This window comes from Saccostrea cucullata, unplaced genomic scaffold (assembly GCF_032062105.1).
Source record: "Saccostrea cucullata isolate Sc308-1 unplaced genomic scaffold, CSIRO_AGI_Scuc_v1 ctg84, whole genome shotgun sequence".
NCBI lineage: Eukaryota > Metazoa > Mollusca > Bivalvia > Ostreida > Ostreidae > Saccostrea > Saccostrea cuccullata.
Window position 1 is genome coordinate 29,580 of NW_026938747.1, and position 125,377 is coordinate 154,956.

At 34.0% G+C, this 125,377-nt stretch overlaps 5 protein-coding genes, 1 long non-coding RNA gene and 1 other non-coding gene across 12 annotated transcripts; 4 read left to right on the forward strand and 3 right to left on the reverse strand.

The window, feature by feature from the left end:
* Positions 1-8,433: 8,433 nt before the first annotated feature.
* LOC134251157 (cytochrome P450 10-like) lies at positions 8,434-15,701 on the forward strand. Its single transcript, XM_062733523.1, has 12 exons — positions 8,434-8,520; positions 9,944-10,077; positions 10,368-10,565; positions 11,200-11,396; positions 11,630-11,820; positions 12,365-12,585; positions 12,701-12,841; positions 13,362-13,528; positions 14,596-14,674; positions 14,869-15,031; positions 15,139-15,182; positions 15,288-15,701. Exons 2-12 carry the CDS (start codon positions 9,952-9,954, stop codon positions 15,396-15,398), a joined length of 1,638 nt encoding a protein of 545 aa, XP_062589507.1. The 5' UTR covers positions 8,434-8,520; positions 9,944-9,951; the 3' UTR covers positions 15,399-15,701.
* A 107-nt stretch (positions 15,702-15,808) lies between these two features.
* Positions 15,809-41,295, reverse strand: LOC134251158 (tyrosine-protein kinase SYK-like). Its single transcript, XM_062733524.1, has 21 exons — positions 41,140-41,295; positions 38,153-38,366; positions 37,594-37,828; positions 37,172-37,332; positions 36,416-36,548; positions 36,118-36,211; positions 35,730-35,815; positions 34,753-34,915; positions 34,221-34,358; positions 33,629-33,741; positions 33,447-33,507; positions 33,097-33,178; positions 32,737-32,926; positions 32,234-32,374; positions 21,257-21,376; positions 21,021-21,139; positions 19,047-19,125; positions 17,867-17,970; positions 17,617-17,646; positions 17,024-17,168; positions 15,809-16,843 (listed from the first exon to the last, which is right to left on the reverse strand). The coding sequence occupies exons 2-21, from the start codon at positions 38,323-38,325 to the stop codon at positions 16,577-16,579; spliced, it is 2,634 nt and encodes an 877-aa protein (XP_062589508.1). The 5' UTR covers positions 38,326-38,366; positions 41,140-41,295; the 3' UTR covers positions 15,809-16,576.
* A 452-nt stretch (positions 41,296-41,747) lies between these two features.
* Positions 41,748-101,008, forward strand: LOC134251155 (dystrobrevin beta-like). Of its 2 annotated transcripts, XM_062733521.1 has the most exons (19): positions 41,748-41,834; positions 53,574-53,678; positions 53,955-54,035; positions 54,670-54,883; positions 55,611-55,696; positions 62,952-63,103; positions 65,757-65,865; positions 66,272-66,438; positions 67,751-67,881; positions 69,202-69,237; positions 73,667-73,768; positions 74,019-74,121; positions 85,093-85,178; positions 87,526-87,733; positions 89,501-89,780; positions 90,755-90,802; positions 91,192-91,351; positions 91,572-91,734; positions 97,749-101,008. In XM_062733521.1, exons 1-19 carry the CDS (start codon positions 41,810-41,812, stop codon positions 97,899-97,901), a joined length of 2,409 nt encoding a protein of 802 aa, XP_062589505.1. In that variant the 5' UTR covers positions 41,748-41,809; the 3' UTR covers positions 97,902-101,008. The 2 variants fall into 2 exon arrangements, with proteins under 2 accessions (XP_062589505.1, XP_062589506.1); XM_062733522.1 differs by lacking the exon at positions 69,202-69,237.
* On the reverse strand, positions 42,434-42,507 carry Trnat-agu (transfer RNA threonine (anticodon AGU)). The gene has a single exon. It is a non-coding gene; the product is annotated as a tRNA-Thr (tRNA).
* On the reverse strand, positions 94,554-97,358 carry LOC134251159 (uncharacterized). Its single transcript, XR_009988677.1, has 3 exons — positions 96,990-97,358; positions 95,297-95,383; positions 94,554-95,110 (listed from the first exon to the last, which is right to left on the reverse strand). It is a non-coding gene; the product is annotated as an uncharacterized LOC134251159 (long non-coding RNA).
* A 4,558-nt stretch (positions 101,009-105,566) lies between the features above and the next one.
* Positions 105,567-113,988, forward strand: LOC134251164 (uncharacterized). Of its 5 annotated transcripts, XM_062733528.1 has the most exons (10): positions 107,783-108,031; positions 109,172-109,218; positions 109,570-109,643; positions 109,730-109,832; positions 110,292-110,405; positions 110,507-110,574; positions 110,740-110,975; positions 112,869-112,932; positions 113,106-113,138; positions 113,708-113,987. In XM_062733528.1, exons 3-10 carry the CDS (start codon positions 109,637-109,639, stop codon positions 113,779-113,781), a joined length of 699 nt encoding a protein of 232 aa, XP_062589512.1. In that variant the 5' UTR covers positions 107,783-108,031; positions 109,172-109,218; positions 109,570-109,636; the 3' UTR covers positions 113,782-113,987. The 5 variants fall into 5 exon arrangements, with proteins under 5 accessions (XP_062589514.1, XP_062589512.1, XP_062589513.1 ...); XM_062733530.1 differs by lacking the exons at positions 107,783-108,031; positions 109,172-109,218 and adding an exon at positions 105,567-105,585; XM_062733529.1 differs by lacking the exon at positions 109,172-109,218.
* A 5,114-nt stretch (positions 113,989-119,102) lies between these two features.
* Positions 119,103-123,057, forward strand: LOC134251167 (eukaryotic translation initiation factor 4E-binding protein 1-like). The gene is made up of 3 exons (XM_062733533.1): positions 119,103-119,339; positions 121,284-121,457; positions 121,815-123,057. Exons 1-3 carry the CDS (start codon positions 119,201-119,203, stop codon positions 121,853-121,855), a joined length of 354 nt encoding a protein of 117 aa, XP_062589517.1. The 5' UTR covers positions 119,103-119,200; the 3' UTR covers positions 121,856-123,057.
* The last annotated feature ends 2,320 nt before the right edge of the window (positions 123,058-125,377 follow it).

Consider the following 125,377-nt stretch of genomic DNA (forward strand, 5'->3'; position numbering starts at 1 on the left):
TTCTTTGTACGTTTTGATTTTTTTTTAAAATGTCATATTTTTTTTTAAAAACTGGGGAGGAAACGAAAATTACTCAAGCTCAAAAGTCCATTTGACTGAAACAAATCATTGATAGACCGGAGAGCTACATTTCAAATATTGAAAAAACTGTATTCTTACTGCGCACAAAAAAGATTTCAATAAAGTCCTTAGCTCCTCTCTCATTTACTTTTGTAGTTTACATTTGTACGAAGCGTGTTGGACCGAACTATCTTGCAAACCTAAATGGCAGTATAAATAGGAGGAATTTTCGATGATCTTAATTTCAGGGCCAGGATGCCTATTAAAACAATCGTAAAGAATACTTTCTTGTGGAAACAGTGAAAGAATATAATATGTTAGGAACACACGGTTAGTAATATTTTGAAATTACGGTATTAAAAACATGAAGAAATAAATCGAAAAACAGGGCACTTTTTTGTGCGCAATAAATATACAGTTTTTTTAATGGGTGGCACTGTAGATATCCGGTCTATCAATATACATATTTTCGGAGAGCTACAGTTCGCAGCTACGTTTGCAACTGCTTCTTCAATAAATATGGAACTTGGAATTTTTTATATCTTGTGATTGGTATCAACAAAATTCCTTTTTTTCACTGGAGTTCCGCATAACAACATTCATCTTTGTAGCTGCAGATCTGTAGCGTTATGGTTTTATATATTTGTCTTTGACCATAACGCTACAGATCCCGTAGTGCAAAAAAGGTGCAATTTACGGTGCAATATTTTTTGCGCTCTTTTGGGGAGAATATCTCCACTTTCCAGCATCGGTCAATCAACTTCCTTTCATCCCCTAATTCTAGACACATTATTTAACTAATCTGTATATTTTTTCCATCTCCCAACCCTTTATAGTCGTCTCTAGAAGTGATAAACTTGCTTGATTAAAATTATTTGTTACATTGCTGAAAATTCACTCCAAGCGAGTTTATTGCCTGTAGAGACAACTATAAATGGTGTGGTGGTGGATAAACTATACATATTGACTACAGAATGTGTCTAAAATTAGGGAGTGAAAGGTAGTTGATTGACCGATGCTAGAAAGTTGAGAAATTCTCCCCCAAAGAGCGTAAAAGATATTGCGCCGTAAATTGCACCAATTCTTCCGACAAACATTTGGAATTCCATAGGGCTCAAATTGTGCTTCTTTCTTAACCTTCTTTTTCAACATTTTATGAAGCAGATTTATTCAAAAACCTATACATAAGGAAAAAAATTGTTGTTGTGACCTTCAATTCGACATTTTAATATATCGACGACGTGTTATGAATTAACAATAATTACTTCAATTCATGCGTGGACTCAATATCCCAGTTCTTAAATTTCATGATTTATGCCTTGTTCAGAAGTTTTTAAGCTCGATTTCTACATGTATGTTAACTGCACCTTTTTCATTGATAAGACTTTGAGGTCATTGAATTAAAATAAATGTAAGTTGTTTCCTTTTCTTTGTAAGGCTTGTAATAGTATGGAATATTGGATAATGCGTAGAGTAATAAAAGATTTTGAAAAAGAAAACTATAAGGGATTTCTTAATTTTATTCAATTTTCATCGCTATAATAAAATTTAATAACATAACCAATAGAAATTCCTTGCGTATAAGTAAATTTCTCTGGTCCATGTGGTCTGTTCTTGGTACAATTTAGTGCAGCTGCAAGGTAGTGGTTCATGACTGGGTGAATTGGAAGAGAAATTGATTGATTAACAGCAAAGCTGGCCTTCAGACTGATGGTACTGTAATGAAAATCTACTCAGACAGACTTAGTGTCCATGTATAATCATGCTGTGCGCCCGAATTTCCGATATGGCTATTTTTTTTTCTTTGGAGGTAATACGTGTGTGTTCTTTATGTGAAGTGGTGTATTATCCTTAAGATTTTAAGGGACAGGAGAGTGTAAATGAATATTGCAAATAAAACATATTGAAATTGTTGAGAAAGTCAAGCTACAGTTTGAAGATATCTCAAAAGCTTTAATTTTTAAATATTTTTTATTTAAATGAAGGAGAAATTAATTTGTATATTAAATGTTGTTTAATTATTTATTAATTACTCCTGATGACACCTAGCTGTCACATCTGTGTTTTGTCCCATGCTGGGTAAAACTCAGACCTGCAGTACAGTTCTTTGTTTTCACTAGTGACAGAACCCAGCTGTCTGCATCTAATTAGGGTACTGATATTTAGTATGTTTATTATGAGGACTTCCGAATGTCTCCCACTTCTGACCAATCACAGGTCTTCTATTTCCGTTACATAATATAATAGTTGAGGATAACCTCGCACTTGTCAATTTATGAAAAATTTTGCAAGGGCAAGGCCATTTTGTACTTACGTCCCGCCTGCCCTCCTCTCACCAATATTGTATGTTTTAATAGTGAATTATTGGTTTAGTTTAGTTTGTTAGTCAGCTTTTGAGCATGGTTTTATTCCTCAATTTTCAATTTGCCTACATACATTATGTAATATTTCATAATCCACATATGTATTCAACTAAATAAAACCATAGATTCATTTCACCCAAGCCTGTCTTACATGTTTTTATTCCTATGCATTCAGCTGGGCTATTTCTTATTTACATGAAGGAGAAATTAATTGGTTTTCATAGACTGTTTTAAGAGACCTTTGCTGTTTTTTACCTTAAAATCGTCAAGGATCAAGAGATTTTTTGGAGCAGATAGGAAAGTAATTTATTACTCTGTGGTCGACTTAGATCAGCAGCTACATTTATTAAATAAAAAAGTTATTAAAGAATCAGCATTAATTTATTTTATTTTACCGCAGTAAAACCACATTTTAACTTTTACATGAGTTTGTAGTATCTATAGAATCTGTGGTTTCTTTTACTTCAAGTTAAATGCGATATGTCCAGTCGACATATGAATCAAAGTCACTTAATTGATAAATCTAAATGTTTAGTTGATGGCAACACAAGTGTTTTTTTTTCTTTCTTTGTAGAATTTTAAATTAATTTTGCTCGAAGAAATATGAAAAAGGTAAGTTGATATAGGTACGCAGTTAATGCCCACTGGAATTGCAACTTTTTCGGAGATCGCCTTCCAAAAATCTTGTTTCTGAGTGATAATTCCGTTCAATATTATTAGATCTATATTGTATTTATATGAAGCAAAATTTATTCAAAACTTCATGAAAAGAAGTCTTTAAATGTGGCCTTCAATTGAATATTTTGATCTTTTATCAAATAACAAAATTTCATGTAAATACATTGAATTTGATTCGTCGAGATACATTTGTTAAAAAAACTATTACCTGCTGCATGAATAATGAACCCCACCTTCCAGCGTAGCAACAGTCAACATTGCTTGCAACGGGTGTTATTCCAAAAAATAGTGAGTCCGCAAAATTTATGCGCCTACGGTTCACTGTTCGTATATAATATTGACGTTTTATCAAATAAAAAAAAACATTTTCAGTCCTGTATTGATTTGATATACCGGTATATCACTTAGAACTCGTAATCAAAGATACTACAGAGTTTGATGCATGCATCTTCTTCATAGTTGGAAATTTTACTAGAAAAAAAACATACATGATAAGTTGGTAACCAAGCAAAAAATCTTTCACTTTTTCTATCGTCAGCTTTCCATTTTTATGTAGCAATATACCCTTATTACCTCAATATGGAGTTTATATATGTAAAGGCAAGTTCATTTTGCGAAAATTTTCCCAAACAAGGCAAGCTATTGACAAACAGTCTCCTAGCTTACCAGCCAGCATTTCGCAAGGTCTATGGACGACACAATGACCATGTCAGCAAATACAATTTTTCAAGTCTAATGTTCTTTAATATTTTGTAAATAAATTGTTAGGCCATTATTTACTCACTTCTTAATGGATTTTTATTTGTCCGATCATGACAAGGAGCACACAGCGGATGTGACCAGTCCACAGGGGATGTTTCTCATCAGTGGCACCTGATCCCACCTCTGATATGTTTGGAGGTTCGTTTTTGCTCTGCTACAGATTTTTAAAAATTGGGATTTGAACTTGATTCCTTACTGTATGCAGGAAAAAGTAGGGTACAATTATCTGTTATTGATTTATTTTGTAGCATCCTAGAGAAACTTCATTTAGGTTCATGTTCAGTAAATAGAAGTACAGCTTTAATGTCTTTATTTATAATTCCAACAAATCCCGATACTGCAACAGACTGTTTCTGGACTAACTGTCTGTGCTGTCCAATACACACAGGGATCTTGGGTTCTACAGTTTACTTGTACTTGTTGTACACTTAGCTTGCATTGTTTTTGCTGACTCCTTCTAAAACAAGACATCCCATAAATAAATTCGTCTCAATGTCACTCAGTTGAGAAGAGTTCATGTCTGGGTTAGACACAAATCAATTTTATTTGAGAGAAGTTGATTTTCTTCATACAGTGAATGTCAACTGAATCCTGACCTTCCCAGTTTGTCGTTATGACCTTACGTCTGCATCAAACAGTAATACAGCCCTGTCCATTGCGCATTATGACTTACCATAGAAGGTTGGAAACTCGCATTCTGCTAGGAGTTGGTAATGAAAGACAGCAAATTGATTTCAATTCCTCCATGTCATGACTATGTATACTCAGTACAGTTAATTCTCGATAAACCGCCACCTTTTGTAATCTAGAAATCATGGCCGTATAACGAATTTGGCGATGAATTGAATTTCCATCTTCTGGAAAACAAGAAGTAGAATTACCGTTCTTAGAAATACCATAAAGCGTTTCTATTCTTATTTTTACATGTAAATGTATATAAAATCATACATGTATTTCTGATTGAAAATACTTCAAGTAATTTTTTAATGTACAAATTCGCTAAAACAAAATGTGCAGTTATGAAATAAATACAAGTACATGGGTGCGCATTTAAATCTGCAGTTCTGCTATTGAAAAAAAAACATGCCGGGTCGATCGTCGTGATATATTGCCGATAGTAAGTAAAATGAATTCTTGAATAAATTTATTGTTTATGGTAACATTGTTAATTAAACATTCACAATTTATACCGTATAATTATTTTTTCAGCAAACTTTGCAATGTTTGAAGCAGAGATCATCTAAATTATATAGTTATCGGCGTACTTTAACAACGACCGCTTTCGTGGCAAAGCCGTGATTAAATGATTTTAATTAAACAGAAAACAAAAATATAACAGTTCATGTTAAAATCTTTGTTTATTTAGTTCTTGTTTAATTACTTAATTGCATGTACCTTGTCTGCCTTGCATGCTTTACAACAGGGATAGTGTCAACCAATTAGCCGCGCTTCACTGACCACACACACCTGTGGCGGTATATCGAGATAATTGACACTTAAAAATGGACGTTTGTTGTGAAAACAGGGTGGCGGATGGCGGTATGCGAATTTGGCGTTATAAAGAGAATTTTATATAGCAGGAAAAACGTTCTTGGGAAATCATGGCGGTATTGCGAAAATGGCGATGAATCGAATGGCGATAATTCGAGAATTGACTGTATTTACTTTTAACAGTATTTTATGCAGAAAAATCACAACCGTTATTTTATTATACATACATGAAATAATCCAGTCCAAACAAGTTTTCAAGCACTGAAACTTGGGGTATTTTTGTTCGCAAGAATTTTATTTTCTCTTAATTACGCAAAACTGATTGCTCACAAAAAATTCATCCTCATACTTTAATTGCACAGGAAAATTTTGTCGCACTAAAAATAAAAGAATTAAGGAGAAAATTCTTCAAATTCATATGTCAGTTTTGAATATTTGAAATATTCCCAACAATCAACCCGAATTTGAACTACTATATCTATGTATTGGAATCTAAAACTTCATAAGGATCTTTACAAAAGAAAAAACATACATTGCGGGTTCCAGTAAATGTTCTACCAAGCCTCTTGCTTTACTCCCCACTGAAATATTTACAGTAATGATGGAGAAACTTCAGAAGTACTGTGCAATATATTCGAGAAGTGGTGTAAATCAGATGTGGATACTCAAAAACTCCAAGGAAATTTTGGAAAATTTTAAATTACAATTTTTTTTCCAGAATCAACAACATAAAAACTTACAAATTTTCAACTTTATATTCAACCATTTCCCACGATAAATTAAAATCCAAGTTATTTACATCATTGAAAATTATCATTTTTAATTAAAATAGAACTCGCAAATTTACTTACCTTTCATTGGTCTTTTACAAAATTATTTTTCTTAGAAATATTCTAACTGCACACAAGTACTCTGAAGTTGACAATAAAAAGATGATTGAGTTTCTGATTGACAATATCTACATGATTGTATATGGTTTTTGCAGACCAGGTCTTCCAACAATTTATTGGAATCCTCATAGCTCAAATTGCGTCCGTTATTGGCAGACCTTTTTTTGTATTCATATGAAGCAGAATTTTCCAAAATCTAATACGCGAAAAGAACAAATCACTTGCTGTGGTTTTCAGCTCGTCATTTAGATATATCGAAGATGTACTGTCAATTAACAATGGTTATTTCTATTCTTATGTTGATAAGAAATATCTCTGTGAACTTCATTTATAAAAGTTATCACAAAGTCTGATATATCTGTTTCATATTTCGATAATTTACTGGACAAGATGTTTAAAATGGTAATCTAACAACCAAGTTTTATGAAAAATGTGATACTTTAAATTTTCAATCGTCTTCAAATTACTTCAGTGTTCTCTTACTTATGCAGCAATATAAATTCATCAGCTGCATATGGGTTTTATCAGTTGATCTAAGTTCATTCGATACACTAGAGCATGCTCTACGTATGAACAATTTTTAAAACGGGTACATATTAATGACAGACAAGTTGCTGAAACAAGAATATCAGCAGTCTCGTTTGAAGTCATCATGTCTTAAGTATCAGCAAATACAATTCATCATTAAATCAAATGCTGACTAACGTTTTTCATACTAATTGTTAGACCATTTTTTACACATTGAATGTCAATGGATTTTTCCGTTATTTTCGTACATGACAAGAAGTACATGGCGGGAATGACCGGTCGGCAGGGGATGCTCACTCCATGGCACCTGATCCCATTTGTTGTTTGGGAGGTTCGTGTTTGCTCTGCTCCAAAATATTGTATTGTTTCCTGAACTTTTGAGCTTAAATACCATTCTTATCTATATACATGCATATCTCATCTAAGTGTCACTAAAATAAAGTGAAAGGTAAAATCAGTACAATGGACGAGCTATGACAAAATGATCAATTTCTAACAAGAGATCCAGAATTATGATCTTAACCGGACATACATGTAAAAGCCCCATACTTATGGTCAAATTATGTCCTATTTATCTTATCTTTCCCTATACATTACATATTTTCATGAGAGCTGTTTAAGTCCTGTACAGCTTGATTCTTTTATGTTACCAGTCGCAATACTTTCTAAGGTCTATCAACTTTTACTTTCCTTTGATACTTGCACATCGATATGATTTTTTTTTTTTTAAAAAATGCGCTTTTATTGAGAATTAATATGTATTTTTCATGTAATTCCTATTTATTCTCATGTAAAACTTAGATCCCCCAAACTAGCCCTAACGGACCATGATTTGGGGGGGGGGGGAAATGAATCTACCCCATACCTGGAGGTCTGAATACAAGTTTCTCCATTTTATTCTTTTTTGCAGAGTGGTTCCGAAGAAGAAGATTCCAGCTAAGTGTCCCACGGACAGATTTATAAATCATACTTTTTTTTATGAAATACGGACAAATAATAAAATCAGTAGGCCTCTTCCTAATAAAAGAAAAGGGGGAGTTCAATAAATTAATATTTCATTGTCCACTGTACTAAATAGGAAAATCTTATTTGTGAACCGGTCATTCCCTTCTCTGTGATAGAGTTGCTTAAAATAATACACTTATCATCCGTCAGAAATAATTCTGTTCTTAAACTTCAAATAAACAAAATTAGATGATCCTGATTAACAAAATATGATTGCATCAGAGATTTTATTCTGATGTTTATGCACTTTTTGTCATAACCTGTGCAGTAAGAGCAAGCCATTTAAAAAAATTAAGGTTCGCCAAACAATATATATACTAGTAATCAATGACAAAATCACGTTATGGGGTTATGGCGGCGGCCTTCACCGCCTTCTTGTTCTCTCTGATCAAGCCCACTTTTCTCAAATTCATTCAAGGTCCAAGAAGATTATTCTGGCTAAATACAGTCAAACAGTTCTTATGATTCATTCATTGATGCAACAACTCCACGGGATAAAAGCGATTTGCTCTGAATTTTCCAACTGATTTGCACCTGGGTCCAGAAAATAAAAATAAATGAATGAATGAATGAATGAATGTGGTTGTTGTGATGTCAGCATCAGTAAATGACACGTGATAAGAACCACTATAAAAGAAGCAACAATGGAAAGTAGCTTTGCGCTCACTAGTGCCATAAGCCAGTACATAGGGTGGAAACCCATTTTTATTTTTCGGCCCCAGTTAACGGTAATTAGAAACCAGGTAAGTGACAAAATATATTAATAGATATTATTTGTGGTACAAGTAATATTACACTTTCTATTTTTGGTAAATTAAATACAAAAATCATTGGAGTCATCTCCCATTTGAACTTTGCAATATTTTCACAGAATTTCAAACGATACTATGTTCCGTTACTCTAGATATATCGATAATCAAAGCAACTGTAATAGGCGGCTTCCGCCTAAAAATGAGGTCCATCCACCTTATATGGTTGCGTGTTAGTTTCATTTGACTCAATCCTGCACAAGGAGCATATCTTGATCAAGTTCATTTAAAAAGGATGTCTGCTTATTTGTCATTTTGAAGCTTTGTTCTCATAAAAAATATAATTTCTATATGAATGACTTTTTAAAATCCTACTTTCCGAGTATCCGTGAACAGAAGTCTTAGATTGTCATACACTGAGCGTGCTTGTATTGTTAATAGTGAAATATGTGGAGATATCGAACAGTATTCAAGCTCAAAAGTCCATAAAACAATACAAATCAGGAGCAGAGCAAACTCCGACTTCTGTTCACATTTCAGGTGGGGTCAGGTGCCATGGATTAGTGAGCATCCCCTGCCGACCTTCAATTTTTTTTTTATTTAAAGGGTTCTTGGGGAGAATGTGGTCTATAGAACATATTCCTGTGTTCGTCAAATTCATTACACCATCTTGTAACCCCGTCTGGCGATAATAAATTATTTTGTAACATGTATAGTTATATGTATGATACAGAATAAACATGACAGTCCGAGGATTTCAGCACGACCCTTCTCATGTTAGGTTTTGTTGTGAAATCCTTCACAAGCTCTAGATTAGAAGAATACTCATTGTATGGTTTTTGACCACAGCTCCTGACATTCTAATACTAGTAATTCACTGACCACTCTATGTTTTTTACAAAAATTGTTGCGAATATAAATGTTTTATATGATAAAATATTGTGATTCAAGAAATCAAAATTAAAAATTATTTTTTGTCTTTTAGCTCCTAAATAAGATCGATTGACGGTATTTTTAACGCCGAGTCGGCAATTTTTCAGCCATGTTTTGCATAAAATTGTGGTAGATTTCTATAAAGATGTGGGCAGCATTTGTCTTCATTTCTATGCTTCATCTTATATAATGAAGAAAAATCGAAAAGGCGATCAATATCTTAAATGCGGGTTTACACAACTTCTTAAACTGCTTGGTATTTTCGATAGTAAAAATGTTTCTTATTCAATGTAAGTAAGAATTTTAAAAACTGTACTCACTTAAAAAAGTATTTAAAGTATCCCATCACAGAAGGGAACTTCCGCAGTGCTTTTCGGGTTTACCCAAATATGTGTGAAGGATTTCGGCTTGAAGATTTAACATTAATTACATTACTAGTAATCAATTTATTTATAACAAAGAGTTACTATTTTGTTTTGAACAGAAACCAAAATGGCAACCAAAGGTTCAACTTTATGCAACGTTTTATCAAAAACTTTGAGGGTTCAAAACCGGGTTCTCTCCACCTCTTCAAGAAACAACCAGGCAATCTCTCTAACCAAAGTAGCACCGCTATCGGTAAGATCTTAGGCAATCATTCTCAAATAGATATCACAGTCCTCGGTAATTTTATCTTTTTGGGGTAATTTTATGGATTGATATTTGTTCATTTAAGAAAGTTTTAATGCTGTAAAGATGATTACAATAATTCATTTAGAATTTAAAAGTACGAGAAAATGTCTTTCTGCCATCTTCAATACGTACGGAAACTGTGACATTCAAATACATTTCATTTTAAAACTTGAATAGAGTTCTTTTTTGCATAATTTAACAAACAATCACATAATATAGGGCTGTTATATTCTCAGTGTCCATTGCGAGATGCAGCAACCGCCTTAGACAGCATTTTTGCACCAATTGAAACACCGTTGGAACGAAAAACAAACATTCAAACTTCGTCAATAAAGTCTTTCGATGAAATCCCAGGACCAAAAGGGCTTCCAATAGTGGGAACACTCTTTGATTACATGAAGAAAGATGGTTTTCGATTCAACAAACTGTTTGAAGTAAATAATTCCATTGTAGTAAATAATTCCATTATTTGATTTCAATTTTGTTCTTCAAACGTTTTGTATTCATGGCATATAAAGTCTTTTCTAGCTACATTTTTATTACCCCGTAATCGAAAATTCACAAGATTGCAGATTGCCCTTCATCTGTTTGCTTGTTCACAAGACCTTTAACCTTTCCCAAAACTCTTGACTGGTTAGACGTAGAGCTTTCATATTTCACTTGTGTATGCCTGCTGACAAGACTTTCTTTGGTAACAACATACCATCTACAAACAAATTGTTAAGCCATTTTTCAGACTTTTAAACGGTTGGTGCTAAGGACTTTAAACTTCACAAATGCATTCCTTTTGATAAGACCGTTTCTTGAGAACAAACATTATATGCCTTGGAACTTGGTCTTGGAGTCTGGCCTACTTTTGAAAAACTGAAAAAGTAGACATAATTTTGAACGGTTATTAGTAGGGCTTCCATATTTCTCAGGCGTATTCCTTGTGACAAGTCTTCTCTTTGGTTTCAACGATTTTGTTCCTTTGACCATGAAGTTTGACTTTTAATTAAAAAATAAACCTTTGCAATGACCTCCAGTCAGTGTTTCACAAACAAGTAAGTATTGATTTTATATTAAAAGGCCTACAGACAAAGAGCTCTTCAATTCGGACCAATTTTCAAAGAAAACATCGCCAACATTTCAACAGTTGTCATCAGCGATCCTGTTGAGTACAATAAGGTCATCCGAGTGGACGGCAAATTTCCGGAGCGCCATCTGATGGAGCCCTGGCATCACTACAGGGAAATCAAGAAATTGGGACAGGGTCTCGTAGATTCGTAAGTGTTCTGATAGTTTGAATATCCGATAAGTCATAAAATAGCGCATTTACCATCCAAGTACTCTGCTGACTCAACAAATAAAATTTCATTGGTATAAGTCGAAATTTTCTAATATTTGTATCAGGATTTGGACGACTCAAATTTCTTTTTCCAATGCAGTATTGGCATTCAGTGGCTCGTAATACTCACTAAAAGCAATTTATTATTTATTATAAGGAATTCTATTTTAGAAAGGGCGCTGAATGGCACAAACTCCGTACCGTCACGATCAAGAAGATGCTGAAGATGAAGGAAGTCTTGGACTGTTGTTTTGATATGGACCAGGTAGCCAATGATTTCACCGGTCATTTGTACAGTCTCAGAAACCAGAACAACGAAATCGTGGGCATCGAGAAAGAACTCTTCAAGTGGTCCATGGAATGTAAGTCCCCATCATGTCGGGTCGGAGTCCTCTCATAGCTCTCTCTCCTATTTAGGAGATAATCGTACACTCTGGCCATGGCTTCCGACGATGGTTTCTCCGTTCTTAAAGTTCAAAAAGGGAAATTTTTGCACATCGATCATACTTTTCGAGCACATTTTGTCTGCAATAAAATATTTCTTGAATTTTATTCGCTGGAAATCTGTTTAGTTATTAGTTATCAGGCATGTAGCGTCTTTTAATTAAGAAAGAAGAGGAACAGAAAATATAATTAATAACTTGCTTTAAAATTTGACATACATAGCAAAAAGAAAAAAAGAAAATAATGATTACACAAGCTCCCAAACTTGTGCGTGGGGGGGGGGGGGGGGGGCTCTTTTTCGAAAGGATTTTTATGGAAACATTAAAATGGGAGGATTTGGGCAGTGTTGCCAACTGGCTACTCAATATACATTTTCATACTAAATTAACATTTTTTTTTTTAAACTGTGGGTGTATAATAGAAGTCCTTTTGTTAACACCAATACATTTATTTCTTTTACAGCAATAAGCCCGTTCTTATTTGACTCCAGAATCAGATGTCTTGGACCAAACCCATCTCAACAGGCTCAAGCCTTCATTGAAAATTTACAGGGATTTTTCAAGCTTATGCAGCCTCTCATGTACAATGTCCCGTTATACAAAATTTTCCCCACCAAAACCTGGAAGCAATACGAGAAATATGCTGACAACATTTTCAAAATTGGCAGATCATTCGTAGACAAGGTGCTTGTAGCATACAATTTAAGAAATTGATTTTGTTATTTTTCCTTAATTATTGATAAAAAGCAATTTGTTTCCTGAGTTTGTCCTGCATTTTCTTTATTGTGTTTACGCACAGAAAGCCGCCATGCTCCAACAAAACCCACCAAAAGAGGGACAAAAGTCTTCCTTTTTAGAGTACATGATGAACCAAAAATCCCTCACCGAAAACGAAGCTCTCTCAACAACAGTTGATATGCTCATCAGTGCCACAGAAACTGTAAGTAACGTTGCCCCCCCCCCCCCCCCCCCCGAGTAAGCGAATCATCGATAATACATCTGTGCCAAAGAAACTCTAAGTACTCGTATTTCCGAGTACATGTATAAACGAATTATCGATAATTCATCTGTGCGAAAGAAACTAAGAATTCTCGACTCGAGTAAGCGAATTATCGATAATGCATCAGTGCCAGAGAAACTCTCTATTCCTGAGTAAACGAATGATCGATAATTCATCAGTGGAAAAGCAACTAGGTATTTATTCGCTTACTCGATAATATCTTGCAGTTTCTGTGGCACTTATCGATAATACTTGCTACAAGACTAAAAGTAATTTATCGATAAGTGCCACAAAAACTGCAAGTGCTTCCATACAAGCGGGTTATTGATTCTTTCTTTATCTTTCATAGCCTTTAATTTTTTTTAATTTATCTTTTTATCAAGTATCCAGAATTAGATCGATGTCTTAATACTTAATAAGTAATTTAACCTACAGGAAGAGCTATGCATTGTTCTTTCAGACATCAACCGGATCATTGTGGGCATTATACTGCTTAGCTAAAAACCCAGAGGTCCAGGCAAAATTATATCAAGAAACAAAACGAGTTCTACCCAACAACGAGACAATCACTCCTGAAAAACTTTCCGAGCTCCAGTATGTCAAAGCAATCTTGAAAGAAACCTTCAGGTAATGGCGATGATATATTTAAATTAAAAAGGTGGATATATATTAAAACCATCATATTATTGCAGTTAAACCCATTTCGTCTCCCTCATAATTATAAAGACCCATACTGGCCATTTGGGGATGAATATCTTTGGACTCCATTACACTTATATGCATGGCATATGTTTATTTTTTGTGTCCTTGGGAATTTTACAGCAGATTTTCCCCCCTTATGGCCCAATCATATTCACATCACCTTTATCTTCACAGCTTATCCTGCTGATAGGAATAGTCGTAGATGTGGCGTGCTTCTGCATAAAATCCACCTGATGACTAACTCTACAAAAAAAACCGGAAATATAAAGATTTACTTCGTCTTTTTTAAGAGGGGGGGTGTTTGTTTTCGTTAGCTTATGTTCCGTATGGACGTAAAATCAAGTAAGAGAGGGCCAAGAGACCCTGCGAAGGGTATGAGCAATTCTAAATTAACTTTATTCGTTTGCGCGCTATATTTTATGATTTTGATTAAAATTTTTAATAGCTGCAGAACTGTAGCTCTCCCAAAAAAATATACTGACAGACCGTTTTGTCAATATATTTTTTCGGTGAGCTGCAGTTCTGCAGCTAAATTTTTTAATGCTTTTCTACAACCTAAGGAAAGATTTTCCAAGTTTACGAACTTTACTTCAGAGTAGAAAACATTATCGAGTATTCTGGTGGACAAGCCGACTTTTGGAGTATCCGTGCTTAATGTAGACAATATTTTATCCTAAATTGTGTAACAAGTATTTATAACTAGTCGTATGTGAGAAGTTTTAAGTATAGTAAAATAGTATTAAAAAATTGATAGCCTGAACAAATATATGCTCCACTCCATGAACTTTAATACAACTTTCAGTCCATCATCTGACACTACACTGCCATAATTATTACACAAAAGATTTTTTATCCATACGATCGTAGTTTTGGGTTCATCTCTTTTTAGCAGTAATATTATAATATTAAGTATAATACATTCATGATATTTGCTAGAGGTCTTTTTGAGGCTTTTCCAGTAAGAAATGAACACGGTTTTTTTTCATTTGAAGGTTATACCCTATCACTTTCGCAACAACCAGATATTTAGCAAAGGACACTGAAGTCGCTGGTTATACAATTCCAGCCGGGGTATGTATACAACTGCCAATTTGTACATCTATCTACGTTAACTTTTTTTCTATATTGTAATGACAATTGAGACCATTTGATAAGTAATTTAATTATCAAACTGATCAGTTATTTTTTTTTTTTAATATAATGAAATAAAATACATTTCTTCAAATTCAAATTTTTAAAACGGCTTTCATTCTTTAATCCTGTAGACCCATGTGCAAGGAAATTTGTACACGATGTATCGGGATAGCAAATTATTTCCTGAACCAGAAGCTTTCAAACCTGAACGCTGGTTAAAGGAGAACACTATGAACCAGGAAGTAAAAGCTCTGTCCAACCTCGTGTGGGGTCACGGCGCGCGCATGTGCATTGGTAGGTCACTTCTCTTGCTAACTGAACAAACTGAAAAGACTTTTTTTTAAAGTATCAATTAAAAAAATGATTAATTAATTCAATACTGTTAATTTTATTTCATTTAGGTCGCAGATTTGCTGAACAAGAAATCCATATATTGTTGACAAAGGTATTTACAGCAATATTTTTCAAATATTTTCTCCTTTCAGCAGAGATACTATCGTTTCCAAATGCCCCTCTCTGAGATATTAAAATATTGATCTTTCTTTTTTAGATTGTTCAGAACTTCCGCCTTGAGTACAATCACGGCCCTGTAGATGCTGTTCTGAACACAGTTATGACTCCTGCTGACCCTCTGCACATTTCATTCATCCCCAGAAACTAGGGAATGTCTGCGAATCTTCAATCGTACTGAGCACATATGACTCCTGCCAATTCATTCATCCCCAGAGACTAGGGAAAGTCTGCAAGTCTTCAGTGATACTGAACACAAATATGACCCCTGATTGTCCTTTGCGTATTTCGTTAATCCCGTGAGATAGGGAATTCCTGCAAATCTACAACCATCTGTGATAAATTCTCTGATAAAAGTACTTTACACAAAAAGTTAATTGATTATTTTTACAAAGCAATATATATTTATTTTTTAAACATTGGTTCAAAAATAAATTGTTTCCCGATGAGCTTATATGGGTATGTTTTTATTGTGCAACACGTCTGACCTGATAAAAATAGACAATACAAATTAACAACAGTAAAAACCTATTATCCCAGGTTCCAAAATGAAACAAAAGGTTTCTCTTTCAATATGTTTAATTGATATGCTCTACATCACAGTTATGTAAGGAATTTTATCATCATTTCAGCCCAGTCTGGTATAATATCTCATGTAACAACAGGTAGAAGAGCCACATTATAAATAACCATACTTGTAGAGAACAAAAACAATCAGGTTTTAAATGGAGAAAAACTTGTTTTACAATGATATGTATTCACACACACAAATTAATAAAGAATACTAAAATCAGAAAAATTGTACCAGTCCTCTGTCTAGAACGAGATTCACATGGGGAGTACAGAATTGAAAACAAATGCAGTTTTAAATACATTTAAAGAATGAATAAGTTATTACATGAACATTGACTGAATTCCTTGATTAATGAGTACCGGTAATTCTGAGGAGTATATGTGTGTAACCATACGTTTTATATTAACTTAATATCTGATATTCATGCATTTAATTTCCTGAAAATACCCATATGTGTTATATAATTTTTATCTAAAAGATCCTGAACATGCAGCTTGTAATGGCAACAAAAACTTGCACTTAATCATCTGGAAAAAGATATGTGACAATTGTGTGAATGTCAAAGTACAATCAATTTTCTTTGTTACTTGTATGGCTAAAATGTTCTGAAGATTTTAATTTAACATTGCATAATATTCATTTCTGGTAGCCAATATAAAAATATTCACATAGGTGCTCATATCTGTATCCACTACCTAAAGATTCCTGTTAAGCTATTGTTTGACTGCTGGTAGAGTAGCTAGAAATCTCCCCTCTCAGGTGTCCCCTGCAGTATCTAAATTGTTAACCTGTGTTGTTAGATGTGAGACTTCTGCGGTACTGTTTGAGTTAGCAGGGTCACTCTCTGACGTATTAGAAGAAGTCTCAGCTGTATTATAAGTGTCCTGGGAGGTACCAGAAGCGGAGTTTTGGGAGGGACACTCCATCTCTTCTGCCCCCTCAGGTTCCTGGGTACGACAAGTGTTGTAGGAACCACACTGCTGGCACTTCAGTCCCAATACATGAAATAACACCCGACTTTCCTGATGAAAAAAAAAATCTTGGTGTAAGAAATTGATTCCTTTCATATATAATAAAACTAAATGAACCTAAAAATGCACTCCAAAAGAAAAATTAATTAGCATCACTATTTTAAGATGTAATACATGTGTCTAAAACCTGTCTGGGGAAGGTTTTGGTGTTTGGACACTACTATAAATTACCTCATGACAATCTTTACACAGGATCTGTACGTAATAATTCTGATATTCCTCTGGCATAGGACACTGGGACACCTCCTCATCCACATTCTGCCATATGTCACTCATATCTAGCATTGACTGGCCACATATAGGACAAGCATAGTTACTAAAAATAGAAAGTTCAAAATCAATCATATCTAGCAGCAACTGGCCACATATAGGACACGCATAGTTACTAAAAATACAAAGTTTGTAATCGCTCATATTTAGCAGCGACTGGCCACATACAGGACACGCATAGTTACTAAAATTACAAAGTGCAAAATCAGTCATATCTAGCATAGACTGACCACATATAGGACATGCATAATTACTAAAAATACAGAGTTCAAATACAATCATTCAGACTGCAAATCAAGCACTAAATGTTGTAAATGTAGAAGGTGGTGGAATTTGAAAGAAATCAATAATTAATTCAAATACAAAAGTATCAAGTGTTTTCTGAATGACAAAGTTTATCTTAATTAAATATGGCTTTTTAGGTGTCTGTGTGAAGGGTGGAATGAGGGGCTGAAGGTCATAAAAATTTTACAATTTTCTTTTAGAATACTCACCCTGTTTTAAGCATGTCTTTAAAACATTTACTGAAAAAAAAATTAAAACATTCTTAACTTGAGAGTTTATGATTTGCATGTTTATTAACAGAAAATTATAAGAAACAGTACAACTGTACAACTTTTCGTAATTCATTACATTGAAGGAATTTTACAAAATTTTAGACAATGTACCGTAGTTTTCTCGGTAGTGATAATAAATTCTTTAACTATCTGACAGTATGTTACTACATGTATCCCTAGCACTTACTAATGAATAAGGTGACCACAGGGCGGGATATGAGCTGCTATCCTAGATGTATGGAGGTCCTCTAAACACACCGGACAGTTTGAATGGGATGACTTCTCTATACACTATCAACAAAAACTTCAGATTAGGCCAGGTAAAATTAATCTTTAGATTCTCATCCTAATTTGCTAAAAAATTGGGGCGGGTGGGCGGATTTTATTTTTTATTTTTTATAATTGTTAATTTATATATAGGCCTAAGTATCAACACAACAATGGACGCCACGTACACATTTTTTTTTTCATTACCTTAATGCAAATATGAATAGATTTAATTATTTTCATATTCTTTTAAATATTTAAAGAAAATTTTTGCTTTAAAAATTAAATATTTATTGTTAATTAACAAGTTATCAAGTACACATTATACGGCACACCCTGAACAAAATGAGGTAGGGATGCGTGACTTTATTTTTTGCAAAATCTATATAAATGATCTAATAATTATTCTACTGAAAAATCTAGGCCTTCTCATAAGTCTGTCTACAATGTTGTAGATTTTGTTTATTTCAAAGCAAAGTCACACAGCTGGAGATCGTTACATATAACTTGACCAGGTGTCATTTTACTCCTCTATTTTTACTTAGTTACAATCTCTCTACATACTCGCTCCTGCCAGTGATGGTATCTATATGTGTTTATGCTATTTTTTCTTCTCTGCCTTCTCTATACTGACAAATTATCTTTTCCTTACACATTTAAACTTCTTTTATTGCCGATTTTTCTCCATTCTTCACATGGCGTTTTTGCTATTAATAGCGACACGCGACTTTTAATACAGACGGGAGATAACTCTTAAACTTTGAACCAAATTCTTACTGAAATACCCAAAAATCAAAATAAATAAAAACATCGGGGCGGGACATTTTGAGAGGGGCGGGCGGGGATGAGAATCTAAAGATTAATTTTATATGGCCTTAAGGCTTATCTTAACATTCTGAAAATGCTTTAAAATGCATTAAATATTTTTTTTTAATATCTATAAATATCAGATAACAGTTAGGGTCTATTTCAACACCAAAATTGATCACAATTGATCTCTACAAGATATTTACAGAATCCAATGAGCTTAAACTTAGCATTGTATAACCCTGAAATAATGACCAGAAGTGATGTACAATGTACCCTTCTCCAGTTCTCACCTTGTGGTTATCTTTCATGGAGACTGCCAGACAGACATCACAAACATCACAGTGGTAAAAATTCTCCCGACCCCCAATCCTGTCAGTGTTTATTAAAAAAAAAAAAAATTCATTTTACTGACGTAAAAACAAATCTTGTGATTACAAAGAAAGAGGACACACAGATGCTGGGACAAACCCCCAATCTTAGAGAAAATGTTCTTAATTCTAAAATTTCATGGAAAAGTTATGTTTTTTAATCTTTTCAGTGATGACATCTTCAACACACATGATTCATTTATTGTATTCATTGATTTATTTGTTGATAATTGTTTGGGTTTTTTTTTTTACAAGAAAATGTCTCACCAGTGTCCTTGAAGTCACTTAGAACAACAGTCTATGCGAAAGTTTGAAATTTTTATAGGACAAAATGTCTGGTAAAAATAAAATTTTTACCAGACCAAACAATTTCTTACCAGACCGACTTTTCTTCATTAAAATTCATAGATCCAGATTTATCTATTTATACAACTGCATGCATTTTTTTCTTCATATTTGACTTATACACCATACACCATATCAAAGATTTTCTTAAATTTAATATGCACTTTCATGCATATTTATTTTTCCTGAAACAATTCATTATGGTTACTCAAGTTCAATGATCATATGAAAATAATTTACCAACCGAATCTACGTATGAGCTATCTAAATATTTCCCAACCAAATCTACGTATGAGTTATCTAAGGTGTCACAACAGTATTAATTTCTGCTATATATTCTTACCAAAAATGCGCAAGTTTGAGTAGATGTAACTAATTCAAAACAAACTTCTGAGAAGTTTCCTTTTCAGATCTTGTAAAACCATTCTTTATAAAGATTTTAGTACCAAAAAATACATAGCCATCCAGCAAGGCACGCAAGTTTGTTTCGATCAAGTCGAGCAGGTGCTTGAAAAACTAGTCCAGGGCCTAATCACTCCCCACTCTTGACAGTATATAGAAAAATCAGCACGCCCTAAATTTTAATAAATCTGGTCAATACAGGAAGTTTACATGTTGTTTTTCATCTCATAAAAAAATTCAGCTCCAGTCTCGTATCAAAATGCCCGAATCGGAAGGGAAGATTCCGGGATTATTTTGTGTCAGCCATGATTTGACGTGAACCAAAGTGTAATACTGTTATGACACCTGTAAAGATCTCTAATCCTTGACAGAGGAAATTTGAATTAGAATAAAAACGATCATGACAGGGTTGTAAAACATGAAAATTAATCAGGTATTACTGCTAAATTGGTCAAATAAAGGATATTTGTGGGGAATTTGACCATGTGTACCTCTTAATTTAGATTTATTTGGCCTTATTTTTTATCGGACATTTGGTCCTGTATACTGAAATTTTTTACCGACCTGATCTATATTTTACCGGTAAAAACCGACGGTCCGGTGACTTTCGCATAGACTGAACAACCTAACAAGTAAAAGGGTGATGCCTGCATTTTTAAATACTTGTGACAAGGCTGCCTTGAGAGTAATGAATTTTTTCCTATAAGTTTATACCAATGTCAATGAAATCTGCATATAATATCAACAAATTCCTGTCAAAGTGAAAGCAAACTGAACAAATCTGTTTACTTCCACAGTCTCATTCTTGGTAATGTAACAGAAAAAAAACTTTCAAAAACTTTTGAAATTTTCAGACAAAGTTACCAGCCTAGCACAATGAATTTCATTTGAATGCATAGCAAATAAACTTCAAACAACATATAATAAAGTCACAATGAACATACAAATTGAAATCTGTGGAGTTGCTATGCATCAAATAAACATGACTGATAAAGGCCAGTAACTCTTGTCAAAATATCTTAACATTTTAAAAAAAATTATCTTACTATTTATTCAGTTAGTATGTTTAATTTTATATTGAAGATTTGATTGTGGTAATTAAATCAAGTTATGAAAACCGTTTGCAAATGCTACCAGGTATTGTCTAACCTGCAAAGGCCACATCCATCACAGTGAAACTGTTGCTTGTCTTCATCATCAAAAAGTCGACAGATTCCACAAAAATAATTACCAAACTTTGTACCACACTCCTCACACACACTCTGGACCTGTGAATAAAATAAATTACTTTTACATGTCATGAAATGCCTTAACCACTTTGCCATATGGACAAAAATATTCTAATTTAAGTTTAAAGCAAAGTAAAACTCATCATTCAACCGGACCTGTTGGACATTGTTACAGGCGAGGCAGTGAACCTGCATAACATTCTTCCTAATAAGTTCGTGGTTCTCCTTCTCGTCATGACAGACTCGACAAGTATAGGTCTTCTTGCAGCAAGGAGCCTGGAACAAAAACAATACAATACAAAATTAAATCAGAAGATCAAAAGATCAAACGAAACTTAATAGATCTATATATAAATATATTTTTTTAAAACATTTTTTTAAATATTTAAAATTTATCGTGATTTTTATTCTATGATTCGGCTATATAAGACATGTCGGGCCTAAACTTAAATATAGGATAGATTGGAGAGAAATCATTGGCAAGATCATGGATGGAGAAACAAAAAAATCTTACGATCAATGCACATTTTCTTTTGTAGTGTTCACAACCATATTCCTTTTCTTCTGCCATAACTGTGCAGAAATGTGCGTGACTGCACAATAAGTTAATAAATTAGTTAATGAAGATTCAGGAATTTTTTAAGGAAATTTCCACGACGAAAACTTCGAGTTAGTTTGGTTCTCCACCATTTGAAGCACCAGTTTAGACGCTTTATTAAGACGTACCAAGTTGATTCGATTTTCACCCCCAAATGAGTACACATCCTCGTTGTTGCCTAGCTTGATACCATTTTTTTTAAATCAATTAATTTTTTTTCAAGAAAACAAAAAGAAAAGTGATATGGTATTATTCTATTTAAATATAATATTTTCATAGGGAAGTATATAGGTCCCTGATTTTCAATGATATTCCATACTAAGATATTGATTCATTTTTAAAAATTAATATATCTCGCAATAGTGAAAATACTAATCAAAGACATAGTCAGCATGATGTTGATTGTGGGAAAATATTAAATTCATGTTTATTAATTTATTTACTTCGATTTATTTTGAACTTCACATTTTAATGACAAGAGTTTCCCATTTTTCCTTCTTTAATTTAACCATGATATGCATGTATTAGACTAGTAACTATAAGTGCACATATAACATAATCTTTGGAACTGGAACTTTAAGAGATAAATTACTCCAACAATCTTTTGGAATTTCCACGGTATTAACTGCGCAACGGTATAATATTAGACGTATTTTTGTATTCACATGAAGCCGAATTTATTTTAAAATAAACTTCTAGATAGCTACGTGAAAAGACAAATCTACAATATACATGATATAGGCCTATGGATAATTAGTTTTATCAATTCTGAAATTTTATTATTCTATTTTATTCTTGTGTTTGTTTGCTAGGAATGTAGCATCGTTTTCGAAAGGGCGCGGCCAGAGAAAAATCCTCAACTCACCTTTCAAAAAAAAGAAAAGACAAGATAGAAGGAACATTGTCCAAACTCGCAAATCCTATTTCTTGGTGGTGGTGGTGGTGTGTGTGTGTGTGTGGGGGGAAGGGGGGGGGGGGGCAAGTTCATTTTCAATAGTAAATATGCTGTTTGGAAAAAAAAGATGGTGTACCTTCGTTGCTACGTGCGTTTTTCCTTTATACTTTTAAATTCGAAATAAGGGACACCACATATTCTGACACATCTTTTTCATATTTTGATAGAAAAATATATTCATGGTAAATTAAAATATTTTTCATAAATTTAAGGTGATGAACAACTTATCCATTGTCAACTTTTTTTTTTAATTTATCACCTAATATACATGTAACATTATCATCCACATATGGAGTTAATGTCTTCCAACTGATTTGACACACAAGAACATGTTCATGTTGTACAATGAGGCAATATCCAACACAAGACATGCTAACGATACGTTGATAATACAGGAATATCAACAGTCTCAATAAAATACAACTTTTTAGCAGATTCTATGGTAGATGCAATGATCATGATAGCAAATACAATCTATCGTTTAATCTACTAATGACTGACATTTCCATACAAATTGAAGGCTATTATGTTCACACTGAATTGTCTACAATTTTTTCCGTTTTTCTATTCATGACACAAGGCGGGTGTGACCAGTCGACAAGGGATGTTTACTCTTACATGGTACCTGATCCCACGTCGCACGACACTTCTGTTTTAGAGGTCCATGTTTACTCTACTCCCAGTATTTACTTACTTACTAATTTACTGTTTCCGTGGATCTTTGAGTCGATTACTGTTCATTACCTTCATACCTTAAAGTCCCTCGTGACAAAACCAGATGCCCCCTTATAAGCTCCACTGTCACTGTTAACAAGCGTTTTCCACCAAAAATTTAAGTTTTATGAAATGCTTTTCTGATATTTGCAAAGAAATAAACGTTCTTAATTTCTTTGTATGCAAGATTTTTCATTGTAGTCTATGTTTTTACCACCCAACATCCCCCTCTCTAAAAATAAATAAATACCAGGAGTATTTGTTTGTACAATTATGTGAAAAGGTTCTCTACCCTTAAAATTTAGAGTTAACTCTTGTTGTTGAGTAAGAGAAAGCAATGGCTTGTGATCAATCAACAATAGACATTTTATAATGGTACATCATTTTGTTGTCCAAATTAAATGACAGATTATGTAATACAGAATATATAAAAAGAAACAATACTAGTAGTATGTATTTAAAAGTATTTTTTATTTTTAAAAAAAAATTCAATGTTGTTGTACAACTTCAAAATGAAAAGTATTGATGATATCTGAATAATTACACGAATATATATTCAGTAAAGTGTAAAACACTGTTATAACGATTCTGATCTGGAGGAAGAAAACCTGTTGATCTTACATTGACACAAAAATACTGATTCCTACTGGTAGACACACATGTACACATCTCAAGTCTTGTTAGAAACTTTTTAGATTGTCATTATGTAAACATTATAGCTACTCCTTGTCAGCCTTTGAAATAAACATCCTCAAAATTTATTAGCTCTGAACTCAATATAAGGAGGCTAGGGGGTCAACAGATTATTTTTTTATTAACCACCAGATATACCTTATTTTTTTTTTTAGATATGATATCTTGAGCTGTCAACTTTCATTTGGCAAAGAAAAAAATTATAAATTTTAGTTTTAAAATTTGATCATTTTATTATATCTTTATATGGAGCTCTTCTTCTAAAGGAGATCAAAATAGTCTAAAAATGGCCAAGACCACCCAGCCTCTTTAAAGACAAATTTCTGAAAAAGTTTGAGAAAAAATGACTCCATGTTTCTGTAAAAAAAAAAGTTTACACAATAATTCTAGTATGATAGAGTTGACTTTAAAAAAAAAAAAGATATACACAGTATATTATTAATAATTTTGAGCGATAAGAAAATGTTTTATACACATTTTTCATAGACCATTGGTTTTATTTCACAACTACTCACACAAAAAAATCCAAACAAAGAAAACCTCCATCCCCCCACCCCCAAATAAAAAGTGAAGAAGCTAAACAGATTAAATCCACTGGCTTGTGTACAGTATATTCACTTCAAAATTGCACAAATAAAGGTCGTTTCAAATAATACAGGTATACAAATTACATTCTCATCTTAATTTGTCATGAAATACTAGTAAATACACTGCTTACAAATCACTCAATGCATCAGACTGTTAACGATACATCACAATGAATAAATCAAAGTAACATGTTTGTATTAATAAAACAGACAGACACACATCCAGTAGTTCTCCATAAGAGAAATACTTGTGAGTGTCAACATTTTGTACAAAGAGCTTCAATACTAGCTGTATTTCTTACATCACTAAGGCTAAAGGTATGTTTAGGCAACTATTTTACTGAATTGAGTTTTGATTTACTTTTGGCTAATTTCACAAATCCTAAAGAAAATCTTTTATTTGTTTTGTCTTAAATGTATTTTGATAATAGATTGTTTAATATATAACAATCATCATTTCACTTTAAATTTAAAAATGTGTACAGTATGAAGTTGCACATGTATACTGTATACAGGGAAATTTTCGCCCCCCATTTTATTTTCGCCCCTTTCACCCTACCTTCATTTGGGCGAATTTAAAACGGGGCGAATTCAAAGAAAACAGTATAATTTCTAAAACAAAACAGTTACTGGGCGAATTTAAATGAGGCAAAATTCTTTGCAAGTATGAAAGGGCGAAAATAACACGGGGTGAAATAACCCTGTATACAGTATTAAAAATATATCTCAATGAGCATCCCTTTTTTTGTGTGGAAGAAAAATACCATAGTTATTTTTTACATGAAGCCATTTTGACATACAGTGTCAACCCTGTAATATCTAAACAGAGAAAGACGAGGGTATAATGAGAATAAATTCATTTCAATCCAAAGCTCAATTCATTAAAAAGGAAGCTTTCACACTGTCAACTTCTGATAGCAATTCTTAAGTTTCAAAATGAAAATACATGTATGGAGTCTATCTACTGTTTGAAACAAACAAAGTGTTTCAATAATAAGTATGTTTAAGGTAGAACCTATGTCGGAGAAGTCTTTGTCACAAGATTTTCAAACTTTTCATAATGATAAATTAGCACTTGCTTATCAATCAGTTAAAAGCACATGCCATGTTTCCTTGCTATTAAATGTAGTGCAGCCAGTTAAACATGGAATGATAAATACATATTGCGACTTCACAATTTCAGTCAATTTAGGGGTACTTGTCATGCAAAGAAGACAACAAAATCCCAGAATTGCTTCTTCAAACATCTTTGTTTCTATTGTTTATAAATTGAACAGTATTAAACAATATTTCCCAAGAATAAATTCTTTTTTATTCAATTGACATAAAAGATAAGTCCACATTTTCAAAACTATAGGCAAATGAACTCTATTTATTTTCAGTCAATTTTCCACCCTACATTTGTAAATATATATCAGAAGTCTTTGTCACAATGTTTTCAATCTTTAACATGATAAAGAACATACCCAAATGATTACAAAAAGTGATTAAAATATATACCTTTCCCCTCTAACTAATGAGAAATAGGTTATTTACCGATACTAATATTCTTGACCTTTTTGCACTTACACGGATTTTATTATTAAATGACTGTGCGGGGCTACTTTCAGCTTTAAAATGTTTATAAAAATTGTACTTTTAACTTAAAAGATCATATTTAATAGAGAAATTGTAATAAAACTCCAAGAATATGAATAAGTAACAAATAATTATGAAAAGGAATGCACATCATTCCATGATAGATATCACAAAATGTACACACAATCTACAACACATACATCTTTGACTTAGACACATTTCATCAAGATATTACACCATTTAGTTGGCAGCTGACGATTTTTAAAAAAAAGATTTTTGCATTCCTTCAAAATAGTTACAGACCATTTACATTATTACAGTTTATTGTATACATGACAATTTCATCACACAATATAGTCTTGGATTTGTCAACTAAATTAAGGTCAAGATCTATTAAATGAAAGGTGCCTACAGGTTTTTCTAATTCAAGAAATATATTGTCATTAAGCATTATATTAAAAAAAATATATATATCAAATATTATGAAGATTATTTCGGCATGATTTTAAATTGAATTTTGTGAATTTCAAAATGCAGTATTTCCTACCATTTCTATACTGAAGCTGTAAAGTACGGGAAATGACATTGAATTAATTATGACGTCATAATGGATCTAGCACAGGCTAAACACATTCACTAGTTATGATGTCATACGACGTAGGTTCTACGTTAAAGTATTTTTTTTAAATTCACTTATCTTTTTTCTCCTCTCTTCATTAGACATTTAATTTAAAGCTAAATTTCCTGGTAAAGGTGTAAAAGGGTGACAACTATAGAATGAATTTCTCTGAATCATTCAGATGTTTATTTGATTATGAATTGTATAATTCTATACAAGGAATGTTTCAGCTGTTTTGAAAGATATCAATTATGATTTATCCTCATTCATATAAATATAGAAATTTTGGAACTTGAAAAAGGATATGGAGTGGGGGTGGGGTGGGTTATAATAACATGTTTGATAAATTGATATATCTAATTTTAAGTCAGGAATGTTTGAAGGAACAAGTGAAAAAAAAACATAGGTAATCAGAGATTACAGAGCTCACCTCAACGTGTGTTGTCTTTAAGTAAGGCAAATTAAGTCACACAATTAACCAACAAAAAGTGTACATCCAAAAATGCAAAATTTATGCAATTTTGATACTTTGGAATAGACCTATATAAAAACTAAAAACTAGTTCTTCATCATGAAAATGTAATTAAAATCCAGCATCTGAAGCAAGATTGAGAGTTTTCATCCCTTGATGCATCATTTAAGCAACTGGTTTATATAAGCCTTATAGTTTCTTGGTGATAGACTTGCACCCATAACTTTTACGAGGTCTAGTATCTGGAAAATGTATGTCGAATTCAGCATCTGAAGCAAGTCCATTTGTGTGCATCCTAAGATGTATCATCCATGCAAGTTTGGTCAACATAGGGCTTAAAGTTACTTGCAAATGAAACCTGTATAAAATAATTAACCTTTCCACTAATCCAGAAAATGTAGGTCAGATTCAGCATCCGAAGCCAGCCTAGTAGAATGCACCCTTAGATGTACCATCTATGCAAGTTTGGTCATTATAGGCTCAAAGTTACTTGGAAATGAATCCTGCACCATAAAATTTAACCTGTTTACTCGTCCAGAAAATGTAGGTCAGATTCAGCATCCGAAGCAAGTCTGGTAGTATGCATCCTAAGATGTACCATCCATGCAATTTAGTCATTATAGGGTTCATAGTACACTGTACCTTGAAAATGAAACCTTCACCAAAAACTTTAACCTGTTTACTCAACCGAAAAATATAGGTCAGATTCAGCACCCGAAGCAAGGCTGGTAGTATACATCCTAAGATGTATCATCCATGTAAGTTTGGTCATTATATGTCTCATAGTAACTTGGAAATGAAACCTGCACCAAAAACTTTAACCTGTTCACACAACCGGAAAATGTAGATCAGATTCAGCATCCGAAGCAAGTCTAGTAGAATACATCCTAAGATGTACCATCCATGCAAGTTTGGTCATTATAGGGCTCAAAGTATCTTCGAAATGAAACCTTCACCAAAAACTTTAACCTGTTCACTCAACCGGAAAATGTAGGTCAGATTCAGCATCCGAAGCAAGGCTGGTAGTATGCATCCTAAGATGTATCATCCATGTAAGTTTGGTCATTATATGTCTCATAGTAACTTGGAAATGAAACCTGCACCAAAAACTTTAACCTGTTCACTCAACCGGAAAATGTAGATCAGATTCAGCATCCGAAGCAAGTCTAGTAGAATACATCCTAAGATGTACCATCCATGCAAGTTTGGTCATTATAGGGCTCAAAGTATCTTCGAAATGAAACCTTCACCAAAAACTTTAACCTGTTCACTCAACCGGAAAATGTAGGTCAGATTCAGCATCCGAAGCAAGGCTGGTAGTATGCATCCTAAGATGTATCATCCATGTAAGTTTGGTCATTATATGTCTCATAGTAACTTGGAAATGAAACCTGCACCAAAAACTTTAACCTGTTCACTCAACCGGAAAATGTAGGTCAGATTCAGCATCCGAAGCAAGTCTAGTAGAATACATCCTAAGATGTACCATCCATGCAAGTTTGGTCATTATAGGGCTCAAGTATCTTCGAAATGAAACCTGCACCAAAAACTTTAACCTGTTCACTCAACCGGAAAATGTAGGTCAGATTCAGCATCCGAAGCAAGGCTGGTAGTATGCATCCTAAGATGTATCATCCATGTAAGTTTGGTCAACATAGGGCTTATAGTTACTCGGAAATGAGACCTATACCAAAAACTGCACCAAAAATGTTAACCTGCACCAAAAACATTAACCTGGTCATTCCTTTGCTGAAATTGCAGCATCTGAAACTTTGACTGGTACAATGAAACACACTAGCAACATCTTCCATGCATGTCTAATCAATATAGGACATAGAAGTACTTAAAAAGAAAACTGCTCCAAAAAACTTAACCTTAACCCGGGACGCCAACGCCGACGCCGACACCGACGCCGACGCCGAGGGTATCACATAAGCTCCCCCCAACTTCGTTGAGGTGAGCTAAAAATGTGTAAAATAAATCTATTGTCTGGAAAATATATACAAGAGTGCTAGCAGGCAGGTATGTAGAAAAATACCAATGTACAAAAATATACAAATATGTCTTTATAAAAATACATTCACATAAAATACTAGTATATGAATACTTTAGAAATATCTATAAAATGCAACATGATATGTAGGGAGAGCTAACAGAGACAGAGAACAGAAAATCTCTTATAATCATTGCACCATTTCATACATGTAAGTATAATGGAAAACAGTACTGAACTAAGCCCCATTATTAAAAAAATCACTTGTTCAATGTCATGTGACTTAATACTAGTATACTTTTACAAAAGCGCTGCAGTTAAAAGCAAGAATTTTATGCATTCTAATAATAAGAATTATATGCATTTACTTTGTTATCAATGAAGAATATTGAAAAAAAATCATATAAAACTAGAAAACTGACCAGTCAGCAAGGGCCCCACCATGGGGCAAAATTAATAAGGTGCAGCTTACGGAATGATTAAAAAATGTACGAAGAATAAGCAACAGCAACAGCAACTGTATTCTTAAAATTTCAAGATAATTCCTGAATATTCAAAAACCTGAAAATAATATCCTTGTATTTACATTAGGCAGTGAAGAATAACTTAACATTGAATGTATATTTAAACAATTATGAAGCTTGTGTTATATAAAATTCCAGCCTTCAATGAATGCAAATATCATAAAGGCTTGACCTTAACTTCAAACAAACAGCAGTTGCAGACAAAGGTTTTCATTAATCTTAAAGTGACAGATAAAGAAAAGCCTACTAAATTTTCTGCAGCAGGCTAGATAATTAATCCCAAGGGATTAATTGTACCTCTCTCATCATTTTCTTCTAAAGTTACAATAAGAACTTTTTCAGTATTAATGACAGAATGGGGTTTTTATACAACTATCCTAAAAATTAATAATATTCTTGAATTAACATAAAGTGAAAAAAAGTAAATCAAAAAAATCTTCTTTAATCTTTTTCTTGTTATTAGAATTCAATGAAATCATAACTATTAAACAAAAATAAATTATAAAAATTTATATTTAAATCCACATTTCAGAGTGTTCATAGCATTCCAAATTGACTTCACTTCAAAACAAACTTCATTTGCAGACAGAGGTGGTAATTCATCTCAATTTGACAGATAAAGATAATGCTCTGGATTTTCTTCAGGAGGAAAGCTAATTAATCCCAAGGGACTCATAGCAGCATTCATTTTACAAGGGGAACATCTTCAGCAGTTATCTCTCTTTGCCAATGCTTTCATATATAAAGTTATGGAATCTACCCCACCACCCCAGCTCCAAACCAGGGGACATAGAGAACCAAACTTAGCATCAATATATGCATTTCTGCCTACTGAACTACCATACCAAATTTATACTTGATTGGGCAACCATAAAAAAAGTTGCCCATTCATTCTTATGCATAGTTAAGGAATCTACCCCATCACCCCAGCTCCAAACCAGAAGACATAGAGAACCAAACTTAGCATCAAAATATGTATTTCTGCCTACTGAACTACCATACTAAATTTGAACTTGATTGGGCAACCATAGAAAAAGTTATTAGAAAAAAACAGAAAATTTGTGGACGGAAGAGTGACAGACGGACAGACAGACAGACAGACAGACAGACGGACAGACGGACGGACAGAGTGATTACTATAGGGCACCCGCAAATCCTTGCGGGGCGCTAATAAATTAAATTCTCTTATTTATAATAAAATCTTTCAAATTTACATAATTATGTAGTTGCATGAACAAAATAAAGCATAATACACGTTCCACATGTAGTAAGACATTCTTTTACACATACAAAAAAATTAATTGTTCCTATAAATGAAAATTCATATATCCTTAACATGAACATAAAGGGCTTTTTCTTCGATGTTGAACATGTTTAGAGTAACAAACACATATGTACAATGTAAATTACATAACAAGAAATAGGCACATTGTGTTCCTTTGGAACTATAGATCATTTTTACGGCAATGATAAAACTGATTGTACACTTCCATACAAATAACAAAGTTTATTATATTAAAACACTGACAAAGATGTAAGAATATTTGAAAAAAAACAATTACATTGACTCATTTTTAAAGTCTTCTGCTATGTGTTACCCTTATTTCTTCACGCCTGATATTTCATCTCATCATGAACTCATGACTTCTGTGTACAGCATAGTTTTCAAAATTTAATTTCAACAAATTAAAAAATTCACTTGGTCAAGTGTTTTTTGTCTTAAAACTTAAGATCATATTCTAAGTCAGAATACAAATAATTTATGTATCTCACTCCAGAAATGTGTTCTGAGAATGCAGAGGCAGATATCTCCTTTCAATCGCTCATGCAGTATTCCGAAGCTTTCCGATGAAACAATTTCATACTATCACTCCCCTCTTTCTAACAAACAGTTATAAATATAGCTCATCCTTGTTTCCAACTGTGTGAATGTTGGTCTTTCATTTTTACTAAAAAAAAAAAATACAAACAAATGTACAACACATTATTCAATGCATTCACATTTTATTAAATATCTCAAGTAAAGAAATCACAAATGAGAGAAACCTAATGGATATTTGTTAGACATTAATCCATTGTTAATTGAGAGATTTGAAATGTGACAAAACATAACAGGTAAATTAAAAAACTGACTTACTCGTACTTCCAGCAATCTAACATCACTTCATACACCTCGTCTGGACAGCGTGCCGGCTTCTGTAATCTTTGGTTCTCCTCCACCAGGAAATGTAAAATCTCTTGTCCTTTCATTTTCTTAAAAAGAAAAACATAGATATGTTCATACACTGGAGTGAATCTTATAATGTTACTTTTAATCTATGAAGACAAAATTTTTTCACATTATTTTAAACAAAAAATTTCAATATTTAAGATATATAACCGGCTGCCATCTTGACGTACCCTGTATGGCTTGTCGCCATAAGAGGTCGCCTCCCACAGCGTGACCCCGTAACTCCACACGTCAGATTTACTGTCAAATTTCCAGTAATATACACATTCTGGTGCGTACCACTTCAGCGGCCATTTTCCTGCATTCTGAGCCTTTAAAATAAAATTTTTTAAGTCAGTTATATCAGGATAAATTCAGATGTCTATAAGGATATTTCCTTTACTAACAAGTAGTTTGTACAGAAATACTGGGTAGCCTTAGATAATGAAATTCCTCCTGAGTAACAACAAAACCTACATACTTTTGAACATTACAAAAACTTAAACTATGTTCAATCTCCCTAAATTAGCCATCAAGCACACAAAAAATCACTGCATGAATGATTTTTTAAAAACTATAAAGCCCCATTTTTGTGTGAGACAATTTACTCAAAAGTGTTACCCTACTAATAGTTATTATCTATTTGTCCGCAAAATATTTCCACAATTTTTTGTTTGAAAGTGACTGTGTGAACCTCATAGTAGTTCTGTTCTCTAGACATTGCTTTAGACATTCCGAAGTCGCTGATCTTGGCCGTATGCTCATCAACTAGTAACACGTTACGTGCTGCCAGATCTCTGTGGACGTGTTTCTTACGCTGGAGATACTCCATGCCCTGCGCTACCTGCCACATTATTTCTACAATGTTTGACTGCTTCATATTTCTGAAAAAGATTTTTTTTATTCAATTAAACAACCATTTATCATGTTAATATTATGAATTCTCTTCCAATGTACTGTAATGGGCTTAGAATTCATTTTCAAAATTCAGGCAGAGGTCATGACTGCAAACAGCTCAGTGATTTACTTATCAGACTAATTAACATTCACGTACTTGTTATTCTTTAAGAAGGAATTAAGGGGACCTTTGGGAGCCAGTTCCAAAACCAGCATAACACAATCAGCATCACATATACCTAGAATAGAAAGCACAACATCAGACTAAGTCCCATACAATATAGTTAAAGCAAAATTCCAGTTCAACAAGAGTAAGTTTTATTTCTCAACAAGAGGCATAGGAAAATAGGATAGCTTGAGGGGACCAGATGCATGTAAAACATTGATAAATAAAATGCTCGGTGTCATCAATAGACTAAATCAGTAACTGAGGGTACTAAAAAACACTGAGTGAGCAGGCAATGTATCCGTTAATTAAAACTGTATTAAAGTTTTGCTATTACTTACCAATCATTCTAATTATATGTTTATGATTAAGGTTCATCATAAAACGAGCCTCCTTCAACATCTGAAATGAAAGAGATGAATGCAAGGTTTTTCACTGAACAAAATTGATCTTAGAAACAGAACATCAGAAACATCAAACATGAACCCACTCATGGAATATGTGTAGCTTCACTAAAACTCACCTCTTCTTTGGCACCAACATCTTCATTCTTCAGGGTTTTTACAGCTACTGGGATAACACTACCATTCCTAAGAGTACACTCTCCCTTAGCAACGGACCCAAACTGACCCGATCCTAAACAAGGTATAAACAGACAATGTAAGCTAGATTTTAGAATGTGAGGACAGTTGATTAAGTAGTGAATCCAACCAAGGAACACCACCATGGGTGATTGTTTCATGTACAGGGCACCCCTTTTTATTCTTAAGAATACTGTAAATCACCTTTTATTTGCGACAACTTTATGTCATGATTTACCAGGATAAACTGGTTCATAATGACTAATTTTAGCAATCAAGCCTTTTTTATGGATCTGTTATTAATAGACATAGAACCTTTATTTACTGGTTCCTGGCAAGAAAAATTCGCGATGACAAGGCTCCCATGAACCTTGCAAAAATTTTTTGCACATGAATAAAAGTTGGTTTACTGTTAGTAGGGGGTGCCATGTATACCAATCAAGTACCTGTAACATGCACACCAAGATTTTCTCCGTTATTTCAGCAAAATAAAAATAATTTTAAAAAAAACCTCACACTGACATGGCTACTGACCTAAATTTTCCTGATCAAGTTTGATTTGTGACCTCTGAAGAGAAAACATTTCCTCGTTCCTAGGGACTGTGTCATAAATTTTCATCAAGTTGTTAGCGTCAATGTCATGCATGGACTTGTGTCGCTCCATCGGTCGCTCTGAGATAACAATCAGGAGAAATTCAGTCCAATGAAGCATGCACGGATTTAAGAAATAAAGTACAGGTTTTCATGGATGTTGCATGATAACCTCTGAGATTGAGTACAGTTGTTTTGAAATATAAAAGGAGAGCTGTTAGCAAAGGCTATTATATTTAGAACAAAATTTTTCAGACAGAGGAAGTTATCGAGATCTTTTTTTGTTAATGGCTCCAAAATAAAGCTGAGAGTTTCTTTCCTAGATAACTTAATTATAGTAAAGATGGGTATTTTTTGTTTTCTTTAAATTCTCTCCTTTGACAACTAAATTAAAATGTGCAAAACATGACCTGATAACATTTACAAGGTATATTTTTTTTAAAAAATAAAATGAACCTTTGTATGGAATAATTACCTTGCTCCTCCCACATCTCTTCGTTAATGCCTCGAGGCAGTGGGGGCAGTGGGGCTCGGGCACGACTAGATGTTTTTCTCTCCATACGTGAAGGGGGGACGGCAGGGGGCAGGCCTGGGACAGGGGGCTGAGGGGCCCGATAGGAGGGTACACCTGGGGCATCCTGAAATAAAAAATTTTCTATGTCAATAGCGTTGATTTCTTGAAAAGAGGATAACATGTCATATACGATCTGACAATTTACTTTCACCAGTGCTGTTAAGTGTTCATTTTTACTGGACAGAACTTTTTTCCTTTCTATCCAAAAAAAAGCTTTCAATATTAAAATTTTTTACCTTTGTTATATTATAGTAATATACATGTATAGTAATATAGTAATTAGTAAACTTCAGATTCTGCAGTAAATAATGTGGTACTGTGAATCAGTTTTTTTTTGCAAGAACTAAATTTTCGCATAATTGTGTAAGACAATGTGCTTGCAAAAATATCATTCTATTTATATAAGTATTTCTAAAAATTAATCACAATTTGTGAATAGTTTGTCTAATTGCTTAATAAAGAGTAATTGTCCATCTCATGAAAATAAGGTGTCGTGAAAATTTAGTGTTCTACAGTAATTGTGATCTTAATGTTTAACATTCTATGCCATATACATTTGGATCCCTTCGGTGCATGGGTATAAAACCATGGATGAATTTATCAATATGAACTTCACCTCTACTGAACTTTGAATACCGTAAATCACTTTTCATTCGCGAGAACTTTATTTTCGCGTAATTACGCCAGACGGTATGCTCGCAAAAATTTCATTCTCGCGTATAATAGAATTCCTTAAGATAATATAGAGCAATGACAACAATTCGTGAAAATTTTGTCTCGCTAACGAAGATTCAATGACTATCTCGCGAAAATAAGGTGTCGCGAAAATGAAGTGATCTACAGTATATCAACTGATCAAGTTCAATATTCTCACTTACAACTGAATCTGTGAAGCTATTTTGGCTCCTGGACAGCTGTTCTGTGGATCCATATGCTAAATTACTACAGTTATAGTCCATGTATTCTACAAAGAATTATCAATTTACATTAATTTTGAATTTGAATTTTTTTCAGAAGATATTTACTGTTCAACCTGACATCACTATCAACCTGAAAGCAGACTCAGAAAAAATATACAACTTATCTGTAATAACTCATAACTTCATTTTTCATAAATAATTTGATCAATACAAAAATTTAGTCCACAATTCCTCATTCAAGATATATTCAAAACACAAAAAAATTACATTATTTAACAAAGAATTGATCCTCAAAAACAACATAAACAAGTCAGAAAGACTTCAAACATAACAAAGTGCTGCTTACTTCTCCATTTGCCTTTGTCAAAGTTTGGAGCCGGGCAGGGCAGGACAAGCTTACATAGAAGTCCATCAGCTTTGTTGTGGTAATGATCAATCATCTATTGAAAATATAACATAACACCTCATCTTTAATTTATTAAACTTCTGGTATGAAGGAAAAGGTGAGGGAATGCAAAATTTTAAGGTATACCATATATATTTTTTCCAATTCATAACTCTTATTGTCATTCACAAATCTTTTTTCTCAGACTATAAATTTTGAACAGAATCAATCATAAAGTAAATTTTTTACTCATATTTACCATCATTATACAGTCAAACTTGGGTCCTCCTAAAATGTGGAATTTATCTTTCTTCTCAATCATATAATGTCGAGCTTCTCCCTTGTGACTTAAAGACAAGGCAAATGTTTTCCGATCTTCTCGAAGACGCACTCTGAAAAGATATAAAATTTTGTAGTTTAATGGATGAAGAATGTAAATATCAACTGTCAACTGCTTGACATCCAGTACTGACGATTGATGTTGCCACTGTATTAACTTCAATATGCATGCACAAATAAATGAGAGTTGGTGGAGCAGTTTTTTTCCCATGGACTTACAGTTTACTGTATTTTTTTTCCAGACCAAGTTTTACCAAAGATTTATACCATTGATTCAAATTAAATGCCTTATGTTCTTATAAGTATATGGTTTTTTTCTGTACTCTACTACAGAGTAATCCTTTTCAAGACTCATATAATCATTAGGCATCAAAATAATTACATCATCTTCCTTAGATAATTATTCTGATGACCTAAGTCCAGTTTGAATAGCAAACTCTCAAAATGAGGATGAAAAGTGCATAAATAAAGGTAAAAAATGTGTGATATGCAGGTTACCATAAAACCCATCTCTTTCCATTTTTGCTCCCCTACCCTACCTTTTAAAATGATTAAACTTAGGGGTGAGTCCCTAATGTACTACAGGTATATAATCACTTTCCAATGAGTCACCCTTACATTTTTGAATTTAAGAACCTCCAAAGATAACCAGATAAATGTTTAGTTATAAACTCACAGGAATTTGCCGTCCTCGTGTCCGTCGGCCGTCAGTCTCTTGTCGGCCTCATCTCGACTGATGCTGCCGTGGAACCACGGCATCTGTGTGTGGAGGTCCTTAGCCACCATTACCATTAGGTGGTCCCTCTGGGCACCCAGGGCCGTCTCCATTCTCACATTCTATACATAAAACAAAATCCCCATATACCCTGGTAGCCTTAGGATCAGAACTTTTTGTTGTTTAACATTCTTTCAATATTCAATAGTTCAGTCTACATTTTAACGAGCTTATTCATTCTACTGACAACTGTTTTTTTTTACAGATTAATAATAATGTTCTCTGTTTGCACAAATTTTAAAACTTTCAATATTCTTTCAACTTCTGTGAGCAAACAAATGTAAGAATGTGTAAAAGCATGTGCTCAAAAAAGTAGAACCCACCTTCATTTTTTCTGCTTTTTTCAACAATTCATTCTCAAGATCTGTATAAGTCATTCCCCTGAAAGCAATAGCAGGTTGAAATTTGGAACGGTTACATGGTTTAGTTGGTTTTGTGACAAATCCATCGATTGTAGTTTTGTGATGCTCTATAAGTTCCAGGGGACCTGGGAAAGGTTTCCCCTCCGCAATCATAAATTGTCCATCTAGACGTTTCTCTATACTGTAATGGTGAACACTACAAAGGGATACAAAAAAAAAGGCAGATTTAGAATATGCTAGGCTACTGTGTTTATGATTGTGAGATGTACATATAAAATGTAGAAAATTAGAGATTATTTTAAAAATATATATTAAAATGTAGCTGTTGATTACCGTCTGATAGATAAGTTGTTAAAAAAGACTGGAAAATAACACAGTGTAATTTTTTTCACTAATGAGCAAGGTCTAGATTGTGTTTAAACTTTGAAAGCTTTCCTTCACATTATTCTGCTAAGAAAAATACAATTTAGTCTAATATATGATCATATCAATCCAAAATAAAATGTTGTACATGTATTACTTATTATTGTGGCAGATGCTAATGGCGTAGTTTCCAAGGGGACTGATGCTTTCTCTCAATAAGAATAACCCCTCTTCTGTGCCCCTTTCCCGTAGAAACCATTCAGCTTCCTCCCTTGTGATCCTCCCATAGAAGAAAGGGGCAGCTGATGGCTTGTTGAACTTGGCTGCCATGTCAATTATTTCCGACTTTCTACTTGCATTCTGTCAAATACCTAAAATTTTTGTTTTAAAAAGGTAAATAATTATGATTAAATCTTTGGAGACGTAGGTACATGTACATAAAAGAAAGCATAAAGGAAAATTTCTATGAAATCCAGATTTGTTTAAATAAGTTTTGATGGGGCCTCTTGAACATTCAAAATCTTTTTGACCGCATGGGGGCTCCATGTCAAAAAACTGTCATTTGCATCCTCAATAAACAAACTTTGAAATATGACAACATATTAGTTCACCAAACAGCTTGGGTATTTGCTATTTCCAATTTTGTCAAATACATCATAGAAAATCAGAATCTCCATAAGAGTCCATTCCAATTTTTGGGTATGGCATTTAACTCCAAGTTTGAAAATTTTTCTATTAATCATAAAATTTGTTATGATTTGTTTTTACAAGACTAGAGTGACAGTGCATTTCTTAAAATACCATTTCCTATAACATACATGCCAACTTTTGAAAATTCCCATGGGGGATTTAGCGCGCGACGACAATTTTCAAAGCTCTAAATTCGCGACATTTTGTCGTCAAATTAAATGATAATGAAATGATCTTTTTTTAAATTTATAATATTCGATATCACTTATTAATACAACTAAAGGATTAATTTAACACAAAAAATTAATTTAAAAATAAATTTAAAAAATTTTTTTGTTTCCAAAATTGAAATATTTTTGCTAAAATAAGTGCCTCGATCTCTCATTAAAAACATGTTTGATTTTTTTTTTTACCAGGACACATAATTTAGTGAAAAATTGAAAATTGTACAACTTTTAAATCATTTTTTTCAAAGGCTAAAAATATATGAGGTTTTGATACTGTAAAGTCCTGTTTCTGGAAACATTTTTGAGATTTTTTATTTATATTTCAATAAATTAGAAATTCTAATAAGGTATTAAATTTACTGAAATTTATACCACCTATCCAAAGGAGAATTTTTTTTTTACAGTCATGAAATTTGTCAGGCTTGATGGTGCCATGTGGGTATTTCCTTAAGTCATGCACATACCGGTACCTATAAAATATTACTTTTGGGAGAACGAAGGTAAAAGAAATTCTAATTGAAATACACTTGATTGTTTCATCTTAATTTCATAATATTTTAACAGGCAAACTTAACAATATTTTTCATTATAGGTAGATAAAATCAGCAGCTATGCTTTGTAGTTTTCTACTTTCATTTTCAAAAAAACGATCTCTTTGGATTCCGATTTTATAGTTTGATTAGTATTTCATTGTTTTTAATTTATGTTTTTAATAAAATGACTAACAATTAACACGTTAATCTATGTGTTTCACCTTGCATACACCTTAAAACTGACAAGATAATCCCCTAATTGCCCCAAGCTATAAGGTACTTGTACCTGGAAAACTGCGTGCGATCAAGCGTGAAGTGATTTCCTATGGCTAATTGACATTGTTAAATAAACAATGAAACTTACCTGAGTGCATTGAATAAACAAGTTTGACATTGTTATCCCGATTGTCAAAATTCAGCGGTAGGGAATCTTTTATAATCGGAAATTTTGGTGATTTTTTTGAATCGGGAAATTAGGGCAATTTTTCTTTCCCGATCGGGAAAGCGGGATGAGAGGGTAAAATCGGGAGGATCCCGCCTAAATCGGGAAAGTTGGCATGTATGCTATAAATATTGCACTAAAATATGTTTCAAAATAGCAATGGCAAGGGAAATAAATGCTCAGTTGCGGTTGTGTGAATGGGATGGGCATACTAGAAACTTCTACAGAAGTTAAAATTATGTCACTACAAGTATGCATAACATTTGGGATGTAGAACTTATCATTTTTTTTCCACATTAAATGAAACCAGGGTTCAACACTAACAGTAGCCCGCTGGCCCGGAACAACTGAATTTTGAGGTCGGGCTACTAAACAGCCTTTAAACTTGCCCTGCATGGCTACTGAAATTTGTACCAAATACTCACTCAGAGCAACAAAATTAATTAACATTTAAAATGTACCTGATAATTGTTAAATCTATTTTCAAACATGTTTTATCATCATAATAATTATTATTATTTTTGCAAGTCAAAATGTAAACTTTAAAGGTGATTCGAAATACCCTAAATGATCATAAATGTGGACTTTTTCAAATAGAAAAATGTTTTAAGTACAATCATAGAGTGACAGAGTTACAAAAAATGCAGCCAGAATGCAGGATTTGGCATCTCTATTTTCAAAATTTCCCGGGGGAGGCCCCTGTACCCCCACCAGCAGGAGGGGGAAACCCCCTCCCGCACCTATCCCCCTGGTTGCTTTGCGACTCGGCCACCAGCCTTTGGCTGCTGGACAACTAATACATAAACAGGGCTAGTAGAAATAAGAAATGGCTAGCCCTGCTGACAACTATGGTTTTAAAGTTAGTGTCGATCCCTGGAAACTGCACTTGCCTTTTAAGATTCACCGCCAGGCACCACTTGACTTATTACACATATGTACGTCTATTACACTGTTGAGTAATTAATGAAAAGTATGACACTTTCTCCTCTTCAACAACCAAGACTGTATACTATGTATTTCAAACATTGAAACAATAAAAGAGTGTACCTCATGCTTACCATGCATCAATTGTAATTACTCATTTCTTATCAAAAAAGAAAAGAATAAGCTCACATAAACTTTGTGATATAAAAACTACGTATTTAAATGATTTTGTGATTACACAAATATCTTTTGACTTCACGTGCACTATGAGACCGTTTGTAACCAAATCATGGAATGTAATGTGATCATAAAATCATCTGAAACATACCAACAAAGAGTCACATAATTCAACAGATTGGGAAGCAAAAACAGCTGTTTCAGATAACGGATTAAATTCCAACAAAAGTATTCGCACAATAACTTTTCTTCCTCTTCATCAAGGAAGTGAAATAAATATTGACACAGATAAACTCATCCGAGTAAATGTACAAAAAGTTTCATTAGCTTAGCCAAGAATACTTGAACCAATCAAATGCTACCTTACAAATAGGAGGAAGTTCTTTCTCGCTAAATCATACCAAATTTATTCGGATAAAAGTATCTATTGTTTATTTCGTAAATTTTCTTAGCGGTTGCTTTAACGTTAATCATTATAGACTATATCATGTTAAATGAAATTAACTATTCCTCTATTTTGTAACAGCTAATATTCAATAAAGTAGATGCAACCGGGAAAGAAATCGATGCTGATGCGACGTTTGTGTATTTAAGTTAGGGATGTAAAATTTCACAGAAGTTCATATTATACCAGTGTTTAACATATCAAAATTAAATAAAGCATTCTTTGAAACCTTCAGAAGAGTCTACCGGGACTCAACATTCTTCAAATTTTCTCCCGCCATACATCATCTGAAAACACATGAGGTGTTCCGCATGTAGTGTTCCGAAGGGCGAATTTTGGGTGAGGATGGTGAAGAGAAACTGAGAAGGAGCAGGTGATGGCATCGCCTACGTTTTTCAGGGGTATAATTAATTTTATTACTGATGAAATCTTAATATTCAGTCGTTATATTGTGTGAAATACAATATAATTAGTGTGGAGTTGTGCACATGTGGGTGCATTTTCGGTGAAACGAAAGTACATGTAGTTAAACAGATTTGACAGATTGGGACCAGTTACCCAAAATGAGACATAATAGCCTATTTGGGATGATAAAAACTTCTTAATCTTCTCTGGCTAGGACATCAATTCCTCATAAAATCCAAACTTTTCTCATAAATTCTCACAAGCTGCAGCAGCAGGGTTATAAAGAAAAAAAGAATTTTAAAAATGAAAGGAGAAATGCACGAAGAAAACATATGGCTGGACTAGGAATCGAACCCAGGACCCCTGCATTACTAGTCAGGTGCTCTAACCACTGAGCTATCCAGGCTGATATCCACTATCAGTAAAGCCCAAACTTCTACATTCCTCCCTCCTTAAACAGTCTTCAACCTCGAAGACACAAGTTCTAGGGCCCTCCCAGGAATTACTAATTTACACATACACTGTAGCCTGAACAAAGCCCCCCACACTGGCCACCAAATGCAGAAGGAAAGGAGAAATGCATGAAGAAAACATATGGCTGGACCGGGAATCGAACCCGGGACCCCTGCATTACTAGTCAGGTGCTCTAACCACTGAGCTATCCAGGCCAATATCCACGGTCCGTAAAGCCCTAACTTCTACAATATGTGGCATTTAGTGACTATTCTGTAGTTTACCAAATACAATTTTTGAAATCCTTTTGCACAATAAATTGATATTCTATTTAGGATCATATCAATTATCTCAAATTACCTATCCCTACTGGGCAATGGCCCCAGCCTGTTGTGCATTTAGGTAAGTAATGCAGTCTCCATCCAAAACAGCTCCTTTAAATTCCGTTAAAATTTCTGAGTTGATCTCTATGATTTGTTACATTGGAACTATATGGGACATATTCTAACTGTGGTGAGGGCTTCTCCTGAGACACAGATTAATCTAACTAGCATGATCAGAAAGAAATTTGAAGGGGAAGGTTAGTGGGACAAAAGGATGGGACATAAAATGTGATGAAAATATCTATACATTTTGAATAATTCAAGAATGGATGGAATTTTGGTATACTTTGTAATTTAGAAAATTATTGAATTTGTATGGCCAAAAAAAAAAATTATGTTGGGAATGCTCAGAGTATAACATTAACACATTGCAAACATGCTTATTGAAGTTAATCATCAATGTTGGCCTACATTTAGATCTAGAGAAAAGATATCCCTTGATGAATCTCTGGAGAACTATCATTCATTTGCTTCAAAGCAGTAGTGTAATATTGTAGAGTGTTGGATAATGAACAATTTGTGATGAAATGTGCAGAGGCTTATTCAGGGGGTTGTAGAGTGGGCAGATCTGATCAGAGCTTTAGCCTTTTAACATTGTATGTAGGTACCATACAAAAGCGAGATGGTCTGGGTTAAATATGCAGAGCAAAAGTATATATCAGAAAAAGTACAAATGTTTGGTTTTATTGTCCAATGAAGTGTGGGTGACATGCTAGCTTATATAATGCATATTACGTAAGTTGTAGCAATCGTTTTGATACTGCATATTTCAGGAGTGGAAGTCTGGTGCATAGCATTGAATACCATAGCTTGACTAAAACTTCAAGCTGGTCTTGTCTTATTTGATATCGTGAAATGGGTGTGACATTGTTTTTCTAATGCTTGGAGTCTGTGGACTTGTGTTTTACAGTGGATTATAGGAGAATTAAGCAAGGAAGTATCTGTTCAATGAAGCATATTGTGTAAGATGGATTAACTGTTATTACAAAGTCTCTCCTCCGCTGCTTGCTTTTACCAATCAATTAAAAGTTATTTACATTTAGAAAACAGCAAGATAATTATTTGGCTTCTTAATAATTGATGCGCAACTGCTATTAATGTTAATAACCAGCTACTGGAATCTACTGAAAGAAATGAAGAGCAGAATTAAACTCTTGTATAATCACAGAAATGTGCGAAAATGATTTAATGTCTAAGATGCAGTGATACCTGAGACTAATTGTTCAAGGTAAAGCATTGCAATGGCTAGATGAAACTTTGGGAAGAGAAACTAAAAAGGATTGCAATGACATAAAAATAAATAAATTGATAATGCCTAAATGTCAGAAGGATAATATTGCTGGATATATACACAAACTATTGTCATAGTGATGTGAAATGGATGAGGAAGTCTCAGAGGAATTGTTAAAGTCGGAGAAAAATGAGACACTACAGGATAAAGACAGTGTATCGAACAAATACCTACCCCAACCTCAGAAAAATGTCGTTCCTAGAGTGAGGAAATCAAGGTACCAGAGACTGAGTAAAGAGAACACAAATAAGAAGACCAAGTCTTGCTGTCTGTGCTGCGTGGCTAGCCAGGACCGGGGATTAGAGGATGTTCCAGTGGATGAGATATGTACAGGGAAGGACACAAGTCCTAATATGTCCCTGGGAGAAACTGACCAGCAGACAGACAGAGGCTGCATTGAAAGATGGGCACAGACTAAAGTCCAATATAAAACCAATAGTGAAGAGTGGACACAGACAAAAGTCAGTGATAATACCAATAGTGAAGAGTGGACACAGGCAAAAGTCAATGATACTACCAATAGTGAACACACTACGGGAGGAAGTAGGGAAAATAGATCTGTGGAAGACAGGCCCCAATCAGGTGAAGGTCAATATTTGAAATTTTGTTTCCTTGCTTTAAAATGATTTAGTTCTCACACAGTGTTTGCATGTTGGGAAAAAATATAATGGGAGGAAATTGTCTTTATATTGATTTTCTGTTTTGGTGGATTGCTGTTTTTGTTTTCGTTATTTTCTTTCAAACTGGAAATTGAATTTTTTAATAGACGTAAATGAATCACTTTATTGATATTATATTCAAATCAAATGTCACAAGCAATTTTTTTCCCACATATGAGGTTATACTTTTATCTTGAAGGCATAAAAAAATTGTTAAAATTACGTGTGAATCTAGTGAAAATAACAAATCAGGCAACAAAGTTTTTATATGACATGTATTCTATAGGTAAAAGTCTCAATCTTCTTGACATGGACATTAATAAAATTGATTGTTTGTTCTAAATATGACCCCCCTTTAGATAGGATGACATCACAACAGGATTCAAATGTATACAGGGGAAGCTAAAAAGTTTTTAAAAATCAGTACAATTTATTTGTACTACAGGATGTCCCTCGAGCTTCAAATTATTTATTTTTTATTCTGTTAAATTATTGATAAAAATGATCAGTTACATACTGTACTATTTGATTTTGGTAACCACAGTAGCATCCCTTGTGTTAGTTTTACTCTGTCATGTGAGTTTGGCACGAAATGATGAAGATAATGATGGATTATTTGTTAGATATTGATCTCCAGATTCTCTCCACTGACTTTCTCTTGTTTTTGAGAATCAATATAATCAGTCATCTGTGCTTGCCATTCTCATAAAACAGAAATTTAACCCATTTAAGTTACTCAATAATTCACTTCCCCTTGCAGAAACAGTGTCAATTCTTGAATAAATTATGTACAATGCACTCTTCAGCTGGATAGTTTACATACCTGTGGGTAGGCCATTCTCCTCAGCACCCCCAGATCAATATCCCACTAACTCCCTCTGTAGGAAGTTGATCGTCGGTCCCGTAATCACTTGTTTACCTCCATCAAGATGTATCGGAACAATTAAGACATGCTTGCCGCTGTCAGGAGTTTTCCCAGACTGCTTCACTGAATCACTACATGTTGTGTAATTTTTCCTGGGCAAGGGGGATAACTCTAAGATAAACTATTGGTGTGAACATTTTTCCCCGTTGATCATTGAGAGTGCTGTTAATTGCAGTGCATTTGTCGATTAAATGATGGCATTTCTTGTAATTTTACTGTCTCTGTGTTTCTGTGGAGGGTAAATGTTCTGGGGGATTATTGGATAATGTGTGGCCATATTGGCAGCATAAAAAGGGAGATTGGAAAACTGAAAATGAAGAGGATTTCTGCAAATTTTCCCTTGTAGATGAAAATTTGACATCAAGCATGGAGCTTCTGGCATATAATCAAGCAAAGTTTGCTTCTGTTATTCAGAATATAAATCAGGAATTGCATGAAAAAGGTGAGAATATATAGGGTTTAGGTGTAAATTTGTCCTTCTGGTTCATAGAGAAGCATGTATGACATTTGTTTACATGTATGATATGTGCATTAATCTGTATGAAATACTCTGCTTTTCTCTACTTTTCAAGAGTCGGGATTTCTATTCATTGTTCTTCAGTATTGGGCACTAATTCAGTGAAATATTGATCATAACAATTTTTTTCAGTAACATTATTGACACTTGCATACTTTGATAGAGAACAATACAGTGTCCTATGTTACATTCCTCAGTGAATGAGTAATGTATTATTAAACAGGCATGTATGCAACCAGCAATTATGCATATATATATGGGGTGGGGGGATTACCTTGTCTATGTTTCTCTCTATTGCTTTCTCGATCTCTCCGTATATTATAGTTGAAAGTTCAATGATTGATTGATTTTATGTTGTTTAATTTCTTTCGAGAGTTTTTCACTCATATGGAATGGCCATAGTGGAGAGCTGCAAATTTTGTCCTATATTCTGCATTTCTGGATATTTTTCATGCCAACAACTACTGCAACATGGGACCTCGGTTTTATACGGTCTCATCCAAAAGACCGGTCTCCACATCCCACAGTGGGATTCGAACCTGCGATGTAAGGATCGACTCCTTACTAAATGACTATAGAGGAGACTCAGTAGAGGCTGTAAACATGTGCCATGCAGGAAACTTGAAAGTTTAAATAAAGAGACATTGCATGCTTCCATGTGCATACATTTTACATAGAGCTGGCTTATTATTGGTAGAGAGTAATTTTACAAAAGCCAGAATCAAAAGTTTAGTTGAATTTGATAAAAATTGTTAACCAAACTGACATTTTGGTAAGGTATTAAAATCATTAGATTCTTGTTTTATCTATAATATGACTTTCTTCTAAAAAGCAAGTTCACTTGGACAAGGCCACAGACATAACCTATGTCTCATGTATGATTGTTAAGTGTTGGTTACTAGCAGTAAATTTTCAAAAATGTGTTCTTGTGACTGGTTGTGACTTGCAAAGAATTTCTACATGTAATTATTTTATGTCCCTTTAATTAAATTTTAAGATTCATTGGGATATTTTTGATTTTTCTATCTGTTGGCCTGTTAATTTGTTGGATGAAACTTTTAAACTTGTCTATGACTTTTGAAATGTGGGTGTAAGGATGTAAGGACTTGTATATATTTCATAAAATATGAAAGAGAAGTGGGTGCTAGACTTTCATTTATCACGTGTCTTCCATTTTTCTACCAATGATTTTTTGTTACCTCATGACCTTGACCTTTGACCTTCATCTGTGAAAAAATAAATCAACCTTTAAATCCTTTTGAATAGTTGCTTCTTGGGTTTTTGTATTTGAATTATGCATTTGCTTTGACTAGATTTGTTTTTGATACATTGATTTTGTTGGGTTTTTTTTACCTCATGTCATGGACCTTGGAGTATGATCTATTTTTGAAAAACATTTACCTTAACCATATTTCCTGAATGGTTGGTACTAGTGTTGGCAAATCGGATTTGTTTTTGATACATTGATTTTGTTGATAGAAATAAATATTAAATGTTACATATATTTTCCAAAAACACAATATCTTTGAAGAATTTTGATTTTAAATGTCACTTGAAACGGGGAATAAGGAAATAATTTTATCAACACCTCGAGGAGAATTAACATACCCTGTAACATTTACCAATTACTGGTTACTTTTTGTTGAATTTCATGCTAGTCACTGGTTATCGAATTATTTTTCAAAAACATTTACCGTATAACCATTCACATTTTCTGACAGAAGTCAGCCGTTCTTTAACAATATTTCCATGCTTTAGATGTTTATATATGGCGGCATCTTGTTAAATTGTGTTCCTCTTACTAACACGAGTCTAAATGAGGTAATTCCTTGTGACAAATACCCCTTTGGGTCATCAATTAAACATTAATTTGTTTTTTAGGGAAACTACATTTACAAATAACAAAAAATTATTTCAAACGTATTTACTATGAGTTTGCACCGGGTACTCGTTGCCAACACTAGTTGGTACTAGTGCTGTTATATTTCTCCTGGGTATTCCTTGTGACATTTAAAATTTAAAAAAACTTTAACCTTGGCCTTGAATTGCCATACAGGGCCATGAGTGGTTTACAAACACATCTTGTTAAGCATGAAATTGAAGACACATTTCCTGATACAAGAAAATCTTTCTGTCAATTAACATTGACCTTCAAACATTCCAACTGTTTAATGAAATGCTGTATGCCAGCAATATTTGTAACAAGAAGTAGACTATCAAGTTCGTTAATTATTCATGTAAATGATGAATTTATTAAACATTTCATTCCCAGGGGAAGCAAAGCTTTGTACATGACACCATACTCAGAACAAGAAAGAACTCTGTTCTATTATAATTTATCTTCTGTAAAATCCTAATCTAGCAAGGATTATCAAAGCTTGTTAGTTTGGCCTGAAACATTCTGAATGCAAATGTAATACAGAAAGCCCCAATGTTAAAAAAAGATTGTCTGGTCAACTGCTCATTGGCAATATCTGTAAAAGGTAGAGGCAGCTAAGTAAGATGTGGTTATTTTCACACAAAATTGAGTCCTGTCCCTTTTCTTTCAGACAGATGATAGTGTAATGGTTAAGGCAGTGAATATTGGCCTGGGTGGCTCAGTCAGTAGAGCACCTGACTAGTGGTCCAGGGGTCTTGGGTACAATTCCGAGTCCAGCTGTTTATTTTCTCCTTTCCTATAACAAAAATGGTGCCATTGAATTGATCACCCCTGGACTTGCAGATGAAAGTCCTGCAAAGGGCAAATAAGAACTTGAGGTGTGTTACGAGGACAAAGACAATTATGGGAGGGAGGAATATAATGGTTTGAGGCTGGGTGGCACAGTCGGTAGAGCACTTTATCAGTGATGCAGATGTAGCGGGTTTGATTCCCAGTCTGGCCATACTTTCTCCTTTCCTGTTACATAGATATTAAAATGATTCAGAAGATAATTTGAGAAAATCGTTTAAAATTTTCAAAAGTTAAATACTGGTACTTAAATTTAATCTTTATAAACAGAATTTTAATTCATATAAAAGAGAAACATGTATTAAAACAGAAGATTATATCTTACATTAGGGCTATTTTGTGTGGGGGATGTTTGTTATTAAGTGGCTTTGTTCATAATGATCCTTGGTCATGCATTATTACGTCTATAGAAATGTAATTGTTACAGTGTCTGGGAGAGCCATCCAAATGGTTTCTATAGAGAAAAGGTGATAATTTTTATTAGCAAACTTGTGAGGTTCTATCGCTACACTATCTCTACCAATTGATTATTTCATTGTCTATGTTTTGTTTTGAACTGTTGGGAGAATTGGCCTGTCTTTAAAAAACATGTTAGTTGCATTTCGACTTTTCTTTTGCGTTGGACTGTGTCAATATGTCACAGCAGGACAGCGTTTAACATGCGGGGAGTGAAGAGGGTGCACTTCCATTCTCATGGTGAGTTATTATGTATCATTAATGGTGTTTACTCACACTACACAAAGCCATGTTTTAAAAAGCCTGGTCAATAAAATTATGGAATTTTTGGATAATGTACAAACTCCTTAATTGTTACTGAGTTTGTGGATACTATCTAATTATATTGGGGAGATGAGTGGATACTATGCAGAAGTACTGAGGAGGAGTGTTACTTTTCAGTTGAAGTGGGGATGCTAGAAGGTATATGCATACATGTTAACCTATTGTGATGAAAAAGAGGGAGATTCAGACCTCAAAAGCGGAAGCATTGCGCTCGTGTTGTTTAACGCTTTGATTATCGATATCTTTCATGTAATATACATGTATATTATTAGCTTTAAATGAAATCAGGTACCTGCACTAATTCATCTTAAATATCAACAGCAAAAAGAGACAGAAACACCTTGTTTGACATGAATTGTACAGGTGTGTCAAATATTTTTCATGCTCATCATTTTGTTGGATATGGCTGCTTTAAAACTTAGCCTTTTGAAGAGTGATCTTTGCTAAATAACCTAGGCAATAATTCTTGTTCACGTTTCAGTTTTTAAACAAAAACAAATGATGGCATGGTTTAAGCGAGATCTAAAACAAATTCGTATCTTTCGTTATGTAAATCAGATTTCCCGCGATGATCGAAAACGAAAGTAAAGATGTGCCACATGGCTTGTTTAATCGAGTGATTTCTATTGACTTTATTGATAAAGTTGTGAGCTTCTGTGCTTTTAAAGATGATGTCAAATGTTTTCATCTAATTTTCAAAAGCTGTATCTCCTTACGATTATATGGCAGGGATGTTGATTAATTTATCGTAACCAATGTAATCACTGGTAGTCTTATGTTAGGTGTCGTTATAATCATTTTTTGAAATTTAAAAAATTCAAAAAAGCGTTTGTATGATTCTGAGGCAAATCACGCGATATCTAGCAAGATTTTATGAGAATTTTCCAAAAATGGATAAAGCGAACCAAAAATACTTTTCAGCTTTTGAAGAAAAGCGGTAGATTTCTGAATTAAATCGGTAGGCGGGAGATGGAGTTAAAAAGCGGTAGACTCCCGCCTAAATCGGGAGAGTTAACATGTATGGTATATGGTTGCTATCTAGAACTATTGAGGTGTGTGGATACTATCCAGTAGTATTGAGATGTGTGGATGCTATCTAGTAGTATTGAGGAGGGTTGTGTTATATAATAGTATTAAGGATGCATGTGGATACTATCCAGGTGTATTTAGATGTGTGGATACTATCCTATTGTATTTAGGAAGGGTATGAATACTATCTATTATAAATGATTTTGAGGATACATCTCATTATTACTGGATAGTATAATGAGATGTGTGGTACTTGTATCAGAAGGTGTGTGGATACTTTCCAGTGGTGTTCAGGTGTGTTGATATTGTTAAAAAGTATTGAAGATTGATTGATTGTATATTGTTTAATGCCGAGTCAGCAATTTTTCAGCCACGTTTCAGTGTAAAGGGGTATTGAGGAGATGTGTTGATTACTTGATACTATCCATTGGTATTTAAGATATGTGGATTCTATCTATTAGTGTTGAGGAGGCATGTTAATACTTTCCAGAGGTACCTAGGAAGTGTGTGGATATTTTCCAGTAGTATTGAGGAGGTGTGTGGATACTATCTTGTATTGAGGACATCTTTGGATACTTTCCAGTGGTATTGAAGAGGCATATAGATACTACACAGTAGTAGTGAGGAAATGTGTGCATACCAATCCATTAGTATTTTGGAGGCACATGGATACTATAAAGTACCCAGGTATTATTGATGAGGCATGCTGGCACTAAAAAGTTTTCTCATGGCTATAGGGCCATAACTGCTGAGTATAGGTCTAAACTTGCAATCCTCCACCAGCAAGCGGTGGAAAAATTCTTCAAGGGACATTAAACAATCAAACAAATTTACACTTTGATTTGCATTTTTTGTCATCACATCATGCACATAAAAACTGAATTTTGCCAGCAAAATTACTTTGAACTAAGCATCTTCATTTCCATTTAGCTTTCCTAGGTATTTATCTGAAATATCTATTTAAAAAATGCTCATTTTGAAAGCATTCTAATTTTGCCAGAATTCAATAACCATGACCTTTTTGTGACCTAGCTTCAAGCTTCCTTATTTGGCTTTCACTATAAATAAGCTGAAGGTTTATTGCATACCTAGCTTTTAAAATTTATAATCTGATCTTTTCCGTGTGACCTTGACCCCACTATCGTTACGTTGCTTTATTTATTATGATGGGGGATAACTGTTGGGTACCATTTTAAATACAGACACTTGGTGAGAGTTATTCACATGCTGCCTTTTCTTCTTCTGATCTTTAGTGCTTTTGGCTCACTTATCTTCATCCTACAACGAAAATGTTGGCTACATCGAGGCACTCATTCCCCGTAATTTTTCATGTAGTACCAATTTAAGAGGTGAAAACAATGCCTAGATGAAAGTGACTGGTATAAGTACGGAGATGTTTTATCCTTTACAGATCCTTGTTTCTTTAATACATTCCTGTCAATCAGAATTAAATGCCTAACAAACACCGTTTGATCAATGTTACGGTATCTATCACTTGATACGTCCGTGATATCTTCGGTGGTGTTGAACCGTGACAGCATCAATATTTTTGTGTAACGTAGAGCTGTGTGGGGCTATTGATTCGTGGTATGCGGGGCCTCGAGTCGATCAGCTGTGACAAGGACTGGGAAATTGTCTGGCATTGTTTAAACCACCGTGACCAATCAGATATCTTCATTATATGGAGATACTCCTTGGCGATAATCAATATGTGGCATATTTCTGTCACAAGATGACAGTTTATTTTATGATGTACATTCATGAAAAAAGTGGCCTTTAAGTAAAAGCTGCAATTTACGTCTCTTTACATTCCGTTTACTTTCCCTTACAGTTCTGCATGTAAATGTTGATTCATGTAGGAAAAGTGGTAAAGCCCTTGCTGTTTTGTTATGTATTAAAAATAAAATTAGTTTCTTTTTTATGATGACTTTGGCAGGATATTTCCGCTTTTCCAATAATGTTAATTTGATTTGTTGAATTGACAACCAGCATTGATGTGAGCAAAAATAAAATCAATTGAATTTGTAGTTAAAAAAAGTGTTAAACTAATCCCCATTGATTTCCATGTCACTTACTAGAATTCCTCATCCTATTTTAAATTCAATATAAAAACCATATAAGAAGTTGGAGTGCAAAGATTAATTTTGTTTTTTTGGCTACAATGCTACTTGACGGCATTAAATAGGAATTCCCGCTGTCATGGCTGAATTCAAGGAACCCCTGATCAAGGTAGAATCTTGTCACACTCACACATGAGTCATCCCTCGGTAGCAGAATCAGGTTCCCTGTTCACTGTATGGCCAGTCTCTAGTTTTTCATTAGAACCTCTGATCTTGTAAGATATTTAGAGGGTCAGTATGTTAGAACACCTATTTTCATCTCGCTGGTTTGTGATCCGATCAGAAATGTGGAAATGTTTTAACGTAGCATGGACTTGTAAGTTACTTTTTAATTGATATCTAGGATTTTTTTTACAATTAAGAATTCTGTAGAAATGTATGTAATGCTTCAGTTACCTGATGACTAAGTATGTAGTCAGCAGATGATGATATGGCATTTTTAGAAATGCAGAGGTCTTTAAAAATATATTTGACATTTAGTCTCAAGGGATTTCATTTTTTGAATTTTCTTGGTTTTCTGTTGTCTGAAACTACTTTTTAAAACTATTTTGCTTAAAATACTTGATCCAAGAGACAGAATGTGCTGACAGTTCCTATCCATTTATTGAATGAAGTTTTGCTTGGCATGTTCATTAAACAAATGATATTGAAATATATGTGTTCATAAGGCATTCTAGTTTCATTTTATGCTTTTTGCATAAAACATCAATAATATTCCTTGGGGTTTTCAATAAAGTAGATAACATTCATGTAAAAAACAAAAAAAAAAGTTAGCATTGTGTTTTCTTTTACCATTAAATCAAATTTTCCAGAATTTAGTATGAAACATTGAATTTTTCTGATTTATCAGGTTATGTTCATGGGAAGAACATTGAGAATGAGAGCCAGATGCTTGAAGACATTAGCCCAACCAGCAAGTCAGTCCGGGACTCCAAATCCCTCCTCACCGAAATGAGTAAGTCAACCATTAAAATCGCAGAAATTCAAAATTTCTTCTCACTTGTTTAGATCAGAAATGTGATCAGGATCATACTGATCATACTGTCCCTGTAACTTGTAAGTCATGATGTAAATTTCAAAAATCAAAGTTTTTTCTTCAATTTTTTGTATTGAACATGGAAAAAATCAAAAATTTAAAGATTATGAATGATTGATGTTTTAAAATCAGCCTTTAAAAAAAAATGAAAACTGAGTTCATGAAGATGACTTTCATGCTGTATTAAATTGACAGGGGCCCAGAATTTTGATGTCATCCGATTTGCCACCTATAGGACAGCTTGTAAGCTGAGATTTATACAGAAGAAGACAAATTGTAAGTGTATAATAAATAAAGAAATAAATGCTAAAAAAGCGTATTTTAGTTAGACTTTGGGCAGTTTAGGGACTCTGTACTTTGAAAAATGAAATATTGGAGGCCTGACTGAATTCTCCAATCAACCCACATATTGGAAAGTATCTAATGACTATCAAAATTTACACCTGCTATGCAGGATCCTAATGTTTTTTCCAGTGCAAGTGCTTCGACATGAGGAACTGTTTACTGCTACAGGGGAAAAAACAGTGAAAAGTAAAATAAATGTCATTGAAATATGCTTATTTCTGTAAAGGGAAACATGCAGAAAGAAATGAACAATACAAATTCTCTTTTTCTAGACTTTAAGATAATGCAAAATAATTCCAAACTTCCAATTCATTCTACTCATATGTGCTATGTAATAATTATTGAACTAGCAACCATTGAGAATGTAGATCAATATTTGAGAGATGCTGATTAAATAGTGTTAAGAATGTCGAGCCTTATAATGAAAGTCCCAAGGTAACGTAGATTTGTACTATAATTAATTAATACTCTGTACTAATTAATGAATTAAGCTGAAGTTTTCACCTGTATGATTACTTTAACAGATTAGAACTTTTATTGACCCAGATTTCTGTTCTATTTTCAGTATCCCTAGTGGACATCTGGAATATCATTGAGTCGTTCCGGGAGAATGGTCTGAACTCACTTGAGCCTGACTCGGAATTGAACTCATCTCGTGTAGAAGCCATCATATCGAGTCTGTTCTGTAATCTAAACAAACGTCTTCCTTCCACTCAACAAGTCAATGCTGACCAGTGTGTTAACATGTTGTTACATTGGGTCATATCAGCCTATGATAGGTCAGTGCATATGTTTTCATTTTAGCTCACCTGAGACAAAGGCGCAAGTGAGCTTTTTTGATTGAGAAGTGTCTGGCATCCATTTCTCTGTCTTTTTCATGTATTTTCAGTTGATTGTTCACATTTTCAAATTCTACTCAAGAACCAATGGATTAATTATAACCAAAACTTTCCACAGAGCATCCTTGGAAGAATAGAATATTTTTTTAAACAGGAAATGCCTTGCCCTTTCTCAGATAGGGATAAGAACCACTGGGCCAGAAAAGATGAAACTTAAAAGTGAAATCTTCATTACATATTGTATAGATTCAGATTTGGTTTATGGGAGTAGGCAGGGGCCACAACTAGCTGTTGATCTAAGTTTTACATAGGAATATGTAGGTAATAGATAAATTTTTAAAATATTCATCTTACGATCAGCAAAGCCATGATTGATCATATTATTATAAAATCATCCTTGTAGGCAGTTTCCAAATTATGACCCTCTGGGAGTAGGGTGGGGTGACAACATGGGATCATGCAAACACATCTGAAGTTATTTAAAAGTAACTGTATGCCCTTTACTGATTTCAGATGCTGTATTTTTCAGAAAAATTACCAGATTTATGTTTTTAAAGCAGCTTAAGTTTTTGTATAATTTAACAAAGCACTTGAATGTGACTAGAAGTGTTGATTTTCACTATTTAAGGCCTTTACCAATAACATGCTTTTCTGGTTTTATTTCTAGAGAAGGTTATGGAAGAATGAGTGTTTTTTCCCTCAAGGTCGCCCTCTCCCACATGTGTTCTGGGAAAATGATGGACAAGCTTAGGTGTAAGTACTGCTGAACTTAATTTGAAATCCATATTCCGTCGGGAAAACTAATTTATTTCCAGAGACGTGAAACATAGACCCACCATTCCCACAGCAGCCCTCCTGACAATTAATCCATCATTACACAATGGGTAATGACAGCCAGTGTTTAAAGACAGATGTGGCACTTTTAAATCAATATTTAAAATTTGAAACTAAGGCAAAAAATTGAAAGTCTGTATAAAATATTATTGAGTTGAAGCACTAGGATTTCTGATTGAAATAAGTATCTATAGGATATCATGATCGTGCATATTTACCAAAAACGTTATGGACAGTTCTGTCTTAACGAGGCCCGATCTACTTGATCTGCGCATACGTTTTAACGCAGCGTCGACTCAGGCACGTCACAATACCCTTGACTGCCGTCACAATTGAACACAATAACGTCACAATTAATGACGTCAAATTGCGCTAAAATGTTTCGCCGATCTTGCTTACCTGGTAGCTTTATAGACTATGCATTGAGAGTTGGCATTTCTATTATTTTTTTTAATATTTGAATTAATTAATAAACAACTTTGGAACCTAGTTATTTTTGAGGGATCAATTTTTTGGTACAGATTCATTAATTTTATCCTGTTTTATTTCAATTTGTGAGTTAAAAAAAAACAAACACTGCAACTAAAAGTAAACGATTTTAGTCTTTCTCTTCGAACATGTTGAAGTGTTTATACACACTCTTTTTATTGCGGACTTAAATATGCATGGATTATCTTCAGTTTTTTTAAAAATAAAATAAGTCTATAAATCATTTAAATTAAACCCCCGAAATATTTTATTTTTCTATATATTACATGATATTAGTAAAAATCGCAATTTGTCGCCTTTACCCCCCCCCCCCTCCTCCTCCCTCTACCCCTTTTTTTCAACGTAAAACAATGTCGCGTGTTAAGAGAAAAATAAAGCATGGCGAGAAAATTATTTCATAATATAAGAATTATTTATTTTTTAGAAACTAATACAGTATTGCAATCGTGTGTTGGTGTTATGTAAACCCATTGCGACCTACAAAATACGTAGTTGGATAGAATAAATCCAAATTTTGTGTTTTGACATGCCCCCTTTTCACTGCAATAAAGGCTACCTCCCATTTTCTTTTCATTTTTTATAAGAAGAATGAAAATTGCATAATATATGTGAAAAAACAAAGAATTTCATCATGTATTTTTTTTTTATTTGTAAATTTCTTTGTTTATTGAAGAGTTTTAGTATGTAATTGTGTATAAAAACACGAAAAATGGTCCATATCTTGACAGTGCCCCCATTTCACTACAATAAAGGCAAGGTAACAAAATTTCGTTCTAATTTTTCTAAGCATAAAACATACAAGTATATTTCGAAGAATTAAAATTTTTTATCATTCCGTTTTCGTAATTTTCAACTAGATCGGGCCTCGTTAAATCAAAAATTAAAGGCCAACTAAAAATAGTCTAAAATAATGAATAGTCCAAAATAAACAATTCTTTAAATAATTCTTTTACCACATAATAAGATGAATTCAAGTAAATAACCCATCTTTATTTAGCTCGCCTGAGCTGACATTTCAAATAAGCTTCTCTGATCACCTTTTGTCCTTTCCCCTTCCTCTCACGAACCGCGGCCAATACTAACCAAAGTTACTACAAAGCATCCTTAGTTAAATGGGAGTTTAAATTTTTAAAATGATAGACCCCCTCCCCCTTACAAGAGGAGATAATCAAGAAAGGATAGAAATGGATGGGTCATTAAAAATATTTTCAAGAACCACTGGGCCAGAAAAGATGAAATTTATGATGTGGAAGCATCCTTGAAAAGTGTAGATTTTAAATTGTTCAAATCTTGGCCCCTGGGGTTAGGATGGGGCCACAAAAGGGAATTCAAGTTTTACATTGAAATATATACTGTATATCCGGTTATTTTCGCGATGATCTATTTAATGCTTTTTCTGCGACCATTTTCAGTTCGCAAAATATAAAACACACAGAAATTATATCAGCTATAATGTGACATAAATACATTACCATTTTAAGAAAAAATCTTCAATCGTAAAAAATAACTTACGTAAAATAAAAAATGTACAAATCTACCCCTTTTTTGCAAAATTTCCAACACGCGAAAAAAAAAAACGGATATACTTTATATATATCACCGGATTCACTTGTGGGTGAAAGTCAGTCAATATATCGGGTCTCAATAGCTCAGTGGTTAGAGCGCTGGCATTGTACCCCTGAGGCTCTGAGTTCGAATCCAGGTTGAGACTTGATTTTTCACCACCTTTGACATATAGAAAATATCTTTTTAAATTCTTCTCAAGAACCACTGGAGGGAAATCTGGTGAAATGCAACAGGGCCAAAGTTACTCAGGTAAGCATTTGGCCCATGGGGCTCTTGTTGTCAAAAGTTATTGCCCTTAGAATTTGAACATTTCTTAAAATTAATTAGGGATGTCAAAGAATAGTCGACTATATCAGTCGAATGGACCGATGATCGAATAATGAAACAAAATTCGAATATTTAATAAATGCAGGTGATAAAGAAATTCTCAACTCAAAATTGATAATGCGTTCCTCAAACCATTATAGTATCTGCCCTCAGAGGAATAATGGCTTAAACACAGTCACAGTATATAAATAAAGTACAGTAATTACATTTCGCGATAATTATTTCTCAATTACTGACCTTTTTTGTTATTGTGGTAAATTATGCAGTGCTATACTGGACTTTGAAAATTATAAATTGAACGTGTACCAACTATAATAAATTTATTACCTCTAAGAATGTTCAAATGCTATATAGGGACTCACCAGCGCCGTGAAGTTTTGAAACTTTGATAATTATTAAGAGGCTGTCCACCGAAAAACCAGGCAATGGGTGGCACATCGCATGTCATGGATTTTAATTATTTTTTGCATGTAGACTTATTAAAGCAAGTGTTTACACATGACAACATCAAAAAATTTTATAGTGCCCCTCTAGTCTTAGTTTTGGTAAATGCTTAATTTTAAGTGCAAAAAGGTCAACATGAGGGTAAAAAAAATACTACGTTTTTATTTTGTTTTATATGTAACAGATACTCCAGAAGTGGATGTGCCGATGATTACTATTTATAGAATAGACTTTTATCTTTTATTTTATGAATGAATAAGACTTCAATTTATACTTCTTTAGAAAAAATTATCTGGTCCAAATTTGCGTTTAGCAGGTAAATGTTAAAATTCGTATCCAATTTTGATTACGTTATAAAACCCAATACAATACAAGGACATATTTGTTTACTTATGATTTTATGAACACAAAGTACAAACTTTTAGGTCATTCAATAAAATCATTGGGAAAAGGTATTTTGAAAGAAATAAAAGGAGTCAAATTTACTTATTTTTTATAGTTTTCACAAATGAAACCGATCCCGACCAGAATTGTATAAAGAAGAAAATACTAAAATAGTAATGTCAAATTTGGCTCTTTTGTTGTAATATTATTAAGAAATTACTTGATTTATTTTTTAACATATTATATAGGTGGCAGTTGCCTTTCGTTTGATAATTTTTTTAATTTTGCATTATTTTCGATCGGGATCGGTTTTATTTCAATCGGGATCGGTTTTTACCGTAAATTTAGAAAAAATTCCTAAATTTGGCTCTTCATGTTAATTTATCAGAAAAAAATGCTTGTCTGTTATTTCTTTTCAGTTTACTGTTTTTAAATGAGGGTAACCATAGGTTCAAATGTATGTATTATTTAAATTACAAAAGACTTTTACTTACATGAAGATTACATGTAAAACATCTGATCTGATTGATTTCTTAATAGATACTAGGTATTTTTAAAAAGAAAAGTATTTGTGTATGCATTATGCAACAACCAGAGCAGACAACTTTCTAGCTTCATTTTTCATCTTATTTTCAAGTAAAATTTCTTTTTTATTTGGCTCAGGAATTAAAGAGTAAATTCTATATATCAGTAGCGAAATTAAAATTGCCGAAATGCAAGAAATATTTTTATGTGTACTTATCCAAGTTTTTTCTTACCTGTCATCTGTGAAGCCTTTTCCTCTTTTACAAAATTTGATTTTATACAAATAAGAAAATAAGTTCTTTCATGTATAGTATAATTATTCAAGAGCCGATAAATCGCAAGCGGAAGGGGGGTGCGGGCCGGGGTCATTGCATCATTATTTTTAAAAAATGGTTTCATGAACGTGAAAACATTTTAGTATTGGTCAACAAAGTCACAGGTTTATACTCCATATTAAATATAAGCGTGTGATTGTTTCAATCACCGAATATGATAAATAAAAAAAAAAACACACAAAAAAAAAACAAATGTTTTAGTAAACCACCTTCCGTTATAGAGCCAAATTATAGTCGGGAGTTCAACAGTGAATTTAACTCAATAAATATATTTCGTAACTTATTTTTCATTTTTTTTTCATTTTTAATCGTACTGTAGATTGTTTATTTTGATTTGATTGCATAGATAAATGTTTTAGTTTTTACATCTTGTACCAACTTTGTTGAATTAAATGTTGCGTAAATCTAAAACATTCATCATTGATTCCCAATTTTATAAGAAATGTTCATTATAACCACTTCATTAATTATTTGAACGCATATCCTGGTAAATCAATTTTAAAAAATTAGTTCTCAGACATGTATAAAATTACTTATCAAAACGTCATCTTGCTGAGACGCCGCCCTTGTACAGTGTAAAATACATTTTGATATTAAAATATTATTTAACATTCAGTATAATGCACTCTGAAGAGTAATTAAACAGAAAAAGAGAAATCATTTAAAAAAAAATATTTTTCTTTACACTTTACGCAAAGAATTTACGAACTTCTCTGGAAAACTTGTAACTATTTCATTGTGACGCAAGATTATGACGTCACTGATACATCAATGGAAACGTGGATTTAAACTGAATATTCTAGCCAACTTTAATCTAAATATTCTGTTTTGAGGCGAAAATGAATTATATTTTGAAAATAAATTATTTATTTTTTGTTTAATAAATTTCTTTAGTGTATCTATTCTAAATATTTCACTGGGATTCCGATGAAAATGTGTTTAGCAGATTTACCGATGCCACGGGAGATAACTCTTGCATCGCAAATTTTCATTAAAACGTCTATATATTTTGCCAGAAAACTTCTATTAAAAGTGTTTTTCCCAATGATTTTATTTTTTAAACAAAAAGATGAAATATTTCTAGATTTATTTAAGTGTGAATTATAGTCCTGTTAAAATTGTATTAGAAATTACAGCTCTTTGTTTCTTACCTACTTTCAATGGTTTATATAGGGGAATTCAAAAACACAAAACAAAAGGATATTTTACTAAATAAGCAATTTTCAAACAAATCTTCAGTTACATTATTCCTTTTGGACTACATTGATATCGTTTTTAATAAAATACCAAAAATTCATCACATTCGATGTGCCGCCTATTAATACAATACTGCCTGGTTTTTCGGTGGACTGCCTCTTAAAACAATAATCTTACATATTAAAGACATTTTGATAGCCGGGCTAATCAATAATTGAACAAGCAGTATTTAACATTATTATACTTCTGTTAAAATGTTTTCTATATAAAGTTCAGAAGGTAAAATAGCTAACTTTTATAGGTCACACATAGCAAACTATACCCCAGGGTGTAGTTTTTGCTATCCACCCTCGGAAATTTTTCATGCAATGTTTGCCTCCAATTTTGATTTCCAGCGATAAAGCTATTGACTGATGATGTCATGATGACTTCAGTAGCATTGTGACGTCATCAGGATTTCAAAATTCTTGCAGTATTATCTTACTCCAAAAAAAATTCAAACCTCAGAAATAATATTATACAGCAGTATAATAAAACGCTTATCCACTGTTTGTGAGTGGAATAGCTCTTTTGTCAAACCCTTGACAGGGACTATTCCCCTCAGGCAAGCCCTCGGGGAATAGTTCCCTGTCGCGGGTTTGATAAAAGAGCTATCCCACTCACAACCAGTGGATAAGTGTATAATATCCCCTGGCATGTGGATAGTGTGTGTTTACCCCTCCCCTTTTCCAATTGATTTTTAATAAGCTGTAAAAACACCGTCCTGACAATTTTCTAAGCGTACCAGAACGAAAGAATGTACAGACCAATTTATGAATGTGATATTACGAGAATTCATACATTTTGGAGAATTAATTGCTGGTGTAAATCCATTTCATTTCAACATCTTATTCCTACTTTAGGTTCCTCTGAATATCAGTGTGTAATACACTGTATAGGCATTTGGTGTCACTTTTTACATATATTTACGAAAATGTTTCGAATAGTCGACTATTGTTCGAATAATGGAATCGAATGTTCGACTAAGGAAAATAAATATTTTGACATCCCTAGAATTAACATTTTATTTTTGACAGATATAAGATAAAGAGTCAGTATTCTTTGTTTTCTCGAATCAAGTACTAGTAATCAATTACCCGGTACTAAATTTTGGCCGGTGTGACCACTAGTTGATAACCCAAGGTTTTTCAATCTTGACTTTTGACAAACCCATCTTTTGATTCATAAAAGGTTCCTTAAAGTATTCTTTATCTAGTAAGTACAGCATTTTTATGTTCAAGAACAACTTTTTCAATACATGTATAGAGTTGTTGGCTCAGCTGGAAGACATAGACGTGAGAGTAATCTTTTATTAGCAGATAACACTCGCGATTCTTTACTGTTTTGTTTCTTAACCTCAAGTATGACACTGAGTATTGATAAATGGAGTTATGTATATTTCTGTGATGTGAAATCCCTCCACAGAATTCCTGTCAATATCTGAGTGCAAAAAGATGAAACAGAAACTGTTCCCTGTGGTCACTATTGTTTTGGTTTCACAACCAAAATTCTGTCTTTCCAATTTTGTTGGGGATCTAATGCTAAATGAATCACAAAAGCATTGTCGAATCAGAAGTTATCAAAGTTTTATTGCAATTTTACCCCTAAACTTCTAAACATACTGTAAAGCACTTTTTATTCTCGAGAACTTTATTTTCTCATGATTAAGTGAGACAGCGTGCTCGCAAATATTTCATTCATGCGTATAAAAGTATTCAAGACATTTAGATTTTACAGAGCAATGACCACAATTTTGTGAAAATTTTGTCCTGCTATTAAAGAATCAATGACTATCTTGTGAAAATTTAGTAATCTACAGTATATCAAGCTGTTTGATTTTTGAATGATAAACTGTATGATATTTTCAGATATCTTCACCCAGATTTCTGACTCCAGCGGTAACATGGTGTGGGTGAGGTTTGAGGACTATCTCCAGGCCCTGCTGGCCCTCCCAGCAGCTGTTTTTGAGGGACCTTCCTTTGGATATAATGAGACAGCCCCCAGAAGCTGTTTTGACAAAGTAAACATGGTTTCTAATAGAATTACTGTTAACCTTAAGGGAATGATTCGACCTTGCTTGTTCAAATATACTGGGGTGAAGTACCAAATAAGGAACATATAAATGTAGTTTTCATACTTTGAAACACATTTTAAAGTATTTTTACTCACCTGAGTTGAAAGTTCAAATGACTGAAATGAGTGTTTTTGACCACCTCTTGTCGGTCATCCTTCCGTTTGGCTGTCTAGCTGTCCATCTGTAAACTTTTCTCCTTTTCAATTTCTGCTCAAGAACCATGGAGCCAACTTTAATCAAAGTTGGTACAATTAAGGCATTCATAGGTGAAGGGGACTTTAAATTGTTAAAATGATGGGCCAAACCCCCTCTATAAGGAAAGATAATCAAGAAAAGACACAAAAATAAGGTGGGGTCATTATAAAACCTTCTTGAAAACCAAAGAGCCAGAAAAGTTAAATCTAATAATTAAAGCTTTCTGAGGTAGTGTAGGTTCTAAATTGTTCAAATCATGAGCCCTGGAGGTACGACAAGCCCATAATAGGGAATCCAAGTTTTAAAATGAAATACAGTGTATATAGAAAAAAATTGTAAAAATCATCTTCCTCTTTTCAAGAACCATTGGACCAGAAAATCTGGAACTTATGTGGAAGTATTCTAAGATAGTATGGCTAAACTATTTAAATCATGGCCATATGGGGCAGTGTGGGGCCACAATTAGTATTGCAATACGGAAGACTAGTGAAAAACAGAAGGGACTAAGTTAATCAGGTGAGGGTTGTGGTGCCATGAGCCTGGTTCTGTTTTACTACTCCAGAAAGTATTGGGTTCCTGCTTAATCATACCTAAAGAACCTTGCATGTCTTCAAAGTATTTGTAATTAATATACCTCTTCATTATTTTTTATTTGCTAGGTCTAGGTAATTTCATCAAATTACATGAGGAACCTCCTGTTATTTGACCAAATTAAGCCCTGAGGAACATTAGGAACTCATTAGGTTCTATAAACGGCCCATCTTATGAGCTTTTAAATGCTTGTAGAATGTGTATTGGTACATATTTACTTTCTGAAAGCATATTGTTTGTCATAAGATACAGCTACGTCCATGTTTGTTGACCGAGGAGGAAGGAGGTGATAATGGGAAGTGAAATCACTTGACCTTGTACCATGGTAACTCTCCCACATGCACTGGACATTGATTTTGTAATGGTTTTGCTGGTCGTCAGCAGATTAACTGTGATCTTTATGTATCTAGTATTGATTGGACAATTTTCTAAGAGTAAAAAATCAGGGTGAATAACTCCTACATTGTTAGATGCAGAGAAGTGAGACATGGGGGGTTTCAGTTCTTAGTGATGTTAGCATCTATTTTAATTTGTTTATAAAAAGTGTTGGATCTGATCAATGTCGTTAATAACTAACTTAGGTGGGCTCAAGTAAGCTTTTCTGATTAAAATTTTTGAGCTTTGTCATAGTCAGTGTAGTTGTCATAATCTTTCCACTATGACATCTTCTCCTGAACCACTGGGCCAGTTTCAACTAAAACTGGCACAGAGTATTCTTGAATTAGGGAAATTCATTTTTCTTTTCTTTAAATGAGAGATGATAAAAAAAATAACAAAAATACAGTCGTTGTCTTTAAAAAAAAATCATTCTCAAGAACGATTTGGTGAGAAAAAAAAAACTTGAGTAAAGTTTGACAAAGTGTAGAAGTGTGGCCTCCAATGGGGTAGGATATAGTTTTACTTTGGATTAATTTTTTTGAACAATCAGATTGTAAAAGAATTCTTAATGAGTTAATACTCAGAATGTAAAAAAAATCATAACAAATTTAGGCTCGGAATGCATAAGATCTGACATTGACTTTCAGTTCAGAATGTCAAAGAACTTTTACTGAGTTAAGATTCAGAAGTAATAGAACTTACAAAGAGTATGGAGTCAGAATATAATAGAACTGACAATGGGTTGATGCTCATGCATAAAATGATAAAACTCACTCTGAGTTCAGATTCAGCCTAAAAACAGATTTAAATCTTTGATAAGGATTGAAGGACCTTGGGATCTATTCATTCAAGTGAAATGTTTTTTTTGAAATGTAACTATCTTGTTACTGGAATTGATTAGTGTTTTATTTGTGGATAAAAGTGCTGGCATCAAACTACCATGAATAATTAAGGTAGCCTTATCTTTTTATCCTGAGTTGTTAGTACATGCATTCCAGATCAAAGTGAGGGGTTAGGACGATCAGTGATGAACAAACAGATGGGCTTTAAACCCTGCTATCAGAGTTTGGTCAGCTATTAACTTTACGTAATATTTATGGTAGTAAAGTGTTTTCTGAATAAAGGTACAAATTTAACTTGCATAACTGCTCATTAATACTTTCATATATAATTATAGGGATATATTTTACTTGGCATCAAAGTTACTCCTGACCATAATTGTCATATTTTAGTAATATATCATTTCCCGTCATAAAGATATTCTCTGAATGGCATTATGGAATGTTTGTACATTTTCTCAAGGTTTTAGAAATTTTATCAGTCACAATTAATTCATATACTTTTCCTGACACACAGGTTCTAGTTACCGGGTAATTTTGAATCTGGAGACTACAATATTTCTTTGTCATGATTCAGTGTAATGTTTACTTGACAGAATACCCCAGTGAATGTGAATGATTTTCTGAATGTGATGATGGCAGACCCAGGACCACAATGTTTAATGTGGCTTCCAATCCTTATCAAGATGCCACAGGTTGAAAATGGTTAGTAATGAAGGTCATTTCTAGACAGTTATCAAAGATCAAAGATAGTTTATTTCTTTTAAACAATATTTTTTAACGAGGTAATCTGTCACTTTTTCACAGCAGTGATTGTAACTCTGTACTGTTTCCTACAATTTTTACAAAGTAATCCTGTAATTCACATATTCACTACAACTTTATTTTCAAGTAATTATGCTAGACTACTTGCAAAAATTTCATTATCGCATATACATGTATTAGTCTAATTTATGCTTAAGCGTAGCAGTTAATGATTTTAATTTGCTGAAATTTTTTGCCTCCCATATAAATAGCATATTTAATTATGAAGTTTTGCAAAAATTAAGTGATTTACAATAGTTCTTTTAGTTTTATACTGTGACTATGTATATTAAATGTTTGAATTTAGTGTTCCATCCGGTGCAGTGTGAGGGTTGCCATCGCGAATCCTTCATGGGTTTCCGCTACAAATGTCAGAGGTGCTGTAATTTTCAACTGTGCCAAGACTGCTTCTGGAGGGGGCGAACAGCTGGTAACCATTCCAACGACCATCAAATGAAGGAATTCACTGCTTACGTAAGAATTCTGCAGGTTTCAAATACAGAAAAGGAATATTGAAATTTCTTGGAACCTAATTTACAATCTATTTTTGAAATAGTATAAGTTATATAATTTTTAAAAATTTTTAAGGATCGATTTTGTATGATATTTTATTGAAATAACAGTGATATGTTTCCTTAGTATGACTTTTATTGTCCCCCGCTTGAAAAGTGGGGGATATTAATTTGGGTTTGTCCGTCCGTCCGTCCGTCCGTCCGTTTTGAAATTCTGTAACGCTTTTTTCCACACGATATCTCCAGAACCCTTTGAGCTTTTGCAATGAAATTTAGCATAGCAACTCCCTATGGACTAAAGAAGACCCCTATTGATTTTGAGGTCAAAAGGTCAAAGGTCAAGGTCATAAATAAGCAAATTCTGTCTGTTAAAACACTTTCGTTTCCACACGATATCTCTAGAACCATTTGAGCTATTGCAATGAAATTTTACATAACAACTCCCTGTGGCCTAATGAAGACCCCTATTGATTTTGAGGTCAAAAGGTCAAAGTTCCAGGTCGTAAATTTATACATTCTGTCTGTGTGTAACACTATCATTTTATATTTCAAGAAGATTTTGAGCTTATGCAATGTAATTTTATACCAAAACTCCCTAGGACGTCTCTCGCCCCTCTTAAGTGCCCCGCCCCGTTTTTTTATTAGTATTTATAGTATTACATGTCGCTATTTTTAGCGCAGGGGCATGAGGAGAGTTATTGCTGTATAAAACAGGACTTTATTTCTTATTACATCTATTAGAACTGTTTAACAAAGGCTAAATAAATCAAACACCATGGATTGTGTAAAATTTTGACAATATCGAGCATGAATATATACATGTATGTGACTTCAGTTCTGCATATACTTAACGGCATGTAAAGCGATTGCGTGGTCTGGTGGTTATGTCTCTCGCTTCATATGTGAGAGGTCCCGGGATCGAATCTCGGCCGATCCTTTCTTTTTTTTTCTTTAAATATTTTTTTTTTTTTTTTTTACTAAATGATAGTATTCAGCATGTGAAATGAAAAATTTATGAGGTTATAAAATCATCATTACAGTGTGATAAATATTCCATATAAAAAGAATCTTCTATACACATAATAAGGAATAAGCAATCAAATCTTTATATGCATATTGACATACATGTATTTTATTTGCTTCAATATACATGTATACATTTAATAATTCTACAAATTTAGGGGATGCAAACATAAATGACACAATTCTCTGAATTAGCTTGTTTTTTCTATTTTTAAACTCCTTGTTTTGAAATTACTATATTTTTTGTACAGAAATCTCCAGCCAAGCAGATAGGACATAATCTGAAGAAGACGTTTAAATGTGTGCCAAACAAGTCAATGCAATCGAAGCTCCCACAATTCCCTGAGACTCCAGAAAAAACCGTCGACCTTTCATACATCATGTTAGTTACTAAGATGTTTTTATCTTGATTTTTTTTTTATCAATTATTTATCTAGACTTTCATTCTGATTCTTCATTCTATGTTTTTCCAGCTAGTTGCACCTTTATATTTCGGTTTTATATGTAGAATACAAACATATTTGCAAACTGCTTAATACCCTCTAATTTTCAATAAAATTCTTCAAATTTAGATTTATTTATCACAGTTATGTAGACTGTCTAAAAGATTGATTTCTTTCTCAATAATTTCTCGGTTCATTAATTTCCACAGGCTATTTTAACTAAGTTGAACTTCATAGTCTTTTTTTTTTTTACGATACCATATTGTATTGTAGTTTTTTTATGCGCCCGAATTTTTTCGGGGCGCATATTGTTTTTGTCCTGTCTGTTTGTCTGTTTATCTGTTTATCTGTTTGTCTGTTTGTCTGTTTATCTGTTTGTCTGTTTGTCTGTTGTCAACTTTAACCTTGGCCAAAACTTTTGAACCGTAAGAGATAGAGACTTCATATTTGGTATGCATACTCCTCTAATAAAGTTCTTTCAAATGACATCAAGGTCAATGACCTTGTGACCTTGACTGTGACCTATATGCTAAAAATAGGTTTTTCAACTGTTTGTCATAACTTTTGAACCATAAGAGATAGAGACTTCATAATTAGTATGCATACTCCTCTAATAAAGTTCTTTCAAATCACATCAAGGTCAATGACCTTGTGACCTTGACTGTGACCTATATGCTAAAAATAGGTTTTTCAACTGTTTGTTATAACTTTTCAACCATAAGAGGTAGAGACTTCATATTTGGTATGCATACTCCACTAATAAAGTTCCTTCAAATGACATCAAGGTCAATGACCTTGTGACCCTGACTGTGACCTATATGCTAAAAATAGCTTTTCCACTTTTTGCCATAACTTTTGAACCATAAGAGATAGGGACTTCATATTTAGTATGCATACTCCACTAATAAAGTTCTTTCAAACAACACCAAGGTCAATGACCATGTGACCTTGAATGTGACCTTTATACTAAAAATAGCTTTCCACTTTTTGCCATAAGTTTTGAACCATAGGAGATAGGGACTTCATATTTAGTATGCATACCCCACTAATTAAGTTCTTACAAACAACACCAAGGTCAATGACCTTGTGACCTTGACTGTGACCTATATACTAAAAATAGCTTTATCGAACTTTGTTGACGCCGGGCGCATAGTGTTTCACAAACACATCTTGTTTTTTTTAATTTTACAGGTCGTTTAGTCTGTTTGCTTTTTTTGTGCTTTAAGCACTAGCTTTATCTAACCACATTTTACTTTCAGAAATCTGCCTTTTGAAGAAGTCATGTCTTTATTGAAGTAGGTTTCTGTTGTTGTACCGAGTCTAACCACAATATCAGCTAAAGTCATGTTGTCTGTGTATCTGGGGAGTCTATATGGATCTTATGTAGCTTACAACATGCATGATAGTTAAATTAGTACTGAATATTTAATGCAAACATAAATGACACCAAGTGATATTCTATACGGCAGCCTAACATGGGATTTGAATTCTGAAATTTTAAGACACCCATCCCTAACCAAAGATAAATTTCTTCCTTGAGTGTGTTAAAGCAATGTGTTTTTGTATTGAGGTTAATTCAGCCTCCTGTACAAGGCAAGTAACTCCTGAGAACTTCTTCTGATGCTGCATGTATCAACACAGAGTGGAAATTACCGCCTGGCTTCGTTTCTCCATTATCTCTGGAGTATTCCTCTGATTAATCAAATCATTACTGTGGTATTGATAAAAGGTTGAGATGCATCTGTAAAAAAGAAATATACAAGGACTGTTAGAAAAGTTCGCGAACACATTGATTTACAAAAAATCTATTGTGACGTGTGACCTATGTCTAATTAAATTCCTATCTTTTGTTTATTAGTATGTAAAATGTCAGGTCCATTTACTAAAAATTTGAAAATTTACAATGATTTTATTATGCGGTCATAGGATTCACGGAGCAATCACTTGACGTTTGTGATGTGACAACCAAATTTCAGACCTGTTAAGATTTTTATTAGTTCTAAATATCTTACATTTCTTTGACCTTTCTTGTCTTTTTTATACCCCCGCAAACGAAGTTTAGGGGGGTATATTGGAATCAGCATGTCCGTCTGTCCATCTGTCTGTAGACAAGATATTGTCCGGACCGTTTCTCAGAAACTATTGGATGGATTTGTCTGAAAATTTGTACACTTATTATTCACCATATGAAGGTGTGCACCTGATATTTTCATCATGATTGGATGATTTTTCTGCATTTTACAGGTGTTTTTTCTTTTTTATTTTATGGTTTTGTTTGGCCCATAACTAGAAAACTATTAGACTGACAATCATCAAACTTGGACAATTTATGCATCTTGGGTAGAAGGTGTGTCACAACCTATTTTAAGGTCACAGTGACCTTTGATTTAAGTGAAATTTTAAAAAGAAACCTGTCTTTTGCTAATGAATTACACAATCCAAAAAATATAAGGGTGTTTTTGTATCCCAGTTTAAAAAAATGTTAAATTAAGAAAATAATATTTTTTCATTATATACTTTACAGCAATCCATATCAAATGTTATTTTATAAGAGATAATCTACCTCTCCCAAGGGTATAATTATCACCAAGGAGAATTTTGATAACAGAAAATTGTATCCCTTGGCATTAATCAGTGGACATGCATCCAGTCAAAGATTAATTAATGAGTTCAATGTAAGAAAGCTAGCTGTCTCTATCATTTCTGTTAGCTGTTATCTCTGATAGGTCCTTTGGGAATTAGACAGAAGAACTGCTGGTCAGTTTAAATAGCATCACGTTATTTGATGGCCAGCCTTCTATTTCTAAAATCAATTTGTTATAGATTAAGTTTTTAATACTAATTAGTTAAATTGATATATTTACAATATGTAGAAAAAAAATTTATCAAGTGACAAATTTCAGAGCATTGTGTCCCACATGAAAGATTTATGCATATATGTGTGTGTTTGGGGGGGAGGGGCATTTGTCAAGCTATAATGCAACCATTTGATGATTATTTGTCATAATTAATGCTTACACCACAGGAGATATTAAACAAATATCAAAAGGAATTTTTAAAAAAAATTATGGAAATCCTTTTAAAGGTTGCCATGATATCTTCACACTCTAAATTGTTTATATTAATTGAATGAACAATATTTGACGGGAGTATCATGCTGTGGTGGGGCAGTTTATTATTTTTAATTTAAATAAATTTGATATAAAGTTATAAAGATTAATTTGATTCTCTATTATATTTCTTTTTTCAACAATTAATTTGCATAGTAGCATGACAAATAATTGCAATTTCTTTTTTTAATGAAATAATAAAAAAAAACTGTTACAATGTATTAGTATTGATGTTTTATTTGGTTGCACCTTCAGGGATCGACACTAACTTTTAAACCATAGTTGTCAGCAGGGCTAACCATTTTGAATTTCTACTAGCCCTGTTCATGTATTAGTTGTCCAGCAGCCGAAGGCTGGTGGCTGAGTCGCAAAGCGACGAGGGGGTAGGTGCGGGAGGGGCTTTCCCCTCCTGCTGGTGGGGGTACGGGGGGCCTCCCCCGGAAAATTTTGAAAATAGAGATGCCAAATCCTGCATTCTGGCTGTACTTTGGGTAGAATTTTATGCCACTCTATGACTGTACCTTAGACATTCTTCTATTCGAAAAAGTCCACATATATAATCATTCAGGGTATTTCAAATCACCTTTAAATTTGACAATTTTGACATACAAAAAAATAATTATAAACAATTGAAAATAGATTTAATAATTATTAGATACATTGTGTGTAATTGATAATTATTTTTGTTGCTCTGAGTGAGTATTTAGTAAAATTCTTAGTAGCCCTGCAGGGCAAGTTTAAAGGCATGTTTGGTAGCCCAACCTCAATATTCAGTTGTCCCGGGCCAGCGGGCTACCGTTAGTGTCGAACCCTGACCTTAGATTCATAAATTGAAAAAATTTAATGAGCATGCAATTAAATTTTCACCCGATTTGTTTTAAGACAATAGTGAACACATCTTAATAGATCCATAAATATTTGTGAAATTGCACTTACTCTGAAAAACCGGTGGGGGGCGTATTTGTCCCTATTGGACAGTTCTAGTTTCTACTTAAAAATTAAATATCAATATCGAGACATGTTACTTTTCTTTTATAATGTCTTACATACATTGTAAGTGTTGTTCGGATATTAGCGAGATCTTAAAATGAAGGTCTACGCAGTTAAGCGATCATGATCAGATTTGGAAACCATGCAAAATCCTGAGACTCAACTTCCATGCGATAAGTGGGGTTACTGAGGTATCACATAAAAGTTGATAATAAGCAGCTACTACCAATTGAATATTGTTGTCTTTTTTACGTGTAGAAAATTTCTAACAGAATTTAGAAGATTTTAATTTATTTTTTGACGTTTTCCTGACTTCACACATAAATTTTAGTAGCTCGGTGCTCCATGACGTTCAATGACGTTCCCATTCTTGGCTTTCATTTTACGCGTTGATTATATATAAATGGCTATGAAACATTCATACACCATCCAATTCAATTTAAAATTTCACCAAATGACGTTTCATTGATACTGTAGCAGCAGGTAAAATTTCATAATTCTTTTTGCGCTACAACTTGCATTTTTTAATTTCGTTAAAAACATGAAAAAGTCTATGTAATATAAACATTCGAAAAAGTAGCATGCTCCGTGAAGCATGTTTTATCAAAATAGTATAGTGTATATTTTTAATTGTCACCGGAAAACATGAAATCTTTGTATATTAATAAGAAAAAAGGGTAAAGTTTTTATCCGGAGAGTTTATTCGGTTTCATGAAAATAGCACGCTCACAACAGAACTTGTCCGCAAACTTTTCTAACAACCCTCGTAGTGCAGAAGTGAATAGGATGAATAGGAAATTTGTGTATAATTCTTAGTCCCATATCGTCACATGTAGCACAGTTAATGTGAATGCACACATACATATTCAATATATTAACATTTCATTGTATTTTAATGTATTGTTTGTATCAACAGTTGTGTAATGTAACTACATGCATGTACAAGTCTGCCATATTGTTTTTGTGAGAGTAGCACAATGTTCATTTTTCTTCATAAAGCGTTTGATCCTGATAATTCACCAAATTTTGCTACATGCGGGCTTGCATTTAAACTTTTTATCTCAGTAAGTGCAAATTTTCAAGAAAGAAATTTTTTATGCCCTCTCTGATTAGAGACTCGGTAACAAATGTCTGTGGTCTGTCTGTTTGACTACAAACGTTTTATCATTTGCCTTGGCTTTTGAATGGTCGGAACTAGAGCTTTCCTATTTCACATTTTTATTGTGACTGACCTTTCTTAGGGTACCAACATTTTTGACCTCATGACCTTCATGACTGTGTTGTCTTTGTGACACTGTTTTTTGGATACCAACTTTTTAAATATCTTGATCTTGGAATTTCACCTACTTTTAAATAGCTTAAACTTGGGTCTTAATTTTTAAATGGTCAGTGCTTTGACTTTCATACCTCAAATTTTTATTCCTTGTGACAAAACCTCTCTTTGCACTGCATCATTTTAAAATTTGTTCCTTGACCTTGTAATTCGACCTACAAACTTTAACAACAGCCATGAGCTGCCATACTAGGAAACCTGTTTTACACAAACACATCTGTGTTGTTCATTGATAGAAATATCACCTGGTTGTCTTATTTTTTTTTGTACCTGGTTTTCTATTTTTTCTAGACCTCCTACTCCACAACAACAGCCCAGAAACGGTTTCCATGACACCCTGCTGAATCACGCAGTCAACTCACTACAGCTGAATGGGGGAGAACCTCAGAAAAGGTAGAATCAAATTTAAAAGTCAAGAAAATCAAGTTTATATATATGCTAGGATGGATCTCTTCATTTTCTATTTATTTGCCTTGATCATTAGCAAAAAAAAGACAATTCTTGTAAAGGTATTTACATCCACTGAATATTTTCTTTATTTCTTGATATATAAAGTGAAAAAAGTTAGCAAAGCCACCTGTATAGAGGTGTAGATATGGTACAAGTTCTGTTGATATTAAAATGACCCACTTCCTCATTTCAGCCCCAGGAAGGTTGCGGCCAGCGTGGAGTGTGTTCCTGTGGATGATGAACATCGTTTGATCGCCCGGTACGCAGCTCGCCTCGCAGCTGACGCAGATAATACAGTGAGTCTAAATTTAGCCTTTTTTAAACTTTGGGTTTGCGTTAAGTAAGGGCTTGGTCAGCATCTGTCACTAGGACTATAAGAAATAACCCCCCAAAAATATCTGCATGTTTGTGTCAGAAGTGCAAAACACAGAGATACAAGTTTACATGTAGGTAATTTAGGAAGTACAATGTACCACAGCTACCAATTAATATTGTACAGTGCTGTTTATCTTGCAATGTCATTTTTAGCATATATTAAAGAATTATATATGATGATCTATTAAATCTTTGTAACAATGTATGCATGTATTTAGCAAACATTGGAGTGAAATTTTCCTTGTAGATTTTCATATTATTGTGTAAGGTGAGGAAAGTAGATCTTTTTATTGAGACCCTGTACTGTACAGTGTGATGTAGCTGCAATAATGTAGCCCCTCCCCCTTGGGGGGGGGGGGGAGGAAAACATCAGATAAAAAAAATTGGAGAGGGTTACATTATTGCAGCTAAGTGTGCTGTATCACTTAGACTGCTGTAGGCAGAGGATTCCATTCTTATTCAAGGTTCACACCTATAGAACTTTATACCAATAGAACTTTGTCTTATTGATGTGCCTCATTAGAGAAGTTAAGATCTTATTTATTTACAGACTAGCTCTGCCTTTCTGTATAGTACAAGTAATAGTGCAGTAAAAGCAGTTTAGATCAAAATCCAAAAATCTGAGCTTTTAAAAAAAAACTATAAAACATGAGTTGTGTTACACAGGATATACAGGTATATTTCTTTACTTTCACAAGCTGTATCCAAAATTATTGTTGGATGAAAAAGAAAATAGTACATGATAGATGGACCAATGCGCACTACATATTCCCATTTTATAATGCAGAACTATTATTTATTTTTTATCTCCATTATTAGATTTAGGGGCTTGGAATGAGTAATAAAAGAAAATTGGTATCTAGAATTCTTGAATTAAAAAAAAAATCCCATAAAATAATTTTAAAAAGTATATGGGTTTAATGCGATTGAATTTCGGTTTTAATACATTACTTTATGAACTCTCTTTTTCTGAAGCTCAAAATAATTGGATATACCCTTTCATAAAACCTATATTATTTTCAAAAAATATGTTTGAATCTTGATAATGTTCTGTCTTTAGATATTAAGTCCAGAAGTGACTATTAAATATTTTGAATCATTTCTAGAATTTTATTTGTTCTTTCTTAGTCTTGTAGACGTACATTAAACTTCTGAAACTGTACATCTTTTCAAAACACTCTTATGTCATATGAGACATTGAATGTTGTGTAGATTTTATTTCAATCGTCTGTCTCGACACTCAGCTTTAATTTCCTCTCTTGCTTAGTAAGTCATCGTTATTAGAAGTCTTGTCTGCGGTTATCTAAGTAATCATTAGGTAGCTCTGGATGCTTCTTATGTTTGATATTAAATCCAAGATGACAAAGAAATTCCTACAAATCAGAGGAAACCAATTTTTATGACAGGGAAAAATCATAAATGGAGACGACCTATTTTTAGGTCCCTTGACCCACAGCTGGCTCAGAGAATATTGGTATCTTAATTTATAGAGTACAGGCACTTTGAAGTGGAGATTTACTCTTTAGATGTTATTATGTCTTAATTTCTTTTGTTAAATAATTAAGTCAGAAAGAAAGTTTTTTTTAAAAAACTGCACCCCCCCCCATTTTCTGCGTGATAAAGAAATTCAACATGGAGGGGATGTCCTGAAAAAGCTGATGCTACTATATGGGTCATATTCATCTCTTAGAAGAAAAAATATGTATAGATAATAATATAATGACTAAAAAATATGGAGTTTGTATATATGGAAATGAGGTGTCTTTTTTTACCAATATACTGTATATATGGAAATGAGGTGTCTTTTTTTACCAATATACATCATATTGTTGTTTTGAACATACATTGATCAGGGTAGCCTATAGTGGAAGGGTACTGGCTTCGTGATCAGGAGGATCAGGTTCAATTCTTATTCACCACACCACATCAAACAAAAGACAAACATATGTAGTGACTGTTCCTTTGCCAAGCATTTGGCATTAGAAATGAAAGTCAAGGGTCTACTGGATGTCGCCCTAAAACCCAAGACCCCGTGTCACGGCAGGTGTTGGCACGATGATGATACCTCACTGCTCAAAGGCCATGAGTGCCAAGTATGGGTCTAAATTTGAAGCCCTTCATTGACTTACGGTGACATTTTTATATCTGCAGAAAATTCTTGAAATGGATGTTAAACAACATTCAATTAATCAACAATGATACAATGACCTTCAAATGAAAAGTTAGGTTAGCTGTATTGACTAAGTTTAAACATGGACACAGTCAAGCTTCTTCTTTAGCACTGTGTAATATCAGGGGATACATTATATTTTTTTCTGAGATGATCACAAGTGGACATATAATTTAATTGTGATTATAAAGCCTATAATCACATCTGAACCAATTTCTGGAGAATTTGGTCTATTCTGAGCTGTCATTGGTATTCATGAATGGATATATTCCTTATTCCTGAAAATATTACTTGTCTTCTACATTAATTGTCATGGAAACAGATTTGTGCAGATCTGTCACAGAAATGGATTGCCCAATATGCCAAGGAAATTCAGAATTAAGTCTTCAGCAGGAGACAGATGCCTAGAATAACAGAACTTAAAGAATTCAAGCTTAAGTACACATACCTCTTAAATGCTTAAGCAGCAAGTATCTATTGTAAATTTTTACATTATTCTTTTTTTTTATAATTTCCTTTTAATGAAATTTATGCATGATGAAAATTTTCTTTAGAACAACAAACGATAAGACACACTTTATAAACATGGAAAGATATAATGGCAGTGTTCATCATAGGATGAAGGAATCATCTCATGGATAAAGACTGAAAAATTTTGGTCAAGAACTTTAGGAGAAAAAGTTAGTGCTTTACTGGGACAACCCTTTTCAAAAGCCATGTTGAAATAGGCCATTTTTACATGCATTTTGAATAAAAGAAAATTGATAGGTATAGGTGTTGATTGACTTAGTACATTTGTTAACAGGATGTAAATGAAGAAATTATTTGACTTGGGTTTCATGAAACTTAAGTTTTAGGGCAGTAAGTGAGTGTATCACTCCTAGTTTTTTTTTCACCCTTGATAATTTTTTGATTTTTCAAAATTATACCATGATGAAGTATTTTGGTATAAAATTATTCTGCACACACAATGATTAGAATCAAGTGGGCAGATTGATCTAGCTGTTAATGTTCAGGTAAGGAAGAAAGAACATCAAAAGTGTTTTTAAAATTACACTCAATGGTCACAATTTTTGTAATTTTCTTCCTGTAATAATTGCTATAATTAAGATTTTGAACTTTGAAATTTTAAAGCATCCTACATGAAACATTTGGACATAAACTTTCTTCCATGTAGTAAGCATTTTAATGGCCAATTCCTGTTTTCAAAGGTTGTGAAATTTCAGTGACACTCTAAAATGCACTTTTCTCAGAAATGGATTGATATTTGTAGATTGTGAAGTATGATTATTTGGAAAAAATGATCCATTATCCCATTTTTTCATTGGTCGCGTCCAAATTAAGCTTGCAGTCCATGTGTATAATTTTATCCCACTCCTTAGCATAGAATGGATTATTGATTAATGAATTTGTTATTAATGAATAGTATTATATTGTATTTAACTGAATTTTGTCTAGATCGTCATTATGTTCAACCCTAGTCTCGTCAGTTTTACGATGCATTTGTCTGCCATCCCGACGGAATACTTTACATACCAAACCCACACCAATAGCATTATAGCGAGCCCAAGAATGATGAAACAAAACAAAAAAAGAGAGAGAAAAATGAAATTTGAGTAAGCAAACTTTGTCATTTTGATATAATTTAGAACTATAAGTATGTATGTAAAAATACAGAGAGGTAAAGACTTGCTTTGAAAATGAAGGATTCATAGCATCCATCATTTTTTTTAAAAATGGGGGGGGGGATTTGGGAGGACAGTCAATTTTCATTAATAAAAATTGAAAGTAAAAGTAAATCTTTAGAATTGTACTGAATGTTTTTTCATGCAGTTTTTAGTGATGCATGTACTATGCAGGCTTTAATTGTCAATAATCTGAATATAGGCAGCATATTGTGTGGTGAATCAGTCATCTTTCCCAAGAGACTCTTGCGACTCCGGAGTTCAGGATGTTCATGTGTAGAAACAATTTCTGTGTCACTTTAGCCAAAATTTGCATGACTTCTAAGGGGCTTTGACAGGAAAGGCAATGATTTAAATTTCTCTGCTCTTTCCAAGTTTCATTTTTTAGCTCACCTGAGCTTTTCTGAACAAAATTTCTTAATAAAAACAAGATGTGTTTGTGAAACACTGATGCTCCCGTATGACAGTTTATGGCAAAGACTGAAGTTTCTCAAATGGAAGTCAAACTCCAAGGTCAAATTTGGTGGTACCCAAAGAAAGGTCTTGTCACAATCAACATACATGTGAATAAATGAAACCTCTAACAGCAAGTGTTCAAAAGTTGTTACAAAGGTTAAAGTTTGGTATTATTTTGTAAAAGTGTGTCAAACTCCAAGGTCAAGAAGTAAAATTTGGTGATACTCAAAGTCTTGTCTCAATGAATACACCTGTGAAATATGATGGCCATAGCCTCACCCAGTCAAAAGTAATGGGCAAGGTTAAAGTTGGTGGACAAACAGACAGACAGATGGACAAGACAAAAACTACATATCCTGACAAATCTTCGATTACGTGGACATAAAATTGATATTTGAAAAGATGACTTGTCAAACACCTGTGCACTCTAAGTCTTCTTTTTGTCTTCAATTTTTCAATAGAAATATATCCTATACCATAGTAACAAACCGCTACAGATAGGTGATTTCAAATATTCAACCAGTGAATAGCAGATATTTGAATACGATGGAACAAGGGTACAGTGAACTTGCTTTTAATGAATTACAGCTATAGATGAGTGGTTTTTGTCCCCCATCATTTTATAAAACTTCAAACTTATTAAATATATAATGGAATCGTTTATGTTTATGGCCTTGGCACTAAGCTATAAGCATGTTTTAATTTATAATTATGAAAAAATATCACCTAAGATTAGGGGGAAAACTCAGGTGAGCTTTGAAGAGTTGAGGCCTCTTGCTATTTGAGGAATTGTCATTTAAAGGGGCTTCTCACTATGATTTGAGAATTTTGTTTTCCAAATGTTAAAAAGGCACTAATTTTGTTGTCAGTTTCCGTTGTTTTTATGTGACAGCATTGCAAGACCATTTGTGTTTTTTTTTTTTCCTTTGCCAGCAATTCCTATGCTTTATGGTCACACAGAAAAATGTTTTACCATGAATGTACAAGTGACTTTTTTGAGTTCAGTGGTGAACTCGATTTTGAAATATGATTTGAATGTATTACAGTGAGCTTTGAATTTCTCCATAAGCGAGGGGAATTTGATTTCAGCAGTGATGGTCAAATTACTCTGGAAGCAAAAGTGTGATCAATTTGGCTGTTGATATTTTCCTACAATGAATTAAACCAAAAGTTTAAAAGCAATTCTAGCTGTGCCCACACACGCAAAGTTTAATTCAAAGATATATATCCTGTGTAAATTCCTGTCAATTGGTCTAGCACAAATCAATACCCAGCAATTAATCATAATAAAAAAAGGTATCAAATATTTCACTAAATATCAGAGGTAGCAAAATATAAATGTTGAAAAAGATGGTTTAAATGGTAGAAAAACGGAGACTAGATCAATTTGTATGATATCAGACCTCGCGTATTGGAACATCAGTGTGTGAATATCATCGACGGTGGTCTAAGACAGAACCCTCACAAGCTACGTCCTTAAGTGTCAAAAACAGCAGATTTTTCACATTGTCAAGTGAACATATTTCTTATGCTGTCAATACAGCTTATGGCCGTTTTGTTTGCTGTCGGCTCCGTTGGAATTATTTAATGCGTTGGACATGTAAAAGATCAATTATCACTTGCGGAACTTTTTTATCTGCTTACGACGTTATGGGTTAAGCTATTGAATTTTTGTACAATCTTCTTAAATCATTGGTAAATTCTATCAATAATAATGAATTGATATCAAATACTTTGCGAAGAAAGAATGATTGTGGAAAGTGATTTAATATTGTAGGAATCTGAATGTATTTAAAATTATGCATTTTGAAAATTAATAAAACTATATTTTATAAAAGTGTGATATCATGATGTCAATTCTATAGTCTCGAAAGATATTACATCCTTGATAAAATCATAAGCAAAATAAACTTCCTAGCGAAGCACACACATAAATAAAGTAATCATAGATTAACTGTCGTTCATTGCACTCAAAGGTAAGAGGAATTAGTATTGATTTAATAAACCTAAGATATATTGTATGAAAATGATGTATATTTTATTAATCGTTGTGTTTTAACAATCATGCATTCAGTTTTAATGTCAACCCAAACATAAATCATTCGTAATAAAACCATCTCGTTAGAAGAAGTAGATAATCCAAGTTTATAGCTCGCAGACAATTAATGACCAGGAAGCCAACGAACCACACCAAAATGATGATTTCATCCCAGTTTTATTTTTTCATAAAATTGGACAATAATACAAATTAGAACGGGAATCAAAAAAGTGGAAATAAGCATTTCTATTTAGATTCAGGGAAAAGGAAAAGAATTGTGTGCTGTAAATTATTTCTTTAATTTCTGATTAAATGAACAAGAGGGAGGGTTAGAAATTAAAACATGTCTGGATATTTTTCTGCAGTACAGTGACAATTCTTTTTAAAAAGATGTTTTATATAAATGAATGAGAAGTAAATTTTATGGCTTGAACTGTTAAAAAAATTTATTTATTAATATTATTTTTAGCTCACCTGAGCCGAAGGCTCAAGTGAGCTTTTCTGATCAAAATTTGTCCGTTGTCTGTCGTAGTCGTTGTCGTTGTCGTCGTCGTTGTCGTCGTCGTTAACTTTTCACATTTTCATCTTCTTCTCAAGAACCACTGGGCCAATTTTAACCAAACTTGGCACAAAGTATCCTTGGGTGAAGGGGAATCAAGTTTGTTCAAATGAAGGGCCATGCCCTTTTCAAAGGGGAGATAATTATGAATTAGAGAAAAATTAATGGCATTTTTAAAAAATCTTGTTCTCAAGAACCACTGGGCCAGGAAAGGTGAAACTCATTTGGAATCATCCTCAGGTAGTGTAGATTCAATTTTGTTCAAATCATGACCCCCGGGGCAAGGGTGGGGCCAAAATGGCCGACCCAATTTTTACATAGGAATATATAGGAAAAATCTTTAAAAATCTTCTTCTCAAGAACCACTGGGCAAGGAAAGATGAAACTCATGTGGAATCATCCTCAGGTAGTGTTGATTCAAGTTTGTTCAAATCATGACCCCCGGGGGCAAGGGTGGGGCCAAAATGGCCGACCCAAGTTTTACATAGGAATATATAGGAAAAAATCTTTAAAAATCTTCTTCTCAAGAACCACTGGGCCAGGAAAGATGAAACTCATTTGGAATCATCCTCAGGTAGTGTAGATTCAAGTTTGTTCAAATCATGACCCCCGGGGCAAGGGTGGGGCCAAAATGGCCGACCCAAGTTTTACATAGGAATATATAGGAAAAATCTTTAAAAATCTTCTTCTCAAGAACCACTGGGCCAGGAAAGATGAAATTTATGTTGAATCATCCTCAGGTAGTGTAGATTCAAGTTTGTTCAAATCATGACCCCTGGGGCTAGGGTGGGGCTAAATCTTCTTTTCAAATACTTCAAAGTTATGATTAGTGTTATTTATATAGAATCATCCTCAGGTAGTGTAGATTCTATTTTGTTCAAATGATGAATGCTTTGGGGGGGGGGGGTAAATTCAAGCCTGATGTGCTCAGGTAAGCGCTGTGGCCCCTGGGCCTCTTGTTTTTTTAATGACTCCATCATGAAATCGTTATGGCGTAAAGTTTTTGTAACAGATAGACAGACCATGAGAAACACAGGGGGCAAAAAGGTATTTAAAAAAAAGAGAGATAAAGAAACTGCCTTAACTTTTGTAAAAATGTGTCAAATAACAAAATTCGTATTCAAGGGAAGATATCAAAGAGAAGATCCACACACGCACACAAACCAATAACAAAAAATAAATTTTGAAAACGATGAGTACTTATAAGAAAAATATTTTAATGACGCAAAAAAAAAAAGATCAGACTTCTGCTTAAGGTTTGTATACCACGACATAAGCTAAATGTAATAACCATATTCCCTAATTAATTAAATAATCAACATTATTTAAGAGTTTCTACTCCAAGGTGCCAGTTACAAAATAGAAGTTTGTGTCAATGTTTGAGAAATGTGTGTCTGATTGCTGAAAATAGAACAAGAAAATAATTCAGATAAAAATGATTTCCTTATACAGCACAAAACACCAGCTTATCAAATGTTAATGATCAAATTAACAGTTAAATCAAGGTGCTTTTAATGGCCCAGTTGGGCCGGCTCTTGTTACACAACAAGATAACAACATTAGCATCATGAAACATTGACAGTATACTGATCCGTATAGATTTTCAACTGTTTTCGTTGTGTATTTATTATTCTCTGAACAGTTCATCAATAGTTAATGAATGGGTTCTTTAGTTTTGTTCCCAGAAAATTGATTGGCATATTTATATAGGCATTTATCATGAGAAAGAGAGAGAAAAAAGTGAGGTTTTTTTGTTTGTGATGAAGTGAAACAAAGAGATGGGCAAAGTGTGGTAATGAGTCTCTCTGTAGTATAGCCTTTGTTTCTTGTTTGTTCAGCTTTTGTTGGGAATTTCCCATATCATCAAAACTTTGCGATTGACACTCAAATTCAATGCTTCACACATATTGGCATCAGGATCCAACTTTGTATTTACACTACAGCCAACTAAAAGTACCCCTAAGCTTTGGCGGCAGAAAATGTCACAGACAGTTTTAGAATTGTTTTCCTTTTTTTCTCTGTTGACATAATTCCCGCAATTATTCATGTCATTTAGAGACAAGACCAGGAAAAAAAAAATCTCAAATAGCCAATAGTGTTTTACGAGAGAGATGCGATAGAGAGGGTATTGAGAACTAATATAATGCTGAATCAGGTTATAGCAGTCACAGACACAGAGGCAGGGACACCACGGTTTATATATATGGATTATTGCTATACATATGGCACCTCGATTTAACAAAAGTCGGGAGACGGTGTGGATCTGTTATATAATAACAATCTCTTGTATACAGTGAGGAACAGACTCCAGATGATAAGGATTAATGTGATAAAAAGCATGAGGGATACTATTACTAGTTTATAAAAATCTATCCATATTGATGTTTTACATCAAATGCACAATATGTCAAATGGATATAATTATCTATCAATAATGTAGTGTTTAGATAGTACTGGTCACGTCCCCCTCATACATTTATTGACAGTTTACGATGAATTGATCTTTTGAGTGCTGACATTTTGTGTGGACGTTTTTCTCAAACTTGAAAAAATATCATTGGAGAAAAATATAATTTTTTACCTGGGAATTAAATCAGCAATCATGAAAACTTTTTTCCAAAAAATCCGAAGAAGCAAATCTCAACAAAGTGTGAAACGGAATCGAAATCCTATACTTGTGGTAAGTTTTAACAAGATTATTTAAAACCAAACTTGTTGTAACTTGTGGGATCAAGTAATTCGCACATGGTAAGTTTCCCCTAGAATTATTAGAAACTTTTCCTTGGGTAAGTCGTCGCCTGCATGGCGCAGTGGTCAGAGTGTCTGCTCTAGAGTTGCGGAGTAAGGAATAAATCCTTACGTCGGGGGTTCGAATCCCACTGTGGGATGTGGAGACCGGTCCGTCAGATGAGACCGTATAAAGCGAGGCCCTGAGTTGCAGTAGATGCTGGCACGAAAAAGATCCCTCACTGCTAAATGGTCCTGAGTGCTGAGTATAGGTCAAAATTTGTAGCTCTCCACCGGCAATGGTGGCGTTTCCACAAGAGTGAAAAATTTTCAAGAGTTACATTAAACAACATACAATCAATCAATCCTGGGGATAAGTCTCTAGATTATGCTATACAAGTGGTAATTTTTTTTCCTCAGTTGGAATATTTCCTATTTAATATGCAGTGTCCTGGTGTAAGTTTTAATTTGTTCATGTTATTTTACACTTAACTTCTTGCTAAGTGAAATATGGAGATAAGAAACTGTAATCAAGCTCAATTCAAAGTCCACTAAAAAAATGTGGAGCAGGTTAAGTATGCTAGACCTCTAAATCCATCAGAGGTGGGATCAGGTGCCATGGAGGAGTAAGCATCCCCTGTCACGTAGTCACACTGGATGTTTGTTTCTTGCTAATTAAATTTCAAATTTTTATTGTGATTTAATACACATATTTTACATTAGCTTTTGGGATATTTTGCCAAGGTTTGTGATAAATACAAGTGTGTACGTTTCAACATGAATTTTATCTCCCTCCTCTGGTAAGTTTTGATAGGTAAATTTTAATCTGTTCAGATGCAGGTTATTTTTAATATGTATTCTTTCATTATTGAACCAATTAAGTCTATAAGTGAAGGTTTTAAAATTGATTATTATTTAATAATTCCAAAAATAGCTAATACATCAATATTGTTATATCATAATATTTATAATCAATGCTTATGCAGTTAAGCCTCTTTAATAATTCAGAATCACAGTTTATGGTGATTGCATGTAGTTTTTTATGAATTTTTTTCTAATGTTTACTGAATCCATAGTATTAGTATATTAAGCAAAATGCAAAAATCTAATCAGTAATGTTTAAGAAATATCCATAAAGTAAAAATTATAAATCCACTCATTGCTATAGTAAATTGTCTGCAACTAAATATTTTTCAAACAGATTTGTTTTGTTTTTTTAAAATATGTTTGATAATCACCACATTTCCCCCTGTTTAGGCAAGAAGTCCTACAGAGTTGAACTTCAGCCTAGACTCCAACAAGGCTCAGAGGGAGCTAATATCCCAACTGGAGGCCAAAAACAGGTAAGAACACAGGGGCTTCTCTGTTTGTTGATTTAGAAGAATCAGCAGGGAAATTATGGCTATTGTTGATCAGACATGATGTAGAAACACTGGCTCTGTGATATTGTGTGTGAACTGTTGACCAGATCAAACAAGCCTATACTCCTTCAGTCACATTAGACCTTTGTGTAAACACAGCTGATTAGTAATGAAGATAGCATATTCCCAAAGAGTACAGTTTGATTATGTAAAATGTATGAATTTCCATCAGAGGTCATTGGTCACATGCTTAACATTATTTATTGTTATAGAATACACTGATATTTTTTTTATGAAAAATTATATTTCTAAGTAAACGTTTTATTTAAAAACGAAAAAGATATGCCCTAATAAAATCCAAAATTGTTTATAGACATAAAAGTATAACTGAGTCAGACCCCACATGTTCAAAAGTAAAATTTAGTAATATAAATTGATTATATTTGGTAAAATGAGCAGAAAACAAAACCTGTTCTACAAAACTAGGAGAAAGAACTCGTATTGTTTAAGTGCTACCTCTAAAATTATTTTAGTATTCTTTAAATAAAGAAATAAGTGTCACAGTAGAGCTGCAATCTTGTCAGAGACTTTTATTTACCAAGTACTTGTCAGAGACCTTTAGTTATAACCACTACCAGTAGGGCTACAATCTTGTGAGAGATCTTTCAATGGTTATAACTGCTGGTTTGGTGACTGCTATGTTGCAGATTCTGATATGAATTTTTACAGCAATTACTGTCATAAAACATATGATTTTGTTTGACAAGCTATCTGTAACTGTCACAGACCTAAGAGATTATTGACAGAGGGGGGTACCCTCCCTAGAGATTTCCCTGTCACAGGGCACCAAACCGGAAACTTACAACATCAGCTGAAGTTTGACCGCTATCAATTACATTAACAGCCCACTAATAAGTCAATTTGTCATCGAATTTGTATCCCAGAGGACTGGGTAAATATGAACTAGTGTTAAAGCAAGCTCCGACAACTAGATCTAGCATTCTCTATGGTTTTTGTGGACAACTTATTATCAAGAGCAAGAATGCCTTTGTTTGTAAGGCCTGCAAAACATAGCAGCCACATAGAGATCTTGATGTCTATTGTTTGTCTGTCAGTCTTTCTGGGAAAAATCTTCAACAAATCTTAATTTATACATGCAAATTTTTTAGAATCAAACTCAAATTATTTATTTTTCAGAATTTTCTTAAAACTATATGTGTTGGTGAAGTACTATAAAATTATCAAATAATTTTTTTTTTTAAATCAATTTTTGCTAATTTGAACATATACCAAGATTCAGACATCAATTATATATCTTTCAATTTATTCATACTATTTCTAAGCCTTAGCTGAATTAACATAAAAGAAATTAGACTTGCTACAGGTTGTTTATTAAGGAAAGGAATGGACAGACATGAAGCAAATAAAAGGAATCAGAATAAAGATGAGAAGAGATGTGCTTTATTGCAGACTAGCGACAATTTATGATTGGCTTAGACATAAGGCCATGGTACTTAACACCTTAGGAACTTGTATTTTTATTCGGAGAATGTCAAATAAATCCTGGGTCTTGAACTGATTTGTCATTTCCTAAAAAATTAATGTTCATAATGAATTCAGAAAGTCCAAATTACATAGCATATAATTGAGAAAGGGAGGTCACTGACCCTTATTATCTCCCCTACACAATTCCACATGAATAAAACCAATTGTGGAAATATCTACAAAATCCATAGCATTTTAGAATTATTTATGTAAGATAGTTAATTGTTGAATAAAATCAACAAAAAAAAATTTTGCGAGCTCTGGTTATTGTGATATATATTATCTATAACATTACAATAAACACAAATATTTGAAAGCAGACAGACTCTTGTCATTATGCAAAAATAAAGTTCATATGTGAATAAAAAGCAATTTACAGTACTTAGTTCATTTTACACGGCAGAATTTCACAGTAAAATCAAAGGTAGTTTTCAGCTCACTTGAGCCAAAGGGACAGACTTAGCAAAAATTCTCTAAGTTTTAGAAGTTCTTAAATATATTCAGAACTTTTCAAATGCCCATATTGTCTCTCTGAAATTCAAATACTGGGTAATATTTGCCTTTTGGAGATTACAAGAACTATGTGCACTTGGCCAATTTCAATGAAACTTGACATAGAGCATCATTTTGGAATGTTGATTACAAATATGTCCAATTTAAGGACAATGTTCTCTTCTAGAAGACAATGAAGTTGTAGGTTCATTAGAAATGTATAATTACATGTACTATAAACAATGTGCCTGACATAAGATCCACACTAAAATAAACTATGTATTTTGATCAGGGAGATTATGAGAGAAATCCACAGGCTTCGATCAGAGCAAGAGGCTCATGCACGGAGTACAGAAAGTGCCCAGTATAACCCAACGTTACTGGCAGAATTACGACAGCTCAGGCAGCGTAAAGATGAGCTGGAGTCCAGAATGTCGGCCTTACAGGACAGTCGTAAAGAACTGATGGTACAGCTGGAGGGGCTGATGAAACTGCTGAAGGTATGGGGGAACATTGGTTAAATCTGTAACTGTGTTGAGGGGGAAGCCCTCAATGCAGTTAGGATATGTCCCATGTATCTGCAAAGTAGCAAAACAATAAATCCACTCCAGTTGATTTTGAAGAATAGGAATTAAAGGAGTTGCACTCAATCACTTAAGTAAACTTAAGTAATAATAACAGGCCTTTTTGATCTTTTTAAGCTTTTTGTATATTCATTCTACCATTAAGAAAAATAATCTACATAAAGATATCTTAATATATATCCTTGCTCTTAATTGATTTAATTGATAATCCATGTTGAGTTCAGAATTCTTCTTAGTTAAGCATAGAATAGAATTTTTTTGCCTTGTTTATTTTGCCAACAAGTGAAACGAATTCTATGATTATACAGGGTCTGTAGCACAGTATTATTTAAATGATGGAATGTTCCCTATGATTGAACATCATAGGGGGTGGGGGTGGGATGAAAGTGCAGTTAACTCAGTAAAAGACTGTTACAGTATAAGAATTTTCAGCAAGGGTTGAATTTTGGCATTATTAATGATTTTAAATTTACATCTCTCTAAATATGAAATGCTAGTTTTTAAGGACAATTTGCTAAATTAATTTGCACCTCTCTAAAATTTCCACTTATACATATGTTAATATGATCCATTGGATTACTGTACACTGATTTAATTAGCTTCAGTATTCTACAATCGTTTGTCACTTTTTTCCCCTCTTATATTTCTCTTTGGATTTGAACATTTGCTGTAAAAATATATACGAAATATATATATGAATTCTCAGCAATTAAAAAAATCTAGCCACTTCCTAGTCCTTACAAGACCCCATAAGATTAGTCACACACACAGAGGAGAGCTGATTTATAGTATTAAAGCAGAATGAATTCTTGTTAAAGGGGAAGCGGGCTGAAGCTAAACATCAATCAGAGAGCAAGCTAGGCCTCAGTATACATCAGTATGGGATAGTTAGCAGAAATAAGGTGTTTCATTAGATAGATTTCAGTAGCGACTGTTATAGATGATAGTGTTAGGGTCCCCTGAGTGATGATACTTCCTTAAGGTCCTGACTCCTGAGTGATGATACCACCTTAAGGTTTGGCAGTGTTAATGGTGTTCACAGGAACAAATGTTAGGCTTCTCAATGAACTCCATCTACATCAACAATCCTTTGGTTTCTGAAATTTAAAAATAAATATTCTACTACATTCATACTTTTGACATGTACAAGCTAACATATCAATAAATATGTTTCCACAAATATCATGTTACATTTGTATTGAATTTTTTCTATTGTCATGGTGTATATTTTTGATTGATGTATAGTGAATTTAATTATTTATAAGGTTTAATTTCTTTTCAAATACCGGTAGGAAATAGGGAATTTCATTTTTGAAAGGAAATTTTCCTTTTTCACAATCGATTAGGTTTGATTAATTATGGAGGAACAGACTTTATTTTATGCTATCAAGATGAAGTGACTAGTCATATTTAGAAATTTTCAAAGAGCTACAGTATTGATTTCAAATACTGAAATATAAAGATTGTATTTTTGATGTCCTTATGAAGTTAACAGTTTTATTTTGAATATACAAATATGAATAAGTAACTTTTGAGATTAAAGGCAAATTTTCAAATCAGATTGAAACAAAAAAGAATTATATCATTCAGATGAATCCTATTGGTCAATTAAAAATGTCAAAATTTGGAGGTGAATTGTTTCACCTGAATTCAAAACTGGAATTTTTTTAATTGTAATTTCAGACACACCCCACCTCCCCTCGAGCTGTCCCCACTGAGAGCACCAGCAACCCCCACCATCAGAACCTCTCACAGTCCCTCCCAGACAGGTACCCTGCCCCCAATATCCCCACCACACCCGCCATGGAGTCCTCCATGCTAGCGGGGGTAGGGGGCGAGGTGCGGCAGGCGTTCTATAATCCCGGCCCAGTGGAAAACGTTCGGCTGATCCGGAATGACCTCATGTGTGCTGCTGATTCTGTCACCAGTGCCATGTCTTCACTCGTCAAAGAACTCAACTCAGGTAAACTCAGAGAGAACTCAACTCAGGTAAACTCAGAGAGAGATAAACTGATAGATATCTCAACTCAGGTAAACTCAGAAAGAGATAAAGTGTTAGTAAAACTCAACTCAGGTAAGCTCAGAAAGAGATTAAGTGATAGTAAACTCAACTCAGGTAAACTCAAAAACAGATGAAGTGTTAGTAAACTCAACTCAGGTAAACTCAGAAATAGATAAAGTGTTAGTAAACTCAACTCAGGTAAACTCAGAAATAGATAAAGTGTTAGTAAACTCAACTCAGGTAAACTCAGAAAGAGATTAAGTGATAGTAAACTCAACTCAGGTAAACTCAAACACAGATAAACTGTTAGTAAACTCAACTCAGGTAAACTCAGAAATAGATAAAGTGTTAGTAAACTCAACTCAGGTAGACTCAGAAAGAGATTAAGTGATAGTAAACTCAACTCAGGTAAACTCAGAAAGAATTTATAGAGATAAAGTGATAGAAAACTCAACTCAGGTAAACTCAGAGAGAACTTATTGAGATAAAGTGATAGAAAACTTAATTCAGGTAAACTCGGATAGAATTGATTGAGATAAAATGATAAAAAAAAAAAACTCAGTTAATTCGAAGAAAACTTAACCCATGTAAACCAATAAAGAACAACTAAGGGAAACTCAGGTTAACTCGGAGAACTTAATGAGATAAAGGAGTGGAATAGTTCTGATTGCATAACAAAAGGAAAAGATAAAGGTTTCAAATTGTACATTATGAATGATCAAGAGGGGAAGGGGTGATAATATGTCAGTTGTAGTCAGGATGGAAAAGTGCATCCTTATTCAATGTACTTGACCAAAATTGCTTCCATCATATGTATATAGTTTACAAATAATATTTGATATAGATTTTCCTATTTTCGAAAAAATTTGTACCAAGATTTTCTTATCATATAGTATATTTTTATCTCTTATATTTTACTCTTTTCTTACTTTCAGAGGCCAGTAGTAGTGATGAAGATGAAGACAACATTAGAAAACAAGAAGGTACTACTGAATTGGTGTTTTGCTCCAGTTTGCCTATTTTTTTTTTTTCGACACTCTCAATATAACCAGGGTTTGTCCTGTAGTTTTCCCTTTCCATTACAGTGGCATTAGTCTATTTATTTGAGTTCTATTAAAGAATTGCAGGATTCTAAAAGTAATATCCTTTTCTTATAATGGTGTACTTTCTTATAATGTTGTACTTAGTTAGATACAGTTTAGCTTACCTAATCTAAGAATTCTTGAATTCTACAATTGATATGTTGAAATTAGTAAGAAGTCCCAAACATTTTAGATATATTAACCTCTTTTTGCTCTATTTTTTTTCCTCAATCTTATAAAGTTTGATTTAATAAGTTTGAACTGTATTTATAATTTTCCTGTTTCTGTAGCCAACTTAGAAATGGAGGAAGTGTATATTGTGGAATCTCAGGATGAAGTGGACAGCTGGCAGAATGAAATTCTACACCGTATGGATCAGGACCAGGACTTTTTATCCCAGCTGAAGGCTCGACGGAACAGAAATAATAATCAGAGTGATAGTGAAACAGAGTTAGTAACAAAAACATAAAATCTCAATACACTGTATTTAAAGGACCAAAGTCTCAGAAATTTGCTGAGTAGTATGTAATATGTCCTAGTATTAAATTTTCATTATGTACTTTGCTAAATTGAGCTTGAGATAATTATATGTCCCCCCACAACTGTGGATGACAAATTCATTTTTGCACAACAATTCTTCACTAGAATCATTCTGATATTGTATTTACAGTTCCCTGCCCCCTCCCTCCTACGCGTCAGTTACAGAGAGTGCCACGCCCTACTACCCCGTCTCCAACAACAACCGGGAGGGAACGGAGGACGGAGATTCCTTTGTTCTGACGGACGACAACAAAACGGATGATGACGCAGAGCTGTACGACAATCATCCCAAGGTAAGCTAATGACAATATAGAATAAGTAATGCTTAGGATAAATAATATCAGTGTATATTTCATACACACTGTAAGTGTAACTTGTGATGATGAAGCAGAGCTATACAACAATCATGCCAAGGGAAAGAACTCTCCAAAGTCAATGACAATGTGTAATTGGTTAACTAATGCTTAGGAAAATTATAACAGTGTAATCAATGCTAAGTCATACACATTGTAAGTGTATCTTATGCTTGAGACAGGTTATTAACAGGGTGAATAAGTATAAGAAGCATTATACAATAACAGTATTAATGACTGCGGAATCGTCATTACTTATGGGGATAAATGTTCACAAGTCAAACTAACCCATGAATTTACATCCACACAAACAATAAGTTGTCTGTACATCAATTCAATTAAATTACATGTAAATGTTTACATTGACTTATATTTAGATAAAAAATGCTGAAATTAATATCATATATTTAAGAGTCAAAATCAGCAAGCATCGAGCATTGAATGGAAAGTCAAAATTTTATTTTTTCAAAAGCTTTTGGTATATGAAAGATTTTGTCCTACCTAATGCTAAAACACAATTAAAATTTTTTTTTGAACGTATGAAGGGACTGGTATCCAAGGAAATTCATTTCCTTAGCAACGGGCTCAAAAATCCTTATGAAAATCAATGATTTTTAGACATTTTTCTATGAATATTTTTTCTGAACGTGATAAGATGAGGTATTTTGGTTACTTTATTTGTTGAAAGGTGGAATTACTTTATTCTTAAAAAACAGGAAAAACAAAATTTCTGTACTGATATTGTTGCCATGACAACGGGAAAAGAACATGGCGTCAATGCTTATTAATTTTGAAAAAAGTTACATATGTTTATAACTATATACACAAAATCTGCAACCACTGCTGGAAAAATGAACGTTGTGATCTTGTTACGGGTTATCTATATGTCATATCTATACAATAAAATTTGCAGGCAACTTTAGTAGAAAAAAGTTACAAATGGTTAAAATGTGTGATAATCTGGCATTTATAAGCTTTTTTGAAGGGATGGGGGTAATTTGAATACATGTACAGTGTCCATTATATTGGTCATATTGGTTCTGATCAATGCATACTCATAATTTTACTATTGTTGATAAATAAATGCCCATTCAATTTCAAAAGGAATTTTATATTCCTCACAAACGAAACTTTGAAAGGGGGGGGGGGGGGGGTAGGAATCACCTTGTTCACCGATCCATATGTATGTAAAATTTTGACTTGTCCATAACATTTCAATGAAGTGCCACTGAAAGTTCATACTTGATATTAAGATTGCTTGTGATCGAGAGATTGTCAAAAACTTGACTCAAGGTCATTTGAACAAGTTCAAGGTCATTGGTAGAAGAAAAGTGCAATCTTCGCCCATTCTGTAACATTCTAATGAAAAGACTTGGTTTCATCTCGGGAATTATTTTTGAACTGTAGGTTTGTCATGACCTTGACCAAAGTTCATTTGGACATGTTTGACCTTGACTCAAGGACATAGCTTTTTCAAGGTCACTGCAGTAAAAGTGTACTATATGAGTTTGTGCTCAACACAACGGTTTTACTACTTATGACTTGAGTATTTGTCATAGTCATTTTTGGTAAGTACATCTACACTAGCAAAATTTTAATAGGTTTCAAATTAATATTTGGACCTTTTTTGCAATAAAAAACATTTAATGCAATAGCAGGAGGGTTGGTATCATTTTATGAGCTTGCTCACAATAATTCTAGTTTATGAGAAAGAGTCACTATGACAGCTCACATAATTTTAAAGTTAAACCATGTCAATCAGGCATGTAGCATCAGGATGACATCCCCAACCAAACTTTTTTCTCAACATAACCTGATGTTTACCCCCACCCCCGAGTTTGGAGAATTTCCCCACTTTTTTTGCAGTTTTTTTAATGCCTACATGTACCCCACACCATGCACTGAAAAAAAAATAGTTGAAGTACTAAGAAGACTAGTAAATTTACTGTCCATACAATCACTACCTTAAAAGTAGTTTTACTGGGTATTGATTAGATTTACTAGATAAGATTAGTAAATCTAGAATTGATAAGTAACTTTCATTAGGTATTTAAGTATCTATACAACCCCCGCTAACTTCACTTCTAACTATCTTAGACAGTAAACAGAAAGATTACTAATCACTACAAACGCTTTACGAGGCACACTAGTTAAAATCACAATGTATTTCTTTCAGTGTGCACTTTCAAAAACGATACCATGTCTGTCTTTGGTATTGAACCGATGATATATTCTCCTACTGTCCTAATTTAGAAACAATATTGCAGGACAGCTAAGACCTCAGTAGCTACTGGTGCCTAAAATAAAAATCTGGAAGGGCTAAATATGTATGAATGTCTAAATTCGAACTGACCCTAAAAGAAATTCATTAATAACCGTAATGGGCAATCTTTGAATGGCATATATCGAAATTTTTATTGTACTTATATTTAAAAACATTTTGAAAGCAATGTAGAAATCAGAAGAGAAGGAAAAATATGAATATTTTATATATACATGTGTAAGGCCACGCCATTAAAAATTTTGTTCGTCGGACCCGCGCGCTCGTATTTAAACAAAACGATACAAATAATATTAATTTAAATTTCCCGCATCATAGGAATTCTGTGCTATTTTCTGTTTCATTTCTGTTTATTGTATTTTTAATCTGCTTACTGTACTCTGTAAATCAGAAAAAATATAATTGTCCGCTCAATTTTTTCACGCTCCGCCTAAAAAAATTGGCCAGAAAAAGTAATATTATTTAACCGCTTGCCCGCTTGTACTTTTTTTAAATCAAATGTCCGACGAACAAGAAATTAAATTGGTGTGGCCTAATACCTAGAGATACAAAACATATAAATTTGAGGAACGTGTCGTCCGACTTTTAACTAGTTCATCATCATCATTATTTTTATTTCACTCACACCAACATCAGTGGTACATGAGGTACAATATATAAATTAGCGCTCTTTCTTTTTTCTCACAAAAACATTTTGTCAGTTTTGAAATTAATTAATCATTTAATATTGACCTTGTATTAATTATGATACTTCAAAATGCAGAATATAAAGATATGTTTCAGATTCTTCTACTATCTATTTATGAATCTGCATGCTAAAATTTGATAGTTATTAGATTTACATCAATAAAAAAAATGCTAACAGACAAACAAAGAATGTTACTTTTGGATTGAACATTTTTATTTGATCCACTTTCATGAATACACTGTACAATTTATGGATCTATTTTCTGGATCCCCGAGTCTCTATCCACTATCCACTCACTTCCAGCATCAATGGTCTGTACTGTAATAATGTATTCTCATAATGATAATCTGAAAAAGTGATAAAATTAAAATGTAATAATATTATACAACTTACTTAGAACCATTTCTAGTTGAGCTTGAGCAATGATGATGAATGGAAAGCATGTTTATTGGAATCAATTAAATTCCAAGAGATCTCAATGGTTAATCATTTTATTTTAAAAAGTTAACGTTTTTACTAAATGTCTTATTTACATGTTTTTCCTGTCTAATTCTATATCAGCTCATCCAATTCTGTTTCTGCTTCTTTCCGAGTCTGGCTTCAAAGTGCCGAATTTCATTCTAAAAACAGAAGTATACAACACAAAGTTGAGACCGTATTGATTTTAGATATTCTTTAAATTAAAAAAAAACTTTTAATAAAAAGGTCAATTGGTTCTAGGTTTTGTCAAAACTCTAGATTATGGTTTTCATTTCTTTCCAATAACCCCCCCCCCCCCCCAAGAGACAAAAAATGGAGTATAGATATTCTTTTCATAAATTTACGTGCTTTAAATCTAATGATGCTTATTATTGAACCTAGTTGGCTTAAATTAGTTCAGTGGTACCGGAGAAAATGTTAGCTGAATATGAATTTTCTTTTATAAGTAAACACTGGATGACATCAGCAAATTTTTTTTTTTAATTAATTATTCTACTGTGGTATATATACAATTCAGTTACCACTAGTCCACTACATAATACACTTGTCTGTATCACAATACTTCCAAATAATCCCCTTTCCTAAACTAAAATATATTAAGTAAAAAGTTAACCCCCTGCCCCCAAATATTTTACGGACGCCATAACAAACATAGGCGTAGTCACGGGGGGGGGGGGGGGGGGGGGGGGGGGGGGGGGCCCCCTAATATATTTTTATAGAAAAAATATCTTTATATCAATCTGGTGGGGCAAGAGTATGCTTCTGTGCCCCCCACTTTTTAATGAAGAACAAAATCACAGCTATTTTGAAATAATATTTAACCTCATTTTATGGCATTTTTTTATGTTCAACAACTGAGTAAGCATCTCTCTTGAAGTAATAGTTGTATACTATAGTAATTAAATCGTCAAGACCTCCCCCCCACTTTTTTTCCCCAGCATTACCTTCACTATAGGAAATGTTCATTGAAGGAATACTAAGCCCCCCCCCCCCCCCCCCCGAAATTGGATATTCGGGTTTGTGGAACTTTCATCAGCAATTTTTTTTTTTTTTATTCTTTGCTTGTCTGTAAAGAATTTCCAAGGTAATCCCCTTTCCTACACTTAAAATATATTGTGACTACGCCTCTGACAAAGGTCATTCCATTTTACAAATATTTCATAATAGTGTTGGTTTTAATAAATTCATAATTTTTTTTATGTAAAAAGCAGGTATTATCTTAAATGGTAAATAAAGATAATTATCTATTATATACAGAATTTTTATTTACCCGACAATCACTCAAGTTATAATCATTATAGCTGGTAAGTGACTTGGTTATACACACATGCCGTGAATATAACAAATCAAAATTAAACTAAATTCAAATCAAACTTTATAATCTGGGATACAGTTATGTAACTGATCATGACCGACTTTTTCAAGTTAGGCCCGCAGTAACAATCTATATTGGGGAATTTAATTTCATTTTATCATATTATAGTTTAATATCGGCAATATTATGGGGGGGGGGCATACCCCCTCCTCCTGGTTCCTCATATAATGCATAATCTTTTCTTTTTAATTATAAAATACTAAAGTAATGCTAACATATATACTAATAATCAATCAGAATTAAATTGAAATACATAAGCAAAAACACCTGCCAAGTGTTACATATTTTACTGCATGGTATTATTATAATTTATGTTATAGATTCTTCACTAACTGTTGTAATGGTAAATTGTAAAAATTTCAGTCACTCACCGTAATTAAGACTCATGAAAACGCCAAAACTGAGGCTCAGACTGCTCCAAGTTAGTAATTTTCTGCTAGTCTTCTGTACACTGTTATTGAAAACAATGTAAGCAAACTACCGTTTATTCCTCCTATGTTAGAGAGCTATACCAAAGGGAGGTAATTTGAAGCAAAAGTGACAGAAAATTATGGATTTAAATCAGTTATCATATATAAATGCTTAAGTTGCCTGCAGATTTTTTTCTTGATTCTTCTAGAACAAATACTGTTTAATATATATTTTATGTTGATAAGCTTTAATGTGGTTGTAGATTTCTTATAGAGTACTTCAAATTTGCTGTTTTTTAAAGCAAAATTAACCTCCAAAAACTAGTTTTATTTATCAAAAGGTGAAAAGAATTTCAATAATCAACAGTTGTTAAAATAGAGTATTTTTATATAAATAAAATAATAATTAAAAAAGCTTTTATTAATGACTAGTGATAAAAAAATATTTGTTTAACCATAAATTCAAGTGTCATGATAAAGTACAAAACACGCTATTTGAAAGGCGCGTGGTTTCCATAGCAACAATGCGAAAAATTATTTTTGGCTTGCTTTTTTCTATTATACCCTTTGTTCTGAAAATTTATATTTGAGTTTTAACCAAATCTGTTTCTATGCCACTTTCCACATTTTTTAACTAAATGCTCGATGCTTGCTGATTTTGACTCTTAAATGTATTAAAGTGAAAAAAACTTCTACTGAAAATGTTTACTTTTTTTATAGGAGTTGCCTAACAGAATGACGTCCAGCACACATACGACGGATGACGAGAGTTACCTTCAGTCAGACGCAGACTCCTACATCCGCACAGACGATGATGAGGAAAGCAGCAACACAGACTGGGAGGAGTCTATGAAGAGATGGGTCAACCGATAGGCGGAGTCAAATGATTGACAGACAGGGTCAACCAATAGACAGCCAGGGTCAAGCAGTAATCCAGCGGGGGTTGTGCAATCTAATATAATGAGATGAAACACTCAAGTAGTGTGTAGAGAAATCAACTGTTCATTCAAGAAGGGATTGTGCAATCATGGAAGTGCAAAATGAAGAGGTTTAGAGAAACACTGAAACCAAAGAGGTCTTATCTCAGCAAATGAACTCATTACTGAGTGTGATAATATTAAAGTGCAATGCTGATAGGGCAGGACATACCTCAACATGTAGGGTGAACTGTGAAATTCTATATATTTTCATGAAAAAACAAACATTTCAATGTATTCCAGTTAAAATTGCTTCATAATTCAGATGTCTAGTCAACAAAAGGAGATCCCAGGGCAGTTATCCGAAACTGTGCTATGTGTATATTGTTGATTTTTTTTTTTATTTCTCTAGCAAGATGGTGTGCAATATTCTATTTGAGTTTTCCCAAAAGCTATGGGTTGTCAGCATTTTTATCTTTTACCAAAGAATATGTTTCCTGATATTCAGCAATCAAGGTTAGCTCTGGTACTGAATGAGCTACATGTTTTATATGTTTTCTTATAACAATGTTCCATTTTTATGCTTAGATTTTAATATACCGGGTAGTTTTCAGGCTGAGCTCGGTATATAATAATACATGTACATTAATAATAACTCATAAACACACAGACCAAAATTAAATAATATAACATATCAGCAGATTATTACATTTTATTTCATGTGCTAACTTCCATTATTCACATTATAAAATAGTTTTTTTGTAAACATTAAAAAGCATGTTACATATAAAGAATGATAACTCTGTCTAATGGAAGATACAAAAGTAATTATACCAAAAGAAACTTTTAATAAAAAAGTTAGCTAAAGTCTATTGTAGTTAAATTCATGTAAATTAACACTTAAAAAAAAACAGAACAATTTGCTGTGTTAGACTTGAACAATTCTTTCATATATATTTTATATGAATTAGCATTCATATTTTATTTGATTTAGCATGCAATTCAATGCATATTTTCATATACTAGTATGTACAGGTATTTATGCTTTTATTTTACTCCTATTATTTATAGCTTAATTTTCTTAATCTTTCAAATTTCATAATTTTGAAAAATAACAGTCCCTGAATTTGATAGCTCTAGTCCATAGTTCTACCTCTAGCATAATCAGTATGCTGTTAGAAGAAAGTCAACTTAGAATTCAAAGTCTTCAAAACTTAGTAGCCAGTTTTAGTTGTAAATGTCATCACCTTTTGAAATTAACATATCATCAACATTAATAATGTCACCGCATGAGATTAAGTAGATTTCTGTGTTAGTATTCTATTGGGATTTATTACTTCTTACATGGTATGTATGAGTTGCCATTGAGTGAAGTCTTGGTGTTTATTGATTACTACTTAAAAAATATTTCTTTTCGGCAATATGTTGTCATAATTCTTTGTTAAATTATTTGTATGTTATTAATGCACTAATAATTGTTGTTTGTTATGCCCCCTTCAAAGAAGGGAGGGCATATTGCTTTGCTGCTGTCTGTCAGTCCGTCGGTCGGTCTGTCGGTCCACTTAGTTTCCGTTCATTTTCTTTGCAACCGTTGCAGATACTGAAATGAAATTTGGTATACAGATATATCACATGAATATCTAGGGCAAGTTCTGTTATGGGTACGATCGCATCATTTTTGACAGAGTTATGCCCCTTGGACTTTGAAAAATTGCAATTATTTGCAGTTTCCGTTCATTTTCTTTGCAACCGTTGTAGATACTGAAATGAAATTTGGTATACAGATATATCACATGAATATCTAGGTTAAGTTATGTTTTGGGTACAATCGCACCATTTTTGACAGAGTTATGCCCCTTGGACTTAGAAAAATTTCAATTATTTGCAGTTTCCATTCATTTTCTTTGCAACCGTTGTACATACTGAAATGAAATTTAGCATACAGATTTATCAGAGGAATATCTATGTCAAGTTATATTTTGGGTATGATCGCACCATTTTTGACAGAGTTATGCCTTTTGGACTTGGAAAAATTCCAATTATTTGAAGTTTCGGTTCATTTTTTTTTTCACAACCGTTGAAAATACTGAGATGAAATTTAGAATACAGATTTATCAGATAAATATCTAGATTATATTCTGTTTTGGGTACCATTGCACCATTTTTGACATTATTATGCCTCTTGGACTGAGAAAAAAAATTCCAATTATTTGCAGTTTCCTTTCATTTTCTTTGCAGAGGTTGCACATACTAAAATGAAATTTGGTATACAGATTTATCAGATGACTATCTTGGTCAAGTTCTGTTTTGGGTACATGTACAATCACACCATTTTTGACAGAGCTATTCCCTTTTGGACTTGGAAAAATTTCAATTTGGGGGGAGGGGGGCATAAGTGTTTTACAAACATCTCTTGTTTTTTTAAAAATCACCTAACTTTATAACTTAAGATTTAGAAAATATAAATCAAGCAGACAATATACCTATATATGCCTTTACGAAGTGCTCTACAGTTAAGTTAATTTTCTATAAAGTTGTATAACTACTACTATTAAATAAAGAATGTACTGTGTAGATATTTTTATTTGATACTGCTGTTTTGCTTCTGTTTATCTTTTCTATCAGCTATTTGTGATTCATTGATATGACAGAGGTTGTGCTCTTGTATTTTACATGTCTTACAATGTATCACAATATTTTACAATGTATTACAATGCATTACAGTGGTTGTAATTTATGTAACTTGTACAGTGGTTACAATGTAAAACATATTGTTTGTAAATGTGATACAAATATTAGTATTACAGATGACTGTACCTGGTAATTTGTCCATCATGGTTGAAAAATGGTTGTCTGTGTTAAACAATGGCTATACCAAGTCTGACAGTAGAGCTTTACATCTTGTAACATTGATTATTGTTTTATACATTTGACTATTGAAATTTTTGTTAACATAGAAATTGTTGTTGATATAAAGATGAAATAATTCATGATTAGAGATATTTGAAGGGGAAAAAGGCTATGTTTAATATATAGACCTAATAAAACATAACAAAGAATTTACATACTGACATTTTATCTATTATTTGGGGCACCAAATTAGTTTGATTACCATGAACAAATTATGTTAAACTAACTTTTAGCAACAGCAGAATCTGATCATAACTATTTTAATTTTTCATGTACAAATACATTTAACTGTTATCCTTCCCCTTTAAGATATGACATCTGTTCAGTGGTTCTCAATCTCTACTCAGAGTTGTCCTTCTTATTCAAATACATCTCTGTCAAATTCTTATATTTCATAATATTATTTTAAAACCCATTAAAGCTTCATGGTAACATAATTTTACATTAACATGTCCTCTCTATTAGGCACCCTTACCCCTTAAAGTTCCCCCTGAAGTATTTTCTGATTGCCTGAGGATAAGACACCTCCACCCCCAAGTCTCATCAGAATTTCAAAATCCATCATGAATTTGACTGGTAGTTTTCCTGAATTAAAACAAGATGTGTTTATGAAACACTGATGCCCCCGTATAGCAGCTTATGGCAAGGGTTGAATTCTCTCAAATGCATGTCAAACTCCAAAGGTCAAGGTCAAATGGTCAATAGTGTTGGTACCCAAAGGAAGGTCTTGTCACAAGGAAAACACCTGTGAAATATGAAAGCCCTAGTCCTAATTGTTCGAATGTTATAAACAAGGTTAAAGTTTTTAAAAAGTAGGTCAAACTTATGTTGAGGTCAAACTTATGTTGAGGTCAAAAGGTCAAAATATTTATACCAGCTGAAAGGTCTTGTCACAATAAATATACTTGTAAAGTATGAAAGCCCTAGCTCCAACTGTTCAAAATTATGGTCAAGGTTAAAGTTTGGTGACCTATTGTTATCTGTTTTTGTCCGTCAGCGTTCGTCAAGCGTCATATGCTTTAACCTTTGAACATTTTCAGCTTCTCTGAAACCACTTAACCAATTTCAACCAATTTTGGCATATAGCATCTATGGGTGAAGGGGAACAAAAAATTTTGAATTTCATCGTCCCTGTCCCCTGGGGTCGGGGGGTGAGGCCAAAACCACTAAAATTAATGCAATCATTAAAAATTTTCTTTTACTCCTGGACATCAAGCAGTCAAACTGTTGGTATGATTGTAATCAACATTGACTTCTCTACCAACATTGTGAAATTCATGGCCCCTGGGTCAGGGGTTCTAGTGCTAGGGCGGGGCTAAATAGATTATATAGTGAAATTGCATTATTTCTTTGAAATTCTTCTCTGCTCCTGGGCATTAAATAAACTAACCAAGTGCATAGTTATGTTGATTATGGCTGCCTCTTCCAAAATTGTGAATTTCATGGCCCCAGGATCAGGGGTTCTAGTGCTAGGGCAGGGCAACATAGATTATATAGTGAAAATGAATTATTTCTTTGAAAATTTTCTCTGCTCCTGGGTATTAAATAAGTACGTTGTTATGTTGAATAAGACTGCCTCTTCCAAAATTGTGAATTTCATAGCCCTGGGGTCAGGGTTCTGGTGTTAGGGTGAGGCTCTATTGATTATATAGTGAAAATGCATAAATTCTTTAAAAATCTTCTTCTCTGCTCCTGGGTATTAAACAGTTGAACTATGTACATATTTATGATGAGGAAGGATGCCTCGGAGATTTTTGAATTTCAGGGTCCCTGGGTTGGGGTTCTTGTATTATAGCGGGGCTTTAATGTTTATGTAGTGAAAATTCATTAATTCTTTGAAAATCTTTTCCTTTGCTCATTGGTTTATGCCAATGATCTAAGTACATATTTATGATGAAGAAAGCTGCCTCTTCCAAACTGGTTAATTTCAGGGCCCCTGGGTAAGGGGGGGGGGGGTACATAGTTTGAAAATAAATTAATGCTTTGAAATTTGCTCTCTGGTATTAATGAACAATTTGTGATGAAATAAAATTTATATGGTAACATTTCCAAAATTTTGAAATATGTGGCCCAAGGGTCAGTGGTTCCTGTGGGATGGTTTGCACAACAGGTTGTAAAGTGGAAATGCATTTTCTCTTTGTAACTCTGACCTACTTCTGGGTATTAAGTACCCAAAGTAAGCATGCAAAGTGTATAGTTATGATAAGCAATGGTGCCTCTTTCAAAATTGTGAATTCCATGGCCTCTGGTTTAAAACAAAACCAGAGGCCATCAAATTCAATTGTTGGAAAGTTGTTACATGATACTCAGGTGACCTATATGACCTGTGGGCCTCTTGTTTGTAAATGTAGGTCAAACTCCAAGGTCAAATTTGGTGGTACCCAAAGAAAGGTCTTGTCACAAGGAATACACATGTGAAATATGAAAGTCATAGCTCCACTAAATCAAAAGTTATGGTCAAGGTTAAAGTTTTTGTGACGGAGACAGACAAATGAGATTTAATGTCCCCTCGCTTTTGCTAAAGCGGGGGACAAATTATGGTTTAAAATTTAATTGCAAAAACTGCTTGAGATATCGCCCGGAAATGAAAGCTTTACACGCACACACAGAATGTATACATTTATTACCTTGACCTTTGACCTCAAAATCAAATGGGGTCTTTCTTAGGCCATTGGGATTTGTGGTATAAAGCTCCAAGGCTTCTCGAGATGTGCCGAAACGAAAATGTTAAAAAAGACAGAATTATTTAAATTATAACCTTGACCTTTTGACCTCAAAAACAAAAGGGATCTTCCATAGGCCATAGGGAGTTATGTAAAATTTAATTGCAAAGGTTGAAAGGGTTCTCGGGATGTCGTGTGGAAACGAAAGTTTTTTAGACAGACAGAAATAGGGCTAGACTGGCGGACAGATAGACCGATCTAAATTAATATCCCCCACTTTCAGCTGGGGGAAAAATATGTTTGTACTTAAAGAAAGGTTTTGTAAGATACAAAAGCCAAAGCTCCAACAGATCAATCGGTATGGGCAAGGCTTACGTACGTTTATGCGAACAAAGACATACATGTACAGACTGACAGGCAGGGTAGAAATGCGTTTACACCATTGGGACATTGGCAGATTCGAGCGTATATAATAGAGGTAAAACAGGCTGAATTTTTTATCATATTATATTTTTATTCCTTTATCAAAAATTCAACAAAGATCAAGGGCATATAATTTTTGGTCCGTCCGTCCAACTGTCCGCAGAAAAAATTAACCTTGGCCATAATTTTTGTTTGGTTAGAGCTAGGGCTTTCGCTTTTCACGTGTGTATTCCTTGTGACATATTTGACGTCTTCATGTTGACCTTGGCGTTTCACCTGCATTTGTAAAATTTTACAAAACATTAACCTTGACTAAACCTTTTGGACGATTAATGAGAGTGTTTCCATGCTTCACGCGTACATTCTTTGTGATGGAACCTTTCCTTGAGTATATGAACAATTTTGAGCTCTTGACCTTGGCGTTTAATTTACTTCTCAAAAAGTTAAAACCGTTGGCATTGGACGTGAAATGCCAAACTTTCATATTCCACGTGTTTTTTCGCGAGACGTACTTTTTGTGGTACGAATAATTTTGAATTTAAATAATTTCGAGTAACAAGGCCTCCTCATGAGTATCAACAATTTCGAATTTATGACTTGGACCTTCGAGTTTAACTTACAGTACAATTCTTCGTTATCCTTGGACTTTCAGTTAGGCGTGGCATTCTCGACGTGACATAATTAGCGTCTAAAATTTACATAGCCTTTCATTCACTGTTGAAATATACATGGGATTAGAAATTCGGGCGGATGTCATCGAGTATAGAAGGATCCAATGATAGCGTTTCGTACGGCATAGAGGCGGGGCTTAAATTGTCTCATCGTTGCATATCATCAACGATTTAAAGTGGATGATATTATTAATTTCTTAACCAGTGAGAATCTATATATTCGCCATCTGAGAGGCGCTAATTACGTAGCGTCGAGAATGCCAGGCTTTACTGAAAGTCCAAGGATGACAGAGAATTGTACTATTTGACATACTCTTACCTTGACCTTAACTTTTAAATGTTTTAATATTTCACATATCTTTTTTTCTGTGACATTGAATTGCATTTCTTTACTTTGGGTACCAACAATATCAACCTTTTGAAGGTTTGCCTTTTGAATACTTTAACCTTCAGCATGATTTCTCAAAGGTTGATCCAAGGGCACTCTTATTTCATAGACCTGCATTCCTTGTGACAAGATCTTTCATATACCGACACTTTTGAATTTTTGTTCTTGTTTTTTAACTTGAGTTTAAGAAACATTAACCATTGGCATGAACTTTCAGCGTTTTACAAACAAATTTTGTCTTTATTAAGATTAATTTTAATGTCAACCTTTGACCTTTAAAATTAATTAACAGCGAAAGTATTAAAAAGAGACTATACTTCTCAATAGAAAACAAGTCAATTTCCTCGTCACCAGGACAAAACTTGAATCACAAGTGTTTGTCTAAGTATGTATTTCTCTATTCATTAAATTCATGTGTGCATACCTATAATGTTTCCGTGTAAACTATAGATGTTGTCCAAAGATGTGCATATAAAGATTTACCCACGTCACTGGCACAGTTAAGTGTTCAGCAATAGACTATTCTGCGAAGGCACCATCCTTTAAAGTCTGTTACTGCAGCAAAAGATCAAGTAGTAGTGAAAGGTATGTATGTAACTCTTGATGATCGAGTATAAATCTATTATAGGCATGTTCAGTGCATTGTGATCAGTTTTGCCCTAACTTTCATGCCTCTATTGTCGAAGATCCGGGTGTATATAGTTTTGCCATGTTTTTTCCGTCTGTCTTTCTGTTTGTTTATCTGTTTGTACGCTTTTTCGCAAAAGCTTCCACATTGCCATAACTTTTATCATTTGGAAGTATGACTTTTATTTTTCATATTTGTATTCCTTGTGACAGGACCTTTCCTTGGGTACTATTATATTTGACCCCTTGACCTTGACCCTGAAATTTGACCAAAGAACGAGGGCGCTTTTGATTGGCATTCGGCAGGAATCTGGGCGTGCTTGAATAGTGAAAATTTTATCGACATGCCTCAAGAAATTTTAACATTTTTTTTATTTATTGGGTTCCTGTGAAATCGGAAAGAAAAACATTTTCCTGAAAGTGTGTTTTGATTTGCTAAAAATCAACTTGAAAATTGGCTAGATCAGACATTTGGTACAAAATGGTACATTTTTAAGCACGTTTTTCTAAAAATTTTCTATCTCTGGGTCTTCTCTCCATGATTTTGAAACGTTATTTGTGTGCATTTTAATTCAAAGAAACGACCACACATTTGCAAAAAATGGAGAGAGAAGACCCAGAGACCATAATAAAATGAACTTTTTCCCAAAAAGTCCAACTGTGTAAATGTGGTGCTTCTTTGTCCTTTTTAAATCCCCAAAAATGTGAAGCAGTTGATAGCTCAGATAGATGGGCTACCTGATGAGGCCTGTCCTGCAGAGCGAACGTTCGCGAGCGCTCGCAAAAATTCCTAATACCTCCAACAGTAATTTTAACAGCGCTATGAACAGTTAATTGTTTTATATTAATTTTTGAGCCAGAAGGGAATAGTTTTTGGTTCGAGCCTCGCGAGGGGCGTTAATTTTTTTTTTAAACAATCGATTCTTTTGTCAGTTTCATTTAATTTATTAAAGTTTTTAATTAGATAACGTAGGTTAGTTGCACCGAGAGCGAAATCAATTGCAATCTTCTATTCTACTTAAACTTTGATGTACATGTACAAGTACACTTATTATCTATATATGCCTTTTATCTTATAGGTGTTTATTTTTTGTAAAGCATTACTATGTTATTGTACCTCCTTAAAAAAACTGTAATAAAAGTAATTATCCGACAAGGTATTTCAAACTAAATAAAAAAATCCTATGGTTGTTTGTTAAATCTGACAAGCTATAGTCATCCAACCAAATTATGGACATTTAATAAATGTTTCGTACAAATGATTCCTGCAGATCACACGCCAAATACGCCCCTCTTCTTTTGTCAGAATTTACCCAACTTTAACCTTGGTCATAAATTTCGAACAGTTGGTGCTTGGGCTTTTTGCATTCATTTTGAAAAGACCGTTAAACGGATATATAAATATTTTAACATTTTGACCTTAACCTTTGTTTATGACCCACTTTTTTTTTAAAAACGTTAACATTAGACTTTAGACATAACTTTCAAACAGTTAGTACTAACGCCTTCCTGTTTTACAGGTGTATTTCATGTGACACTTCCTTTGTAAACCAACAATTTTCAGCAACTTTTCTTTTTAACTTGACCTTGAAGTTTGACCTACTTTTGAAAAACGTCAGCAAAACTATTACTTTTAAACATTTGGTGCTTGATCTTTAATATTTCATATGTGTATTTCTTATGACAAGCCTTCCCTTAATTTGGCCCTATATTCATTAAGAACAAGTTATTTCTTTGAGTAACAACATTTGTTTGTTCCCTTGACCTTGGAGTTTGACATGTATTTGAGAAATCAACTTTCGCCAAAAGTTATCATTCAAGGGCAAAGTATTTCACAAACACAGCTCTTTTTCTCAAACGAAGACCGCGCGTTTTACTAAGTAATTGACCCCACTCCATATCATTTTACACTAAAGTAGTCGTTGGTATGAAATTTTTCAATTATACGTGTATATATTCTATAAATATCAGTAATTATGCGTCTTGAAGACACGGTTTATATCTAAGGTCTGGGTACAACTTCTCCAGGTGTTCATAGTCCTCTGATATACCTCCATCACTGCGTACTATCGCTGTGTACCTATTATAACACGATATTTTGTGAGACGGGGTGTTGGTCTGAAACATCGATTATAAATGGGAGTAGCCCATCTCATAACAAGTGTCCTAACTAACCATGTAAACAGACTGCTGTTTTTACTGTATGTCTGAATGTCGGTCTTCTCTCAGCTGGGACGGTGTTCTGGATTGCTATATACAAAACAGAGCGGGATCATTGATTTTCTACTCATGATTAAATAATGTATTATTATACATGTGTATGTTGACGCGCCATGTCAGTATAAACACGTGCCCTACATCATAGGATCACGAGGAAACTACTATAGTCTTCTTTAATTAACAGGTATGAAAGTTAATTGTTTTATATTAATTTTTACAGATTAAATTTATTTCCAGTTGGAAATTGATATACATTCACTTTTTAACCACCCTGCACATACGCTGAATATTATATTACGTGTAGTTTCGTTTTTAACATTACAATCTATGAACTTTGTTTTGGTATATAGTAATATCTCAAAACGAATAAAACCGATTCATTTTGTCAAATCAGCAACCATTTTGCAACTAGTTTCTTTACAAAAGCTTTGTTTGGAACTGTAGGTCCACAGAATCGGAAAAGGTTCAGTTGCTACAATCGATTAGTTTCTTCCTCTTCCCGTTTTTGTGGAGAAAAGGCATCAATAGGTATAAGTAGGATTTATTTCATCCATTTCCCATCCGTACACCTCCCAGCCACACTTGGAGTGATAATCATTAATCGAATCGGAGAAATTTCAAAGCAAATATTTTATTGTGTTCGCTTTTATGCAGGTCGATGAAGCCTAGTGGGACTGCTATATATATTTCAACGATGAAAACATTTCATCGATTTATCCAGCTGTGTTGAAAACATTTAGAGTAAAAACATATATTTCTTGTAAATCTCTAGGCTATAATTAAACAAGTGCAGGTTGATACCGAGTAGAGCTGATCGAACACGTGGAACTTGGCGCGGGAAAAGTGACAAGGTTTAAATAAAACGGAGATAGAGCTGCAGTGCACATCAGTACATGTATTAAGTTATCACTTTCTCGTCGGAATGTACTGCTATAGATAAATAATAGGTCTGCATGTAATCTGATCAAGATTCAGTCATGAAATATTTATACTAGTAGCTAATGTCTGACACTGATTATCATCTGAGTAAAGAGGCAGTTATTTATATGTAACCTACTATAGTTGGATATAGGCACCGAACTCTGTGATTCTTATTTTCAAATTACTGGAGAATTTGTAAAAAAAAAAAAATAATAATAATAATGAAATTATTTCCTTTATTATTTAATAAATTTTATCCGTTCTGTAAAACTCTTTCCAAATTCAAATCATTATGGTAAATTGATGCTGGAGAATCCAAAAGTAAATTTACATTGTATCCAGCTATAAAGGAATGGAAACGGCAGTTGATTCGTCAATTTAATATGTCATCCTTTATTTACAGATAAAACATTGGGAATGTGAAGAGAACGTTAAGGAATATCTTCATAGGTTTGTAATCACCAAGGGAAGTTTTATAATAATCAGGATTATCTTCCATCTCTTCTTTTTTACGCTGATTATAAATTGCTTCGTTATTTTCTCGCTCTTTGATATGCAGATTTGTTTTTTTTATGTTCGGAGTCCTGCTAAGTGAAGGTTAGTACACTTGAGGCACACACACTGTCTCTCTAACATGGAATCACAATCGATAGAGTCCTCTCCTAAATTAGGGGGGATACAGAGCGCTGCGGAGATAGTCAGATCGATATAGAAAACAATGACAGGCTTCGAACGAGTTCATCCAGATTGATTTAATCAATCGATTGATTGGAAATCTAATTATATATATCTGTGTCTCAGGTTTTTCTGCCACATCGGTCTTGGGAAATGTCTCCGACTAGCTGATTAAGAAGAGCAACCCAACAGGATGTCTGGTGAGTCAGATTTAGTTTTTGAAAAACACGATTTTTAAAATTTCAACACATATAAGAATGCATTTTGTTATCTACTTTCGGTGCAGAAGCACTAAATGTGCACGTGAGGGCGGTGGTTGAACGTCTGCTGCAGAGGGACATTCCTGACCAGATCGGAGAAGCATCGGGTGTGCACTTCCAACTTACTAGGTGACTTGCAAAATCGAATTTTGAACATGTCATGTTGTAAATTTTGAATTTACCAAGCGGCAGTAAATACAAAATTTACAACATGACACGTAAATTTTGTAGTAACCTCCTCCCCCTTAATTAAAAAATCAGTTATCTTTATATTCACCAGAAATTGTATCCAAATTACATTGATGAAATATATGGAGATAAGGAACAGTATTTAAGCTCAAATGTCCTTTAATTAAACAATACAAATTTGGAGCAGAGCAATCATGGGCCCCTTAAACATTAGAGGTGGGATCAGGTGCCATGGAGTAGTGAACACCCCCGCCAACCGGTCACGGCCGTGTGCTCCTTGTCATGATCGGAAAAATCCGACAACTTCATGTGTGTAAATAATGCTATATAAATAAACATGCGGTACATAAATTAAGTGTACGTATACCCAAGTTATACTTTCTAAATGCAACTTTTAAGGATGCGAACAACAAATCTACATTTACCGTCAGCGGCGTTGATACAAGACAACATCACCACAAGAGGAGGTGGGCTAAGCATGACGGGAAACTACCACTTTACATACGGCAGATTGTGAGCGTTCCGTGTTACTTTTTTGTGATAAACCCTTTTTATCTGCATTCGTAAACCTGCTTCCATATCCCTTTGCCTTAAAAAGTATGTTCCTTTTTCAGACTTTCTGGTGACGGAGATTTCGACGTCATTGTATCAGGTCTTTCATTGGTCATCAGTCTCCCACCACGTGAGTACCTCGTGATAAGAAAGCGAGCATAAAAAACTTAAAATTTTTTGTTTCCAATGTCAATGAGGAATATTTGACAAGCGTTCATTATATATATGTTTCAAACCTTAACCCTTCTTTACAGCACTATATTTCTTTCGATCATGTTGTAAACTGTCTTTCCAGGACATCGATATCAAAACATCCGCCATTCTAGGGCTTCCCCAGTCAACTCATCTCACGGGGAACCCCAGGGTCACCATACAGCTGACCATGACACTATCAATAGGTTTGTTCACCATGGTAACGTCGAGTGTACAGTGAGGAAGGTGAAGATTAAGTTCCGGGGAAAGTCGGCCCGACTCTGTGGATTTCTGACTAAGGTTTTCTCCAGATGGATTGTCTCACAACTGCAAGTCAGCGTAAGTAACCTAATGTATATGGCGTAGGAAGTTTATATTTTTCCGTGAATATGGAGACGGTCTTTCATACGAGACCGTATAAAATCAAAGTTCTGTGTCGTAGTCAATTGTTCAATTTTACATATTTTTCCCTTTTATCATATATTTAATTTCTAAACGTTTATTTTTCTTTGTAATTGATCTAACTTGAAACGTGAACTTTTTTCAAAAAAGCAACCGAACGGAGGAAATGTGGAAACTGAATGGATTATCATGTAACTATTACCTCAGATCGACTCTTATTTATGTTTAAAACCATCAATTCAGTACTTTTTTAATTATTGGTAAGATATATATGTATTTACAATGCAGTTGCTCATTGCTGCTCTAAACATGCTGAAATTCATTCGTACACGAGAGACATGAAAGACAGAGGAAATTCGAACAACTGAAAATTCGCCAGCGTCCCTTACTTACAAAAAACTTGTAAAATCAGTTCACTGCAAACAAATTATCAACCACAGAGATGTTTTCATAAGATTTAGACTGTTTAATTTGTATTTTGTATCCTACTTGTACGAGGTCTGGCTGAACCTCGTAGTTGGTCAACTTTGACTTGAAATTAAAAACTATTTGCACATGAAATCAAAATTCTAACAAATACTTTCTATAAAAACATTTATTATTAATCATTTCTGAGAACTTACATCATTGCAAGGTAATCCAATTTTTTGCAAAAGCACTTTTCACGATTTTTCACCGTTTTTTGATGTAACTGCGCATACGTGGACTCGTTTTTTGGAGTCTTTTCTGGACTGAAATTCTCACTTCCGTTAACGCCGTTTTTGGAGTTCGTCTAGACTGGTAGTAGCTGCTATTTGCTAAGATGAAAAAAAACCTCACTGCTCAAAAGGCTCTAAGTGTCGAGTGCATGTCTAAATGTGCAGCCCTCCACCGACAATTTAAGCGAGTGAAAAATTCGAAGGGACGTAGCACAAACAAATACATCTCTTTGATCAGTCTAGTCGAACCCTCAAACGGGGGTAAACGGAAGTAGGAAAACCGTACCCTCAAACGGGGGTACGCGCATGCGCAGACACTCAAAATAGTGCCGTTTTCACGGAAAAACGTGTGGTCCACAAAATATGCTCGTGCAAAGTGATGGATTATTTCGTAGCTCTGTATGTACTCAAATTTGATAGATTAAAGATGTTTAAAGAGATTGTATTGCGAAAAAGTATATTTTATTGCTAAAATCGAGACTTTTTCTCTCCCAAAGTTAGCGTATTCTGTGCCTTGATCTCCATGCTTGATACAACTCGATTTTTTATTCATAATTTAATAAAACGGATGAATAAACAAACAATGGTTCGTTTAAAGTTGAAATACATATATTTCCTTTCCCCGGTGCTAAAAATTTTGTGTAATTAACATGTTATTTCTTATTTTTCGACACTTTCTTGTGTGCCCGTCCGAATTTCCTCTGTCCTGTAAACAAATTTTGTGCTTCAGAAATAAGGAAAATAAAAACGAAAAAAAAAATTATTTTATATTTTAATTGAAAACAAAGGTGTAGACAATTCATTTTTGTATGTTTGTGATTTTTTAAAAAAATATTTATTTTTTAATTAAGAAGAGTTATCGTTCTTCCGCTTTCGAGCGTTGCATTAAGGGAAGGAAAACCCTCGTTTGAGGGTATACCCCCGTTTGAGGGTTCGACTAGACTGTTGATAACTAAGAAAGAAAAGACCTATTCATTTTAGTTTATGAAGAATCTTAGAATACGTTTTATGAAATAAATAGAATAGACCTTAAATCATAATCAGTGAAAGACTCATATTATTAGAAATCATTGTAATCGGAGCATAAATAAAATTTAGGCTTGATAGAGATATATTTTGTTTCCATTTATAGACAGCGGAATTTGTAAAGAGTTGGTTTCGCGAAGAACCAGACATGTCTGCTATTGCTCTTATGGGTAAGGATTATCTCCCTTTTTGCATTGATGGGTAAGGTTTATCTCCCTTTCTGCTTTGATGGTAAAGTTTATCTCCCTTTTTGCATTGATGGATAAGGTTTATCTCCCTTTCTGTCAGTTTGTCATACTTTATACCACATCGACCATAACCTCAAATTCACTCCTTTTTGCAGCTCTCTTTGCGATGAATGACGAAAATGCAGTAGGTAAGTAATAATTTCAAGCTATACGATTAAATATTTCCATTTCTAATTTTTTCTCTCTGTGAAAACTCTTTGAAAATTAGGGGAGTTTATTTCTTGATAATTCTGCCGGAATGTAAATTAGGCAGGTCGATAGGTCAGAACTAAGGAGACCTAATACGCATGCAAATCTCGTGCGCATCTGTCTCTGTGTCTGATGCTAAGGAGGCAAAATATACATGTAAATCTCGTGTGGCTTCCTTTGTGTTTGACGTCAGTGGGCGAGGACCTTTGAGATTGTCATGGAAGTCCTTGTGTAATTTAAATCTATTAGTTTACATTTTTAAAGTCTAAATCTACAATTTTATTTCACAATGAAATGGAAATATAAGGAATCACTGTCTAGTTAGTATAGTATGCCAGGGACATTGGGAAAATATGTATGCATAACGGGCGAAGCCCGTTATGCAAATTATATTTGTGATCTGGCATACTACATTAACTAGACAGTGATTCCTTAAATATGTACATCGTTATACCGGGTATTTGTGTCCATTGTTAATCATTATTTCCATTGCACTGTCTTGTTTTAGACGAAGAAGAGATGCATGGTGCTCTTTCACGACTTAGGTGCTGGAGGTTTCGCAGGAGAAGAGAATTACACTAGGTCATGTGATGTTCCACGGACGTCATGTGACAAGATCTTCACATTTGATTCTTCTATAAGCATTAAGGAAAATACCGAAGTCAATAAACTTTATTTTGTCATATTTTATTATTTATTTATTGATATACTCTAATTTTAGTATTTTTATAACAATATTTTTATTTGACAATATACTCGTTAGGAGAAAATAATAAAAGAACTGAATTAATAACTTTGTCTGTTTTCTAAATACTTATATCATTGTTAAATATTTGTCGATATAATGACCAACTGAGCATTCATCTGTGAAAGAAACTTTATCTGTTTGATTACATGTAATGCTCTTCAATGGATTCTATAGAATGTTCTTCAATGGATTCCTTACCAGGCAACAATCTGGGCTGCACAGTGGATACCTTTCGTAAATGTGGATCTTGTGGATGTACGATATTTTGGAAGAATATGAAAATTGCTGTCTTGGATGCTCTTCCTGATATTCCTAACTGTACGAGCAGCTTCCATGCCGATTGCGCTGGAACCCTCTGCAGCCATTCTCTATCGGAAATAGCCAAACGCTCCATCCTCTAAATGTTACAGTGGGTCATGAGGTCTGCATATCTCATGTGCCTTCTCACAATTCACAAGGTCAGCTCTATAACGACCAACGTCCTCGACTGCTGTGACATTAATACTGCGTCTGGTTGTAGGGGTTGGTTTTCACGACTTTAGGGAAAACTAACTTTCTGTCTAGATCCACTGACTCCGAGCTCATAGTCATGCCCTCTATCCAGCATTGATGTCAACCTTGCTGTTATTTTGTTGGCTGGGGCTTCACCTAGTCTCACAAACTGTACCTGTCTTTGTCTCATGTCGTATTTTTTTTTCTTCATGTGCCATGGTCTCTTACCATGCAGCATTTTGTTCGAATCTTCACTTAGTCTCCACTATTTCGAGTTTAAAAGGAAATGGGAGTGTGTCCTACACTTGCCTCAACAGGAACGAGATTTTAAACTGATTCTTCCTCCATAGTTCTGCACATGTTAATTCCTGCTCCGATAAGTTCCACATGTACATCATCCAGGCCCCCTGTTTTCCGCGTTCTGTTGATCTTCCACAGTGCACCATACTTCAGTCTGAACCATGCTGCGTCTCTCTGCTGCTGCTGCTTTTGACTACTTCTGAAAATGCTACATTCCCACACCCTGTCGCCCATTGAGTGAATTTTAATGATGTTTCGTAGGTATAACATACTCTCTGCTTGCCTCATTGATATTTTTCCATACCACTTTCTTCCTGTCCTTGCCTTGATCCCTACTCTTGCGATCCTGTCGTCTGATGTGTCCGCCACAGATGAAACTGGTTTGCCTAATTGAGTTGAGATGCTGTCGATGTTAATGATGGTGGAACTCCTAGCCATCTCCTTAGACGGCCACTCGCTTTCCTTTTCATGGGTTCGACTGTAGTAGTTGCGATTTCATTTATAAGGAGCAGCAGCACATTAGTCTTGGTAGATGGTAACTTATACCTTTTCCTTTCCCGTTAATCCGCTGCCATTAACCAGTTTAAGCCAGGAAAGGTGCTTCTTTGTGTCTTCCATGCTTGCAGCTATCTTTGTATGTGAGAGATTTATTTAACCATTTCCCCAAGCATGTAATTGGGTACTACCAGTATCCAATTATTGATGGGATTTCCTCTCCTTGCATTTGCTTTTTGACTAGTTTGATAACACACCCCTTCCTCAATACAAATTTAACCATCTGGATTTCTTTGGCTTGAACTTCATGCCTGCCAAGGAAACGCTATTTCCAATGTTGATAAAAGCCGGCTTGCCTGTACATTAGTGGTTATTGACACTCTTAGATCATCCTTATAGTCTCTGATTGGTTGCTGATAAATTTGGAGTACATCCTTGACCTATCCCTTTCTCTACTTTTTGCCAGGATGGGGTGTTGTCATCGACCGTAATCCTATCTGCATTTCTCCGAAGGAGCTCTTGACAATCCCCTACAATTGAACCTTGTTTGGTGTATGGTACAGCTCCATCGCCGACTTAATGAGCTTATGGAGCACAGTTCCATATGCGCTGATTATGTCTAATGTTTTTGGCTTCTCTGATGAGATTTATCACACATACGTCTTCTACGCATATGGAGTACTCTGGTGTGCCCGACTTCTGTTTGTACCTGATGTTCATCCTGTACCCTGATATCATCTTCGCTAGCTAGTACTGAAATGGACATTTTAACTCTCTTATTTAGAAAAGATAATATTCTAAACTGGTTGGTTGTTTTATAGTTCTCTTTCGGTACAAAACATCCACGATCGCCGGTGTTGCACAGAGGTAAATCGAGCGTCAGCTCTAGAATCGTGAAGTAAGGAGTTGATCTTTATGACGGGGTTTGAATCTCACTGTATATGTGGGACGTGGAGACTGGTCCTTCGGATATGAGACGGTATAAACCCAGGTTACGTGTTGCAGTAGGTGCTGGCATGAAAAAGAGTCCTCACTGCTCAATGGCTTTGAGAGCCAAGTATAGGTAAAAAATTTGCAGCTTTCCACCGCTAACTGGTGGCATCTCCATATGAGTAAAAAATTCTGGAGAGTTGCCACAATTTTCTTAGTAACGTTGGGCACCTTTTACACACTATATACTTTCCCGTTTAGCCCAGGAGCTTAGACTGATCTTGCTTTCTTGACCACTCTCTTCCTTTCATATATACTGGTAGGCTTCTTCACATCCAGCATAACGGTAACCTCTTATATCATTTGTACATTTAGCCATTTACACATTGATTTTTCTCTCAGCGGATCAGAGTGTGTTTCATGTAAATACCATTTGAATAGTGAAGTGTTCCTGACCTTTCTTCACTTAAAAACTCCTTTGAGTTCTTACCAAATCTTTCCCTGTTCTGCTTTTTTTTTCTTTCTCTGACTCAGTTGCTCCGCTCTCCGTAGCTGAAAGCCTTAACCTGACGTCTTCCGTGATATTTTTTTCCCAATTTAAGACCTTCGCTTTTTTTTAAAAACTTTTTTTTCAGATTAAGTTCTTGTCGACATTCTCAGATCCTTCGCTCCCGCCTATCTTTCTGCTCATTTCTCGACTTTCCTTACTCCATCCCAAGCCGCTCTTTCCCATTGTTATAACACCATCGGTCGGTAATTATCTCTTTCTTCCTCTCTACATTCCGTTGCACTGTTTTCTCAATGACAATTTGATCGAAGCTACTCCACACTAATATCGTCGTTTTCTTCCGGTCTTGATATTCTTAACCTTTTTCCCATTACTTTTGTTGCTTCTGTTAGCCCTGGTCAGCTGGAGGTTCCTCCATCATGTCGCCGTGGGTGTCTTAATTGGGACGATCCAAACACGGGGAGGTTGTATTCTGGGTTTTATCCTGGCTAGGATCCTCCTGCGTCTCACCAGTCCGTTCTGTGAGCTGTGTGTTGGTTGTCACAGTACCACATCGACCTTTTGCTTGGTGTGTATATCCTCAGCCCTCTAGACCTTGGATTATTTTGCAGACTTTACCGCACGCACATCTCTGACACTTCAGTCTTTCTTCCATCTAAGTAGAGCGCTCTCTCCATGGTCGGTTCAAGGCCGTGAGTTGGAATCTCGATTGCGACTGACCTTCACTCGAAGTAAAAGTTGTGGGTCCTTCGGATGAGACCCTAAAAATTCAGACCCCGTGTCACGGCAAGTATTGGCACGATTAAGATCCCTCATTGCTCAGTGGTCCTGAGTGCCGAGTTAAGGTCTAAAGAAGCCTTCACCGGTATATGGTGAAGTCTCTGTTTGAGTGAACTTCTCGAATGGGACATAAAACAAGATACAATCAATCAATCTTCCATCTAATGTTAGTTACACCACAACTTCGCTAGCCAAAGGTTTCTGATACGCTACTCTCCTCATGAACCCTTGGCATACGGTGAAGTCAAAAGACGGGATTGTTTTCGTCACGTGATTTCGAATCTATCAGGTACGCACAGCTAGATTGCGTCATCGACAGAAATAAAAACGCGTGTTTTAAAAAAAAATTAACACAAGGTTTTTTTTTCAAGAATAATTAAGAAGCCGTGATTGAGTTATGTTTATTTATTATTTATAGCACAAATCCGAAGCTTCAATATAGATTCTTAATCACATATTTTGAAGATTTTGGATGAAACCATAGCTATTAATAGAATTGCATGTTATCTTATGGATCGTTGTTTACTTGCATTTTTCATTTCCGAGATTAAAGAGTCAAGAAGTATCCCGAACGCAATTATCGTCATTTACAAAAAACAATTGCTGATTGGTCGACCGCGGGTGTACCGAATCCCGTATGCCAAGGGTTCATGAGGAGAGTAGCGTATCAGAAACCCTTGGCTAGCGAAGATGGTTACACCATTATTCTCACAGTCTATGGGCTGTTCCTTGTCGTTACTATTTGATCTGCTTTGGTGTATCGAAAAGAAAGAGAAAGCCTTCAACTCACGCAACCCCCCTATACATTATGGGTCTTTAAAATTAACTTCTCCTTGAACCAAGGGTGGATGTAGGTCGTAAATCTTTACTCTTGAACTTTGAACTTCTAGTAATTAAACCACCTGCTTGCATATGCTAATTACTAGTATTGGGTATTAAGCTAAAGAGGTTTTTTATATATATAAGACAAGACTAAAGCCTGGACTAATAGTGTTAAGGTGATCGTCTTCGTCTGAAAAGGACGGTGGACCTTCTTTAGATTATTGAGTAAATCATAATTTTTATTTTCAATTTAAAAAATGAGGATACCTAAAGTTACAAAGGAGATTATTCCAATTAGATATTTCACGGGTTCGAATCCCACTGTGGGACGTGAAGGCCGGTCCTTCGGATGAGACCACAGGTATAAACAGAGGCCCCGTGTCGCAGTAGCTGGCACGATAAAGATCCCTCACTGTTCAATGGCCCTGACTGCCGAGTATAGGACTTAATTTGCAGCTCTCCACCGGCCAGTGGTGACGTCTCCATATGGGTTAAAGGGGGCGTTAAACAACATACGATCAATCAATCCAATATTAGAACCCTGTACTAATAGCCCCCCCCCCCCCCTCCCTTAGTGTTTCAATCAAAATGATTTTACTACACGTGAACCCCCTTTTCCCCAAATATGATTCAGAAAACATTTTATGTATCCAACGACTATATTTTAAAACAATTTAGGTTTGTCTAATTAAAAGAAATAATTATGAAATGAATCAAACGTCAGATTTTTCGTATTTTGATACGATCCCTAACCGCAGCAAGCTGAATAGGAAGTTTGGATGACGTCATCCAGACCATGTGACAGTGTTGACACTGTTGTGGTCGGAACATAAACAGGGAAAGTCAGAAAGAGTGTATGCCGAAAGAAAGAGACTGTCAACAGCTGGCAAGGAGCTTAACTAAGAAATAATTATTGCAATAAAACAATGTCATCCCAGGGCTCGCCACAACAACTTGTTTCAGGCCGGGAGATTCCAAAAAGAGCAGTTTTGAACGATTTATCTCAACTACCTCAAGATTATAGCACCACACCAGGAGGGTCCATTTTCTCGACAACGCCTGGGGGTAGGGTTTCTTAAATTCATTTTCTTGTTTGTTTTTAAATGATGTATAATTTATTCCACCTCTTGTCGAGGAATGTGCATGCTCTTTTGTAATTCATTTGTTATTTTGCGAAGTAAACAATTTTTTTTTTCAATATGGCTGACAGCCATGACCACGTGATATTTTGTTTTTCTCGGCAAAATGATGTGTTTAATAGCATCGTAACCATCAAATTTCGTGTCATTTGAGTAGCAGAGTAAATATCTAGGTAAATGCATGTACAGAGAGAAATTATTATTTTTGCGTTTAGATAGCACACGCCCGACCATGTGCTCCTTGCTGTGCAGGCATGTGACGTCACAATGTTTTGTTGCTGAAATGCGTTTCAGTTTAGTAGCATATCAATTGGTGCGAATATCTACGATGATTCCATCGCAATCTTACCATTTCATTCAACTCATAGTTACATGCATTGTTTCAGTTCTTACTTGCCTATAGAGTTTTTGCATTAAAGACAATAGTTATATAAAAAAAGCTAGCACATTGTCTTTAATAGCATGTTAATAGTTAGGGCATGTCAATAGGTGTCTAATTGTCCTTCAAGTTTTGCATATTTTCAACTGCATTTTGAACCAATTTTGGAAAATAAAATAATATCCACAGCAAAGGGGGAACTACACCCCCCTTAACCCAATACCCCCTCCCCCAACCAGAGTCATAAAGCAAATTAAACAATCAAAATGATCATTGAAAATGTCATTCTGGACTGTTTACTAAATAAAATCAGCTATTAACTCTAACATATTGTGATTAAACTTGCATTGAAAATACTCCATGGTTCAGAGCTTTATTATCCCAGATTAAGGATAAAATAGTCCTATATTTTGAAGTGCCAAGATTTATCAAAATAGTTTTATTATAGTTTCAAGATTGGCGTTTTGCATGTGACAGAAAACTTCCTCAAATTTTAATATCCTCTATTCTATTAATTTAGATTAGAAAGTTCAGGGTTCTTTCTCTCTAGAATATGTGGATCTAAAGTGATCATATAATGCATATATACTGAAAAGTGCAGTGTGCTTAAGAAGTTTTTTTTTCTTGGACATATTGCAAGCAAGCTGTTTGCATTAAAATAACAAGGAATAAGCTTAATACCTTTTTGACCCTTAGGATTTGTTATTCTCATCAGGTGGTAGGCTTGAAACTGGGGTTAATAATTGTCATTTATTACATGTAAGCAGTTCTAGGAGAACAGGATATTTGACCGACTATATTTTGGCTTATCCTGAAAAGTTTATATTTAGAAACTGACAGACATATTGACCCAGTAAATGTTTGTGTCAGCATAATCTTTCCTTTTATCAATTCTTGCCACAAGTCGTTACACAAAACAAAGGATGATGCAATAACTGTCATATGAAAAGTAGATTTTTAAGGATATTCCTGCATTTATCTCATAAATATTAATAGGTTATGATCAGTTCATGTGGTGCATCCAATAAACACTACAGTTTGATCTTTATTGAAATAGGAGTGAGACTCATCCTTTATAAATCATTTTATATACTGGTGACTAATACAGTATTGTCCCTAATTATAAATAGCAGGGGACATTAAAAAAGTAGAAGGGGATGTGGGGTTTCTCCACTACGAGGGGGTTGAGGGGAATACAGAATAATGAAGGGATTGTTTCATTATATTCATAGGCAGGAAAATTCCCCAGCCCCTGTCTTAGGGACTACCTTGCAAATAGAAATAAACTAATACTACTGTCTATCTTTATAAGTGTACTTTAATGATGATTATTATGTCCTTTTTTTTTTTTAGATTTTACAACATAAGAGATTTCTTAACTTTTTGATTATTCCCTCATAAAGGTCCACCACTCAACTCTTTCAATTTCTTTGTTTTTAATACAAAGTCATGCAAAGAAGTAGAAATTCAAAAAAAAAAATTTCATTTTAGGTACAAAGATTTTCTATGACAGATCGTTTTTGCTTAAATGTCGGAACTCACCCTTGACAAAAAGTCCTCCTCCCAACATGGCCAAGATCCCAGGGGTCACAGCACCAGCCTCTGAGAACATCCCCAAGGAGAACGGGACGGACATTGTTCACGACGAAAACCAAAAGAAGAAAGGTAGTCATTATCCTAATTACCTATTATTGATATTTGGAAGGTGCTCATTTTGTTGTATTCAAGTCCTCTTTCAAAACATGTAAAATTGATCTAAGTTTCCTGCAAACCAAGTAAAAGAAAACTTCTTGAAAAGCACCTGCCCAAAATGTGCTGATGTGCATGGGAAATATGGCAGGAAAAGTTCATGTTTACTTGCCCATGCATAAATATTTTTATATGGGAAAAAAAAAACTTAAGTTCACAATTTTACAACACCCCCCTTTGAAATAATAAACTTTAATCAAGTTCTAAATATATCTTATATTGCAAATCACATTTTAAAATTAAATATCAAGTTGTGTACTGTTCTATTTATAGAGGGCCATGAGGATCAGCCCCAGTTTGAGATGGACATCTAGTGACACACTACCCATAATGCCTTTCAGTTATCTATAGGACTGTACTTTTATTTTCCAGAAGACGTTTATGTGTAGATAACTCCATTATGACTTAGTCATATTTCGTACTTGACATGTTTATATTTAGTGTGATTTTCAATTCAGTACCTCCTTCATTCTTCTGAAATAATTGTACATTTTCACAAGACGGAAAAATCCAGGTGTACTATAATGTAATAACTATGTGTATACATTTGCATGTCGTTATCTTATTTCGGGTGCTATTAAGTCAGGTTTGGAAAAAAGACTGGTTGAGGAAAGCAAAAGTTTAAGTCTGAACAGCCAAAGAGATTATTTTAGATGAAAGATTGATTTTTTGCATTACTAATGTCGGCAGGTTTTTTATTTCGTCATGCAGATTTAATAAGAACACGTTCAGTATGTTGATTTTGCAAAACTTTGTACAGTATTTGTACATTTGTATTGATGTATTTTGATCTTAAAATAAATTTGTTTTATTAAGGTTGAAACAGTGAGGTATTGTAAATTATTCGGTAATGTAAAATGATTGACAGAAACAGTTTTATACATTCTCAAGCTTCATGCAGATTTTCCGTCCTGAAATTCAAGTATTTTGGACATCTTCCTAACTTTGGTGCCAATTTTGTGAACCATCAGTAATTAGAAACATTTTGGTGGAAGAAACAAATTGATTGAAAAAAGAAATACTTGGACCTGTAAATGAGAACTAATAATCTAGAAGCAAATTATGTGATTTCAGATATTTTTGTGTTCTAAGAAATACATGGAATATTGCATTTAAATCGTGGATCATCAAAGTGACCATTTTATGTTTGTTAAGACTACAGACATACATGGACAGTGAATAACTGTTTGTATGATCTCAATTTTTTTAACATCCTGATTTACTTAGGATCTAAGGATTTTGTTGAACTAAGTTTTATAAACTCAGACCTAGTTTTGTTACAGGATTTTTTGGTGCATATTTTGTTAAGATTTTGTCCGGCCTCGTGTCAGACATGCTGAGTTGTCAAGATCTGGGCAACATTCCACATGGAGCGATATCGTCTACGAATTAAATAAAACGAAAAAGGAAATAGGGCAGCAGATTCCAGAAAGTTATCACCGTGGATTATGCAGGAGTTTTCTCTGTAAACAAAAGTCATTATTGATTTGTCGTTATTAAATAATTTTAAAAAGTTTTCAAATTTTCTTTCTCTTTAATATATGGTTTTTAGCTCACCTGAGCCGAAGGCTCAAGTGAGCTTTTCTGATCACATTTTGTCCGTCGTCCGTCTGTCCATCCGTCTGTAAACTTTTCACATTTTCGACCACTGGGCCAATTTTGACCAAACTTGGTACAAAGCATCCTTGGGTGAAGGGGAGTTTAAATTGTTAAAATGAAGGGCCAGGTCCCCTTACAAGGGGAGATAATCAAGAAAAGACAAAAATAGGGTGGGGTCGTTAAAAAATCTCAAGAACCACTGGGCCAGGAAAGCTGAAACTTATGTGGAAGCATCCTTGGGTAGTGTAGATATTAAATTGTTAAAATCATGACCCCCAGGGGTAGGGCGAGGCCACAATAGGGAATCCAAGTTTTACATATTAGAAATATGTAGAACAAATCTTTAAAAATCTTCTTCTCAAGAACCACTGGGCCAGGAAAGCTGAAACTTATGTGGAAGCATAATGGGGTAGTGTAGATATTAAATTGTTAAAATCATGACCCCCGGGGGCAGGGCGGGGCCACAATAGGAAATCCAAATTTTACATAGAAATATATAGAACAAATCTTTAAAAATCTTCTTCTCAAGAACCACTGGGCCAGGAAAGCTGAAACTTATGTGGAAGCATCATGGGGTAGTGTAGATATTAAATTGTTAAAATCATGACCCCCGGGGGCAGGGCGGGGCCACAATAGGAAATCCAAATTTTACATAGAAATATATAGAACAAATCTTTAAAAATCTTCTTCTCAAGAACCACTGGGACAGGAAAGCTGAAACTTATGTGGAAGCATCCTTGGGTAGTGTAGATATTAAATTGTAAAAATCATGACCCCCGGGGTAAAGCGGGGCCACAATAGGGAATCAAAGTTTTACATAGAAATATATAGGAAAAATCTTTGAAAATCTTCTTCTCAAGAACAAATGGGCCAGAAAAGCTGAAACTTATGTGGAAGCATCCTGGGGTAGTGTAGATTCTAAATTGTTCAAATCATGACCTTCGGGGGTAGGGTGAGGTCACAAAATGTATTACAAGGGAGAAATCTGGTAAAGAACAGCATGGTCAAAGCTTCTCAGGTGAGCAATGTGGGCCTCTTGTTAAGGCTATTATGGATGGTAAAAGAGTATGTTGAAATAAGTGCACAGATTCAAATGATGTGGCTAGAGATAATGAAGAATTATTCAGGGAATGACCATTATCACCGTAGAAAATTTGAAATCGGGAAAAGGTGCAGCCATATTAGCTTAACTACTGTAACGGGAGAGGAGAAAATGCAGTGGACCAGACCGGGATTCGATCCCGGGCCCCCTCAACTCTGGTCAGGTGCTCTACCAACTGAGCTATCTGGCCACCGGCGATCGAACCCGGCTGACCGCCACATTCCTCCCTCCTCAAAGGTCTTTGGCCCTCCAAAGACCCCAACCCAGGCTCATCCCTGGCAGGCCTCTCACCTGTCAGTTCCAGGGCATTGCACGGCACCAACTGTAACGGGAGAGGAGAAAATGCAGGGGACCAGACCGGGATTCGAACCCGGGCCCCCTGAAACTCTGGTCAGGTGCTCTGCCAACTGAGCTATCTGGCCACCGGCGATCGAACCCGGCTGACCGCCACACTACAAAAGAATGTAGCCCTGTTTGGATAACAATGAAAACATAAGCAAATGTTTGTGAACGTCGAAGTCTTCCTGTTCACTAAAGTCTGGTGTATCAAAAATTTAAGTTGTAATTTTCCCAGAAAATTTTGGGGTTTAAATCTTTTAGAAAATGGTTGAACACCAGTTAATTGCCATTGACATTTTTTGTCAAATTAAAGGGAACTCTTAAACAACAAACTCAACACATAAATGCATGTATCTTGCTTTACAATATTTCTGAGAAATTAATATCAACATATGGCTGACCATTCTATTTTGATTCACTAAAAATGTATACTCGAAAAGGCTTGATCATTCTACCCAGGTGAGGTGTCTGTGCAATGAAGCTTTCACATTTTGGATAATTAATTTTCAGTGCATTTATCCCGTTTTTCCCAAATGCTATTCATATTTCAATATGTAATGTATATTTTGTTGAAATGATAATTGAAACTGGTCTGAAAATCCATTAAGGACAGATAAATCCCAGGATCAGTAATCCTGTTTATTGTGTACATGTACTGAATGTGACTCATTCTTGGGTGGAACTACTCCAGCATGCTAGAGGGTCACAGTGAGATTATTTTGGTTTGTTGTATTTAGGGAGCATAGGGCAGTTAACTGAGGCTCTTTTTATTAAGTAGGAGTAGGGTGGATCATGA

What these genes read in the sequence shown, in the direction of transcription:
- LOC134251155 (XM_062733521.1), top strand. Translation starts at nt 41,810, where the DNA reads ATGGCATCGCCTACGTTTTTCAGGG. An exon ending in AATGATGGACAAGCTTAGGT is followed by an intron (nt 55,697 to 62,951) that starts GTAAGTACTGCT and finishes TGATATTTTCAG; the next exon opens with ATATCTTCACCCAGATTTCT. An exon ending in CGTCAAAGAACTCAACTCAG is followed by an intron (nt 89,781 to 90,754) that starts GTAAACTCAGAG and finishes TCTTACTTTCAG; the next exon opens with AGGCCAGTAGTAGTGATGAA.
- LOC134251157 (XM_062733523.1), top strand. Translation starts at nt 9,952, where the DNA reads ATGGCAACCAAAGGTTCAACTTTATGCAACGTTTTATCAAAAACTTTG. An exon ending in CTTCAAGTGGTCCATGGAAT is followed by an intron (nt 11,821 to 12,364) that starts GTAAGTCCCCAT and finishes TTTCTTTTACAG; the next exon opens with CAATAAGCCCGTTCTTATTT. An exon ending in TCATCAGTGCCACAGAAACT is followed by an intron (nt 12,842 to 13,361) that starts GTAAGTAACGTT and finishes TTGTTCTTTCAG; the next exon opens with ACATCAACCGGATCATTGTG.
- LOC134251167 (XM_062733533.1), top strand. Translation starts at nt 119,201, where the DNA reads ATGTCATCCCAGGGCTCGCCACAACAACTTGTTTCAGGCCGGGAGATT. An exon ending in TTTCTCGACAACGCCTGGGG is followed by an intron (nt 119,340 to 121,283) that starts GTAGGGTTTCTT and finishes ATTTCATTTTAG; the next exon opens with GTACAAAGATTTTCTATGAC. An exon ending in CGAAAACCAAAAGAAGAAAG is followed by an intron (nt 121,458 to 121,814) that starts GTAGTCATTATC and finishes TTCTATTTATAG; the next exon opens with AGGGCCATGAGGATCAGCCC.
- LOC134251158 (XM_062733524.1), bottom strand. Translation starts at nt 38,325, where the DNA reads ATGGCAGCCAAGTTCAACAAGCCATCAGCTGCCCCTTTCTTCTATGGG. An exon ending in CACGAGGACGGCAAATTCCT is followed by an intron (nt 36,549 to 37,171) that starts GTGAGTTTATAA and finishes ATATCTTTTCAG; the next exon opens with AGTGCGTCTTCGAGAAGATC. An exon ending in AGTTTGACTGTATAATGATG is followed by an intron (nt 36,212 to 36,415) that starts GTAAATATGAGT and finishes TATTTTCAATAG; the next exon opens with ATGATTGATCATTACCACAA.
- LOC134251164 (XM_062733530.1), top strand. An exon ending in GGTCATCAGTCTCCCACCAC is followed by an intron (nt 110,575 to 110,739) that starts GTGAGTACCTCG and finishes CTGTCTTTCCAG; the next exon opens with GACATCGATATCAAAACATC. An exon ending in TCTCACAACTGCAAGTCAGC is followed by an intron (nt 110,976 to 112,868) that starts GTAAGTAACCTA and finishes TTCCATTTATAG; the next exon opens with ACAGCGGAATTTGTAAAGAG.